This window comes from Atractosteus spatula, chromosome 14 (assembly GCF_055471065.1).
Source record: "Atractosteus spatula isolate fAtrSpa1 chromosome 14, fAtrSpa1.hap1, whole genome shotgun sequence".
Classification (NCBI taxonomy): Eukaryota; Metazoa; Chordata; class Actinopteri; order Semionotiformes; family Lepisosteidae; genus Atractosteus; species Atractosteus spatula.
The window spans coordinates 23804236-23948414 of NC_142719.1; the positions used below are offsets into that span (position 1 = coordinate 23804236).

The window sequence follows — 144179 nt, forward strand, 5'->3', positions numbered from 1 at the left end:
TTTTTATAACCTTCTTCTGATCTGTACAACTTATTCCTGGATGTTCTGAAAGCTCCTTGGTCTTCATGGTTGAACATTTTCTTGAATGAAGTTCATTACCTGACTGAATGACCTTAAAGAGAGACATGTATTTATTCTGGAATCATGTGTACCACTATTACTGCAAACAAAATAATAGGATAGTAGTTAAACTGATTTATCATGATCATTATTTAGCGGGGGTGACGGTGCTGCCTTGGGTTCAATTCTGGATCTGGGGTGCTATCTTTGTGGAGATTATGACATCCTGTCCAGGGAATACCCTGCCTTGCACCAGTTGCTTGTCAGGAAGGGCTTCATCTCCCCTGCAGCCGTGAATTGGAAGTGTTTAGAAAATGGATGGACGGATTATTTAGCTGACCATGATCCTCTAAATAATGATAATGATTTATCAGTCATTCATGAATTCTATTAATTTATTTTCCCATGTAAATTCAAACTCTTTTGTACATAATCATTGTGTACAAAGTGATTAACAAGAAACTAAAACAGACAAGGCAAAAGCAGAGAATTTTTTTAATAGTACATTTTGAATGTGGTTTACAGATTAAGCAGTTTATTATACTGAAAGCTTTTAGTTGCTGTCCTTTGTCACTCTTGTCAATCTCTGAGGAATTAGCAAGAGTGTCTCATGCAGATCTGATATTTCCAGTGACGGTCTCTTAACATAGAGAAAACAAGAAATTGTTAGCACAGGCTAATACAGGCAGCTTGTGCTGCACTGTTCTCCTACAGTATTTCCCTATCTGAATGTTGAATATGATTGTTTAAACTGGAATTCAATTTGGAAACAAAAAAGCCTTATGTGTTTTTAATAGGAAGAAAATATCAAAATTCTAAAAAATATGTTTTAAAATAATGTATTCTTTAATTTCCATAAACTTTCCTATATTAAAAAATGTCAACAACATTACTTTATTGAAGGAGCTCCAGCAGAACTGACACATTTTAGTGTCATAGACACTATTACAGTATTACAGGTAATAGAAGTCCAAGTAGGTAGCTGCATCAGCATGTGTAGTCTGCAAAGGAACAAGTAAAGGTTTATTCCATTCTGAAAAGAGAAGATAAGAAACACAGCTTTTTGGCTGTGGGGCCTTCTTCAGACTTCTTCACACCTTTGCAGCCTATGCATGCTGACGCGGCTATCTACTTGAACATCTTCAACCCACTGCTGCTGTCACCCACTATGCCTTCCGATAAATCTTTTTGCAGATCTCTTTGTCATGCCATCTCCTCCTCCCTGGGCTACTTGCCCCCTTCTCTCACCAAACTGGCATTCTGTCTCTTCACAAAGATCTGTTCCAAGACCAGGCTTTCTAACCACTTCCTGTTCCTATACAGATGTCGTCATTATAACATCAGTCCTAAAGGATTTCATCTGAAATTTAACACCTTCTCCTTTGACTTGGACACCACCCAGAGTAACACTCAGAAACTTCAACAGTTTTTGAGGAAACTAATGTTTTCTACCATTTTCCCCCTCAAATTACAGATTACTCATTCTGACAACAACAAGGAAGTTTTATGGCTAATAGCTCCACATCATCGTTCCTTTATAACTAACTGTAAGGAATCCCCAATGAAGAGGTTTCCGGATCCTATGCAGACGCAGGAGCAGGTAGATATTGAGACAGGTGTACAATCCGGAACGTCAGGCGAGATCGTGGTGAAAAGGCAAAACGTAGTTCAAAATCCAGGAAATACTAAGAGAGGCGAACAATCCAATTCAGAAGGCGAGGTTCAAGGTCGAGAGGCAAAAGGGTAGTTCAGAATCCATGAGTAGTATAGTAAGCGAGGTTGAAATAACTGCGAGGTAGAGCTCTCTACGAGAAGGCTCAATACTGAGCAACGGGAAGCGGGTTTGGATGGTATAAATAGTGCTGCGTGCCGCACGGTAGAGTGTGTGCTGATGGATTAACACGTGTGGCGGCGCTTGTTATTATTTACCCGCTGCTGGTACTGGATAGTTTTCTTATGAGTTAATCACCGCTGGCTGCCGGTCGTGACACTAACCTCATCAGATCCCTCATCTCCAAGTTAAACCAATTCCTCATTGGCGATAAAGATAAAAAACTCAATCATCTTTTACAGAAAAAAAAGTCAACACAACCACTACCTCCACTAATCCTAATCTTGCTGTTACTATACCCTCAGACATTTCCCTTTCACAGGATGAGTGATCTCTTCTCAGCAAAGGCCTCAGTTTTGTACCAGTTCCCAAGAAGCTGGACATCCCCTAAGCCCAAGTTGTCCTCAACTGCTCAGAGCACATTTTGCTGATAACTTCTCTTCACCGGCAGCTGATAACACCCCAGTTATTGATTCCATTAACAAAATAAAGTCCCCCCTCCGGCCATTTTCTGTCAGTATTTAATTAATCAATGTAACAGTCAAGGTCCCAAGACCATTTCCATACCTAGGAAACACAGGTCTAACCCCACCCAAGGAGAAATTCAGGTGCAAAGACCTGTATATCAATGAAGCCTCCAGACAACTTACCAATACTTCTGCCTCTTCCACAGGATCCTACCACTAACTACCAAAAGGAAGTGGTATCCACCATTTCATTTCTGAACAGCAATAAGGAACTCCCCGAGGAGGCAAACTGTCTCATCATTGAACATCCTCTGGTATATCAATTTTACCTCCCCCCCAAAATCCACAAACCTGACACCCCTGGATGCCCTATCATCTCTGCATGCACCTGTCCCACAACTCACATCTCAGCCTTTCTCTACAGCTTTATGAGACCTCTGGTTGAAGGGTTTCTTTAATATTTTAAGGACACCAACCATGCTCTCCAACTTTTCAATGATTTCCAGTTTTAGGACCCAGAATGTTTCATTTTGATGGATTATTGATGGATTATATGGACACTTGGCAAATTCAATTTAGGGGAAGCAACATACACCGCTACGCACAAAAGGGACATGGGCATTAATATAGATTTTTCTTATCAAGATAATAAGGGAACCAATAAAAAGCAAAATTAATTTACAACATAAAATGAATACCCCATTTAGAACATTGTATTCCATGTTGTATAACAAAAATGTTATAGCCTTTGAAAGAATTCAAAGAATGGCAACAGGAATGATTCCTGATCTCATGGGATTGTCATATCTGTATGACAGATACCGGTTAAAGGAAATATATATTTAGTATAAAACAAAGGAGAAGGAGACTAGTATATATTGATCCAAGTATATAAAAATCCTAAGATTTGTAGATAGGTTCCACCCTAGGAGCTACTTCAGATGCATCACCCGTAAGTCACTACACAGCAATTAATTTAGGCCAGAGAATATGAAACAACTGTACAGATAAGAGTTTTGAGTATCTGTAGTAAGCTTTCTAACCCAAAATCTGGGCTCCTTCAAGAAAGTTTGATAACATTTTAGACACAGAGATATGTAACTACAGAATGAGCAAGGCAGACCAAAGTACATCCTCTCATTTGTGGGTTAAGGGAAAGTTTGGCATGTTTTCAAAGTGTGTGTAACTCATTGTTTAATTGTTAATTTTTAAAATTATCTGCAAAAAATAATTCTGAAAATATTGGTTCTTTAATTGTGTGAATCACAAAACTGATTATACTTGTACTAAATACAAAACCTTAGCAAACCACATAACACTGCTTTGTGATTTCATCTGCTCAGAAGATGGAATGTCAGTGGTTGTAGCAGGAAAAATGGCAGTCTTTATGTAGTCATTTCCAGCAAATGTAATTCAGTTCAGGGAGTTACTGGTGCAGCTGCGCTCATTCTTTACCCTCTTGAATTCCTCAACAGGTCTCATTGGCACCCCCCAACACCCCCTCACACACATTTACCTGATAATGGCATAAAGAGACTACTAATTATATTTTGGTAATATTGCTGAAATTTCATTGTGCCTCTTGAACTATCTGGAAATAGAAAACAACGAGAATGCAACAATCTGCTTTTAGTTTTTCAATTTGCTTTTGAAATGAAATGAAAAAATGAACTTACTCGCGGTGGTTGTCATGGTAGCTGGAAGCACCCACAAGGTAGTAAGAACTCGGAACAGTCCAAGACATAGGTTCATCAAAGCCATTGACATAGTCAGTCCACTTGCAGTTAGAATTGCAGATCTTACTATCACTGCAACAGTAGAACTTCCACCTAAAATTAACAAAACATTAACGTTCAGGCCATCAAAATGGAAATATTTTTATTTAAAAATGCAGTAATGGTTACATTGATAAATTAATTAAGCATTGTAAGTGAGAACAGTGATAATTAAGTTCTTGGCAAAGAACAGGGAAACAACTAATGGGAACACAGGATGGGACTTGACAAACAAAAGAGAGTCGTGGATCTGCTTAAGGATAAATGATTGTACAGCCATATACAGTATATTAGATTTATTCATATTAATTTCAAAATCCCAAATACAAACTGCTTGACTATATAGCAAAAATAACAGGTAAAATAAACCAGTTACTGTAAAGAGTAACAGAGTATTTAGGAAAGCAAAATCAAATATTTTACAATAAAAGAACCCTTTACTCTTTCATTGATTAAGCTTTGAGACAGATACCTTTGTATTTTCATCTGAAACACTATGATCAGTGGCCTTATTCGCACTAATTAGGTACGCATGGAAGATAATACTGAGCCAAACTCTGCTGATTACCCTGCTGCTGGGATTTATTTCAGTGAAATGTTTAGATTTTCTTTTAAGAGCAACATTTCTCTTAACATAAGTTGTAAACAAAATAAAAAAAAATAAAATTACCTTCAATCCTCACGTTTGTTGTCATGATAACTGTACATGCCGGAAATGGCTGATTTTGGTGGACAGGTAAATTCAAATTGCTGATCAAAATCATTCACATAGCCTGACCAAGAGCATAATGGAATGTTTTCAAAGGTACGTTTGCAGCTGAAACTCCATAAACGATCCTCATATTTATTATGATGAGTACTAGAAAGGATAAAAAATAAAAGTCAAAGCTTTTAAATCTACAAAAAAAATCACTATTTTTGGGCTTTCTTGTGAAGCTTTAAAGTTGCAAGAGAATACACATTACATATACTGTAATATTAACATAGTATGATCCGAGAAACAAATCTGGTCGTTTCTGTTATTGTAAATGTTTTAAAATGCCCCCAAAGTTTAAGCAGTAATTCTAAAATGCAAACAAAATACACAAATTTCCAAAATACCTAACTTTCCTAATATAATTATACCATTAGGAAAGGTTCGGCTATTCTCAGCAACAACACAATGAGCAATGTGTTGGACACACCCCACCTGACCTGAAGCATCATACTCTATAACCTGTCGGGGACAGTATCTCAGCACAACACATGCCTAGTCATTCATTATTCCTGTATTGTAATTTTGGCCTCTATGTTATGGTTATAACATGCTATATAATCTATGTCATGGTTATAACATGCTAACCAGTACTGCTTACATATTTTTTCAAAGAAAAAAAAAAGTGAAACAATGATTTAAAACAGAACCAAAAATTCTGAAAATAGAACCTGAATTCCTCAATAGAATTATTCTTGGCATTCTGTTTCCTTTTCTAAAATATAATAAATGGATTTATGTACAGATAAGGGACAAGGATATGGAGAAGACATTTTCTTAAGAATAAGAACATAAGACAAGTTAGAAACAAGAGGAGGCCATCCATCCCAGCTAGCCTGGTTTGGTTGAAGCTAAATTGTGTATTGGTTTCCTCTATAGCACAGAGTAGCTTGTTCAATACATCCCCATCCTTTGGGTAAAGAAGTTCATCCTGTCCTCAGATTTAACTGAACCACTGCATAGTATCCAGTGTGTCTTCAGGAAATAATAAATAAAGAAGCATACTTTGCTTGTTATTATCTCCACCTTTGCCATATAGTATACATTGATTTGGCAGAAAACAAATTTAAATATGGATCTATATGTATGTAATGACATTCAGATGTTTTATTTGTTGATATACAATATGACAGGCTACAGATAGCCTTGGTTATAATAAAGATCATAGCAACATCAACATCTCACCTGCTTATGTAATAAATAGACTCGTATGATGGACAAGTAAAATGCAAAGGTTGGTCATACTCATTTTCTGACCGTGGTTCTGAAAAAAAATTTAGTGATCCATGTCCTCCTGAAAGCTGACTTTTTGCCCCAGTTTTAAGTCTTTAGCACTACATTGGAGTAGCTTAACAATATTAAAGTGAATGTCCTTGAACGGCAAATCAAGGTCCTGACTTGAACATGATCAAGCAACTGTGGGAAGAATTGAAAATGATTGTCCATAAGCAATCCCCAAGCAATCTGATAGAGCTGAAGTACAGCTCTCAAGAAGAATGGGCAAAAATTGCTCCACTTCAGCGTGCAAAACTTGTAGAGGCTGTAATTGCTTCCACCAAATTTTGAGTTCACAGGTTATAACACTTAAATAATCAACATATTCAATCTTTCTTTAGATTTTTGGCATTTACTGTTACTTATCTTACCCTTAGAGCTATTCAGTTTAAGCACTCAGGTTTTGACTAAAATATTACGTTTCATAATGCTTATGCATCATATTGTAATTTCACAAAAAGGAGTTCCATAGGAACAATCTGAATATTAAATGACACATACATTTACCAGACTTCAAATTCACTGTACATTTTGCTAGTTTATTAATGCAGTCCTTTCTCAATTTGATAGAAAAGCAAAATAGTTAAGCAGTTGTAGAACAAAAAAAATAATGTTATAAAGATGACTAAACTCACCCTGTGCACTGACAACAAGAGTTAAAACAAAGAGAATTATTTTCTTCATAACTGATTCAGAAATGAGCAAGGTCTGCAAATCCTGGTTCCCTACAGCTGGTTTTCCCAACAGTTTATATACTGTTCAGTGTCTGGAGCTCATGCAAGGGCAATCATTTCAAGGCCACTTTGATGTAAAAATTTGCATACATGGGTAAAACATATATTTAAACAGATGTGCTTAAAAATGATAATTTGATAAAAACATTGTAAACAGTAAAACACAAAGTAAATTGCTTTCATTCAGGTTTTGAATTTTGTACTACAAATATATCTCCATCTCACACAAAAGTCACAAAAAGTTCTGCCAAATGGGAGTAAATATATGTTCATTTATTTCTGCATTTAAAAAAGATTTTGATTTTATGGCACACATTACCAATTAAAATAACTATGATTTAGTTTAAAATTCAAGGGACCAAGACCACAATAAACCCAATCAGAGATCTAATAATTCCAGAGTACATGTGCCTTTGTCAGATCAAAAACAAACACAATTTTGTTATCTAATGGAAGCAATTAACAATCTTCAATTAAAAAAATTAAATAACTAAAAGCACATTAAGAGCTTATCAATAATCACCTGCAGTTAATCATAAATATCAATATTGTTGCAATTAGGAGGTTAGATAAATATTTATGCTTCCCAGCACATAGAGAATTAACATAGGGAATTAACCTACCCTGTGTTTGATACAATGAGCATTATCTATAAATGTTAACTTACCTGTCAGGTCGGGCTAAATGAAACTCTGTTAAATCATTAAGGAGTGGCACAGTGGCGCAGTGGTTAGCATTGCTGCCTCACAATACTGGGACCTTGGGTTGAATTCTAACCATAGGATGCTAAATGTATGTTCTCCCCATGTTCATCAGAACCTGCTAACAACCTGTGTCAACCAATGGCCTCCTGTGCTTACATGTGGGTTTCCTCTAGGTGCTCCAGTTTCCCTCCACAGTCCAAAAACATGGTGGCAAGTTAAATAGCTTCTGGGAAAATTGGCCTTAGGTGTGAGTGTGTGCATGGTTGTGTCTGTGTGTCTGCCCTGTGATGGACTGACGTCCCATCAAGGGTGTACCCTGCCTTATCCTTTTGCTTGCTGGGAAAAGCTTTAGCTCCCCCATGACCCTGAATTGGAAGAAGCAGTTAGAAAATGAACGAAAAGATAAATTGTTAAGTTTGCCCTCTTAGACCATTAATATTTAACAGTGACTGAATATTCCTAGTGAGGACATTGAAGTGGTCTTCATGAGAATCCTTTATATGATTAAGTAGACCTTAAGGCAGAATCCCATTGCTTCAGAAGTTGAGTCTGGGCTTATAGGTGGATCTGGCATAGCTAGGACCAAGTTTGGTTTGTTGTGATTTCAACCCATAGAACCCATAGAGTATGTTATTATTTATGTTAACACTGGCTATTATGTTCTGCATTGTATATAGTAAGTCTGTCCACTTATGTTTAAAAAAAAGGTAAAAGACTCTACAGAACTACAAATGGCATCAAAGTGAGTTCAAACCTTATTAAAAGAAATACCAGCATATCACATCCTCACCTTCCATCACAGCTTCAGGGGCATCAGAACTTGCTATCAACCTGTGTCAACTAATGGCCTCCTGTCCTTACTCAAATGGTAGAAAAACTAGGCCTGCTAAGGACTGATACTTGGAAGAGATATACAGTACCAAGGAGAGCTGTTGAAATGAAAATCTGTAGACACACTGGCTCTCCAGAACTAGGATTGCATGGGCATATTAGAAGGGTAATACAGCCTTAGGAAGACTGCAAAGGAGATCAGGAAGATACTAGTCTTTTGAATTGTTTGTTTTTTTTAATTTATAGGCAGGTTAACTGAACAAAGAACCAAGAACATTGAGAGATGATTTGACTGAAGTATTTAGGATCCTAAGGGATATAGATAGGGCTAATTGAGGTAATCCTTTCACACTTAATAACAAAATCCTCTGTTTTGTTTCACATTTGCAGTCTCACTGGAAGGAGAAGGAAGTGGAAGCGTAGACTGTGTGACTGTTGTCATGTGTAGTCATCATATTGTCACGGATATGGGAAAGGACGAACCGTGGAATGGCAGGAGAATGAACAGACCCTATGCGTAGCGGCAAGACAGGGGTTAGCCCGGACTCAGCTGTTCAGAAAATGCCATATAGAAACCTATGCCCTCAGGCCATGGACAGGAGCGACCTGGTGCTAGGTGGGTCTCAGGACATCCAAACCTCAATGCTGAGTGAGGAGCAGAGCAGACACAGGAAGTAAATAAGCTACACAACACGACACACCAGAAAGACATGAATAATCACAGGGAACTAGGAACAGGACAGAAGTAGAACGCCCTCTAGGTGTACTGGGTGTAACAGTACTCCCCCCTTCAAGGGCGGCTCCTGATGCCCAAAAAAGAGCTGCACAGCACTGGGGGGAGAAAAAACCTCATTTAACTGAAAGGAAACCTCTGGGAGTCCACGGCTGAGAGCTACCCCCTCCTTTGGGGTAAAAAAACATTTATTGAGTAGAAGAAGGGGGGGCCAGGCTGGGCTCCAGAGGAGCAAGACAAAAAACCAGATCGAACAAGCAAAAAAAAGTCACGAATAACGAAAATAAACCCTGATGGAACAGGAGAACAAACAACACATAAGGGCATGGAAGCCCAGACCAGAGGACATGGGAACCCAGGATAGAGAGACTGGCGGGCGTGGGAGCCCGGGACAGACAAAACACATTAAAAAAAAATCGCACACAACAGAAATAAACCCTGGTGGAACAGGGGAACAAACCATACATTAGGGCATGGAAGCCCAGATCAGAGCGCATGGGATCCCAGAGCCAGGGAGACCAGGGGACATGAGAGCCCGGAGCCAGGGAGACCAGGGGGCATGGGAGCCCGGAACACAGAAGCAGCAGCAGGCGTGGGAGCCCGGGACAGAGGGAAAACACGCAACACATATAAACCCTGATGGAACAGGGGAACAAACCACACGTAAAGGAAATAACCCACAACAGATAGGGAAGAGCAGGGGGCATTGAATCCCAGAACCAGGAGCCTAGAGTAGGCTCAGCATTCTGTCACGGATGTCGGAAAGGACAAACCGTGGAATGGCAGGAGAGTGATAAGACCCTATGCGTAGTGGTGAGACGGGGGTTAGCCCAGGCTCAGCTGTTCAGGAAATGCCATATAGAAACCTATGCCCTCAGGCCATGGACAGGAGCGACCTGGTGCTAGGCAGGTCTCAGGACATCCAAACCTCAATGCTGAGCGAGGAGCAGAGCAGACACAGGAAGTAAATAAGCTACACAACATGACACAACAGAAAGACATGAATAATCACAGGTAACAGGAACAGGACAGAAGTAGAGCGCCCTCTAGGTGTACTGCGCGTGACACATATATAGTGTTATATGTACAGTATGTGCAAATGAGCTGTTGATGTAAAACTTGAATTGTTATTTCTTTACACAAAATCCACATAATTAATTTATACATGTGTAGTCATCATTTGTAATTTAATTCAACAAAATTAGAAGACATATTTAGAAGGAAGTGAACAGTTAATGTATGTGCAAATTTGCTGATGTAAAACTTGGACTGTTGTGTTTTCATTGTCATTGTCATTTTCATTGTTTTCATTTGTAGCAATTTCATTGTCCAATAATTAGCCATTAGCTAGCCAAAATTCATTATAGATGGCTTAGGATCACCTTGCTTAATAGTTAAACTTTGGCTAAACACATCCTCTAGAGACCCTTCTTATTGGTAATCCAAAAGAAGCAACTTTGAAACTCTGTAACTGTCATGCCCTCATGCTCCTACTCTGTCATGTCCCTAGTTTCCCTGTGCTTTGCTTGTCCATCCGGTTTGTCTTAGTTGGGGCTATATATTTCCGGGTCCACCTTTCCTCCTCGCTCAGCATTGATGGTTTAGATGTCTTGAGACTCGCCTAACACCAGGTCGTCTCCTCTGCAGCCTGAGGGCATACAGTAGGTTTCTACCCGACATTGTATGACCTCCTGAGCCTGGGCTAACCCCCGTTTTGCCACTTCGCATTGGGGCTTTTTTGCTCTCCTTAATTTAATTTGTGCCTCCTGCTTGCCATGTTAGGCTCTGGTGTTTCCTGTGACCCTGTTCTGGATAAAGCTGTTTAGAAAATTGATGGATTAAATAAAAACATTACTCAACTTACCAGTTTGAAAATAATATTTACTTCCTAGTAATTAATTAAACGGGTTATCCTTGAAACCATTGAGAATATGATATGATGTTCCCGAATTAAAATTCTTCTTCATCTGTATATTTCCCACACTTGCAGGTTGTTTCAGCAGTGCAAAAACAGATAAAAATAGTACATTAGGAGTTCCATTCTACAATATGGAATCCAGGATTACACAAAAGCAAGAAACTGAGGCTTGGTTAATGGTGGCCAGACTGGGGGCAGTGCTTGTTTTCTGTCCATGTTTTATTGTTCTGTTAATAAACTGTATATTGTAAAATTTCAGCCCTTGTGTTGCTTTTTATTTTGTCTGATTGACTTCTCAAAGCCATAAAATCACTGCAAATTTCTAATTGTTCCATTGAATTCCACCATCACATCACTACAAAATCAATATAACCTACAAGAAAACAGTACCTGTTTTGCTGGTGTAATGAAATGAGGGTTTTTATTGTACTGTAACAATTAGAAATTGGAACAGTAAATTGACAGAGTGCTTTAACACCTGTTACAAATCAAACACAATAATTTACAATTGGACTCTAAATAAACAATTGGTACAATGTCAAAACATGCATGACAAATCAACAAGAGCAATAGAATATATTTGTGAATTGATCTGCTGTGAAATGAAAAGTTGAACGTTTAACAGCATAACAAGATAAGAAGTAATATAATCAAAATTAAAATATATAGACTATAATGTGTTATGGTTTACCTAGTAGATTTTATGAGTCTCCGATAGTTAAATCACAGTTATTTACAATATGAATTTGAAACAATGAATTATCAAACATGTGCTTACAACCATAGTTTAACTCTCAAGAATTATGAGAATAAAGAACACTCAAAGATCTGTTGGCTAAATGCTACTTGATGGGTTTGAGCTTCCCGCTGATGGGAATGATGTGCAGGGCCCAGTGATTCAGGTTCTTCAGCTGCCTGCTTTGCTGGAAGTGTCCCGGCGCAAAGAGATAAGAGAGAGAAAGAGCTTTGCCTAATGTTGCTGAGGGCTTCTCTGTACGGAAGTTAGCAACACAGTTGTCTACTTGGGTCTGGTACCAAGTAAGTGAGATAGGAGAAACTCGGTTTGTCACGACTATAGTTTTTTATTGAATATGCCTAGATACTCAGAATCTCAATAAAAAAAGTCAAACTTATTAGTCAGGTGAAAATAATAATTGGTTTGCAAAAACGTTTTATGCAAAGCATTCACAGCTTACTGTACATAGAGGATCAAGCTGCCTTGTGAAGACAACAGAAAGATTATTAGAACTAACAATTTATAAAAATTCATTACACTTTTATAGCGCTTTTCTGGAAACTCCACTCAAAGCACTTTACAGGTAATGGGGACTCCCTTCCACCACTGTCAATGTGCAGCATCCACCTGGATGGATGATGTGGCGGCAGTCATTGTGCGCACAGTATGCTCACATTGCATCAGCTATCAATGGGGAGGAGAACAGAGTGATGAAGCCAATTCATAGTTGGGGATTATTAGGAGGCCATGACTGATAAAAGCCAGTGGGGAATTTGGTCAGGATGCTGGTGTAACACCCCTACTCTTTTCAATAAACACCCTGGGATTTTTAATGACAACAGAGACTCAGGATCTTGGTTTTACATCTCTTCCAAAGGACAACGCCCTTTTACAATAGAGTGTCCCCATCACTATACTGGGGCATTAGGACCTATACAGACCACAAGGTGAGTGCCCCTTACTTGCCCCTCTAATACCACTTCCAGCAGCAACCTTAGTTTTTCCCAGGAGGTTTCCCATCCAGGTACTGACCAGGCTCACACCTGCTTAACTTTAGTGGGTTGCCAGTTGTGAGTTGCAGGGCAATATGGCTGCTGCTGGACTCTTGATTAATATTTAATTCTAAGTGCTATAATATTATGTGCTGCTATGCAGGTTATAAGGACATGTTCAGCTCATCCACTTGTTTTTTCATTGCAATTGAGCTGAAAGTTGGATGAAGCGAGATAGTAGTGTACTGTATTTAGTATGCATCTGCCTACTAAATCCAAAAGCTAGTTGCAATGGACCCTGTGTGTTTGTGTCTTTCTGTTAAATTGCAAGAACTAAAAAATGATTTAGCAAGAACACAGCTGGTCCAAACAAAATACTGTGTCTGGACCACATTCCCCAGAAGCCTTTGAGGAATGAGTTGTTGATGCCCTGCAACAGGGTAGCCTGCTGTTGTGTATAAAAATGTTAATTACTCCAAGATCTTTCTTAATTACTCCTGTACCCTTCCTGTATGTTTATGTTAGTGTATATGAAACAAAGAAATTGTGAAAGGTATGTACCTCCTTTTTTACTCCAAATCACTGCAGTATTCCATAGTTGTTGGATTATGGTGTAGTGTTCGACAAGATGGACACCAGTACCTTTTCTGTTTGTGAATTTTTAGGCATCCACATCAGCAGTGCTAAATGACTGCTGACGTTAAAGGGAAAGATTTCTAGTAGGTCACCAATAATTAACCAATAATGTGAATTTGTAAAAGCTGTAGTTTCCTTGGACTTGTTTGCCATGCCCACGCCCCCAGAGCACCAGTTCACTGTCGCCACGCCCCCCTGTCTGTCAATCTGCCCTGATCCTTGTCGTCTCCTCCCCTTTGTCCTTTTCCACTCCCTTCTGCATTATACCATCCGCATAGGGACCTGAACTACGCTTCACGGGAGCCTGGATTGGCTCCAGTTAAATTATCTTTGTGAATTTTGTTTCAAAGCTGGTAAGCAGCTCAGCTGCCTGGCAGGAAAGGTAGGACTGAAGTTCAGTTAGCAGCGTAAAGAAGAGCTAGGTTTGTTTTATTTTGTTTGTGGTGGCTTTTTCCCCTCCACTGTATAAATAAAGAGCACTGTTTTAAACCTACCTTAAAGCTATGTCTTGTCACTGTGCTAGGAAGAATCATATACCTACTTTGTTTGTTGCCTATTTTTTTACAACTTTGATCAATTCCTGCACATCTAGAGCCTCAAAATACAACTAAATATTCTACAAGATTCACAGAGTGAAGAATTAGAAAAAGAGATGACTCACATGGGTATTCCAGTAAAACACTGGTGTCATAATACAGTACACCAGTATAAAAGCAAATTAGTTTAAGTAGGTAACTGCATCAGCATGCGTAGGCTGCAAAGGACCCAGTAAAGGTTTAATCCATGCTGAAATGAGAAGAAAAGAAGCACTACGTTTCAGCTGTGGAGCTTTTTCGGCTCTGTGTTTCTTTTCTTCTCTTTTTAGCATGGAAGAAATCTTTACTTGATCCGAAAAGTGAAGTAGCTCACAAGAAGGAAAGTAGTTTGTGTTCAGACATACTGTATATTGTATTTAAGGAGCAGTTGATAATTCCTTCATTTTTCTATATTAGAACAAGCACTAGCTAAATAATAGCATGTTTTTTAGTAAGAAAAAAAAACTGCTGACTTAAAAGTAAACAAATGAAATTTTTAATTTTTCAGTTTGAGAAAATGCAGTCCCAAAAGAACAATAGCAACATTATTTTACCTGAAGAGAACACCCAGCTCAGATTTCCAATGTGATACAAAGACAGAATGTTCTCAGCCCCTAAGAGGGATCTAACCTTGTAGCCAATGTCATGGATCCACAAGCCATGAAGTGAAAATTTAGTGATCTTTTAGAAATCAGTTTAGCTCATCTGCAAACCAGGAAGTCACTGTTGCAGATAAGGCTGAGGGTTAGAACTGCAGTGTGGCACTATAGAGAAGTCTTTCATACAGACGAAACAGCTAAACATTTAACCTAGATTCTGTGTAAGATTAAAGTAATAATTTTAAAACAAATATATTGAAAAGTAACAGAAGTAGTTGGGAAGTATAAATATGTTTAATGGACGTGTTTAAACAGCGGATACATTTTTTCTTGGTTCTTTGTGGTCATAGCTATATATTTAAGATTGTAACAGTTTAAATACTTTCAGTTTTCAGTCTGAAACTCTCCACCACATTGTAATGAAAAACTACACTATAAAAGTACATTTTAATAATAATTTCTTATTATTTTCTTACACTTTTACCAGAACTAATTGAATTCTGACATCACACAATAAACTTACAATACTCAGAAATTTAGAGTCCAGTGGAAAAAAAAAACATTGTTGGACATTAATTAATGGTCAGTTTATCTTAGGAAAAAATGTAGTAAATCAGCAGGTTTTCATCCCTTTGCTCAATCAATTTTTTCTCTCTTCATTTTTGTTTTTGTATGTCTTCAGAATTAGATGATTCAAACTTCTTGGAAAAAAGAAAACAAATGGGTACATTCACTTTTTTAGTCTTAGTCTTTTTAGCCTTTAAAAGTCACAATGTGCATTCAGAGTTATTGCAAAATGTGAATGGCTGTTCAAAGTGTTTAAATGTTATTTTTGCTAAATCACACCAAAAGTCACACATGTGCGATAGAAATGATGGTTTTGAATTAATACACTCTTCACTTCTCTTATTTACTAGAGCACTTTTCTTCCTTATGTGTTTTTAACACAGTTTGACAGCCTGCCAAACTCCATTGAAAAATTACGGTCAGGATTCCACGGGTCAGTTTTTTAGTGAGAAAACATCAAGCATGTAACTTTGGAATTAAGAGTTAAACTAAAAGATAAAGAAGAAAACCTATACTTTACTATATGTAGAAAATAATTCTTATTCTTTACTAACAAAAATATATTTGGCTGTGTATAACACAATATCAATTGCACTATTACTATAAATACCAGGCTAGGATGGTAAACAGTTCTAAGTTTGCAACATTCATCAAAAAAGTTTAGTTTTATTAACTATGTTTTACTTTTAAATATAACTTTATAACTATATACCATTACAAGATGAAATAATAAACACATTTTCACTCACAGGTAAAGTTTTGCTAGCAAGTGAATGAAAGAAGATTGAAATGTACAGTAGGCAGCTGATTACTGACAATGTGCTCAACAGTAACAATACTTCCAGTTACTTAGGGTTCCTATGGTTCAAGTGCAAGTAGCAGCATACAGTTAATGGTGCAAATCTACAGTTAACTCACTGAGGGGATTCAAATGACAAAAATCCTAAAACTGAAAACAGAACAACTGACTTGAAACATTTTAATTTAAACTTAGAAGATTCTACTTTGATCTGAGGAAGAATAATCTTTTTTGTATGACTTTTTAGTCCTCTAAATAACAATTAAAAAGCAACTGTAAAACAAAATTAACAACTAAACAATACCTACTGTAGCTGCATAATACAAACCTAATGGGCTACAGAAAATGAGTTTATTTAGCCTTTTATGGGATGGGATGTGATGGGAACTCTCACACAGTTTGAAACCACGCAGGTTTGTAACAGGATGCTGATGAAGATAGTGTAATAGTTTATATTGAGATACTCAATAATCAACCTTACAATGCGAAGGGTGATTCATATGTACAGGAGTTCATATTACCCATATGTTCTCCTTGAAAATTTGCAGAACTGTTAAATTTGTCACTGAAAATCTTAAGACTAAAAATAAATTAAACTATTTTAAAAATTGCAAGCCGACAAGTCTGCAAAATGCTTGTGCTGTAGCAGTTGGTGGTACAATTTGCTGTATAATGATATTAATGTGCTCTTTGTATCTCAGTAATACAGTTTCGTGCCTTTTTCTTCAGATCCTTCATATTCATGTTTCTAATTTTGTGTTAATCAGACGTTATTTACAAAAACTGATCTCTGGTTTTGCAGCAGGATTTGTCTAAACTTAAACCAATTAATTTTAACACCCATCACGTTGTGTAGTGAGCAAAACATTGAAAACTGGTTGTGTGCGATAAAAGTGTGGAGTGCATATTTTGGAATGCAATCTTTACCATAGAAACATTTTGTGTGTACATTGAGGGCTCTGCAGACACCAATGCTTTTTTTTTTGCACAGACACATGGGAACCATTTCTTATATTCCTCTCTCACCTGTAAAAACAAACAGAGCTATTAGAAAACATATATTTTCCATTGTATTTTAGTGAGGGTCACATCGGGCTTAAACAAACACCTTTGAAGATATGTTCCCAAAACAGGAGATGGGGCATTGTTAGGAAAAGTTTAAAGAAAATGTTGAAGATGTTAGGTAGTATTTAAATATTAAAAACTACAATTTACAAAAGTCCAGTCAGTCATATTTCATCTGACCACCCTGAATGAGGGCAATGATGATACCAATTACAATCTTCATATATATTTTTAACAGCTGATACAAAATTTAAGAACACACAAAATCAATTAGTTTTGATTAACACCTTGCCTGGAGTAAACATTAGCAGACTCAGGGGACTCAAAGGACCAGAGCTGAGAACCAATGACTCTGTGCTTTTTTGGCTACTGGCAATTTTTTATTGTAAGTGGGAGTATTCAGTTGGGTTAGTGTTTTGGAGAAAGGACTCAAACTTATATACTATTTTGTGAAACATATATCTTGCTTTCCAGTATGTCTTTTTTTAATTGATGACTCATTACTAGATGTATCTGTGCAGGGGTGGATATGGTTAGCTGGCATTAGTGTTAACAGGAAGTGGTGTCAGCTTCCTTACAAGCTTTCTCAAATATTAGTGAGTCTTTTCTTTCCTTGATGTTGTGCATATGGAGCTCTCCATTACACTGGTCCATGGGGCCATGGAGTTTGATCATTTCCTAGCATGAGGAGCTGACGCCATAGAAGATTTATAGATAATTAAATACCTCTGTCTGAAAGTGTTTTTTGGAAACTCTGTAGTTTGGGTTTGCCATCTGGGAAGGGATGTATAAGGAAGGTCAATAGGAGAAATAGTTGGTGAAGTCTGTAATGCTATAATTCTTGCTCTTGTGTCTTGTTGCTTCTCTTCTTCTTTCATATTCTTAATTACTGTCAAGATCTTATCCTTTCCGTCACTTTTGTAAGATGCTCCTCACCCAGCTGTGCTTCACCTTTGGGGCCAGCAGCCACACATCCATTCCACCCTGACTACTGTGTAATACAGTGAATACAGTGTAAGCCTAGCGTATTCTGAGGGGCGTATATCTTGATTCAACCTGTTTCCTGATGTCCTCCGGTCAGACCGTTCTGATTCAGAGTTTCTTGTTCAGAGTGGAAGGTTGGACCTCTCTGTCCTGTGGTGCCTTCTGGACAGGTGGTTCATTTCCATCCTGCACCTGCTTTCCCTACACTTCCCCCTCCTGCGATCCAGTCTTCCAGTCCACCTGTCTGCATCCTGGGCAACTACATTGGGCTGTCCTCCATTCAATTTGGGCCTCCCTTCCCTGGGAACCTGGCTACAGAAATCTACTCCTAAGTATTGAGAGAAACACCCCAGCAACTCTTGCTCCCAGACACCAGTCAGTGCACTTCAGTGGATAGTTTCACCCCAGGCTGGTGCTGTGTTGTGCCAGCCTCTTCTTTCCACCTGAGGTGTAGTGAGCCGGCCACTCTCCCTGAGCTGTCACACTCAAGCTCCTGGGTATGTAACATTTACAGCACTGTTTTCACCCTCATAAGTATTCCAGCCATCTTGTCTCCATTTATTCACCATTGCTTGTACATGTACCTAATTAACTCAACACTATACTTCAACATAACAATTTCTGCAATACCAGTGTCTGGGGGGAGGCATGACATTAAAGACACTCAGTAAATTCAGTAAGACACATACTCAGTTTATATTTGTCCGATGCCAATTTTAAAACACATTAAAAGAACAAATGTAACACATTTCTGTGTTGAACATACAAAAAAATGACTACACAAGATTTATTAGATCCACTAAAAGTAGCATCTTTGAGTAATTTCCCCATAACTCCCATACTACCACACACCATTCTATCTCTCAGTCCTGTGTGTACTGTTACAGCGAGACAATCAGTGAAGTAGTGCTTGACATTTATGATCATTTATGTGCTTTTGTTTTGGTTAATACCCTTTCAAAACAGTACAGCATCAAAACACAAGGCCCCAGAAAATGGTCATGTTTAGAAGTAAAGTTGTAGGGGAATACTTAATGTATCAGTGCACTCTATATTATTTTTATGACTCCCCCCTCCAAACACATAACAAAATGTCTTCCCCTCAGATGTGTACCTAATACCCAATTATGCTGTAGAAAATATCCTCTGTCTTTTCACTGTCTTACCTATCCTGATAGTCATGTTGTATTTGAAACCTAGAAGGTTAAAGAGAAAGAACTGTTACCTCTCTGTTAAGCAGACAGTGAACAATGAAGATGAAAGTACCCTGCTGTGAATTCAGCACAATAAACAGGTATGTTAGCAGAGTGGAACTTTGGAAGAAGCCCAGGATCCATCCACACCCCAGTACAACACACTGGGCAACAGATTTGAAAAGTATTATCCTGGAAGAGAAGTACAAAACATCAACTTCTGAGAAAATTTGTTACTTCCTCATCTTCACATTAATTTACATCTAAAAAATCAGTTACCTTTCTGAGTAAATGTATTATGTTATAGTACCAAAGTATACTAATAATTACTATTGTTGCAAATATGAATAGTTCAGGAAGCAACCTCATGGATATGCAAAATGTGCAAATAAATATGCAAAAAAAGTTTTTTTTATTCTGCAGCTTGAGTAATAATCAGGCTCAATCTTAGACAACACAAAAGAGTATTAAAAGCAAATACTACAACTACAAAAGGGACAAAAGTTACACTAAAGATAGGTATATACAGTACAATAAGTCATTTCTTATAGTCCTACTTACTATAGAAATAGAGAATTTAGAATTATGCCTTTGTAATCTCAATACACATAAACCAACTTTTGAGTTGAAAGATGCATCACAAAAAGAGAATGTTTGGCCTGAAGATTCCACAATATAGGAAATCAGAATTTTTTAACATAAGTAACAAAGCTCACTTATGATAATGAAAAAAACTCCAGAATTTTTTAAGTTTAGTTTTCCAGAATCTGATTATAACAGTATTTAGAAAAAATATCTGTTTCACAGCTCAAATTTGAAGAAGAGCAAGATGTTGAATGAGGATGTCTGTTCTATTCCTGTGTTTATCTATGGGTCCATTCTTGTGTTTACTACCTTTAATTACCTATAATGGAATGTCTCTCACTGCTGAAAGTCTATTCTTTAATATGCTAGTCTACTACAATACACGATAAGGTGTAATAAGATGTAATTTTGCAAAACTTAATCTAGCCATTTTTAAGAAACTGGTGTTTCTTTCAGTTGATCCATTATAAAACTTTTCGGGGCTTGGGGTTTAGTGGAGTAGTCCTGACTTTATCACATCAAAATTAAGATTACCTAGACCCCTAACATTACTGACCTTCTTGCAATATAATGTGTCCCATATACATTAGATTTCTATATTTTCATCAGTACATTAAAATAGAAAATAAGATAAATATACTGTAGATAGAGTCAGATAGATAAACATAATTAAATGCCACAATCCCTTTCAATTATAAATTTAGTCATGAATCAACTAACGTAGAACAGTGTAGTTTTGTTTTTAATGAAATGACATTGATCATTAAATCTTATGTTTGATAATATTGAATCTATAATATAGATTGCCTATGCTTAGTATGGATGTAACACCAAGTAGCATTGGGATCAACTTTGTCACACTAACATAATGGGCATTCCAGCCAGGGAAGGTGTACAGTATATGTAATTCAGGGAGTCCTAAATAAGGGAGATTATGATGAATATGGACATAAAAAATACTGTTTACAAATTGGAACTTCCCACTATTGAAGCATACCTTATCTGATTTATATGCTTCTGGTATTAAATTAAATTCAGATTCTATTAAATTTAAAGGGGGAATAATTGGATTTTTCAAAATATCGAAAACAATAATAAAGTAATTCTAACCACGGTATAGAGCACTGATTTCCACTCCCATTCCTGGATGATCAGTGCCTTCTGGTTGACTTGATTTGAATCAGTTATTCATCAGTCTGTATTTTCACTGTTTCTAACCATTTACTTATTGAGGATTATAGATTTCTTATTAAACAGGCTGGGCTGTATCCTGATAGTGGTATCCACTTCTGGTAGCCCTCCAGGACCAGAAGTGGATACCACTGGTATAATGAAGCACTTGAGTCACTCCTGACATTGCTGTAAAATGAAATAAGGGTGCCCAATGGTCTTTTTCTTGGGGATTAGGGATCAAAGCCTGAGAGGAAGAATTAAGAGCAACAATACATGTTTTCTGTATGGTTTTGGGAAGTGGGATAAAACTAGTATGCACTATGCAGTATGAAATTCAGATTAATAATACCTAAATATACAGTATAGAAACCTAGTTTCAAATGTCATTGAAGTATGACTTTCTTATCCTGATTATTAAAATGATGCTTATTATAACAGTCATTTTGGTTTCAGTATTATATTTGCATGCAAAAGTACATGAATGTATTATTAATACTGTGTTATTACTGTATTAGATGCTTTATGCATATATAAGACATTTGCAATCTACAGATTATAGATTTTCCCACTACTTTTACCTGGTGTCATTCACTTTGGAAATATCACTCTTCATATGAACCAGAGTCAATCTGAGATTCCAGACAATCACAGAAAACAGAAACAAGTTAAGCTGTAAAAAAAAACCCACATTAAACAGATAATTAAACTCCATAACAGTCATAGCTCAAGGAGATGCTTGGTTCTAATAGTGAAATATTAGATAATAATGTTTTGCTTTAACTTGATGAAACATTAATGTACCTCTATCAGATTCACCATTAATTGATAATGGCATATCAAATGTTTATTATTTTATTAGCGATATTTCAGTTCTGTGAAAGCAATACAGAAAAGTGTGGTAAACTGTGTATTATGTATTTGCTCATCAAGATGAAGACCACTACTGTACATACTGCGAGAATGCAGTACAGTGGGCCTAGAAATGTCCATCTGAAGCCTTTCTCATTTTTCAACCAGCATCTGAAACATAAAAGCAGCAGATTTTCTTATGAATATAGAACAGATTCATACATGAACTGTGAAAATAAATATGTTTACACACTATGAATTAACTAATGAATTTGTTTGAGTAAGGAAGTGCGTCAGTGTGCGTCGGGTCAAAGGAACAAGGAAAAGTTAATTCCATGCTGACAAATAGAAGAAAGAAATAACATTTTGCTGTTTGCCCTTCTTCTGATATGACAGAGAAAATTATGGGGTGAGAATAAAGTAATCAAGAACAAAGGACAGAGTAATTGAGAATGAGCAGAAAGATGAGAAATAGTGTCCACACAAAGGAATATGGGGGGAGGTATGAAAAGCTGAAATCTGTAAATGAATGAAGAGGATTAAAAAAAAAGGCAATTAATCTGGCCAAATGGATTATACTAATTATAATTGTCATCAATAGGGGTCTGTTGTTAAACTAATTAAACTAATACTAATTATGTGAATGATCAGCACTTGGAGCAATAATTTGGATATTTTTGCTACCAATTAAGAAAGGTTTATTAAACTAAATATTTTAAAGACCATTTGAGACCAAATTTTGAATACTGTTCAGTTCTCAAGGACTACAAATCTCACGATAAAACAGATTTGTCACACAAAGTGACTTCAGAAAGTATTCCCCCATGGATTTTTTTCATAATTTAAGTTGGAAACCCAAACAGAATTACATTTATATGGGATTTTTAATAATGATGTACATAGATTACTCTATAGTGTCAAACTGTAATGAAAGCAATGAAAGGTTTGGACATTTATTACAACTACATGAAAATATATTTTTTTTATTCATCCTTATCTATGACACCCCAAATGCAACTCAGGTGCATCTACTTTCTTTGTGAGATCACTCTAAAGTTTGAATCTACTTGTGTCCACTTTGAATACATTCTTGGTCAGTTCAATTGGTTGACATAATATCAGAAGAATATACATATGCAGTCACTCAGAACCACTCAGTATGATAGAACTCATTACTACATTAGAGATGCTACAGCACAGTGCGGTATACTTCGCTGCAAAGACAATCGATAGGTAGTACTTGTGTTGCATTAGAAGACAGTGATATGACTGCTTCATTTAATCTGTTTCTCTACTCTGCTTCTTCAAATACACTTAATATGGAATTATGTACATAAAGGGAAACTATGGTAGCTGAAAATAAAAATAAGAGAAGCATAACATTTCCGAATATATATATATATAATACATATTGTATATAGATGGTGATGGAAGCTAAAAATCAAACAATAAAGCACACAACAGTATTTCTACATCAAAGTCTTTAACTCAGTCATTTACTGTGGTAATTTTGAAAATGTTTTTGCTCATTCTATATCTATATATACAATTTATAAACTTTATAAAATGCTAGAATGTTCTAGCCTTTTCTATGAATACTTGCTGTCGTTATTGTAAACAAATTTTGTAGTACTTGTTTAAATCCACATAACCACTTTGAATCCTTCCAATCTGGTTTCCAAGAACTTCATAGCACAGAAACTGCCTTGCTTAATGTCACTACCGATCTTCTCATGGCTTCTGATTCTGGTTCTCTTTCTATCCTTAGTCTTCTTGACCTCAGTGTTGCTTTTGACACTTTTAACCACACTAATTAATCACACTTTTAACTAATTTCCCAGGAAAATAGTTGGATCCATCATTAGAAAATGGAAAGGCTATGAAACAACCCAGACTTCTCCTAGAGTAGGCCACCCTCCCAAACAGAGCAACTGGGCAAGAAAGATGTTGGTCAGAGAAGAAGGAGAAGAACCCATTGCCGAGAGAGAACTGGAGAACATGGAAAACTTATCTAGAGGACAACAATCACTGTAGCACTACACAGGTTTAATCTCTGTGGTAGTGAGACAAAATGGAAGATACTCCTGAGAAAAGACCACATTACAGCATGCTTAGGGTTTTCAAGAAGTATGAGACCATATGAAAAAAGATTCTCTGATCATATGAACAAACATTGAAGCAAAACATCTTAGATTTGAGAAAAAATTCACATTCCAACAGAGCAATGACCCCATACAGCAAAGTAATGCTAAAGTGGTTTCAGAACAGGAAGGTGAATGTTTTTGAGTGGCCCAGCCAAAGAACAGACTTGAATCCCACTGAGAATCTGTGGAAGGACACAAAGATTGTGGTTCACTGAGGCGCCCCCGCTATATAAGTAAAAGGAATTATTATAAAGTTAAAAGGATTTTCTGAGAGTTCCTCACTATCCTAAATAGCTGTTAAAAGCTTATTAAAATAATTTTAATACTGTGTATGTCCTGTGTTCATTTTCAATATATGTATTGATAGTAGTACCAGTTGACTTCTGACAATCTAGAACAGAGACATTTCTCCTTGTATTTTAAAAATGCTAAGTGAATATCAAATACAATACAATTTAATGATGTCAAGTATATATTATTGCAGATGGAAAAACACTGCACTGCCAAAATTTACATAAAAAATCTAATAAAGCACACTTCAGAAATGACTGCTCTCTAGTACTAGCATATGATTGGTCAGTACTTACTGTTTGTCATCCCCGTAACCCTTAGGAAACAATCCTGCTGACACACCCACTACAACAGTAGGGATGCCATAACCAATCAGCAGGAGGTAAGCAGAACGCAGTCCCTCTTTTTGGATTATCCTCACTTGTGCCAGGCTTCTCACCAGCAGGAAGAGCTGTACGGCCTCCAGTAACATCCACACAAAACTGGCCAGGAAGAGGAAGTGCAGGACCCCAGCTATGATTGAACAGACAATCTAGAAATGGGAAAGGGGCATCTGTTAATAGAAAACATTCACACTTCTTTCTTGTCCCTCATTTGCCCCTCTTTGTTTAACAGACATTTTTCAGGATAAGTACAGTAGCTTATGCACTTTTGATGGAATTGAGTCAGCCAGGATCCATTTAGCTTTGTGTACAACCAATATCTTCCCTGCTAAGCTCCTCTTTGTACATCTTTCTTCCACTTGGCTATTGCTTTAGACAGAGACAGGTGGCTCTGTTGAACTTGGCATTGCTAGAGTTTACCTTTATTGCTCCTCTGCCTTTTCTATGTTCCTTGTTTGGATATCTTCTCATCATCTTCTCATGTCTGTTGCTGTGCTTAGCATAGCCAAACTATACGATCCAAAGTTGGCAAGTACTGGAGTACCATTCTTATCACCTCAAACAAGTAGTCTTCCCCTTCAATCAGTCCAGGAACGACAATTAGGTTGCTGCACACTTATGATGTCTTGTCTTTTTTATAATTCTTCTGATGTCACCTCTTCCTGAAACTCCAGATCAACCACAGTCACTTCCTATTACACAATCTCCACTTGGTCCGCTTGCTCTCTCTCTTTCTATCAATTTCTGGTCAAACATCCAACCCACTGTACCTACAGCCCCAGCCTATCTGTCTGTTCTTTGTGTTTCCCCCTTCTCCAATCCTTTTTTCTTCTGCTTTTCTTGTTGAAATATTCCTGGTTGTGGATGCTCACTCTGCTAGGTCTGGGCCACATTGTTCACAGCTCTCTCCACCCACTGGCATCCAACTGGTACACCTGCGGCTCCGGTCATCCAGGCTTCCAGTACTCTGGTTTACTTGAGTGCTCCAGACTGCTGCTTGCCAACAGAGATTCCTGCCTGAACCCCCTCAAGGTCAATGATGTTCTCTCTACTTCATGGATGTAAGTGTTGTACTACTATTATTAGCATTATTTCTTCTTGCCTTCTTTGGTTTCCTGTGATGCTGCTAGCCATAATGTTTACTCTCGCCTACACAGGCAGGAGCTCAATGAAGAGGTTAGTTTTTTGTTTTGGTTTATGTATGTAGGTTTTCAAATTCATTACACTTTAAAAAAGACACTAGGGTGTTTTTTTTAACATTACAACTGTGTTTTTGGTGTGTTTGTTAACCTGGACCAACCTATTTTAAAGATCTAATTTTCTACGATTGTGCCACAAGACCAAAATATTAAATCTGTGTAAAGTGTGTATTGTTTTTTTTCCTTCCACTTGAAATTTAAACTTAGAAACTGCAAGTGCTTATTGAGGTTCTGAACAAGGTACTAAAAGCAACGAGAAACTGAAACTGTTTTATGAGGTGCTGTTTAGGCCATTATTCAAACTTAACCTCTCATACACACAAATTGCTCTCACATACACACAAAAAGCTCTCCCATTCACTAGATTTGCATCTCACATACACACAAAAAGCTCTCACATTCACTAGTTTTACCTCTCACATACACCCAAGAACACTCATCGCAGGCGTCATAGCCGATGACAATGAAGCTATTGCTTCTGGTGTGGTTGAGATGTTATTAATTAAAGCTACGGCTTGGCTTAGTGCTTGTTGCGATTGAGGTTGATTTCTTTCCTCCATCTTGGAGCAAAGCAGAAAATGAGAAAGCTTGTTGATAAATTTTCTCAGCCAATCACATTGTGCCATTTGGCCTACTTGGGCCATAATTCACCTCTCACATACACATAAAATGCTCTCACACTCTTCATTTTTCCTCTCGCATACATACATAAAAAGCTTTCGCATTCGTTAGTTTTACATCTCACATACACATAAAATGCACTCACATTCACTAGTTTTGTCTCTCATGCTCACATTATGAAGGAGTGCTTTATGTGCATGTGTGATGCGTACGAGGTAAAACTAGTGCATGTTAGAACATTTTGTGTGTATGCGAAAGGTAAAATGGACAGTGTGAGAGCATTTTATGTGTATATGAGAGGTAAAATGGCGAGTGTGAGAGCATTTTATATGAATGTGAGATGTAAAATGGAGAGTGTGAGAGCATTTTGTGTGTATGTGAGAGCAATTTGTGTGTGTATGAGAGTATAAGTTTAATAATGGCCTAAACGGCACCTCATACTGTTTTGTAATGGTTGTAGCCAATCTACACCAGTATATCAAGCAGTTTGAAAATCATTTTCTCTACTCCTTTATAGGCTTCCTTTATAGGGAGTTGTTTTTGCCTTGTGCAGATAATTTTGAGGCATTGTTTCTATGAAGTAAATGACCATAGGAAAAAAAAACTGCTACAAGGTGACAGACCAATGAGAAGTATTACTCATATCTATAATCTAATTTATTTTCAATGTAAATAATGGGTGGCATTTTGGAGCATTAGTCAGCTACTTGCAGTAGTTGCTGCCTTGCAGTGCTGGGGCTCTGGGCTCAATCATGGACCTGAAGTGCTATCTGTTTGGAGTATGTATTTTCTCCTCATGTTCACATGGGTTTCATCTGGTAAATTTGGTTTCCTCCCACAGTCCAAAAACATAATGGTAGGTTAATTGGCTTCTGGAAAAATTTACCATAGGTGTGAGTGAGTGTCTGTTTCTTTGTGTGTGCCCTGCAATGGACTGTTGTCCCATCCAGGGTGTACCCTGACTTGCACATGTTGCTGCCAGGATAGGCTGAATTGGCAGAGCCATCTCAAGGGGTGGGCGGGGCCCGTGTTACCACCAATGATCACCACTCGTGTCCGTTTCTTCATCGCTCCTGGTTTTTACAACGAACCTTTCCAAAGACCCTATAAGTGCCACATTTGCATCCTCCCTCTTCTGCTTCCTTTTTCTTTTCTCGCATTCACTGTAGTATTTTCTAAATTTGTCCCTATCTCTGCTTGTGCTCGCCATTTTTCCACCAGCTAACTTTTTTTCCAAACTAGTTTAATTATGCCTCAATACCTTTTAGCTTGCAACTGATGGCTTATGACATAGTTAGTGTGGGACATGCCTCTAGTTCTTAATATGACCTGCTCTCCCACTAACTTTAGATTTTATCTTGAGTTAAGATAAGAGTTTTGCGAGACGCTTTATTTCAATATTTAAACATGTATGTATTTATATTTTTATGTGTGTGAAATGGGATTGGGTATTGGGGTTGGGGGGGGAGCTGGCTGGTGTGGGGCCCCCCAAAGCGTGGGGCCCTGGCAGCTGCCCCCTTCGCCACCCCTTTGAGACGGCCCTGATTATGGTAATTGTAATTTTACATTTTTAGAACTTACAATAGTGTCGTTACTCCAAGGAAACCACCAAGAGATCAATATACAATTCAATCAGTACCTACGAGTTACATTGATCTCTTGTACGCTTAGAGAGTCCATCACTCTTCTCTTACCTTTATCTCTGTACGTGGTACCCCCACAAGAAAGAGCAGTTGAGCCAGGAAGAGGCAGACACAAAGGTTAAGACGGGTGGTATTGTTGATTTTTGGATTCCAGCGGCAGAAAATGAAGGTCATGATTGCGAGGGCGAGAAAAACCAGGCCCAGTATCACTGCAACATTGTTAACGAAATCCAGAACAGGATTTTTCTGAAAAGCAAACACATTTTTCTGTAAGGTTTTTGAAATGTCTTTCAAGAAACGGAAGCCGTTTGGTTTTGGTCTTGGACATGGTTTTTACAATTGGTATTTGAGCAAATTTAATTGGAACTGGGTTTTAAACATTTAAAAGTAAACATTTGGGCAAATACAGGATTCTCTGTTGTTCATTCTGTTTCATGAGAGGAGGCCACATTCATGCCAATACATCATAAGCTCATACAGTATGCCCTAATTCTGTCACTTATTATCCTTCTGAACCACTTTATTCAATACAGGGTTGCAAGTGAGCTGCAGCCTATCCTGTCAAACAGAGGACACAAAATTGGATACAACCTGGATGGGATGCCATTCCATTACAGGGGACATATTCACACTAAATTTAGGACCAGTTCCCCCAGAAGCCAATTAACCTACCAGTATGTCTTTGGACTGTGGTAGAAAACCAGAGCACCTGGAGAAAACCCACATGAACACAGAGAGATCATACAAACTCTATGCAGAGAGCTTAAAAGTCTGGAATTGAATCCAGGTGAGATGTGCATAAATGGTGTGTATTCCTATCATTTGCATCAATGTACACTGCTCTGGAAAGTAGTCTGCCACCAAACTTTTGTGAGATATTGCAGGATTGGCCACTTTATGTAAAAAAACCCTAAAAATACATTTTATAGTTAAAATGTGTGAAGTATGCACAAAATATTTGTTGAACTAAGCAAATATTTTGAAATATTTTTTCTTAAGCTAAGCAGGTGTGAGCCTGGTCAGTAACTGGATGGGAGACCTCCTGGGAAAAACTAAGGTTGCTGCTGGAAGAGGTGTTAGTGGGGTCAGCAGGGGGCGCTCACCCTGTGGTCTATGTGGGTCCTAATGCCCCAGTATAGTGACGGGGACACTATACTGTAAACAGGTGCCGTCCTTCGGATGAGATGTAAAACCGAGGTCCTGACTCTCTGTTGTCATTAAAAATCCCGTTTCTCGAAAACAGTAGGGGTGTAACCCCAGCGTCCTGGCCAAATTTCCCATTGGCCCTTACCAATCATGGCCTCCTAATAATCCCCATCTATGAATTGGGTTCATTACTCTGCTCTCCTCCCCACTGATAGCTGATGTGTGGTGACCGTTCTGGCCCACTATGGCTGCCATTGCATCATCCAGGTGGATGCTGCACATTGGTGGTGGTGGAGGGGAGTCCCCATTACCTGTAAAGCGCTTTGAGTGGAGTGTCCAGAAAAGTGCTATATAAGTGTAAGCAATTATTATTATTATTATTATTATTATTAACTACTGTATGTGTAAAACATTCAGTAGTAGCTTCCATTATCATGTTTTTTGACAATTTTGTTTCCTAGACATACAGACGAACAGAAACATCTTGAGTCTTAAAAGCATTCTTACAGTTAAGAATTGAAGATGTAGGAAAGAAGGGTGAAGAGCATATTATTGTGTAAAGAATGCTTGGGGTGATTATGTCAATGTCTTTTCGCAAGTTTAATATGAACGCATGTATTATAAAAAATCTACAATCTACTGGAAGATGTAGAGATGTAATAACAGAGTTCCAAATCTTTTGAAATTTTTGGGATTGTTTTTTATATGAGGCTGTAATCTTATTCAGTGAAATATAGTCTATTAAAAGATCTAAAATTGCAGTAACATTGTGTCTGTTTTTCCAGTTTAAACAGATTTTTTAGGAATGGTTATGAAAACACATATTGGTTTGGAATTTTTGATCTTGGGATCTAAAACTGAAAGATCACCTAATAAGCATAAAAATGGGTAAAGCAAAATACTGCAACTCGTGAAGAAAGACTTTTTTTCAATTACATCTTTCCAAAACTGTTGGAATGGAAGACAGATGCATGGAGATAATGGTCATAAGTGTGTAATCTACTGTGTGTGCATGTGTCTGAGGCAATGAAACTAATTTTAAACATTTTTAGTTGTGTGATATGTATTTTATGAATAATTATGAATTGAATGAATTGTTATGGAAAAATATGAATACAAATTTGCATCCAGAAATTTGTACCTGTGGAAATGGAAAGATCTTTTTTTCCCAGTATTTAATGTGGAGAGATATAATATCATCTGATGTATTAATTATTTTATACAGTTTAGATAACCAATATTTTAAAAGTGAGATTTTATTCATTTTTTAATAGTGGATGTGATTGCAGAGGGTTACTAACAATACTCATATTGGTCTTGATTTCATTTATCAGCTGCAGATATTGCACATAACATTTTTCTTCAATGTTATAATTTGGATCAAATCTGTGAAACTAAGAAAAATATTACTTTCCAAAATGTGTTGTAGTTGTGAGATTCCTTTTTCCCCAGATATTTAAAAAATGTTGTTCTTATTTATGTTTAAGTCTGGGGTGTGCCAAATTGGAGAATACTTACAAAGGAGTCACTTTAACATTATTGATTGCACTTATTTTCCACCAAGCTTTTAGGGTTGTAGAAATTACTGTGTTCTTGAAAAGAGTGTGATGTTTTATGGTTTTACCCAGGAAAGGTAAGTCATGAATCCTTCTTTTCTTGCGTTCTGCCTGCTGTATTTCAATCCAGAGAGTTAAAATTACGAGGCTTGATCCAACACTTTAAATATACTGTAGATGTTGATTTGCTAGGAATTAGTTTTGGAAATTTGGTGCATTCAGTCCACCAGATTTATATTCTTTTTGTTATGTTTTCAATACATTGTGTTTTATTTTTCCAATAAAATTTAGAGATCATAGAATCTAATGTTGTGAACCATTTATTTGTAGGGGTGATACGTATCATAGTGAATAGGTAATTTACTTTTGGTAAAATGCTCATGTTGATGGCTGCTATTCATCCGGTAAAAGTAAAGTGGAATCTCCATCCGTCAATGTCCAATATTATTCAGAAGCGTTATCAAAGTTAAAGCGAAATAAGTCAGATAATTTAGCAGACATATTTATTGTTATGATTTGAGATTACTGGATGTGATGGAAGCTGAGTCTAATTAACGGTGGCGTCTCCTCGGGCAGTTGGAACCGTGACAATGAAAATTGCAAAATAGGGAAGGAGAGAGTGGCCATCCTTGTCTGGTGCTTCAATGCAAAGTGAAATTTTGTGAAGTTGGGTCATTAGTGATAACTACTGCCATAGGCGATTTGTACAATATCTTTAAATGATAAATGAATAAATGATTCTTTGAAACATAATTTGTCCGGTACTGTAAATAAGAAATCCCAATTAAGAATGTTTTTTCTGCATCTAATGATACAATTATAAATCTATTTTTGTTTCGCTGTGCAATATTTATTAAATTAAATAGATGGAACTTGTTAGAGGATCTTCCTGCTTTGATAAAGCTTGTTTGGTCTGGCTGTGAATTCAGAGTTAACTGTAAAAAAATTAAAATTTTAAATTCTCTGGTATTTCCAGGTGAGAAGTATCATAAACTATTATTTGATGTTTCGTGCTTGAGTGTGGCATTTATAGCTGATATGCAAAGAAGTCTCTTCAGTGAACAAACTTCTCATGCCCTCTGTAAAGTTTTGTGGAAGACCTGTTATATTTTGGAGTCATTTTGCTTCTGTGGTTTCTGGAACCCATTTAGAAGGTTCATGAAAGAGGAAATCATGAAATCCAACACATACCAGGATATACAGTGGTGTGAAAAAGTGTTTGCCCCCTTCCTGATTTCTTATTTTTTTGCATGTTTGTCACACTGAAATCTTTCAGATCATCAAACAAATTGAAATATTAGACAAAGATAACACAAGTAAACACAAAATGCAGTTTTTAAATGAAGGTTTTTATTGTTAAGGGAAAAAAAAATCCAAACCTACATGGCCCTGTGTGAAAAAGTGATTGCCCCCCCTGTTAAAAAATAAATCAACTGTGGTTTATCACATCTTTGGAAAGCTGAGTTCAATTTCTCTAGCCATGCCCAGGCCTGATTACTGCCACACTTGTTCTCAATCAAGAAATCACTTAAATAGGACCTGCCTGACAAAGTGAAGTAGACCAAAAGATCCTCAAAAGCTAGACATCATGCTGCTATCCAAAGAAATTCAGGAACAAATGAGAAACAGAGTAATTGAGATTTATCAGTCTGGAAAAGGTTATAAAGCCATTTCTAAAGCTTTGGGACTCCAGCGAACCACAGTGAGAGCCATTATCCACAAATGGCGAAAACATGGAACAGTGGTGAACCTTCCCAGGAGTGGCCGGCCGACCAAAATTACCCCAAGAGCGCAGCGACGACTCATCCAAGAGGTCAGAAAAAACCCCACAACAACATCCAAAGAACTGCAGGCTTCACTTGCCTCAGTTAAGGTCAGTGTTCATGACTCCACCATAAGAAAGAGACTGGGCAAAAATGGCCTACATGGCAGAGTTCCAAGACGAAAACCACTGCTGAGCAAAAAGAACATAAAGGCTCGTCTCAGTTTTGCCAGAAAACATCTTGATGATCCCCAAGACTTTTGGGAAAATACTCCGTGGACTGACGAGACAAAAGTTGGACTTCTTGGAAGGTGTGTGTCCCATTACATCTGGCGTAAAAGTAACACAGCATTTCAGAAAAGGAACATCATACCAACAGTAAAATATGGTGGTGGTAGTGTGATGGTCTGGGGCTGTTTTGCTGCTTCAGGACCTGGAAGACTTGCTGTGGTAAATGGAACCGTGAATTCTGCTGTCTACCAAAAAATCCTGAAGGAGAATGTCCGGCCATCTGTTCGTGACCTCAAGCTGAAGCGCACTTGGGTTCTGCAGCAGGACAATGATCCAAAACACACCAGCAAGTTCACCTCTGAATGGCTTAAGAAAAACAAAATGAAGACTTTGGAGTGGCCTAGTCAAAGTCCTCACCTGAATCCGATTGAGATGTTGTGGCATGACCTTAAAAAAGCGGTTAAGGCTCGAAAACCCTCCAATGTGGCTGAATTACAACAATTCTGCAAAGATGAGTGGGCCAAAATTCCTCCACAGCGCTGTAAAAGACTCATTGCCAGTTATCGCAAAAGCTTGATTGCAGTTGTTGCTGTTAAGGGTGTTATTATTAGGTTTAGGGGGCAATCACTTTTTCACACAGGGCCATGTAGGTTTGGATTTTTTTTTCCCTTAATAATAAAAACCTTCATTTAAAAACTGCATTTTGTGTTTACTTGTGTTATCTTTGTCTAATATTTCAATTTGTTTGATGATCTGAAAGATTTCAGTGTGACAAACATGCAAAAAAATAAGAAATCAGGAAGGGGGCAAACACTTTTTCACACCACTGTATAGTATTGAACAGATACCTTTCCACCAACAAGCTCAAGGTGAAAATGGGCATTCCGGCATTACAATTCAAAGCATGCAGTACATCCAATTCAACAAAGGTTATCTGCACACAAAATGCATGGTCTTGACTTTTCATCTCCTCTTGAGTGCCAGCACTTCATAACTTATTACAAGAGGCATCTAGCTAGTTTAATTCATTCCAGTGCAAAATTAAAAAAAATCTTGATAAAGTGATCTTCATGATTTCCACTTATTATTTATGACAAATATGACTTTAAACGTGTGCCATGATATTTGTATTCTAAATGTTTAAGATTTTTAGATTTTTTTAATAAGGAGGAAACATTATACAATTTGTAAATCATTTATCTGACATTTTTGGTTTGTTTCATCATTATATAAATACGTTTGTAGGCACTGTTTAATCCTGAATTATTACTGATACAGTATATGTCTAAATTGGAATTGAGCTCTGAAGTTTCTTGTTATTAAAGGAGCTTCAGGATATTACATTATGATTTCTATAGTATTCTTTACACACTGCAAATATTTTGAAAGGTTTGCTGACTGTACCTGAAAAAAAGTCTTATTAAATACTGTAGCTAAAGTACTAAGAACTTATAATGCATCACAATATTGCTTGAAAGCAAGAAAATGATAAAATACCTCACTATTGTTGCCCAGTTGCATTATCAGAGCAAAAGTAGAGAGATGGGTACAGCTGCAAATTGTATAATTTTCATTTGAATATTTTGCCGTGCAGCCTTCCACAGACCAGAATTGCTCCTCTCCTGCATCTTTCCAATAAACACAGGTCATCACTCCATGTTCTGATTTTGGCTAACAAAGAACAGCAAAAAAGCTTTGTTTTACTGTATGAAAGATGTCAGTTCAAGACAGATACTCCATCATACTGTATATGTGCAGTAAACAGTAATGACATTTTGCAAGATTGTTTTTTAAGAAAATCAAAAGCAAACCTAAAACTTGCATGCTTAATAGATATATAAAACATGTGCTTGTACCTTTGTGTGCTTCAGTGTAAAACTGACAGGCTCAGAGAGGTTTGTGTTAATTGTTTTAGCTAAGGTAGCTGATATAACATCCGAAAGCATCTCTGTCACATTGTCAGTCTTGAGGTAATCAGCACGCAAAAGATTTTCTATTCCGGTGTAGGATATGAAAACAGCTGATGCAGAACCTGGTGTAATGACAAAATTACATCATATTAAAACATCAGAACTGCAACTAACAAACTATAAAAATAACACCAGAAAGCAATTTAATCAACTTTCTGTGCTTACAGGGACAATAGCTAAGTCTTAAACTGAATCTTCAAACCATCTAAGAACTTTCTCTGTTATAGAATTTACTATATCAGCAACATTTAATGTTTTGGGAGACATGTTTTGGGAAGTAATTGCAAATTCCAAAACAATTTAAAAACAATGTAAAGTTATTTCTTAATGCTTTTTCCTGCTTGCCTTAGATTTCTGTTCATTGATGTTGATGCTGACTCTTTAATTCTATCTGAAGGTTATGGAGTAGTGATGAGACTCCTAGCTTATCACTTACCTCTTGTTTTTAATATATATATATATTCATTTTCAGTCTAATTTATAGTTGACCTGTTTAAATCTCACATATGGCCATCTTGGACTCTAAACCAAGGGATAATCCGAAAAATGCAGAACTAGAAAAACTGTCATGAGTTCACTTGGCAGATTCAGTGAAGACAGCACTGCACTCAACAAGTTACAAGCCATTGCTGGGATGAAAACTGAGAATAGCTAGGTAGCAAAGTTACACTCAAGCCTGTGACAAATGCCAGCTGTGTTCTATGGTGAGAAATACTGATCACAGTCTGTAAATTATTCATCCAAGACTCAAACTTGAAACTTATTGAACCACTATCCAGATCGAATCACTTTTGACTGACATCACAACTTACCATTATTGTTATTAGCAATGGCTGGAAGATTGACTTCCATTGTATTTTCTTTAACTGTGAGTGGAGGAATTGTGCTTAGATTTAGCTTGGCTCCAAATGTATATATGCCAATCTCTGAAAGAAATGTGAAAAAAAAAAATTTATCTGTTGTATTTGTAAATGTGTGCATTTACAGAATGTCATAAACAGTATGTGTAATAGAGCTCTTTAAGTTCCTCCCCTAAACTGATAAAGGCACATGGGCAATTTAAAATGACTCAGGCATGCATAATGTAAGACAATTATTACAGACTGAGGCTCTAGGTATCTCAAAGTTTTGGTCTTACTCGAAATGACATAAGACAGACTGTAAACTTAGTTGTTTTTTTTGCAGTTTAGTATCTAAATTAACTTAAAATTACAATGTTAGTTCTTTTTGTTCTTGGAAATAACACATAGGCTGGGTCCCAACTATATGGGAAGTCTGTTCAAGACACTCACAGATCTTTGTATAAAACAGTATTTCCTGTTCACTGCCCTAAATTAATTTGCTATCAGTTTCCATTTGGGATCCTGTGTTCCTTGTTTCTCAGACGAGTCCTGTGGGATGATCCTGTCTTAAACATTTAAATACATAGGTTAATCTATTCCCAGTGTTTGTTATAGAGTGAAACAATGTAGAGTGAAATGTAATGAAATGTAATGCACTTAGTTCAGTTCAGTTTATTTGTCATATGCATGTGCAATGAAATGTTTATTTGCATGTATGCTCCAATACAAAGACATTAAAGGAATCACCAAAAACAAACACAGAACAGCAGCAGCAACAACAACATTTTTAATAACACAAGGCTGAATAAAAACTTTGTCCTTCAACCTTTAAGCTTTGTCTGTACCTGAAAATCACTTGATACAGCAAAACATTCTTGTTGAAGTCTTTGAACTCTTTCTGAGTCTATAAAATCCTTTCTATGGTAAGGTAGAATAGACACAAAGCAGAACATAATATTCTTAACGTGGACTTGCTAAAGCATTTGAAATCTTGATTTAAATTCTACACTTTTTGCTACATACTCAAGAAATCTGTTTGCTTTTTATTGCTGAGATCAATCAGTACACCTGTTCTGTTGTCAGCTTATTAACATGGCAGACATCTCTCACTTGAAACCCAGATTAATTACACTGGTGCACTTTCTAATGTATTAGCAAAAAGACAAACAGCAGTGTCTCAATATCCTAAATTGTGGGAATATGAGAAAAAAAACATGCCTGACCTTCCAATATTCTCTAGAGACACAGGCTTTTCCATGTAATGTTATGGCAATGAACTTCGCATTTGATCTCTGAGACTAAACTGTGGCAGAGGTACAGTATATTCTTTTTTTGTAAAAAAAAAAAAATTACATAGCCTCAAATATGGACATGTCCCTAGATGCCCATATTTGGCATAAATGCAAAAGGTGAAATTGATTTTTCATACCTAAGGATTCCATTTTTACTGTTTTATTTGGTTCTGTAGTTTCCGGGTCAACCAAGGTAGATACAAGTACTTCTGAGGATTTCACATAAGAATTGAAAGCCTGGGACTTAAGTTTCTCATCTTGACTTGCCAGCATTTCAGTAGATCTCAAAGCTATGTCTAAATAATTCTTCACATTCTACAGAAGAGAAATATTAGAGATAAGTGGTTACCATTCTCAGTGTTGTCCAATACAAATATACATACAGGTATTTATCATTTAAAGAAGTATTGTACCATTGCCAAAGCAGACTGAAAAATGATCTCATTCATACATGGCTTTGCTTAGATAGAAGAGAGAGAGATATCATTAATTTTGCTAACATAAGATGAGAACTAAACACTATGTACAAAATATGCCATATAGAAACAGGGGTGCATTATTAAAATTATGTTCTATATTTGTTGCAGTTTCAAATGCATGTTCAAGAATGCAAAACCTTTACTGACCTCTAATGGAAGAACTACATTTGGATCCTTTTTTATACGCTCCCTGAGAACCTCAAGGAAGCAAAAATCCTTTGGTTTAGTCTGTAAATAAAAAATACATATCCATGCTGTTATATTTTGAAAAGGAAACATATATTGTATGAAACAACTGAATATCTTAACTTCATAAAACATTGTTATAAAACTTGAAGAATTCAGTGGTCATCCTAATGTTAGTAGTGTTGTTAAAGCAGGTAGTGCCATTACCTGCTTTTACAAATATCATATTCAACTTTGTCCTCAAAAGGTAACATCAGAAGGTGTGATAATAATGATGATGATAACGGTAGTTCATTTGGCTCATCTTGCTTGGTTGCAAGTACCAACTCATCCTGCCTTTTATTGAAATATACTGTACAATGGAATACAGGTGACTATGATTTTTTTCAGATATCTTTCACCATATGTGTAAAGAAATGCCTGAAATAAGTATTTATTATTGTAAGAAAACCAACTTTTTCAGGTCTGACTGCCTCTTAAACATTTATAAATCATCTCATGTTCACAAATCACTTTTTGTAAATTAGAAAAATGGATATAGGTTTAGAAGTGGTATGCTGGTGCAGTGGAAAGCATTGCTGGCTTTCAGCACTGTAGCCCTGGGTTTAGTTTTAGAGCTGGGGTGCTTTCTGTGTGGAGAATGCATTTTCTCCCCATTTTTGCCAGGTCCAGTTTCCTCGCATAGTCCAAAGACATTCTGGTAAGTTAATTGGCTTCTGGAAAAAACTATCCCTGATGTGAGTGCGTGCGTGCCCTGTAATGGACCTGCATCCCATACATGGTGTATCCTGCCTTGCACCCCTTGCTTGCTGGGGTAAGGCTCCAGTATTCTCCATGACCCTGTACTGGATAAAATGGTTAGAAAAAAAATAAATGGAACTGGACAGAAATTCAAGAAGATCTTGTTAGTGTGTGATTTTTTGGCTGTATTCAGCTCCCATAGTTTCCTCTTTATCTTTTAAATAGTTATTTTTTTCTTGTTCGCTTGCCTTTAGGCAGCCTTCCATGTCTTTCTCTGCACCTGAAAAGAAAACAAAAAGACGAAGAGGGTATTTGTAACTACAGTGTATGTATTTATTATGATAGCATGAGGTTTTGGCAATTTTACAGAAATGTATTTACTTAGGCACTGTGTTTTTCCAAATTCCCATTCAAGTCCAGGTGAAGGAAGGTAGTCTTCTTTACATGAACAATCAAAGCCTCCATAATTGTTGTAACACATTGTGTTTAAACCGCAGATTGAAGAGTTTTGAGCACATTCATCAATATCTAGGGGAAAGAAAGAACAAGAATTATGTACCATAAACTATAATAACTACATGACTAGTTTAGCATGTGAAAATATAACAAAGTATGTTTACTCATTTCAGCCATTTTGTGGAGATGAATATGGATTTGTTCAACATAAAGACCATGTTGTTTGTACTGTTATGAGAGTGTTGTTTGCCGCACATCAAAATACCCAATGTCATTTTCAGACAAAACACGACTGTCACGGATGTCGGAAAGGACGAACCGTGGAATGGCAGGAGAGCGTAAAAGACCCTATGTGTAGCAGCGAGACGGGGGTTAGCCCAGGCTCAGCTGTTCAGGAAACGCCATTTAGAAACCTATGCCCTCAGGTAGCGGACGTGGGGCGACCTGGTGCTAGGCGGGTCTCAGGACATCCGAACGTCAATGCTGAGCCAAGGCAAATGAAAGACCCAGAAATATATACCCCCACAGAGAGAGAAACACCGGAAGGACAGCAAAGCACCGGAAACAACAGACAGGAAAGAGTAGGAGCGCCCTCTGTCTGCAGAGGGCGTGACAACAACAAACACTACAAGGATGAGGCAGACAATGCTGAGTCTATCAGACAGGTCATAGAGAGGTACGAAAAACCAAAGCAGCATCCTTATTATTTATATGTGAGTAAAAATCAAGCCACAGTACCAAATTACAAAATTACACAATGTGTTACATAACATGAAACGTTATTTACAGATGCAGATTATATAAAAGAGGCTTTTCTTCATTGTTGAGGTGTTTTAATGGTTTGCCCAACAAAGGCACATTCCTCTCTAGAAATAAGGACTTACCTGTGCCTACTATATCAGTGGAGAGATGCATAAGTGAAATAGACAAAAATGTTAGTAAACAACTGACATTTGCATTAGAAGATGTAAAAGTATTTAGTGATGTACTTGAGTGTGTGGATACAAATGACATACTACAATGACTCCGTTGCCTAAAACCCATACAGTATATGGCACAACTACAGGGGAAGATATAGCTTAGACATTTATTACTCATTTTGAGGAAAGAGAAATTGACATCAAGAAAATAATTTCTGTGACAACTGAAAATATTTACCTGCTTTACTGATTTCAAGAAAGCATTTGACTCAATTTGGCATGAAGGACTGTTTTATAAACTTCTCCAAAGTGGCATCAGGGGTAAAGTGTATGATGTAATTAAATCAATGTACTCAGAGAACAAATGTGCAGTGAAAATTGGAAAAAGGTCAGAATTCTTCATGGGGTGTGTTAGGGCTACAGCCCAAAACTCTTCAATATCTATATCAATGAGTTTGCAGAAATGTTGGAAGAGTCTGCAGTATGTGGTCTCACACTACATAACACAGAGAATACTGGGCTGATGACCTGTTCCTGCTGTTGCTCACAGAACAGGGGCTGCAGCAGAGCCTGGCACTGGAGCAGTACTGTAAGACCTGGGTGCTGACAGTCAATCTGGACAAGACCAGAGTCATGGTTTTCCTGGAGAAAGCCAGATCTCAGGGAACTAGGTACACTTCACACCGAACAATAACACATCGGAACAAACATCCAGCTATCCATGCCTTGGTCTGACTATCAGCTCATCTGTTTTGACCTGGCAGTGAAGGCACTCAGGGCTTTCTATGCAATAAGAAGGAGACTTTCTAACATCAATCCTCCTACAAGAATCTGGGTCCAAATATTTGAATGTGTAATCCAACTCATTGAATTATAGAGCAGTGAAGTGTGAGGTCCATTCTCAGACCAGGATTAAATAAAATGAGATAAATACCCTATAGAAACTCTGCACGTTGTGTTCTGTAAAAACATCCTCCATGTGTAGAATAAAAAACCCTGATATTGTATGCAGGGCTGAATTAGGCCAATGCCCATTGCTTATCAGCATACAGAAGAGAGTAATAAAGTACTGGCTACATCTAAAAAGCAAAAGCTCCTTCCACCACAAGGCCCTGCTGAGCCAAAAGCTGTGCCCAAAGAAGAGCCCTCTAAGCCAGCTGGTCCTGAAGCTTACTGCACCAAGCCACACCGACACCAGCCAACCTCAGGACAGCACTGCTCTCTCTTTCCTAGCGTTAATCCCGCATCAGAAGGGTCCGCTTGTCAGCACACCAGTCTCCATTTGGTGGTTTGAACCAAATCTTTGAGCTGACATTGCCATTAACTGCGACTGAGAAATACTCCAACCAGCGCGTCGCTCCGCCTGCCGTCGGAGTGGGGGGGGGGGGGGGGGGGAGGAGACTCAGGACAGCACTGCTAGAGCACTCTAAATCAGAATCGACCACATCATCACACAGATCAAACAACAATAGTGGGACACACAAACACAACCTAAACTGGAATGCTACAGAACCCTAATCAGACAATACACATTACTAAAATATTTGACCAAGGTAAGAAACAGCCCTGACGAAGTACAGGCTCAGTCATCACAATCTGGCCATAGAAACTGGGCAACACAGGAAGACCTGGCTTCCCAGAGAGGACAGGTTGTGCTCCCACTGCCCGCAGGGAGAAAGAGAGACTGAGATGCACTTTCTGCTGCACTGTGAGAAATACTCTGGGATTAGAGAAAATAACAAATCTAATCCCAGAATTCCCACACATGCCAGAATCAGAATAGCTTCCAATCCTACTTGGAGAGGAGGGAGGGAACTAAACTGAGCTGGCAGCCTGTATGTACTGTATGTGATCTCCTGTCACAGCCCGAGGAACAGTGAGCCTGTCTCTCAATAAGGTTCTATGTGTTGTATGTTGCATGTAAACATCCATGATGTGTTTGTATTGTACTGTAGATGTTGTGTTAATTGTACATGCTTTGGCATCACTGTAATTCATCTGTCATGCCAACAAAGCTGTTTGAATTGACAAATTGACAACGGATGGTACCCCTGCTATGGTTGGAAAACAGAAGTAATTCGTAAAGATCATAGCAGATTACATTGGCCGCTCCATGGTAAATTTCATTGTATTAATCATCAGGAAAATCTTTGTGTCAAGATTTAGAAATTTCAGTTAAATAATTTGATGACTACAATGGTGAAAATAGTGAATTTGTCGAACTGTGCTTAAGGAGGTGGACAGTGCATTTAAGGACATTCCATTTCACATTAATGTTCATTGACTAAGCTATAGGAAGGTTTTGGCATGCTTTGTTGAATGTCTTGATGCAATTAAGACAAAACTAAAACAAACAGCACAATGAAAAAATGTATTGCAAAACTGTTCCTAGCCACTGTTCGCAATTACCAGATCAAACTGGTTGCATCTTTTCCAAATGTGGAAGACATTTCTTCCAAAACGTTTTGATACTTTAACTTTCCACTCTTTCTAATATCTTAAAAAACTTTTAAAAAATTGCACATCCATGTTGCTGTGTTTAGGGTGTACATTTGAGAACTTACATCAGAATTTCAGGATATCCAAAGTCTTGGATTAACATTGTCTGATTTAACCAGACAGCTCTCATACCAGCAACATTTTTTTTCAGTGTTTCAGTGGGTGGGTATTGGGGATTTGGAAAGCAGATAATTGAATTCCAGTGCTCAGACTTATGGAATTCATGAACACACTTGAGGCTACTGAAAGCAAACACAGCATCTCAGTCATGATCTGTTGGAAGGCCCTGGAAATTAAATTTGACTGTTTGATGAAAGTTGCATTTTTACTGCTCTCACCAATGGAATCATTATACCTCTGTAAACAGATATTTTCACATTTTTTGTCCTTCCCATAGCCAGTTAACAATTGAACACCCTAGGCATGCTTTTTAAAGTGCTAAACTGTAGTTATACCTGAGATTGTAGAATAGATTGTAAGTAGAGCTATTATTGACATTAAAAAAGTATCAATGGCACAATAATCCCTAAAAACAAATGCATAAACTAATTCTTGGGACTTCCCTACTGAAAGGTTGCTGACCCCTGCTCTAAATATTCTTTCTCTTTGCATTACTCTACTGACTGGATTTCTTAAACAAGGTGATGTTATTTTTTGCAAGGGACTGATTGGTTGGTGAGATGTGCTCTTAATACAATCTGGCAAGTTTGAATTAAGCTGCATGGAGCAGGTTAGGAATAGAGTATGTGCTGTTATAGTTACTTAATTTGATCATTTGTAAACCAGATAATAACCAGCAGCATATAAAGGATAAGATATCTTTTAAATTACATTCAAATTATGTCACTTAAATAGTATCTTTTATGCCACTTTTATGTAGCTAAAAGCAGAACACAACAAAATTGCTTTGCAAACAAAGTTAAACATCTCTACTGTATGCTTATACATCTGACTTATTTATAATAAAGCTTGTACCAGCCTATATGTTTCACCAGTATTTGTTAAATTGCACTTTAACTAATGATAAATAAAAACCAAGAACATCTTCCATTTTACAGTACATGAGCTTTATTATTAGCAAATATATAATGTAGTTACAAATGGGGGGCTGGGGGTTAAGAAAATAATGAAAATCAGGAATTGACTGAGAGTTTTAGTCAATAAGTGAAATCACAATAACCCCCAATTCGTAAGTGCTTTTTCCAGAATATACCTGAATGGCTGGTATAATTAGATGCACGTAAATTCTTTGTTCTCTGGCACAGCTTTGGTGAGAGGAGTAATAATCCAGGCACATTTGGTTAAAAAAATATTTATTACAATGACAAGACACAAACTACACTACACACAACAAAACATACAACTCACAAGTTACTCTATGTACAGTATTTACAAACAAGGCATTTCAGAGGCTTAACCTTCTGGTCTTCTAAAAACACAGAGCAGCACGCTCTCTCTAGCAACGTTCAAATACTTAGCTCCAGTCAGGTTTGGACGATCATGAAATAGTGACTCTCACCTGGCGCAAGCTACAAGTCCCAACTCTTCCAGATTCTTATCTCTCCTCTCTCTTCTTCCCTGTTTCTTGTTTCTTTCCTCCTTTCTCTTAATGTGATCTTATATTGTGTGTTTTAATTAATAATCATTAATTCACAACTTACTTAGGTATACTAAGGTAAACTGTTTTTTACTGAAGGGACCTCCCAGACCTCAGTAAACATCTCTGCTTTGATTTTTCATCTAAAATCTAAGAAACATTTCTTAGTCACCTTAAGTTGTAACAGTATACATTGTTTTATGTATGAATACATGTATTATATGTGTTGTGAATCCCTGTGAAGACCCCTTGTTGTTCTTTCAATTGATTCCTAATAGCCAAGCTCATGCAATTTACTGTTACAACTAGACCTTGTGCCATTAAATTCATACAAACCCCTACATACCCAAATTGGCTGCTCTTTCCATGTGCTGTTTCAAACTATTGCATCAGTATTTGTTTTGGGGATATATCAGATGTTAAACTGAGAATATTAGTCTGAGGAAGAAAGGCAGTAGACAGTAATTAACTTCACCCCTCCCTCCTGACAGACTGAGAAAGCAAACTGCAGGCATTATTAACCTATCCAGAGTGTGCAACTGGTTCAGCTGGTTATCATCAGCTATTCTGCAAGCTTTGGCATGACAGATAATTACAGTGTTGCCAAAGTATATACAATCAACAGAACACACAAGACATTAACAAGACAAACTCACCATCATTTAGAGACAGGCTCACTGTTCCTCAGTCTGTGACAGGGGATCATGTACTGTGTTGCCAGCTCAAAATCACCTTCAACTTTCTATTTCCATTTCCTAATTCACTCATTTGGCTACATATATTTTCCCATAATTCCACAGATAATTTTATCCAATAGATTATAACATGCTTTCCTGTTAGGTAATCCAAATTATTCAGCAGTTTTGTGGAAGATGTGTGGCTATTTTGTATACTTAAGACACTGTCTAATCAGTTTGCCCAGCAGGACTGAACTTTGAAGAAAGGAGACAGTTGGGATGAATTATTGTTTTTAAGTATATGCCCATATTAACTAACTAAACAGAAAACACAAAACTCTGAAATTGTTGCATCATTATGAGAATGTTCCGTTGGTAACATTCTAGTCACATATTTGTGATAGTATGCTGCAGGGACCAGTCAACTCTGTTCAAATATGTGTGATTGTACACATGAAAATGTTAATATTTTAAATATGAAATACATATGAAATTGCTAATTACAAATTCTTCCTTAGTGTATGTTATCTTAACAACGATATATATTTTGATTATTATTTTCTGTCACATAGCCAATTGCTGTCTCAAATTAATACGAATAACAGTTTGCTATAAATAATACTGTATTTATGATTATTTCAAGTTTTTTTATTTTATTTTTTATTTTTATTTTTATTATTTAAATTTATTTAAAGAAAGGTTCCATAAAAATACTCACACAAGATGCATAATTGTAACCTACAGCATGTTGAGTTTGTGGCATTCTCTTTTTTATATGGTCATACACTATGTGTATGCTGTGTTTCTCCTGCAAAGTTTTTGATTTTTGAAATATCATGTCTCAAAAATAAATACACATATTCATGATAAAGTGATGGTTATGTCACACTCAACAAAATGCAATAAGTTTGACATTTCAGGGTGGTTTAATTAAAATGTTATTGAGGTTTCAAATCCCATGTTTTTGTGGCACATTCAAGTTACAGTCAATAGAGTGAATTATATATATAGGATTTCATAGTATTTGGTTAACAGTATGTTTTTTTTTCTGAGATGTCTTACTTGCAAATAAGATAACGCATGTTTTATGTTGTGTTTTGTATGACTTGGTTTGAACAAATAACTCGGGTACCTCTAACAATACCAACCACTCATGTATATTCTTGGTATATGTTTTACAGTTTAGGGGTTATGATTATTTAATTATTGATTAATTCTGCTTAGTATTTTGCATTTTTGTAACTCCCTATTTGTAACAAAGTTATTGAACAACATTGGGCACACACGCTCAACCCAAAAAGTACCCTAAATACTTTGTCTCAGTCCTCTCAACTTGTCTGGAATTGCTATTAGACCTGCAGTCCTTAGCTCCTGCAGCACCTTCACAAAACTACATAATCTAAATCAGGGGTTCCCAATCTTGGACCTAGATGACCCCACATCCTCTGGTTATAGAGCAAGAGGTTCAGGGTAAGAACTGATCAGGAAAATTCTTTCCACTATATTTTCAGTGAACAGCTCACCAGGACAAAACCAGTGGTGGCCAGCATCTGGGGCTGTTTTAGATGTTTAGATCCATGAACTTCCAGTATTGTCCATCACAGTCCATCCTGACAGAACCTTTTCTTTGAGAATTATGAAGTTGCCTGCATATTGATCTCTGGCTTCTGATTGTGCCAGTATCCCTGCCTACTGCTTATACCTTTTCTGTTAACAGCTGAGTTGTGTGATGTGCTGAGGTGTTTTCAGAACATCTTGCTGTTATGGAAGTTGAAAATAGAAATGTAAGCTTCAGGATCATTTCCTGAGTCCATATTGTGGACCTTCACTCTCATCCAACCTGGGTTCATGCTCCATTCTTTAGCAGTGAGTGATGTTCTTTGGAATACCAGAGCCCAGAGACTATCCATTGATCTCTGATGATGCTCGATGATGGCATGAAAGACCAGAACTGCTGTTGCCACATAGTTCAATATTGATCTCTCCTTCTAGCATGTTCTCCAGGTTCACTGCTTCCAATACAACAGCCAAAAGCCATGGAGAAGGCCCCAGGTTTACAGGCTGGTCAAGAAATAGAGCTGTGCACTGTCATGGAGTAGTATTCGTCTTCATTCTTTCAAAAAACATTTTAAAGTGTTCACTCAGTGAAAAAATCTTCAGTCACTTTAAATAGAGTGGAAAGCAGCTTTCAAGTATCATGATCATAAAGACTAATAGCTGCCTCCTCTCAGATGGCAATGCTGGCTTTCTGTTATTGTATTCACGAGTGTTTGGGTAAAACTAATACTGATAGTGATTTCAAATCCAGATGTGGCATTTTTCTGCTTAGTCGTTGGAACTGTAGTCTGACCAGAGTAGTGGCAAGTGCAGCTTCCATTTGGTGCAACGAGATCAGGACCGTTTACAAGGACACTGACAGGGTGCGTGTTGTGTAAGAACGGTTTGAATGAGGTATGTACTGTGGGTTTGGGAGCCCTCTGGTGGCGGGATGCTGTTACTGTAACAATTTCAGGAGCTACCCTAGTATTGAGTGGTGCATTAAAAAGTTTAAAGATGTTTTAATAACTTGTTTGTTAAAGGAAACAATAGTCTGGGTATAATAACAATGCCATTACAACTCAATAAAAGACTCAGGTAACCCTGTTTTACCTTTGAAAAATGTGAAACACCTAATGTATTTAATGACTATTTTTAGAAAACATAAGAAGCAGTAATTAAAAATCAAGGAGTAATATTTACATGCAGAATCCAAAATATGCAATTTTTAATATGAACTGTAACCAATTTAAATGATTAAAAATTAGTTCAAGATCCTTGACACAAATTAATAGTCAATAGACAACTCGATGTGTATTTGACTACATATCAATTTTAATGTGTCAGAGTCTGTCATTTGTTAGTTGTGGTATCAGCATCAATAGAAATGTCACTTATTTGGCTTGTAGAGGGTATTGTTCGCCACAGCTTTAGATTTCACTGGCATCTTTAACATATCTGCAGAGGTACAAATACCAATTCAGACACTGAGATAGCTTTAACACTACTCACATTATGACTAGGCATCCTTATATTTTTGCTGCATATAAACAGACATTACCTAGCAAGAGTAGACTGGGGTAAACAGTTTTATTTTGAACAGTGAAACACTGGTCATATCATGATCTCTGACCAATTTGAGATCACAAACCTTTCCATTATAGTCAGTAGATGTATTTTTAAAAGAGGGATTTATCCCATATCCCATTCCCATTTGGATAATATGGATTTATAGGAAAGTAGATTTAGCTCTGCGTTGTATTCTGTTTTATTAAGGTTGTAGGTTTCTCTTTCATGTTGGCCTGTTAAGTCTTATATGTATAGGATTTCTTACTATTTGGTTAGCAGTGGGGTTCTTGTGGTTGGTCAGGAAGTAAGCATTTACAGTCAATAGATCAATTCATCAACTCAATTAAAACAGATCAATTGATCAACTTTTTCATACTGAGGGTGGATGTAGCAGCAACATGAGGACAGAGTAAGATTCATATACAGTATTGCATGGTGATTTGGTCCAGGACAAAAAATTCTCAAACAAGCAAAGGCTTGAGGCTCTTTTTGAGGCTCTTTAACATCAGATTCTCCTCAGAAAACAGTTAACTCTGCCATGCTGTCTGTTCTTTTTTTTTAGTTTTCACAGCTCAACCCTACATCATATGCGTCTCTCATTCATTCCACTGTCAGAATGTTCTCCTCAGTTGCTGTGAAACTTTGCTGCACACCAACCTACTCTTAGCTGAGTCTGTGTATAAATATGCATTGCAGTGGATGTGGCATTTTAATTTATTGTAACAAAAACCAAACAATATATCTGTTAAAAAATCTGCCATGATACGAAAGCCGATATAATAATGTCAAAGTTAAAATACATCTATTAAAATATGTTATGTTCTACTTTGCAGGTTTGATCAGTCTCATGTAATCATACCACATTTATCCTCAGATACAGTATAAGTAAATGTGCATTATCATGAACTAAAAATCAATTGTGTTTGGAAAAATAGGTCAAATAGGTCAAATAGGCTTGAGAATTCTAATGTGAATAAATAAGTTTTATACTCAAAGATCCAGTGGTCAAATGTCCTTGATAACTTACACTTAAACCTCCCGCTGGTACTATAAGACACAGCTCCTTGTTGGTCTGTTCGTCTGTCTTTTGTTTTACTCCTGTAACCTTAACATTTTATTAGCACAATAATTAAAAAAATAATGCTCATGCTTACCTTGGCATGGATTGTTATCATTGATCACTTTGGCTCCATCTTGGGCCTTATACCCATTCCAGCAGGAACAATTATAACTCCCATTGCTGTTGGCGCAGTTTGAGTTTGGACCACAAACCAAAGGTACTTGTGTACATTCATCTGTATCTGTTGAGAATAACATCCAGTATACTTAGATACATTATATTTAGCCATACTGTACCATGGAATAGATGTATTGGGTATTTAACTCTGTTCTATAGTTTCAGTGTTTTTCTTCATTTATGCAGATAAATAATTCAAAGTACCAGTTAATTCTCATAGTTCTAAATTTTGTAAAACAAAAGTAAACCTATTAGTTTTATGGATGTGTAGAGAAAAGTAATTATTGGATAAATAGAATCATTCATCGATGTTTTCATTCTGAGGGTGGTGGTAGCAGCAGCATGAGATTCATATATTGGATGATGACACAACACTTCCCCTCAAACCTGTGTAAACACTGTAATTCAACCAGTAAGTATCAAGATTTGAAAAATTACCAAATTTTCATGATAAAAGTATACAGTTCATCATCTTGTACAAAATTAAGACCTCTTACATCTTGGACCCAATGTATCCATGTGTACAGTAAAATACAAAATTTACCTATTATCATTTAACTGGAACTGCTTGTTTTATAGAATGACAATGATTCTATTATAAACTACTACAAATGCTGTGGTGACTGTTGCTCCTTTAATCACATGAAATCAACACACACCTCCCTATTTAATATTCAATGTATTTATTTATTTTGGGCTCCAAAAATTATCTCTAGATTTTTCATTCTTATCTGTGCCTACTATAAGGAAAATACTTTTACTGAATATTTGCAGGAAAATGTAAATATAATACCATTTGGACACAAGTGAAGCAGCAAGCATACTAATCAGAGAATACAGCATCAGATCCACACTTTTCTAGGACTTGGCATTCTTTATGGTGGCCCAGAAGTGCAAAAGACAAAAATATAAAACATGTGCAGCAAATAAAAAAAATGTGGCTCAAACCGAAAAAGGGTAGGGCAAACTAAAAAAAAAATGGCTGTGCAAAATCAAAAAAACGTACAAAAAAGAGTAGATATCCAAATGAAAAATGTGGACATACAAATCATAAAATGCTTTTTATGCTTTGACGTCCTGTTTTAGCTAGGTCAGACATATGAGGTGAGTTTGTTTGTTCTGTAGTTGGGTAAAAGAAAAAAAATCAAAGTAGTAGCATACACTTTTTGATAATAATTATTCAATTAATATAACAACTTTGAAAACAAAATGATATGATGTAGATGAGTTCCCTCCTTTTGACATTTTGCAAGCTATTTGATTCATAGTTAAGAGCAGTTGGCAGTGTTAGTAGCACATATATAGTGTGATTGTTGATTGTATCTAGGAAAGATTGCTGCAGATTAATTCCCTGGTAGTAGTATTTCACAGCAACTGTATAGATTTTAGCAATTGACTTATTAAACATTGAAGCTGTCAATTTACATAGGTATTGCTTACTTTTTTGTCTATTAAATATTAAGTCAAAGGAGGTTTAACTAATTCAGAAATGTATCAAGTTATCCAGATAGACCCACTAACTGAGTTCAGGTTAACTCCACTTCCCAAAGGCAAAATGTTTAAGTTATCTGTTTAAAGCAACAGCTTTAAGTAATCTAACTCCACATTCATGCCACTCTTCAGTAGACAGCAAGAGTCCTTGGTCGAAGCCACCAAAACCATGCCAAAAAAAATGTATGTCTTAATCCTGTGACCCTCAAATACTGTAATTTGTCATTACAAGATAGCCAGTTATCTCGTAATTACAAGATAGTCGATTATACAAGATAAGAAACAGGTAAAGGTTTATTCCATGTTGAATGGAAAAGAAAAGAGACACAATGTTTTGCTGTGGAGACTTCTAGATAGCCGATTATCTCGTAATTATTGAATAGTACATTCTCATGTACTGTATGTGATCATCATACGTTAGCACAATTATCATATAATACCTACATTATCATTATCTGACTTTTAGTTTTAAGCAGTGGAATCCGTTCCAGGGTATACTTGCTCTTGTATGAGGATATGTGTAAGTATCCTTATGGTTAAAACTGTTTACATGAGGTACAAACCTACATTTCATTATGAATAAACCCCAGGGGAAAGTAAGTGATATGATCGTAATTGCTCATCTTAAGGGCGCACCGACTCTTTCACATTTTAGTTGATTTTGTGCACCTGCCTCCTATCCAGCCGCTCCTTATAAGCCAGACGCTTACACTATTCCTGGCTCTGCATTGGAAGACGGACGCCCGGAGGCCAGCCTACCATCAAGTTGCCCTTGAGGGCATAGGTCTCCTATCGGCGTCCTGACCCAGCTGAGTCCGGGGCTCAGAGCACCTGCACTGGGTCCCATTCTGGTTTTTAATTGTGTCTTGTTTTCGCCTTGTCTGGATTTCCCGGTTTTGGACTCTTGGACTTCGTCCCGGATTTCCCCCCTGGACTACCTTGGACTTGTTTGCCTTGGTCACGCCCCCCGGCTCACTGTCGTCATGCTTGTTTGTCAACCTGCCCTGATCCTTGTCTCCTCCCCGTTGTCCTTTTCCACTCCCTTCCAGATTCTGCCGTCTGCATAGGTTCCTGATCTATGCTTCGTAAGAATAAGTCTGTACACATTTTGCTGTTTTGCACATTGTCAGGAACATTAAACCCACAATTCAAGTAAAGCTATCGGCAGCTTGTAGGTACTGTTATAGCATAATATAACAGGTCCAGTTTCATGCAGATTGTTTTATACAGTGAAATGATCCCCGCAAAGCTCTCATGTCATCTGGATCCCTGAAGTAAAGTGACATTGTTTTTTGAAGAGGAAAGATTGGTCCGTTTTGGTCTGTGAGTTATGTTTTCGTAAACAACTCAACTACAGTACAGCATCCTCTGTAGAAATAAAGACCATGCAGTTTACATAAACTCCACTGTTATATTGAGTTTAAAGTATAAATATCACATTCCGTGATGTGTTTTTATTTTTAGTTTGTTCTGCAAGGATTTTGTAAGAAAATATATGTGCTGGTACACATAGAGTATATACAGTACAGCATAGGTACTTAATTAGATTTCATTTTAATTATACCTACCATCAAGTTTCCAACCTGACAGGATTTTTTGTCCTTAGCATTTGTTACATTTACTGTACCTTGACAGGGATGTGATTTATTGACTTGTGAGACTCCAGGAGGGGAACTGTATCCACTGTGACAGGAACAGATATAACTCCCAGCAGTGTTGGTACAGTTGGCATTTGAACCACAAACTGAGGGGTCATCTTCACACTCATCAATGTCTGCATTAAATTAGTTTCATTGTTACTATGTAGGTCTTACATTACATTGAAGTATTATTGTTCATAATATTTTTAAAATTATTATATTTACCTCCATTTTGTATCACACAGGTTTACTTTGGTGTATTTGTTAAGTTAAAACCTGAAACATATTCATTCCTCTAAATTCTTCCTCTCCTCTTCCTTTTCGATGAAACATTGTGCATCATAAATTCATATTTAACACTAATATATTATGCTAAACAGCTTGCACCAGGTAAAAAAACACCATTACCACGTTCCCTGTGTTTAGTCCACTTAGTGTCTGTCATTAATGTGAAGTACAGTAACTATAAAATTATAATTTATGTGTATTCATTATAAAATTACTTTTAATACTGTGGTTCATTTTTATTTACACAGTACATCAACATGGAAAACGAATTCTGGTAAACTAATGGATTAGAGGAAAATAATCAGTATGATTACATTTTATAGATGACATTATATTCTCAGAAATGACTGCATCCAGTTTTATTTTTACATACTAAACACCTTAAGATCATAGAACAGTTGATGTTGAGAGATATGTCTTTTTTCTTTTCAATATTTACCTTGACATTGGTTTATACTGGTTATCGAAGTTCCAAGTTTGGATCTAAATCCAGTTTTGCAAGAGCATTTGTAACTCCCAGGAGTGTTGTTACACAATGCGTTTGGACCACAGATGGGGGGAGACTGTAGGCATTCATCAATGTCTGTGTTGAGTCAAGAACAAGAACACAATGAAAATAACCATTAGTGACTCAAACTAAAATAAAAAAATACATATTTTGTAGTGCTCTAATTTGAATCAAACAAATTTATAATCACTTATAGTTTTGATGTGCATTGTACCATGTACATTTGTCTTATACTGTAACTGTGTCTTCTATTGTTATACATTCACTGCAAAAGGAGTTGTCTGCCTACAGTGGTGTAATTGATAGGCATTGATAGTTGCCAGAATGGATTTACCAGCATTCAATACACCTGCCTGCTGAAGTGAAAGCCAAATTCCAAATTTTTCATTGTGTCAAAGACAGTCAGTCAGCTACATTCTGTAAAATTAGTTTTTACCTGCGCATGGAGTTGTATTACTTATCAGTGTAACACCAGCACCAGGGCCGTATCCAAGATCACAGGAACAATTGTAACTCCCAGCAGTGTTGGTACATTCTGCACTTGGACCACAGATCGATGGGTCCTCTGTGCATTCATTGATCTCTGCAGAAAATCAGTTTAAGTCATATTTACCTCTGATCCAAAACTGAGTTTGTGTTGTTGCTTCATTATCTTGTCCATCAGCAAGTAGTGTACAGTAAGTACAGTTGATAACTAAATTACCAAGCAATAAATATACTGTAGTTCTACCTGTCAACCATAGCATTTCTTTTTGGATTTATGTTTGTTAGTTCTTATGCTTCTTGGCGATTGATATGTATATAAACAACTACTGGTCATGTTTATTGGAAGATTGAGGTGGTAAAGGTATTCTCTTATTGTCATAGTAAAATAGATCTTTATTTTACTGTACAAAACATTCATAAAGGTTAATTCAGACCATATTTAAAAAAAAAATCATTGATGTTTCATCTTACATTTGACACATTTGAAATGTTTCTTCTGAAGTTGCTTTGATTTTTTTGCATTTCCAAGTATTTCAAAAAGACATTAGAAATTGCTACATTTTTACCTTGACAAGGGTATATATTACTTGTCATTGTGACTCCATCTGGAGGTCGGTATCCTGTATTACAGGAGCAGTTGTACTTCCCAGGCGTGTTAATGCACTCTGCATATGGACCGCAGATTGAAGGATTTTTATCACACTCATGGATGTCTAGAAAATGTTAGGGTTGTATTAATCTGGTTGTTATTTCCCACACAGTAATAGTACTGAACTGAATAATTTCAGTTTGGGTAGCCTAGATAATACCATAAATCCAATACTAGAAGAAAAACATAGTGTAGAAACAAGACTGTGATCAAGCCTAACTGTAGTGTTCAAGGAAAATAATTATAATTGAAAAATACATCAAAGATCTGGTAAGGTCCTCTAAGTCAGCTCCTTAGGAATGTTTCTAAGATAAAATAGGGATATCCTGGTGTTCCAATTGAAATGGTCTTCAAACCAGTTTAGTGAAATATGAGTCCTTCCTGACACCCCAGTACTGAATATAAACAAAAAATTCAAACCATCAAATAACTATAATAAGTTAAAACCTAACAAAATATAAAATGCAAGGCTTATAATGGAAACGTTATTTACTAAATGTAAGCAAACCAAAAGGTTTTTGAACTACTGTAAAACAATCTTACCCTGACATGGATGTGAGTTGTTTGTCACTTTGACTCCAGTGGGGATAATGAACCCAGTATCACAGGCACAACTGTAACTCCCAACGCTGTTGGTACATTGAGCATTTGGACCACAGATTGGGGGCGATTGTGCACATTCATCAATATCTGTTGAGAATGGCACTCTTTATTACAGTCCCTTCATGCTGTTAAATCATGGTCAGTAACAAAATGCCAGAGAAGTCCTGTTATTTGTATTATATTTTAGTGCTATTTAACAAACCACTGAATTGTTTTCAAATATCTTCAGAATAAAATTGGGTTCTATAATTTGATCAAAAGTCAGAAACTGTTGTTATAGAAATTCAAAGGGAACATCTGATCACTTCAAAAGGGTCTAATTTTAATTTAGTAGTCATCATAAAAAATGCTGCATATAAAAAAGTGTGGAAGCTAACAGTTTTTAAGGACTTAATGCTGATACTTGTCAATGTTATAAAATATAAATTTATTTGCAAAAGAAATAATGTTAATGATGTCTACCAGGCAGAAGCATGGTGGTGCAGTGGTTAGCATTGCTGCTCGCAGGGGCCTTGGGTTATATTCCAGTCTTCGGGTTCTATCTGTGTGGAGTTTGTATGTTTTCCCCATGTTCACATGGGTTTCTTCCAGGTGCTTTAGTTTCTTCCCACAGTCCAAAGACATAGTTGCAGGTCAACTGGCTTCTGGGAGAATTAGCCCTGGTGTGAGTGTATATTTTGGTGTCTGTGTGTGCCCTGCAATGGACTGATCTTGCCAGATCACCCATCACCATGAATTGGATGAATTGGATGAGGCGGTTAGATTTTTGATTAATGTGTAATTAGTTAAAATGAACATTTCACACAACATAGACTATGATAAGATGATCTTACCTTTACATGGCCATGATTGATTTGTCAGTGTGACTCCAGGAGGAGGAGTATACCCACTGTAACAAGAGCAGGTGTAACTCCCAGCATTGTTAGTACATTCAGCATTTGAACCACAGATTAAGGAGTTCTCTTTGCATTCATCGATATCTAAAGAAAATTATACAGTTTTCAAATAATGACATCACACAGTAATACAATCATTTCTAATGTTTACTTACTGTACTGTGGACTAAGGTATTACATATATCAATTAATGTTCTACATAGTACATTCAGTACCATATGTAATGTATCGATCTGTTCATTGTACCAATCTAATAATCAATTTGAGTACCATTGCAATAGACAATTGAAATGTTTGAATAAAACATATTAGCCATTATAACATTACTTATGTTTTAGCACTCCAAGGATTTAAATTTTAATGGTTCTGTATCTGTAAATGCATTAAAACAAAAGCCTCTTTGATTTGATTCTTATATTTTATTATATTGTAAGATGACCAGGGGAAGGGTGATCCAGGACAGATATTTCAGGAACAATTTGCTCAATATTTTTTTTATTAACATACAAAAATAACAAGTTACAACAAAATCAATCAAATTACAGAACACAGTCCATCCTTATCCTAAATCAAAAAGGGTTTTCCACCGTTCCTTAGCAGCATGGTAGCCCCATTTGTTATACTCATATCTCTGCTGCCTGCATAATTCGTACCTTACACACCCACTGATCCCTTGCACTCCCCCCTCACATCCATACTTCACCAAGTGGTTCCTACTGTCCCATAAAATCAGTTTGATTAAACACACAATGAACCACAACAGAAAATTGATCCTTTCATCGCCCTTAATCGTTTTCCAGCCCCATAAAACCACAGCCTCTGTTAGCTGGAAACTCGGCCATAACCCAGAAAATAAGACTCTATGTTTCTCCCAGACTAACTGTGCCATCTTACAGCCCCAGAACACATGCGCAATCGACTCTACCGCACCACATTCAGCCCCCGGGCACACAGATGACTTTGTCAGCTTATGTTTATGCCTAACTTCCCGCACCAAGAGCCTCCCCCACCCACACAACCAATTCAGGTCTTTCATCCTATTAGATAATCCTTTATAGTGCAGGAACCTCCAGCAATATTCTGGGACCATTATGCCTGGGTATTCTTTTTGCATGCACACCTCTCTCGCTCTTTCATACAAGGCTCTATGCCACACACACACCTCATCCAGCTTCCCATTCGAATACTTTGTCAACCAGATTGTTGCTTGTTTATAAAACCACTGTGTCCTTACCGCTTTGGGCGTGGTATTTGTCCACTTACACAAAGGCCGCAATGACTCATGTTGTACTCCTTATGCACAGCTTCACACACACCCGCAACAAATATAGCATTTAACTTTAAAGGTAGATCCGGTACATCTCTCCCACCTTGATGACATCCTTTGTACATATCCACCCTTCTCACATACTCGTACTTTCCACACCAGATGAATTGAAACACCAACCTTGTCAACTTTTTATGATAACATGTGGGCACAGGAAAAACATTTGCCAGAAAAACAAGCATAGGAAGTATATCCATTTTGATCTGTACCTTCCCAATATATGATAAATGTCTATTTCTCCACATGCCTCGCTTTCGGCAAACCCGGTTCAGCTGTCTTTTCCAGTTGTGTAGCCCAAGCACCCCAGATCCAAATTCTACTCAAATTCTATACAATACTTTAGCAAGGATCTTGTAATCTACACAGAGGAGTTGGATTGGCCTCCAGTTACCCAAATCTAAAGAGTCGCCTTTTTTATAGAGTAGGGCCAGGACCCCCTGCCTAATGGATTCACTCAACCCTCGGCCTTTTAAAATTTCCTCAAACACCTCTACCAAAACTGGTCCGAGTAGGTCCCAAAAGGTCAAGTAAAATTCCACGGGCAGCCCATTAATGCCCGGGACCTTGCCTTTCCCCAGGCTGCGCATGGCCTTCTCCACTTCCAGCAGCTCAAATCCTGAGTCCAGTCTCTCCATCTCCTGTGCCTCCGATCCATTTACCACCAGTCCAGCTATTTCTTCCATTTGTTCTATGTTTTTACTCTCCTCTTGAAAGCATGCCCCAAAATATCTCGAGGCAGCCTCTACCATTCCTTCTGACGACCGAACCACCCTATCAGAGCCCACACTAATACCTTCAAAGTTTCTCTTTACTTGTTTCGCCCTCACTGACCTAAAGAACTGGCTTGACACATCCTCTGATTGCTCCATTACACGGTCACCCAAACGAAACAAAAAGTCTCGTGCCCTACTAACGTGAATCTCCTTCAGCTGGACCTTCAACTCTTGGGCTCTTTGAACATCAAAGACCAGACCACAATTCCCTTGCTCATAAATCTTTTGTAGTTCCTCCTGTAACCGCCACACCTCCATGTTCTTTCTACGTGCTCTCAGCGTGCAATACTGCTGAGAGATCCTTTTAAGTTTCACACCTTCCCACCATTCAATTAAAGCTGGCCTGGTGCTTTTCTGAACTACCCATAATTGCAGTTTGTCTCTGATCAGCTGGATGTAATCGTGTTCCTGCAGAACGGCTGTATTTAATTTCCAGACTCCTCTTCCAAAACACGTGCAAGAGTCACCAATTTCCACCTGAATGATTACATGGTCTGAAAACCATGTCGGAGTCACTGTGACACTTTGGATTGAAATGGCCAAGGATACAAACATACTGTATAATCCAATCTTTTCCCCACTCCCCTGGTATTTTGTCACGTGACCGGAAAGTTTGAGAAGAAACCTTTAAAACTGTCTTTTAGTTCAAAGTCACGCAACAGCTGATTAATCTCGGTTGCCCCTGTTGTCCATGCCAAAATGTCTTCATTAAAATCCCCCACCAAAAAGACCCGCCTGTTTGTAGTGCACCAAGCCGCTAGGTCAGCAAAGAAACCCCTCCGCGCGCGCTGCGCTCTGCTGCTGCGTACACACATATCAAACGGACTTTGGTGCCCGCCCACAATCCATCCACCACAATCACCCTTCCTGGACTTACCACAAAATACTCCTCCACCATCGTGCTCCCAAAAACAATTCCAACCCTTGCCGAATGCACTCCCCCCACACTCCACCTGTGACTTGTGAACCTGTGAATGTCATATTCCACAGCTAAATGAACTTCTTGTAGGAAGCACACGTCAAACCTGTGCTTCCTCAAAGTTTCAAAAACTGCAGTCCTCTTTATTCTGTCTTTCAGACCTCTTGCATTGACAGTACAGATATGGAGACTCATGGTGGTTCCAGCCCTGTCTCTTTCTCCATGCCATCTGACTGGTCAGAGCTGGAATCCTCCGAAATATCTGTCACAGGTGAGTACCCCCCCATAGAGGGATAGCGCAAACTGTCTTCAACAGGGACCTCAGGTAAGTTTTCTCCCTCCTCCTGGCCGAAGCTGGAGATTCCTCCTCAACAGGGTCGCCTGATTCTTCTGCTTCGACCTCCATTCCTGGCATTGGTTGATCCTCCATCTCCTCGTCCTGGCCCTCTTCCACTGGTTCCTCCCTCACCTTCTTCTCCTCTTCCGCACCGGAATTGCCCTCATCCTCTTCCCTTCATCTTTTAGCTATCACTTTCCCAGGTTCCTTCTCGCTTTCTGCCATTTCCGGCACTGTGGCATTTTTGTCGTCCATATCCTGACCAGCTGGGCCTTGCCCTGCTTCCTGCTGAAGCTCAACCTCTTGTGTTCCCTCATTAACTGGAGACACACCCACTTCCGGCCTAGCCCCCTTTTCCTCTTCCTCAGAGGCCTCCTCCTCATTTCTGTCTTGGTCATATTCCCGTGCCATTTGTATGTTTCTCCACTTACAGCCCTTGAACAAGTGTCCTTCCATGCCGCATAGAGTGCACACCTTCTTTCGGCATTCCCTCGCAACATGCCCGGTCTCATCACATATCGTACACACATTCTCCCTACACTCGGCCGCATGATGTCTGAAGTTATGACATTTCCTACAGAACTGGGGCTGATTTTGATAAAAAAAATAGCCCCTGCTGGAACCCAAAGAAAAAGATGCTGGGGGGTGATGGTAGCCCCCTGCCCCACGTGCATCAGATCAAAGTAGCACTTTATACTTCATTTTCCCAGTCCAGATATTACGGCTATCCATAATTTTCTCTGGCTGACCCATGACTGGGACATGTCGTAGGAGGAAAACCGTTACATCAGCATCCCCAAGAAAGGGATCATATAAGTGCACTATCACCACACGAAAATTGTCATTGTAGCAACCCAACACCTCATAGTCTCTCAAAAAATTCTCCTTTTTCTTGTCCATAACTCTAGCAGATGCCCTCTTATATATCTCTTCATCCCTCAAAGAAACATCAATATACTTCAAGGGTCTATTCCCTTGTACACACCACACATCATTGGACATAAGGCCCAAAACCTCAAACAAAACGTCCAACGTCCAGGTGCTTCACCCTCATGCATCCAGCGGAACCGCAAAGTCCATTTCAGCCTGGGAGCCTCCCCAGGCCGGTCGTAGGAGTCAAACCCTTCCGCCATCCTGGAGGAGGCCTCCAGGCCGGCTCTCTGAAGGGTCCACTCCAATCCAAAGGCACGAAGACTTCAAAGCAATCCCCAAAGTCCAAGCAATCCAAAGCAAAGAGTAGTCCACAGGCAAAAACCCGATCCGTTTGTCGTCGCTCCGGTAGCTTAGACCTGAGCAAGATGGCCGCCAAGAGAAACCAGCTGACCCGCAGATGGAAAGGGCTTAGTCCAAAAACAACGAGACACAGGTGTGTCTCATCAGGAAACAAAATATATATGCCCTGGAAACAGTGAACCGGCGCGGAAGCCAGTAGGTGAATGTGTTTGGAGGAGATAGTGGAATCAGGTTGGTGTTGGTAAGGATCGAAGAATAACGGATAAACGGAAGGAATAAAGGATTACGGTTTATGGTTTGTGATTTGGATACGATGCGGATTTGTGGTACTTTACGGACTTTGGAACTTGGACTGAATAAGGATTGAGTGAACGGATTGAGGATTGGCTTAGAAGACGGACGGACTGGAGAAACAGAAAACTCCCCGGAAATAAAAGAAGAGAAGCGTGGTGTGAGTACTTTTGTCTCGGTTACATAAACCTTTCCCCCGGAGACACCACAATATTATAACATGAAAGAAGCTTTATTTTCTGCCACTTAATTTTAGGTTTGTACCTTCAACATATCTGCTTCTTTTAATACAATTGAGCAGATATCTAAAGTGGCTACGTACTGTATATTTGGTGTCATGATCACTTTTTTGTTCGTTCTTTCAAGCACGTAAGGTGGAATTTATTGTTGCAGATGCATGTATAAATTATAAGCACTAGACTGTAGGTAGTGTGGGAGATTGGTGTGGTATCATAGAAAATAATGAGTGAAAGCACAGACACCACACCAAATGTATTTATTGTACACAATTGGTAAGTTATCAATTAAGGTAACAAAAACAAACAAGAACAGTAATTGAGTAAATTGACATTGGTAGTCCGTTCACCAACAGGTGGAGAACCTTCATCTGCCAGACTTACCTTCGCAGTAGTCTGAATTATTTGCTGGAGGGAATGTGTCAGGGAATTTGTATCCATTATTACAAGAACACCTCCCAGTATCTGTATCACATTGTGAGTTTGTGCCACAGGCTGATGGAGAACAAGTGCTGTGGACTAAAAATTACATACTGATATATTGTATGATGTGGTTGTTGGAAAATGTACTGTATAGTTTAGAATAACCTTCTAATTATTCATTGGAATATAATTCAGACAATTGACCACAAACTTTGTTTTTTATATCCTCTTTTATAGTTTTTAAAACAAACAAATAATGTAACTCTTTAGTTTCAGTCTCAGCTTAATTTACATTACAGGAGCAGTGGCTCTGTGGCTAAGGATCTGTGCCTGTAGCTGGAAGGCTGCTGGTTCATATCCTGTGGCCGGCAGAGGAATCCTACTCTGTTGGGCCCCTGAGCAAGGCCCTTAACTCCAACTGCTCCAGGGCTGCTGTATAAATAGCTGACCCTGTGCTCTGACCCCAAAAGCTTCTCTCTCTCCCTGCCTGTGTGTCTCATGGAGAGCAAAGCTGGAGTAAATGAAAAGGCAAATTCCTAATGCAAGAAATTGTATATGGCTAATAAAGTGACTTTAGGATTTTTGTTAGAAGTACTGTAGTAGTTCTTAATTGCTATTCAGGAAAGAGATTAATTAATTGCTATTCATGCTGGAAAGAGAAGAAAAGAAACACAACGTTTTGGCCATGGAGCCTTCTTCGAGTGTTTTGTTAATACTTGAACTACTGTAGTTGCTATTCTGTAAGGGGAGAACATAAAGAACTAATTTATTAATCCCAAATGCGTAAATTACAACTTAAAGAAATAATTGTAGAATTGTAAAGTTCTCACTTACATTTAATCAATAAATACTTTAAAATACACACTAATCTATGTAACATGTCAAACATTGGGGAAAAACATTGTAAACAATTTCATACTGTATATGCAAAGCTGTTGAAATCATTTTCATTTATCTAGCTATAGCACATGCAAATTCATACTGCTGAAACAATAGGGATCTTCTGTTGTATCTTCATAAGAACTGCGCATTGTAATGTATGCCTGTCCTTCATTACCTAGCTTTTAAAGCTTCCATTTCCATTTTGTTCTGTATCTTTCAGCAGAGATATACTGTAGGTTTCTCTAACTAAATTTAAACACAGAAAGCAGCCTGTGTTCTCCTTCAGTGGTCTTGTGTCCTTGTGTTCAAGGAAATTTAACTGCTTGATTTTTAAACTTGAAAATAGATTACTACTGAAGTTATTTTTAGTACATTTATTCAATCTGAAATTCAGTAAATTAATATAATCCACATGAGTAATTTAGATTAAACAAAAGTAATAACACCAATCTGGTAAAGAGTATACTCACTTGAACAATAAGTTGAATAGATATAGACTGGTTTAGGCAGACTGTACACATAGTATCCTCCTGGACAGGCCTTTACTTCCATATTTTGTCTCCAATAGCAGCAGACGGAACCATAATAAATGCAAGCTTCCGTTACTTGGCTTCCATTACCTTCTTGTGGGAGATTACCATTCATCCAGATGGGATATGGTGCTCCACAGTGATAACTAGTAATACAATTTGTAGGTAAGATGTCTCCAGCCAGTCCTTCAAAGCGATACCACTCACCATTCATAGGTTCTTGGATCCAGTGATTGGTAAAATATGTGAACCCAATGTTGCGCCATGACTCATTCAGTTTGATGTATGAGAAGCATGGATCCTGGGCTACAGGTCAGATTCAGAAGAGAGAATAACAGAAGAGGTCATTAATTTAACTGACTTAAAAAAACGGATTTGATTATACAGTACATATGTTTTTTTCAGAAATAAAGACATTTACAGGGTAAAGCCCACCACATTAAGAGGCTAGTTTGATATTTTTAATGACTTTGTTAAAATTTAGGCACATGCCAATCATTAATTTCTTTTTACTCCAAATTCTTAAAGATCCTCTGTTTGTTTTACATATCAGCGAGATGTCTTTCGACTTTAATCTCATGCAAATCAACCATATCACTTTTTGTTGGTTATTTTCCAGGAATGTTTCCCTGAAAGCTACTATAGAGGGAAAAAATACAAATAAAGTAAAAGAGAATACATAATCTTTATGAGCTAGTCTTTGAAATAAGAACATACTGTAAGCACAATATTTCTAGCTTTGAGCCTACTTGAATAACACCAAGATAAGACTTTATAGGACTGGTGTCCTTGACAACTATCAACACATGACAAATACTAATTTATTTTTTTTAATTAAAGTTAGAGCCAATTATAGATGGTCACACAATGAGAATAACAGATGATAAAGATCTACTTTTTAAAATAATGCTGTTCATATATTGTAGTGTAGTGGTTAGCATTGCTGCCTTGCTGTTCAATGTCAATCCTGGGTTGTAGTGTGCGTGGAATTTATTTAGGCTCCCTGTGTTTGCATGAGTTTTCACAAGATGCTCTGGTTTTCTTCCACAGTCCGAAGACATACTGGTAAGGTAACTGGCATCTCAGAAAATTGGCCCTATGACCATTTCTAATGAGAAATGTGTGTCTTCCCTGCAGTGGACTGGTGTCCTGTCTGGGATGTATCCTGCCTTGTTCTTATTGCTTGCCAAGATAGGCTCTGGTTCCCCTGAGAACCCAAAGTGGATGAAGCAGTTAGAAAATCAATGAATGATCACATACAGTAAGAAACTATTCATCTGTGAGACATTAACAGTGCTGATTCAATCATCAAGTCAGCCAGTCAGGTATTTGTATTTGTAGATACAAATTGGCTTCAAGTTCAGTCATTTAGTAACTCCTAGCAGTTACTATAACTATGATCTCTCTTGGCACCAATAGAACTGATCCTTCCATTCTTGCAAGATTATTGAGTCATGGACAGAACTTTACTATACATTTGGGCATGTTTGGATGTGTGTCACTTATCATTGACAATTAATTCTGTGTTTTAGCTTTCTATTGACAAAAGTTTATTCATGTTTGTTGAGTGCCTGAATAGAAAAATGCATAGAATCTCCTGTTCTGGTTGCTTTAGCCATCCGATCCAAAGCACTAAACTTAGTTGAACACAGTTGTTGTGGGTCACTAAGAAATAAGACATTAATAAAATGAGGTATAAGACCAGGCAACTTTGCCATTAGATATTTTTGAATATCCATATTATCATCAATAACTTGTTGAAACACCAAAAAGCATAACAATACAGCATAGAATGTAAAAGGGGTCTGTTCTTTTTATATGTAGGTCATTTCTCTTTTATTTAGCATTTTAAAGACATAACTAAATTATGTCTATAACATATCTAATGTTAATATGACAAATTGACATAATAAATAAAGTTCATAATATACAGTTTGTATAGCACAAATGGAGTTGGTCATCCAATATATATTGCTATTGTATTTTACAAGCACTTTCTTGGTGCAGCAGGAGAACACTGTTTTTTATGACAATATATTTCTTTTCAAAGAACTATGCTTTAATGTTTAAATACTACTTATAAACTATACTTTTGTACTGATATACTCCTATCCAACGATATACTATATAGTCTTATGTAGTATATAGTATAGTAGGTAGTATATGCTGCTTGTAAAGTCAAGGGCAATAAAGCTGCTTGGTGAGCCTGAAACAGTCTCTTCCCACACTACCTACAGTACACAGGACTTGTTTTGCTGCAGTATGTTTAGGTTAAGAATGGGTTAAATGGGATAGAAAACCAAAGTAAACTAAAGGCTAAATACTCAAATTGGCACGACATAATGACCAAAAAACCCACAGGGATCTTGTATTAGGACCATGAGTGTCCTAATTTATATCAATGGTCTAGACTGTACTGTTAGTAAACAGTTGAAACCTAACAAGTATGTGGGAAAAAATCAAATTACAGTAGGTGGATTGATAAACACTGTAGAAGTATGTAAAATAATGTAAAAATGATTAGTGATACTACCTTGTAGCCTGATCCCATTAGATCTCAGGAGTTAAGCAATGTTGTGAGTAGACAAATACATAAAAATCAAACAATGTTAGGATATGTAATTAAAAATGCAAGATTTCAGTTCTTGTGCTAAAAATGTAATACAATGCCTCATTTACAATATTTATGTAATATTTATTAGTATACTACAGTTTTGGTCAAAACTTTAGTTACAATTTAAATTTCAAAGAAAAGTCCTATTGTAACTTAAAAGAACTGAATCTCTCTTAGTCTTGAAAAAAGATTATGGGTAGGATCTGATTCAAGTATTCAAAATTCTCAAAGGCAAAGTTAACTCAATTGACTCAGAAGAAAAATGGAAACTACAGGGAAGCGCTCTTAAATATGAGAATAGGATGTACTTTTTAAGCAAAGAAACAAGCTATGCAGTCGTATTGAAGCTGATGCTCTTCTTTCAGGCATCTTTCATGAAACGGATCAACAATAAGACTGCCATAAGACTGTACAACGCATCCACCTTGCGTCTTGGCAGAGGCAACATCGACAGTGACCTGTTTCTGGACTAAACGCATCTACACATCTACTGCTACATCTGTTCTCTTTCTTTTTCTTTTTCTTTTTCCCATTTACAACCACTTTTTGTGCAATATATGCCAGGGACCTGTGCAATACATTTATATTTATATCTATAGTTACATCTATATTTATATTCATATGTGTGATATGAGTGTGATACGATTTTCTGTGTACTGTTCTGTTCTAGTTTGTTCTTGTGCGTCCGGACTGTGAGTAACTCTTGTATTGTATTGTATGTATTGTACTATTATTATATAATTCGTTACACTGTGGCTGTGTTGTGTGTGTTAAGCTGCTGTTGCACTGCAATTTCCCTCACGGGATCAATAAAGTATCTATCTATCTATCAAGATTCTCCCTCCAAATGAGTTACATGGATGAATGGCTTCCTTTTCTTCCTGTTATGCATTATAGTCTTCTGGGTTTAAATTTCCACTGTTACTTACCAGATAATAAAACACTACTATTGGCATTTTCACTTGAAAAGGAAAGCAGTGAACCTGCAGAGGAAGAAATAAAACATTAAGTCACTGGGAATTTGCCAGTATGATATACTGTACATGACACTAGCATGACATTAGCAGCCTAGTATACAGTGGTACTTATTATTTATTTGAATTTAGCAGAACAGAGTCCAGTGGCAAATCCATGGTTACAGTGGTGCTAGAAAGTTTGTGAACCTTTTAGAATTTTCTGAATTTCTGCATAGATTTGACCTAAATTGTGATCAGATCGTCATCTAAGTCATAAAAGTAGATAAAGCGAACCCAATTAAACAAACACACAAAAGGATCTACTTTTTCATTCATTTAATGATTAAAATGATCCAACATTAAATGTCTTTGGCAGAAAAAGTGTGTGAACCTATGCTTTCAGTAACTGGTGTGACCCCCTTGAGCAGCAATGACTTCAAATGTTTACAGTAACTGTTGATCAGTCCCGCACATCGGCTTGGAGGAATTTTGGCCCATTCCTCTTAACATAACTGCTTCAACTCAGTGATGTTGGTGGGCTTTCTAGCATCAACTCCCCGCTTCAGGTCCTGCCAACAATTCTATTGTATTAAGGTCTGAACTTTGACTTGGCCATTCCAAAACACAATTTTTTCTGCTTCAACCATTCTTTGGTAGACTGACTTGTGTGTTTAGGGTCTATGTCTTGCTTCAAAACCCACCTTCTGTTGAGCTTCAGTTCACGGACGGATACCCTAACATTCTCCTGTAGAATTTGCTGGTACAATCCAGAATTCATAGTTTTGTCAATGATGGCAAGCCATCCTGGTCCTATGGCAGCAAAACAGCCCCAAACCATGATACTGCCACCACTGTGTTTCACGGTTGGGATGAGGTTCTTATGTTGAAATGCAGTGTTTGGTTTTCGCCAAACATAATGTTTCTCATTTAAGCCAAAAAGTTCTATTTTCGACTCATCTGTCCACAAAACATTCTTCTAGTAGTCTTCATCTCATCCAGGTGGTCTTTAGCAAACTTTAAATGGGCAGCAATGTTCTTCTTGGAGAGAAGTGGCTTTCTCCTTGCTATCCTCCCACGCACACTATTCTTGTTCAGTGTTTGCCTGATGGTGGACTCATGAACACTGACATTAGCTAGTGCAAGAGAGGCCTGCAGATCCTTAGACGTTACCCAGGGGTTCTCTGTGATCTCTTTTGTGTGTTATTTGTTTTAATGGGTTCTCTTTATCTATTTTTATGACTTAGGTGAAGATCTGATCACATTTTAGGTCAAATTTATGCAGAAATTCAGAAAATTCTAAAGGGTTCACAAACTTTCTAGCATTACTGTAAAGAAGTTATATGTGAATGAAAAAAGTAAATAAAATTATGAATATTCAGTTTTGGTGTGCTCTCCACCATAACTGCATTTACTGCTTAACAACATTTAAGGACCTTTGGAACTACAGATTGTCCCCAGCTAAACTTACCTTATGTAATTTCTCTACATACAGTATCTTATCAAAAACATTGCTCTAATTTAAAGTGATTCATATTCAATTTATATGAGAGCCAGAATGTATTAAATCAAATGTTAAGTCTAGATATGTGGTACATGCATTATACACAGACATTGTAACTCAAGCTCAAAGCTTTCTTTCTGGTGAATCAAAATTTACCAACTTACCACTATTCAAGATGTATTTTGATCACAATCCTAAAATACTAGAACTTTTCAGGATGGTTTTAGATAAGATCACTTTATTAGCCATATTCAATTTCTTGCATTACAAATTTCTTTTCACATACCCCAGCTTGCTCTCCATGAGACACACAGGCAGGGAGAGAAGCTTGGGGTCAGAGTGTAGGGTCAGCCATTTATACAGCACCCCTAGAGCAGCTGGGGTTCAGGGCCTTGCACAGGGGCCCAACAGGGTGGAGTTCTTCTACCAGCCACAGGATTTGAACCAGCAACCTTCCAGCCACAGGTGTAGATCCTTAGCCACAGTGCCACCACTCCACCCAGCTTCTGAATGAATGTTTTTCATTTTTTAGACACATCCATCTCACCTTTGAAATAGTTTGGTAGATAATTTGTTGCCATTACTAATTTTATGTCCCTTTCTTAGTGTGTATCCAAAAATCCATTCCAGGACCTGTTCTGTTTTTATTCTATTTATATCTTATTGGCAAAAATGGTGTTTGCTTTCATTGTTACCCTGACAACATTTAGCTTTACATTTCTATCTAATGTGTCTATGTCTCTAGTCTGTAAAACTGTGTGAAGTTTATGATTTATGAGGTGATGTGCATAAATCACAGGGAAGACACACCCAATTTATTACATTTTCTACAACGTGGAAACACTAGCCTCAAATTATGCCCTGCTATGAGAAATCTGGGCTCTTGTTTGATCCTGAGAACTGTCTTAATGCCCATATAAAGCAATTTATAAACTCTCTTACTTTCACTTCAGAAATACATGCTTTTGGTCTTTTCTTGATTACAATGTTGCAGAAATCCGGATTCATGCCTTTATCACATCTCAACTAGATTACTGTAATACTTCATAACGGTCTCCCTTCCCGCTCCTTAAACAAACTTGAAATGGTCCAAAACTTACTTTCTTGACTTCTAATGCATTCAGGGCTCAATTACTTTACTCCAACATTACTCCAACTCTGACATGTCTTCAATGGATCACCATTATTCAGAGCATTCAGTTCAAAATTTTACTTTTAACTTTTAAAGCCCAAAACGCCAGTTCTCCACAATACATCACATCTCTCATTACTCCTTATGTACTAAGTACCTTCTTATAGGTAGATGTGTCTCAGGGCATTTGCTTTCAGCTGCCTTACTCTGGAACTCACTCCCTCCTAATTTGAGAAATGTTATTTGTACTCTGTTTAGTCAGAATTTTAGTGTTTTCTTTTTTCTCCTTTTTCCACAATAAGCTCTATCTTTATTTCAGTTCATTTTTTATATTTTTTTCTTCTTTCTCCTTTTTATTTGTTTTGTTTTATCCTGTGAAGTCCTCCAAACACTGCTGGTGTACATGGGCAGTTAAATAAATCCATATAATGTTTACATAAATCCATATGATATGTTTAGTTAATTCCAAAGGTATTGTTCAAAGCTAGAGATTTAATAGTTTTGTGATAAAAACTACCTAGACCTAAACTGAAATTTTTCTAAAGGTCATATTTTTTTGAGATTACACATCAATGGGAAAAAATGTAGGGAATAAACAGGACATTTAATAAATGTCTTACAACTGGATAGTTCAAATCACTTTGATGAATAGCACGGATGTCTGAAGTTGTCCATTAGTTTTACTGACACATTGTGACACAAAACACAGAAAAGGTAAACTACATGAACTAAATCATATGAAAGAATGAATTTAGTACAATTCTGTTTCCTAATAAAATGAGTGGTAAACAATTGTCTGCTTTTTTACATTCTGTATGACAACATGTATGTTTAAGGTTCCTTTTCCTATAGTATAAACATAGAGGGAGAATATAAAAAAATCTCCTTGTAGGTGTTAGATAAAACATAGCAATATTTCTTGATGACAGTTTGTATCCCAAAGCTCTGTGGAATATACTGTATGGAATGAGGTAAAGACATGAAGGATTACTTATTCATTGTTGCATTTAGATATTTCTAAATTCTGAAGTATTAAAATAAAAAATATATTTCACAAATTTATTTTATATTTTATATACTGATGGAAAAAAGAAATGCATCATTTCTGGAATGAGAATACCATAATTATAGCTTATGTACTTTCACAAAAAGTTGTCAATTTATTTTGTATTGCCAATCACACAAAAGCTTGTTAGGTGCACTTTTACCCAACGGAACAACGCCTGATCAGGTCACCTTTAAAAAAGGCTTTCAAAGCTTAGGTCACTGCAAGAAAAAGATCGCGCTTAGTTTTCTGTGCATTCCATAATGCTTTGAATGTCACCAGAAGCAAGGGAGAGTGCTGTTAGTATGCTGCAGGCAGGCATGTCATGTGCCAGTGTTGCCAGACACTATGGAGTAAGCTGCTCCACTGTATCCCGACAGCAGAGAAGGTTTCAGCAGACTGGCAGGACAGATAACAATCCAAGATCCGGTCGCCCTCGAGTGACCACACCAGAGCAGGACCGACACATCAAACTGGCGCATCTGAGAGATCATTTCAGATCTGCCACCTGTACTGCTGCTGAAACTGCTGGCAGACAATGCCCGCATCAGTTACAGGACAGTGAGGCTCCATGCTGCTGGCCTAAGAGCAAGGTGACCTGTCAGAGGCCCTCTGCTCACACCTCCTAGAAGTCACACCTGACTGGCTTGGGGCCAGACAGAGGCTGCGATGGACTTATCAGCAGTGCCATCAGGTCCTCTTCATGGATGAGTCACTCTTCAGCCTGTTTCACGCAGACAGGAGGGCCAGAGTGTGGAGGAGGAGGTGTTGCATTTCTTTTTTCCATCAGTATATATTTTGGCTTTTTCAAACGTGGACTAACATAAAGGTTGGATATCCTGTTACACAATTTTTCAGAAGTGACAGCATGTGTGATGGAAAAAAACAAGCTGAAGGTAATGGACACATTTGTCTCACTTTGGAGATGCAATATTCTATGCCCTGGTCAAAGTTACTAATGATCTTCTATAGCTTCTGATTCTGGTTCTCTTTCTATACTCATCCTTCTTGATCTCAGTGCTGCTTTTGACACTGTTGACCATGACATCTCATATTGAGACTGTGTTTGGAATTTCTGACACTGCTCTCAAATGGCTCAAGTCTTACCTCACTGATTGTGTCACTTTGTCTCTCTTAATGGGTATAGGTCTGCAATTGGTCTTGTTAAGTCTGGTGTTCCTCAGGGCTCCATACTGGGCCCCTTGCTCTTCAGGATTTACATGTTTCCACTTGGTCAGCTTTTAAGATCACATGGCCTCAGCTGTCATTTCTACGCTGATGATACTCAAATATACATCCATACCAAACCTGACACTGATGTGGCTGTCTCTATTCTATCTAATTGCATCTCTGACATAAAAACTTGGATGACTCAAAATTTCATTCATCTTAACTGTGACAAGACTGAAGTCATGCTTATTTTATACCCCCCATCAACTTCGTAAAGCCAATCCTGTAACCCTATCTGTAGATGGTTCTGTACTTGAGCTTCAGTCTAAATTGAAAAACCTTGGGGTGATATTGGATTCCGGCTTAACATTCGACCCACATGTGCAGCATATTGTCAAAACATCTTTTTTTCACCTCAGAAATATCGCTAGACGACACCCTATGCTATCAGTAACTGTGGCTAAAACGCTGATCAACACATTTGTGTTCTCTCGAATTGACTACTGTAATGCTATACTTACTGGGGTATCTAAATCTACTTTGAACAAACTGCAGTATGTCCAAAATTCAGCAGCCAGGATCCTGACCAGGTCTAGTGCAAGTGATCACATTACGCCTATCCTGGAGTCCTTGCACTGACTTCCTGTTAAATTCCGTGTGGACTTTAAAATCCTCATGCTCACCTATAAGGCTCTTCATGGCCTGGCACCTCAGTACTAATTGTACAGTTCTAATTCTGAGGAAAAGTAAAAACCAACAGATTATATGAAATTCATAATAGATACAGATTTATTGTTTAGAATTAATGAGGATGTTTACTGATACTGCTGGTGGCTCAAGCTGAATGAGAGGTTACACTTGGGACATGCTTTTCTTTTCTCAGGGCATTCAGGGCATGTGCAAAAATGCAGACATTCAGCTATACATTTTTCGGGGGGCTTTGTTATCCAGAGGCATTTCCAATGCTCACATCATGACTAAACAAGATGTATTGTAAATGCACATGTAGGAATATCACAACAAATGATTACTGTTCAGGACACTAACTCTATGTCTGGTTTGCTCAGAAATATACATGGACTACTGGACATTTAGGCTCTGCACTCTATTCCCTATCATGGCTTGGTTGAGCAGTTTATTCTGACCCTTGAATTATGCTGTGTAAGTTCGTATTGGAAAGTTGTAAAGACTGGAGGATTTTTTCTTTTCTATCATTTTTATGATCAAGAAGCACTTCAACATTCAAATGGATTTTCATCCCTTGAACTGTTGTACAATGCGCTTCTAAACACCTAAGATAACATTTTGCATATGAGAGACCAGCTTGCATGTTACTCAGAATTGGCTTGGCAGAATCTTCAGGAATCTCAATGCAACCAGAAGACATTGTGCAACCAGCAGAGGAGGTCTAGAGAACTGTAAGACCACTTGGGCAGAGAGTGTTGTAACTCATTCTGAATTTAGAGAACAAACTTTTGAGTCTGTGGCAGGGGCCTTATGAAGTTTTCAGGAAGACAGAACCAGTGATGAACTCCACAGAAAGGAGACATGAGGAGCAAATTTTCATATACTATTAATGTGCTTAAACCCCAGGAGGCACCTGCTCTGATCAAACCATCAATGTTTGTGCATTGCACCCTGCAGTATGAAGAACCAGAAAAAATCATGTGATGTAGCAGCAAACACTCTGTGCCTGAGATCAATTGTCTGAAGTTTACCCGGAAACATGCATCTGTCATCGCATATCACATCTAGTTGAAACAAATACAAATACAAATCAAACGCGGTGGCGCCCACGTAGGCAGCAGCCCAGCGAGCTCTCTTAAATGGATCTTTTTATTATTGTTTTTTTTCGTTCCCTCTCCCGTACATAATTTATGATCTACAAACACTTTTAGACATCGAAACAAGATCCTCAGGACTATCACTCAGTCTGGAAGATCTGGACTGCATCAGCTCGCACGGACTTCTCCGACAAGGCCTGGAAACCACATTATCACCTGAACAAGGTAACCAAGCCAGGAAGCGTCGCGAATGATGTGAGCGAAAAAGGAAACGTGGTAAGCGAGCTGGGCTACAAACAAGACTAAAGACTGAACAGAACAAACATCCTCTACCGACTATTTTACTCGCCAATGTCCGATCCCTCGACAACAAACTAGATGATCTCAGACTGAGACTCTCCACACAACGAAAAAATTAAAGAATGCTGTGCTTTTATTTTCACTGAAACACGGCTAACAGACCATATTACAGACTGTTATGATGTTATTATGGACCTTAACGGTTTTTCTGCCTTCCGCATGGACGGAACTACAGAGTCCGGTAAAACCAGGGGTGGGGGAATGTGCATTTTGATTAACAACACATAGTGCAACAATGTATCTACCATCACGAAACACTGCTCACCCGCTCTGGAATTTTTAATGATCAAGTGCCGCCCCTTCTATCTGCCGAAGGAATTTACAACTGTTATTTCACCGCCGTCTACATCCCCTCTGACGCTAATGGCAAAGAAGCGCTAGAGGTACTGTACACTGTCATAAACAAACAGGAATCTGCACATCCTGACACAACCTTTATCCTCGCGGGTGACTTTAATCAAACAAATCTCAACTCCGTTCTCCCAAAATACCATCAGCATGTCTCCTTCCCAACGAGAGGAGAAAACACTCTGGACCACGTTAACACCAAGATTCAGAATCCTTACAAGGCCGTACCCCTCCCCCACTGTGGAAACTCAGACCTCATCACTCTGTTTCTCCTCATGGCATACAGACAGCTGCATAGGCGAGTGAAAGCAGTGGTCAGAACGGTGAAAGTGTGGCCTGAAAGAGCTGAATCAGTCCTGCAGGACTGTTTTGAATGCACTGACTGGGATGTGTTTAAAGAGGCAGCCATACAGTGATCATACACCAACATACAGGAATATGCATCATCAGTCACTAGCTACATCAGGAAATGTGCTAATGATGTTACACTCACAAAAGAAACAAGAACTTTTCCTAACCAGAAACCATGGATGAACAGTGAGGTCTGCATCCTAATCAAAGCAAGGGATGCAGCATTCAAATCGGGCAATAAATCAGAACTAAGGTCAGCCAGGAAAAATCTAAACAGTGGTATTAAACATGCAAAAATCAACTGGCGGGTGTATTCACAGACATTTTCAACATGTCTCTGGCCCAAGCCATAGTCCCCACCTACTTCAAGTGAACCACCATCATCCCAATACTAGATGCCAATACCAATTAGATAGCGGTGAGATAAAGTGGATGGAGTGTTGAATTAATAATTTAGTAACTTTCCAATATAAATGCAATACGGAAGATATTTTCTTCACAGTTTGTTTACTGAACACATACTGTATAAATATTTTCAAATATTACTGAAGTCTATATGTGTGAAATGGTAGTGTTTCCCAAAGTTCTTTTATAGATTTGTTATTAAATACTTAAGTAAACTTAGTACACAGTGCCTTTTTAAATGCTTGGCTTAAATGACACAGCTAAGTATTATGACAGTTGCTATTTAAAGCCTTTTTCAAGAAACTGTAATTGCTTACTAATATTCACTTTTTAAGGCTGAAATGCCAACTCCTGTGGTTTTTGTAGAGAGTTTTAAATGCAATAAACTTATTGTAACTTGGTAAAGGAAAGGGGGAAATTTGGCCATGACACCAGGTTAACACCCCTTTTTGAGAGAGAGTCAGGAGCTCAGTTTTAGGTCTCATCCAAAGGATGGAGCCTTTTTTACAGTATAGTGTCCCCATCATTACACTGGGACATTATGACCCTCACAGCCTGCAGGGTGAGCACACCCTAATGATCCAGCTTACACCTCTTCCAGCAGCAACCTTTTGTTTCCCAGGAGGTGTCCCATCCAGGTACTGTCCAGGTTCAAACCTGCTTAGCTTCAGTGAGTTGGTAGGTGTTGCTTAACTACCGTAGTAAGTTTGAACAAACTAAATGTGATTTAGATGTACTCAAAGGATACAGCTTTTGGTAGCAGTTAAACCAACAAGACACTGTGCCTAGAGATTGGACTTGGGAATCTTTAGAGAAAATCACATCAAAAGTAAGTGTTAGGAATCCCTGATGGAGAGATATGAGGATCCTGTGCAGACGCAGGAGTGGGTAGTTGACAAGGCAGGCGAACAATCCAATACGATCGGTGAGTTCGTGGTCCAAAGGAAAAGGGTGTTTCAGAATCCAGGAAGTACGATAGAAGCGAACAATCCTAAGAAAGAGGCAAGGTCGTGGTCAAAAAGGGTAAGGTAGGTCGTCGTCCGGGGAGAACACGGGAGGCAAACAATCGAGGTCTAAAGTCGAAAAGGCAGAAGGGGAGTCCAGAATCCAGAATATACGAGATACGGAAAAACGCCAGGTAGAGCTCTCAAGGAGTAGACTCAATACCGAGCAGCGGGAAGCAGGTTAGGATGGTATAAATAGTGCGGCGTGCCACACGGTAGAGCGTTTGCAGGTGGGTTAACACGTGCTGCGACGCTTGTTATTAATAACCTGCTGCTGGTGCTGATTAGCTTGCTTAAGAGTTGGTCTCTGCTGGCTGGCGGTCGTGACAGTAAGAGAATGAATTAAAATTATTTCAAATTTTTAAAATAATTTCTTTACAGCCAGGAACTACTTATGTATGTACATTCATAAATAAATAGTTTCTGGCTGAGAGCTCCGCAGAGTGCCATCCCTCTTAGTACTACATATTATCCAGTTGGCCTCCTCAGATGTTCATGCATACTGCATTGTGCCATCCCTCTTAGTACTACATATTATCCAGTTGGCCTCCTCAGATATTCATGCATACTAGTTGGAATGCAGATCGAGCGTGCAAGTAACCAAATCAGAAAAGCAAAGCCAGTAAATCAGTGTTTGTCCACCTATTCTTATCCCTTTAACATCTTATGAATTCAATCTAAACTTGCCTTTTAAAATACAATTACATATCAATCTAATGATATTAGGAGCAAAACATATTTTGGAGTAAATTCTCAAATAATGACAAGAACATCTGAACAGAGTAAAAAAATGAAGGACAGAAATATCCAACAGGTTAGTGAAGTTACCAGTGTTAATGCAAAATATATTTAGATAGCTAAAGATAAAACTGAAGCACAGGATATTCTGAGCATCATAAAACCATTAGACATATAGAGTATTTACAGTAATTTAAAAAATAACAAATAAACAATTAACTGCTATTTTACTCTTTCCACTGGACACTTGGAGAAAGAACAGTCCTTGCCGATAGACTAAAGAATGTGTAATGTAAGTGGTTTATTCTGTTTTTGTTAACTAAGCCTTATCCTCAATAACTGAGAATTATCAAATAGGTAGATGCGTCAGCATGCGCAGGCTGCAAAGGAACAAGTAAAAATTTATTTCATGCTGAAAAGGAAAAAAAAGAAGGCTCCACAGCTGAAATGTTGCATCTCTTTTCTTTTCCTTTCAGCATGAAATCAGCTTTATGTTTTCCTGTGCATTACTGACTTCTTCCCAAGAATCTGTTTGAACTGATAGGTGTATGAATGTGTATGACTTAAAAGAGGGCAAAAATAAATTCATAATGGAGTCATAAAGCTGCTTAGTAATATAAGAAGGCTCCACGGCCAAAAAGTTGTGTTTTCTTTCTTCTCTTTTTAGCATGGAATAAACCTATTACTTGTTCCTAAGGTACAGTATATAAGCTTATATTACCTGCTTTGTAATATAAGAGACATAACATAAATAGCGTAAGTCAGCATAGTCTATATATTACTTTTTGTATAAAAATATTGTAGATTTTCTATAATTAAGCAGCATCTACAATTTAGTCCATCATATGCATTTATAATGTCCATCATATGCATTTATGTTTTGTTTAAAAAGAAGATAAAAAGCCTGACCTGCTGAATGTGACTGACTGATCTGATGCCCATTGCCAACTTTGACTATTTTGAAGTATATAAAACAGGTTAATAACCTTGAAGTTCAGAGCAGGGTTGCTGTGTGCACCTTTGGACCTGACAGCACACAAAATGGATTGATCTTGCACCTTTTGGGATTCTAATAATAATAATATATTTCTTCTGAAGAGAGAGGATAATTTGTAAATGTATGTAAATCTGTTAATGCTGATAATAATGTTGCATAGTTGATCTGTAGAAGACTGAATAATTCTTCCACTCACATCGTTGGGTAAGTCACATGTTCTTTCTTACATTTATCTTCCTAAACTTCCCACATACCTCTGCTGTCAGATACAACTGCCTACAGCACGGTTTCTGTTGTTGAATGTAGTGTTTGTGCTGCTCTAGAGGTGGGTTAGACCTACCTAATTTTTACAATTATTACTTGGCATTTGGGTCAGTTCAAGCAAAGGAGTGGTTTTAAAGCAGAAACAGAAAAGGATTGGGTACAAATTGAGCATGATACACCATCAGAGCTAGGTATCTCCTTAGAAAGTTTGTATTATAGCAAGGCATGTCCTAAATCTTTAATTGAAACACCAATTGGTTCTTCTTTTAAAATATTGAAAAGCTTCAATAAAATGTTATTTTATCACACTTCACTATCTGTAGATCAACCATTATTTAGATCACCAATACTAACTATACTGTCAAGACCAATTAATTGGTCAGTATGGATTCAAGTAGGTGCTAGTAAATTGGGTCATATGATTAGAGATAACAAATTGTTGTCCTTTTCCGAATTATCTCATCAAACATCTCTTCCAGCAAAATAATTTTTAAATGACTAAAAACTTAAATGTTTACTGTCTAAAACCTTTCCATTAAGTGAATTAAAACAAGAACTGGATAATTACATCAATGAACTATTGCAGACTAATATACAAGTGAAGGCTCGGACATTTTAAAACCTTCTAAATGCAAGGTCAGACAAGTCTTTTGATAGTTGTGCATCTCAGTGGACAGCTGATCTCTGTGTAGATCAGAGGACATAGACTGCGATACTGTGTGGCATAATGTTAGTCATCCATTTAGAGCTATACATAACAAACTGCTTCAGTACAAACTTTTGAACAAACAAAAAAAAAGAAACACAAAATCAACCGCCGCCCCCCCCACCCGGGCAAACAGAGAAACACAATTGCAGAATTGTTACTCTCGCACCAGTAACAGAGCACTTGACGGGGTTACTGGAGGTCAAAGTCATTGTGCATGGTCACGTGATCACCCGAAAAAGAAGACGTTATATCTAAGGAACGAAAGCAGCTGGGAAGTTACTTTCAACGGCACAAACGTAGCACTAACGAATGAGACCGGTCCGGTTCACCTACGACGTTGTAGGGGGGCTGAGTGACGTCATGACCCCGAAAAAACAAGGTGCTATATCTCGGTAATGAAAGCGGCACAAACGCTACTTTCAACAGCACAAACCGGCACAAGCGTAGCACTAAGGAATGAGGTGGGTTTCGTCATTTGTGCTGTCTGTAGGGGGGCCAACTTCTTGGAGCTAAAATAATCACTGTTAAGTGTGGCAATAATATGTTTTTAATTCAAAATAAGCATAAAATGATTTTAAACAATTTTCCAGCAGTTGGTCATCCATGCCATTTAATGCTAGTAAGTATTAGCACTGCCCTTCTGAGAAATTTTGGCTGTAGATTTAATGCCCTGTCATGCCATCCTGGTATCAACCATAGCCATGGTATACTCTTATGTTTTCCCTTTACTGATCTTTATGTTTGAGACTCTTCGATTCCCAGGGTTTGTTGTTTGGAAATACTTTAAAACTTCTGGTGGAATTATTTATTCTACACAGAAAAAAATATGTATTTACAACATAACTGGTGAATATTTCTGTTAAAAAACTTTCACTATGCAAATGGATGTTGTAATAAAAGAAAATAAGGAAACGAGAGACTATTCCTGATATACAGACAATCTAATCTTTTCAGGACTACCCAAAAAGCACCAGATGATTAACAAAAAAATAGTGAGGACTTCATGAGCAAACAGCTGAAGCTACTAACATAAATTTTACAAAAAATAACATTTCACTGGGTGTACCATGAAAGAAATGCAAACATCAATCACTCCAGACCTATTATTGCTAAGTTTGAACATTATAAACACACAGAACTTGTAAAAAGCAAGGTAAGAAGCTGAGAGGAACAAACTATGGTCTCAATGACAAATTTCCATGTGAAATACAAGAGAGATGCCAAAAACCTGTTCCAAATGGTAAAATAATTACTGGAAAAGGGAAAGTGGTGATGGATAAACTTTATTTTGATGGACAGCTCAGCTTTACCATGACAGAGAAGTCAGTCCTTGGTTATCATAAGTGCTGGTGTACAAATGAAGAGGAAGAAGCAGTCTATAATGATGTAAAAAGGAATCAAATATACTGCACCTTGTAGCTCAAACTATACAGTACCTTACCTTAACTACAGTATACCTTAATCAAAGCCCCGTTCCTGTTTCTTATATATTGTATCTTGTATATATGTTCCAGTGCTTCATGTCTTCATTCATGTATTTGTGTAACATTGACTTGGATTTGTTTGTTGTTGTGTTCTATGTTTCTATATATGATATGTTTATGTACTGTACTTTACGAAATTTTAATAATCATATTGAGGAAGAAATGCTATTAAGAGTGAAAATGGATGCTTGTGATATTAAGTGTGGTTGGATGTCTTTGGAATAGCTATGGTGAGGCTGATTTGCAATGTTAAAACTTAGTTTTGACAACAATGTTACATCGACCATCTTGATGTCACACTCATACATAACAGTTTTTTTTTTATTTAAGCAAAAGGGCATCTCTATTTTAATAAATAAAAGAATAACACTAATCCATAAAACTACCATTGCTGACCCTAATGGTTGGTACAATATACAGTAATTACATTACAATTACAAATATTTAAGACCCAAATAATGATGACCCTTCTTTTTTCATACATTTTTTTTGTGATTAACTGAGTTTTCAAATTCAACAATTTTAATAGAAAGCCACTTTAATACTGTTATCAGCCTAGCAATGGACAGATCAAATACCTCAGTTAACTCAAGAAATTGGCACTCCAATGAAACTCTAAAACAGTAAATAAATGACTGGTTTTGGTGATAGTTGGCAATTGAAGAGCGCATTATCAAGTGAATATTCTTACTTCTCTCCCCCTTTTCAGTCATTTTTCCCGTATTGATTTTTTTCTTACTAGTAACTCAATTATACAGTATATGCCATTCAGATACCAAAATTTACCCCATTACAATTAGTGATCATGCCCCTGTTTCCTTTAATTAAGTAGCAAAGAATCTTAACAACCCACTACCAGATGGTGCTTTTATAAATTGCTACTAAAAGATGAGGACTTCATCATAAAAAAGGACTTTAAAAAAATGGGTATTTTTCATGGAAATAAATGGTTCTCCATTTCATCTGTTGTACGTTGTGAAACCGGCAAAGTAGTACAAAGGGGAAAAATAATATCATATTCATTTCATAAGAAAAAAAGAAACTGAATGATGTTTATGTTAACCATCCATCTGAACAATTTCAAAATTAATTAAGAAAATCTAAACATAATAAAACATACATAAAACATATTGAAGAAAAATCAGTTCTGTGATAAGGGATTCAGCAAGGAATACCATGCAAACATCACAAGACATAAGTAACACACACGTCAGATCATAAACTGAATCAAACAAATATTGACTTTTTTCTGAATATGTAGACTTTCCAAAACTAATGAAAGAACAAAAAGATGCACTGGACATACCATTAACATCAGATTAATTTTATAAAGCAGTCAATCAGATGTCAAACAACAAAGCTCCAGGAACTGGTCTTCCCTGCTGAATTCTGTTTAAACATTTTTGGCAAACAATTTCAGCATTGTTTGTCAGAGTGATTCTTGAAATAAAACACAACTCAAAAATACAATCAGAAATGGATACAGCCACTATCTTAGTACTCATGAAGCCTGATTAGAGACCCAGCCCTACTTTCTAGTTATCACTTTTCTAGATTCGGAAAAGTACATTGGAATTTCCTATTTATAACATAACAGAAATTTGTTTTTGGAGAATCATGTGTTCTCTGGATAATAGTATAATACAACATATGCTTATGGCCAACTTCTACACTGGAGAAGGGAAGACAGGTGTCGGACACAGTACCCTGCTTCACTCATTTTCCATTCTATCTTCCTGTCCCCCAAGTGCCTGTTTATTTACATGCAGTGATGTGTGCATGATTGTGACGCTGCCTGCTACAGCCTGTAGGAGATCAAGGTTCAGGGATCCTCTGAAAGTCAAGCAGAAAGAAGGCAGGCAGACAAACACACTGAATATCCCCTACACTGCCTTCTTTCACTGTGACTACTCGCTTGTGCCTTCCTAATATTGCTTTGCACCTCTTTTTGCCCTCAGCACAGCCTCAAATCATTGGGGCATGGACTCAAGATGTTAAAAGCTTTCCATAGGGATGCTAGCCCATGCTGACTCCAGTGCTTCCTACAGTTATGTTGAGTTGGCTGGTAGTGGATCTCTATTCCACTAGTAGCTCGTTCCATCTCATCTCACAGATGTTCAATTGAATTGAGATGTGGTGACTGGGCAGGCCACATGATGGAAACATGGACTCATGTGGTTTTCTCCATACCCAAGTCCTCCCATCAGCGTGAAACAGCAGGAACCGGGACCTATCTGACCTGGCAATGTTTTTCCAATCCTCCAATGTTTTGGGTGTCCAATGTTTTCATTGCAACTGCAATTTCTTGTGTTTTTGCCAAAAGAAGTGGAACTCTGTAAGGTCATCAGCCGCCTTACCCCATTGTGTCAAGGTGCGATGAGTTGTGCGTTCTTTTATGGGTCTTTGGTACCAATGTTATACTGGACTGTGAGTTGGCCAACTGTAGACTGTCAGATCTTCACAATTTGTGTCAACCTCCTTTCACCTCTTTCATCAATGAGCCATTTTCTACCACTGGCCTGCTGTTGGTGGGATATGTTTTGGATGGTGGGCCATTCCAGATACACACGGGACACTGATGAGCTTGAAAAACCCAGGAGTGTTGCAGTTATTGACACATTCAAACTGGCACGCTTGGCCCCTACTATTAAAACCCTTTTTAAAGGAGCTTAAATCTTTTTTTTGCCCATTCTCCCTCACACAATCCATGTCTCAGTTGTCTCAAGCCTTAAAAATTAATAAATCCTACCTGTCTTCTCCCTTTCATCTACACTGATTTACAGTAAGTGGCTTTCACCTGGATTCACATGGCCAGTCTATTTCAGGGAAAGAGCAGGCATCCCTAATGTTTTGTACACTTAGTGTATGTCACTTCAGATGGACAAAGATGGAAAATCAAGGTGCCCTGTCCTTATTGCCATCTTATACTAAAAGGCAACCGCAGGATTCTCAAAGCCAGCTGCTGCCCTGTAATCTGGCGGTCCAGTGTCTGTCCAAGGGCTATTGTATGAACCCTGTTAAGTCTTCTTGCTGTCCCCTGGAGGAGTGCACTACAGATAATCACTTTGCCCTCTCCACCTACCGGACTTTCTCTGTACAGCCTTTGGAACCTGCCATCCTGGCAGTTGCCAGGAAGAAATCCTACACCCAGGTTCTCCATATCTTAGTTTGTGCCATCTTCAGGTTAACCATGACAAGCTGTGAGTCCCATGCCTTTGTGGTAAGGGAGACCTCATTCTGCTTGGCTGAGGTGAAGACCCTGGTCAGATGCAGCAATCTCAGTTATGGAATCATCACCAGGGATACACTATCAGGATGGCTATTTGGGTGCTGCTCTTTGAATGCTGCCCTAATCATCTGGACTAAGGCCACACTTCCACTTTCCACATCCATTCCCAGCTGCATATACCCAAGTATGTTGCAGTTCCTGGACTGCAACTGTCAGCAGCACCTGGACTAAGAGATCAACTGCATGTGCTTCATTGAGGTGTGTCTGCCCTCAGATAGGCACTGTGTGGAAGGCTGCTTCAATGAGCACGATTCTGTCACAACTGCCGACCTGCCCAGACCAGCCCACAAGAGAGCTAACCCGTGCCAGCAGCGGGACGATAATTACAAGCGCCGCCGCACCAGCCATCCTGCACTTGTATTAAGCAATCAAAAAAATGTAAATAAAAAAAACAAGGGACAAAGATGAGCCACAGGCATGAAAGATATCTCCCATGATATGGTAGGATGTACTGTACATTATTCATTTTAAATTATATACATTCACAGTACATTATACACAGATTTCTTTGCTTTATTCAATATTGTCACAACCATAGCATCCTTGATATCATTTTGGAGTACCTTCTTATTAATAAGGACCTATACTTTATTCCAGGGCATTGTGGTATAGTGTTAGTTCCTGTCAACAATGTTTAAAATTATTCGTGGGAAAAACTACTGTTTTTTTCATCACCTGGTGGTGGTAGAGTTTCACATACTGAGACTTTTGTGGAATGGAACTGAATTATCATTGACATTTCTTGTTTGAAATTATTTTCAAAATGTTCAGTCCAACAGACATTGAATTCCCTTTCCTAGATCAGGTCTTCTCTCTCCTTAAGTATCAAAACATTTGTATCTGCAAGATGTTGGATATTTTGGCCTTCTTAGTAGTTCTTCTTTTAGTAGTTCAGCATTGATTTTCCATGGACATAGACATAATTGAACCAATAAGACAGTGATCAGACCAGCCTTTATGAGTTCCTGTCATTGCTCTGGAGAAAAACATACAGTAACTGTGATGGTTTACACACGGTATGAACACTTCAATTGGCTGATAGTATTCTATCTGTCTCTCCGAAGGATTTTCAAACCTCTTACAATGATTGTGTTGGCCAGCATGTTGTTTGGATGAGTATACATTTAATGTTCAAATTAGCAAATTAAATTAAAAAATGTTCAAATTAAATTTATTCCAAACACATTTGCTAGGTTTTGTTCATGACAGAAACTAAATATTTACTTGTTTTAGGGATGTGATAGTTGCTTAAGTGTTTGACAACTTACAAATTTGACAATACCAATTGTCATTGTATTGTATATCTATATTGTTATTATATATTTTTGCAATCCTCAAATGAATGATAAAGCATTTGTAAACTAGCAGATTGATTTGCATGTGCAACTCTTGTTGGTTTACTGTGCACTTTTTGATGTAATGAGAACATTGTACTGTATATTACAGTATATATTCAGATCTGCTGATATTGTTTTTTTATTGTCTGATTGATTCCTCTTAGTTTTACTGTCATTTACTGTTCTAATTTCTAATTCTTCCAGTTATTCAACAATTACATTAGACAATTGATTCTCACAAGAGCAATGAACGGTTCCTGTGGAAACATACCTGCTGCATATGCACCTACTTCCCTTTTGAATTCCACCTGCTTAGTACACATTTTGTTTCATTTTTAGCTCTGCCTGTGTCTGTCATACACACCTTCTTCTTCCACAAACTACCTTACTTTACGAAAAGATAAACATCAATTTCATTCATGGGAAAACCAATTAAATGCTCTTTCAGACATCCCCCCACTTTTACAAGATTAACACATTCTAAAACTTTCACAGTATTTAAATGTCTTGTGCAAATGATATGCAGTACATTTGCAATTATTTTACTTTTCACAACACATGGAGTATCATTATTCACTTTGGTCACAGATGTAGTAATCTTGTGAATGAGAATTTATCAATGATGAAAGCCTATCAAAATGCCAATAAGTACCTCATTAAAAATAATTATTTTTTTTTGTATTTTGTAATATTAACATATTTTACTTACAACACCCTACCTTTATGCACCAGCAATTCCCCTCACCCCCAATAACATAACATATTAGTAACACTACTGTAGATCAATGTCAGAAATGTATTTGTGTCTGCACTTTTTATACAGTAGGTATGAACAAAGTATTTTCCGAATTACATATTGCATTAAGCTAAAATGCCAGTAAAATACCAGAATATACTAAGAAACGACGCAATATGTGCCAGGGATTTCATGTATAAAGATCATAAGCTCAATAATACAAGGATACAAGAAACAACAAAAGATCATAACAAAGATACAAGAAAGACAGAAAAAATTTTTTAAAAAAAATTAGTCAGTTGTTTTAATGGTCTGCATTAAACCCTGTACCAACATCCAAGGGTGAATCAAAACCAAAATGTTCTGTATTCTGTAAAATATTACCAATACTCATCCAAAATTCCACTGTAGCAGAAATGAAAAAGAAGACACTGAAGACAGTGAAATCGTATACTATGAGAAATGTTTTTGTCTGTAAATTCCACCTTATTTTTTAATTTTATTTTTTAAATTAGAAGTGCAACTATTTTTCTCTTAACTCTCCTGCAATAATAACAACAATAGGGGAATTTATTCTCACAATGTCATTTTTCTCCCATTGTAAATACCTTGACAGGGAGAGTATCAGAAATGAAACAGCTTTATGTGAAGAAAAGGCTTAAAAATAAACAAATTTATTAGTCTTTAATCAGATAGTTTGGACCTTTATGCTAATGGAAAATGTCTGTGAAGTAAAAAGTATACATATATAAAACAAATCATACAGTGAGGTATTGGCATTTTTCAAATGAAAACAATGAGCAGCAAACATTCCTCTGCAATCTGCAATTTCTCTGATATTTTTACAAACCTACATTTCTTATTTAGCACAGACTTATGTGGTTGTTTTAGAAACATTAGTTTGTAACAGGGGAATGAACAGTTTTTTGCAATTGCACACCACTTACCCAGAAACATGAGGAAATGACTGTTCATCTTGACTTTCATCTTGACCAATCCTTTCTTAGTACAGCCATTAAATGTCTGAGCTGTGGTGTTTACTGCAAGTGAAAATCTAAAGTAACAATGAGATTTTGCTTTTGCTTATATATTTACATTTACCATGCAAATATGTCCTGCATTGTATTTCTTTATCAGCCACAGTGGCCACATTCACTAACTCTCATCTAAAAAAACTCTTGAGTATGTTTTCTGCTGTTTTGCATTACTTTGTTTAAAAAAGAATCAGAGATAAATCAATTTCAAAATGATCTTCATTTAAATATGCAGCAGTGAACATTGAATTTATGCTATAAACATTCTTACTGTGTGGATATGTTGAGTCTTTTCCATTTTTTTTTAGTAGGATCATTAAGGTTAAATCACTGTATAATGAGGGTAATGTGTGAGACAAAAGTGCACATTACCCCGATTTTCATTTTCATATTTTGGCCAAATCTGAATTAATACAACATAGAGATGAAATGTATTACGATTTTGAAAAATATTGAAAATGTGACTCACCTGACTGAGGGCGCGTCAGTCTACCTGTGAGGATAAGGCTGGAACAGACTGAAATTGCACAAATGGCCAGAAGGCAGAAATGGTATAGTAACCAGTAGAGAGTCACACCTTGCTGATGATTGTCACTGAAAGGATGAAATCATTGATTTAGAAAAGTGAAGAGAGCAAAGAAAGTGAAAGATCTGTAGTCCTAATATGCCTGGATCACTGAACATAAGCACACAGGCCAGTCTGGACTATTGCTACAAATAGGGGTTTATGAAAATGGTGAATAACAGGAACTGAAGTGACTTAGTCAATAAATAAACCTAAACAGATTTCTCCAAGAATATACCCGAGCAGTTGGTATAGTTAGAAGCACGTGAATTCTTTGTTCTCTGACACAGCTTTGGAAAAAAGTGTAATAACTTAGACACACTTGGTTAAACAAATTTATTAACAATGACAGTAACACACTGCCATTTAAGGCAGAATCCCACCAGAAATAATGTCTTGCTTTTTGTCTACAGGGCAGACAGGTATTTTTTTTACAGAGGTCAGATTGTGTCTGGTTGTTTTCACTCAAAATCCATTCAATAAACAACTACTGTACCTCAGTACCTGATCCACTTGACTCCAGACAAAATGGGTCTTCAATTCAGGCACTCTCCAATCAATTTACTGCATCATTAATGCTCTGCCATAGCTTCTCTCCAGGTATTTTGAATTGTGCTCAGCAATAACATGATTTTGAGGCATCCAGGTTCTAAACCTTTCAGAACCTTTATTGCCAAACCTTCCGCAAGACCAGTTGGCTTTGAGGACAGAGGACCTTGAGCCCATCAAAATGCTTACGTTTATGACAACTTCACTTCCAAGCAAGTATGTTTCAGACAGATGTGGTGACCATTCTTAGTTGTGACTGATGTGCCTTTTTCCTAACTGATCACTGTGTTGTTATGGATTGCCTATCATTTGTTGCACTGGCGATTTCCTTCACAGGGTACTTTCCACTTGACAAACTACAGAGTTTAGCTTCAATCTTTCCTTTGTAAAATATGGCGTTGATGTTTCTGTCATACACATTATTTCTATTCAAAATTACTAGAAAGCCCAGAAGCATTGGTACTGTATTTTTCCAAGAAAAAATTAAGTTTCTTAGCTTTATTTATTTAGCCATGTCCCAGCAACAACAAGGATTATTTGAGGGCTGCTAAGGAGAATTTGTTACCTTTCGATCAATACTGACTGATAACCCGGGTTTATTTAATTCAAGTGTTTTCCCCCTTCCTCCTGCTGTGTACCTTAGTAACCTCAGTTAAATCCTTTTCCCCAAAATTTTCTGTCCTGTTTTTAACAATTTTGTTCAATACATTTGCGTCTTCTGTTTTAGATAAATTACACGGTAATTTATGGTACAAAGCTATTTAATATTTTAGAGTTATCTTTGTATTTAATTAAAAAATGATTTTACTCTAGTTCAGATTCCTGTGGTAAAGCACTGATGTAGTACATCTTGCCTGGTTTGATGGCTCATTTTACCTCCTGCTTTCAATTTTGTAGTACGTTATAAAAGAATACTGTAATTACATTAAAGATAACCCTGTATTATGGCTTAATTCTGAATAGCAAGTATACAGATGCCAGCCTTTCAAAATGCGTGGGGTATTTTGCGGTACACCGCGGTGGGCGTGTCGCATCAAAATGCAGTATCACGCGGTGTAACGCGGCATATGATGTCATACCAGAAAGTATCCGGAATCACATTGTAAAACCGCCAGGTTAAAGCTTAACCTCTCATGTACAGCATTTGAGCTTTTAAATTTAAATTGTGTATTACAGCATGTTAATCATCAGTCATTAAAAAGTTGGTATATTTTATGAAAGGAAGATTGCTCAGTTGGGCAAAAGTACACAACCTACTTTTATCATAAATATTTTAATTATGCAGAAATATTTACGCATCAAAGCCTTACCGAAGATATTAAAAAAAAAGTTTTTTAAAAAAAAAAAGTCAATTGTGTGTCCATAATATTGCTATTTTGATATTGCTAATTGCTATTGCTACTGAGTCTCTGTGTCTACAGTACATTGTTTGTGAACAAATTGGTTTCACAGGTATTTTCAACCCCCAGCCACTGTTGTTTCATCGGTTGTTATCCTGTAAAGCACTTTGAGGAGCCACCTTTTAAGGCGCTATATAAAATAAAGTTTATTATTATTAATAATGATCATATTTTTCCTCCCAGAACTTGTAAATTGTTGTTATTGTTGTTATTATCCTGGAAAGCACTTTGAGAAACATACTCTCCAGCTTGTCAGGTGCATTCTCTTGTAAAATAATCAGTAGAGCTTTGGGGTTATTAGTGCTCCACTTACAGCAACCCAATGTAAATACATTTTGTCTCCAAATCCACCACCACTTGTATGAATCATAGCCCTGCCAAATGATGCAAATTCCACTGCAATGGTTGTGTGCAGGAATTATTCAGTATGGCATCTCCATGTTCAAGTAAACACTGCTCTGTGTGCAGATGCAAATGCATTTAAAAAAAGTTTTTTGTAAAAAAAAGCCACCTTTAAAGGCGCTGTATAAAATAAAGTTTATTATTATTATTGATATTGATGATATTCTTCCTCCCAGGACTTGTAAAATTGTTGTTGTTATGGTTGTTATCCCGTAAAGCACTTTGAGAAGCATACTGTCCAGCATATTGTATTTCATTGCACTTTGACAGACCATCTTATAATCACTTGCTGTCAGAATATCCCCCAAGAGGATCTTCCCCCCAAGAGGATATAGAGGATAATCCCTCAAGAGGTATCCAGGTAACAGTGAAACGGGCGTACAGTCTGTGGAGATTGCCCATTTTCCATGTAAATAGTTCCCTGGTTCCGCACCCCTTGGTGTTTCTCTCTCTCTCTTTCTCGGGCCCGTGCTCTTGGCGGGCTTGTCTTGTGTCTCTCTCTCAACTGGGCGCAGGAGTGCTGCTGGCGGGTGGTGACGGAGAACAAATAAAGCGCAGTTTTTAACACCACAAGTTTTTCAACGAACCCAAATTCATTACATTGGTGTCAGAAGCGGGAGGATGGATAGTGAACGGCCGATGATGTCGGACTCAGAGAACCACCGGTTCCCCCAGCCCCGGAGACTCCGGATGCTGTCGGGAAACAGGAGCAGGGCGGCCTAAAGGGGGGAAGGCCGCCCTTGAGCGACGCTTCCCCCGCTTCGGAAAGGCAGAAGGAGCGCTTCACCCTGCCTGCTGTGGGAAGAGTTGGCCACAGCCAGGGCTTATTCCTTCCCTGCCTCACTGAGGGCAGACCCTGCCAGGCCCTTGTCGACACCGGTTTAACCATCACCCTGCTGCGGCCTGGTGTCCTGCCAGGCACCGAGGCAGCCGGACCCCCAGCACGCTCACAGTGCACTTTGGGGCTGCGAGGGTGAAACACCCCTTCTACCTTGCCCCAGTCCGCGAGGACTGTATCCTGGGGTTGGACTGGTTGTGTCTGTGTACAGTAGAGCCTCCTGTCCTGGCTGGTGGAGCTCATACAGCTGTGTCTGGAGAGAATCCAGGGTATCAGCTTCAACCACACGGCTGGGCAGCTTGTTCCCCCCTCCCGCCCCTCTCTGTGTACAGTAGAGCCTCCTGTCCAGCCAGGACAGGAGGCTCTACTGTACACAGAGAGGGGCGGGAGGGGGAAACAAGCTGCCCAGCCGTGTGGAATGCTACAGAACCCTAAACAGACAATACACACTAGCCGAATATTTGACCAAGATATCCAGACACAGCTGTATGAGCTCCACCAGTAAAAAAAGTATTACGCTGGTCCACACTATTTGTAACCGTCATTTTAAATGAAAAGACTTTATTTTTTCATCGACAAAAAGTAACACCCACCACAGCATTTCGTTGATCTAACTAACAAGGATGGAACATTAGCTAGCCAATATGATAAAGGAATAACTTACTTTTTTGTTTATTTCTTTAGCACATTTATTTGAACATTTCCATCAATTGTACAAGCACTGAAAAACTGTTCAATCCCTAGTTCTGTCGGGCATTTTCTTTTACTATAACAGATATTAAAACATGTTGTGCCTATATTAGAAAATATATTCGACTTCTTCGAATGTATGTCAGGCAATCAGACTTCAGGACCGGAATTATCCGTTTTATAATGGGGAATATAGTGTAAAATCCTGGGTTCGGTAAAATGTTTCAGGCATTCATGTGAAGGACAACAGAGCTTTCACTGGCCGATTATCATTATTATCATTATTATTAATAATTATATTAATTTAAGGGTCTAAATATCTAAACATATGTATCTATATAGCAGGTAGTATCACTGTATTCCACTTTCTTTGAAAACATGGAAAAACAGATTCAGAACGCAACGCTGTGTCACTGTGTAAAAAAAAATGGTTTGAACACCCTATATTGTAATGAGCTGCTGAGCTAAGAATAGGAATGTTCCTGCTGTCAGAGGGGGTGGAAAGTGCCCGCGGACATTTAATTAGTATTACAAGTCGCACTGATTCCCTTGCGAAGATATGGACATAAGAATATTTGTGCGTGGTCAAAAAATGGCATTAAGCACTTAAAATTAATATGGTTAATAATAGTAAACTGTAACATGCTGTAACAAGATCGGCTAAATTGGAAAGAAAATGCTTTCTGAGAAAATGTTTCAGGTGTGAAGAACATAGATCTCCAATGTAATTTCAACCAAACCTGTTCCCACACACCCTGCCCCCACTGCCATTAGAATATACACAAAAATCTTTCGAGCTAATGATCAGGTGACCCGAGAGAGAGCGAGAGAAACACCAAGGGGTGTGGAACCAGGGAACTATTTACATGGAAAACGGGCGATCTCCCCAGACTGTCCGCCCGTTTCACTGTTACATGGATACCTCTTTATTTAGAACTCACTCTCCCCCCTGCCTGCCTGACTTCTTTTAATCCTTCTGTGCACGGATTGCGGCGGGTAAGATGTTTTTCCAAGAAAAAAAGAGAAATTTCATCAGAGCCTCTTCTCTTCTTGTGTCTAATTTTTAGTTTAGAAGGATTCAAGCAGGATTTCAGATGAAAGGCAGCGACTACATTCAGAGCCTACATTACATTTTAGCGTTTCATTCTGAGCAGAAGACCCTCACACCTGAAGAAGGCTTGCGTTTTCTCTCTTCTCTTTTAAGCATGTGTACAATGCTGTAATACAATTTAAAATAATTAAAAGTTTAAACAGTATCAACTAAACTCCATTAATATAAGTATCGAGTGGTATTAAATAAATACAGCTTTTTAGTATAGATTACACTTTTCTAAAATGTATTTAAAAAATAAAAATGATTACAATCTAATCTTTCTATGTTTGATCCCAAAATCTCAAGAAAAATAAATCTAAACGAGGAGAAGGCTATGCTGAAAGTTTATTAAGATACTTAGAAGACAAAGATAACAATTTATGTTGTATTTGTCTGATTGTGAATCAAAAAATATATTTAATTAAACACGCGTTTGCGATTTAAATCAAAATGCAATTTAAATCAATATAAATGTTTATATTTTGTGACAGCTGACAATCCTCCATACACTCAAGTGAAAAATTAATAATGCCAATGTAAACGTCGTATTTACAATTTGTTGATAATAGAAATGTTAAGTTCTCTAAAGCTTTGTGATAGTTTACCCAGGCAGCAAAAGATCAGCTACACTGGGAAGATGTGACACCGAAGATATGATTAATAACCTTTTAAATCTGAAGGGAGATCTAAAGGGATCCCCCCACACACACACACGATAGAAGCAGGAAGCAGAAGCAGGGACCGTTGTCAGAAGGAAAGAAGGTGACTATTCATTGTTATTAAAAATGACTTAAATTCGAACATGTTGTGATATTTAGAAATATAAAAAGTCAATTAATTGTCCATAATATTGCTATTTTATTTTTTTAAAGAAATGTTTGTTAAAAGAAAAGTCATAGCACCAGCTGGATTTGAACACCCAACCTATGGTTCAGAAGTCAGGCATGTAGACCACAGGACCACCCACAAGGTCGCATGAGGAGAGGTGAAACAGCCCTACACATACAGTAACAACAGACATTGTACAGTTTGTTCTATTGTGTTGCAGTATATGAATATCATTATATCGTTATTAATTTCTTTAGATACGCGATTCCATATTATATTAGCAGAAAAGCTTAAAACTACCACTTTTTATACACGTTATTTCACATGTTAGTTAAAGACTTCGATGCTTAAAATGTTTAGGGAGAAATGGAATACTGGTCTGTATTTTTTCTTTAAAGCACAGAGACCAGCCATATACTGTAATACTGCATGTATATGTTCCAAAATTAATATCTTTTATGGCCTTCACACGCGTTATGCTCCTGTTCTTTTTATGCTCAGCTACTAAGATTTCCCTTCAGTGGTAAAATTCCATACAAATATTCAATACTAAAACGGGCACAGTAAAGAGATTTAAATCTTTCTACGACCGACCAACGCACCACGAGTGCCCCAGTCAACCAATCACGTACCGCGGTATTGCGCGTCATCGTGCGCCAATTACCTGTGGTACATGTCTGTGCCGCACACTTTGAATGTCTGCATCTGTATATACAACCACAATATGAACTTAATAATTAGATAGATCTCTTTTTTGTGATAATGTGTAAATGTGATTTTTATTTATTATAAATTATTTTATTAGATAAAATTTATAATTTCATCTCATTTTATGAGATGTTTCTTAATGCTGTTTTAATTGAGGCCAGAGGAAATATAAATAGAGCTGTGATCTCAAGCTTTCTAAGAACTTTTTGTGATTAAGTTGAAATAAAATGCAAATATTACTGGATATAATAATTAATTGTTCATTTTCTTTTATTAATCTAGGCAATGTAAATTGTGAAAGAGCTTTACATCCCTGGAATATTATTTTAAATAAGTCAATTTGTCCTTTTTAATTTGTCAGCAGTTGTAATTAGATGCATTAGGTTGGAATATGGTCAGGCGTTGTTTTTTAGAACTTTTACATTGGGGGTTAACAACTATTGGTACTACTTGGACTACTTCTATTTAAGCTTGGTCTTTCTTCTTCTAGAAACAGAAATATTTGTAGATTACTTCAAAAAGTCAGTGTTGTTAGATTTGGATCAAAGGCTATGACTCCAGTACCTAATGAATTAGGAAATACAGACAAGCTAATTTAACATGCCCACCTGTTATGGCTGTTACTTTATAACAGTTGCAAGTTCCTCAGTGCCTTACAAGAGAATTTGCAATAACTGGGGGAGCAGTGCATCACCTATTGATGTTTCTACATAATTGTAGACATCTACCAAATTACAGGACTTTTTTGCCTAAAAGCAAAGACATTCCTGTGGAATAAATACTTATCCTTCCCCTGTGCATCTCTACCTATTTAGCAGTGTTTTTTCTAGTTTAAACCTACAGATGCAGCCATTCAAAATGCGCGGTACAAACCCGCGGTACGGTAAACTACCCACAAGCCACCGCGGGGCACCGAAGGGCCCCGCGGTAAGTGATTGGCTGGCCAAAATGACCGACAGGTCATTTTATGTCCATTATAACAGACAATCTCCTTTGCTTTTAACCGAGCGTTTAATAATTTCCTAAAATGAAAATGATTTACTTTATTTCCCTCATGGGATCAATAAAAGTATCTATCATCTGTCTAAACTATGGGACAGAATTCTGGGGTCTCCCCATACCAGAGATTATGGTAGGGCTTCAGAATGGTGATTGGCTGACACCATCTGACACCCCTCTGATTGGAGAAAAAAGACGTGCTGGTTTGCTATACATACAGTACTGTACCAGGAAGAGGATTTCTTTCTATTCGAAACGTGTATTTTAAAAGTTTAAGAAGTAAAAACCTTACAGCGTACACAGATTTCTAAACTGATCAGGATCGTTATCTTTGTCTTCTGCATAATAATGTTCACCACTCTGTCCAGCAAATTAATAATAAACTTTATTTTATATAGCATTTTAAACGAATAAGTAATTAGATTGCTCATAAACCTAATCACTTATTCTACATAAACAGCGAAATTGCTCTATGAAAATGCTTTTTCTTTTTATTTAGGCTCAGATTTCAACAATAGATCGTATTATTATAAACTTTCTTGGAAAAATGTCTTTTATGTAAACCATGTTTGCTATTTATTCATTTAGGGCTAGAATATGTTCATTGTCTTCCAATCGAGTCGAGTTGACATTAGAAGCTTGCCACGTCCGGACTGTTACACCAACGCATTAGCATGTTAAAGCGATTTCATTGAGGAGCCTAGCTTTCTTAAGTAGTAAGTACTGTACTTCCTTGGTTTTGGAGGGGGGAGGTGTCTTTCGCTGGAAATCTCGCCCCCTTCTACTTTGAAAATACCTGTGAAACCGGTTTAATTCGTCACAGCCAGCACTCCCGCAGAGAGGGGGGTTGTACTCGTTAATGTCTTAGCTGGAACACATCATTATATCTCATTTTGTATTTCTATTAAAAAATCGTTTGCCCAGCCTAACACTATTGTTGTTATTGTTTTTATCCTGTAAAGTGCTTTGAGGAGCACAGCTTTCTCACCACTTAGATTACTTTTTGATACCATCCTTACACAAAGCAGAAACTTCTTGTATTTTCCGATGACATACAAGTGGAAAGATTACAGATTTTAATCGTCTTTTTTCTGAACCAGGGAAAATCTGATCATGTTTCTCTATAACAATAATAAAAAACTTTATTTTACATATCACCTTTAAAAGTGGCATCTCAAAACAATACAGTAGATGTAAACCACAGATTACAAAGTAAATACCCAGACAAACGCAAACGCGTTTTTAATAAAATGCTTTTATTCATTCAGCAGAGAGAGAGCGTAAAACCTGGGCGTAACAGCTGTTCCTTTTTCTGATCACTCGCTCTCTGGATAAACGTCTCACCTGTCCTGTTCTTTGTTTTCCTAATTTGCTGATTATGCCTTCTGCGATCCACTCCTGCCCTCACACCTAAAGAAGACTATTTTAAATTTCTTTGCGCGGTCCATTGTGCAATTAACCCTTGTATGTGCTGTCCTTAAGGTGATATCACATAAAGGTGATATGTAAAATAATGTTTTTTATTATTGTTATAGAGAAACATGATCAGATTTTCCCCGGTTCAGAAAAAAATATCTAAAGTATACTAGTTAAGAAAAATAAATCTAAACGGGGAGAAAGCTATGCTGAAAGTTTATTAAGATACTTAGAAGACAAAGATATCAATTTATGTTGCATTTGTCTGATTGTGAATCAAAAAACACATATATTTAAACCCGCGTTTGCGATTTAAATCAAAACGCGATTTTAATCAATATAAATGTTTATATTGTAACGCCTAGGTGACTATTCATTGTTATTAAAATGACTTAAATTCGATCATGTTGTGATATTTAGAAATATACATTTGTTTGGTGCGAGTGAAGTTTTATTTAATCTCTGAGCCATACTGATTCTTATGGAAGCCAGTTTCCGCCAGGGAGTAAAAAAAAAACACACTATGGTATTCTTTCCGATGCAGTGCAGTTAAAAACATATCTCTGATGCTGTTCCTAAATGAATATCGTTTATGACCATCAGACACTTAATGCTCCTTTTCTTTTTTCCAGTGGATTGAACAGGGAGAGGCATTTCATGATGTACTTTTCACTGATGAAACAACAGTGGCTCTGCAACAGTTTTCAACCATGTCGTTTTATAAAAAGGGGAGATATGTACGCGTTACTGAAGCTATTAGTTTAGCCTTTGTCACTAATGTAGCCACTAAATAAAGACATATAGAAATTCCTACGTTACAGACTGTATATGGCTGGTATTGGTAGTTCAAAGAAAAAATACACACCAGTATTCCACTTTCTCCCTAAACATTTTAAGCATCAGAGTCTTACATGTAGTTATTTCGGAAACATTTGTACGTGCTCCTTCTGACCATGTTACTGTTTACCGTTACTGACCATATTAAGTTTAAGTGCCTGTGGGCACTTTTCCTGTCCATGGGGGGTGGACCGTCTTTCATTAGAAGGTTAGTCTGTTCTACTCTGAGAATGTAGAGGGGGTGGAAAGTAATTCCGTGTCGCATTAACTAACCTCTTCAGTTTATTCCACCAGACAGTACATGAATATAATTATATCGTTATTAATTTGTTTAGATACGCAGTTCCATATAATATTCCCTGTTAATCAAATTCTAAAAGTATGCATTTGTTAGATAACAAGCGAATTCACAGAAAAGGTTAAAAGACTATCACTTTTCACAAAGTATATAATCCTAATATAAGTCTAAATCCTAATATAAGTCTAAACAGTATCAGCTTTATTTATGGGTTGCAATTTAAAAAAAGTCAAAAACCGCACTCAAAATGCAATTTAGAGCTTTCTGGCAAGAGGAGACACTCAAATTAATAATGTAACATGCCACTGTTTGTGCATGAACAAGGTTATACTTGTTCCCCGGCAGAACACATTCCATAAGAATCAGCGCTTTTATATATCGCCTTTAAAGGTGGCTTCTCAAAACGCTTTACAGGATAAAAACAACAATAACAGCAACAACAACAGTATTGTATTTCATTGCACTTTGACAGATCGTCCTTAAATCAATTGTTGACTTTTCTCTCTTTACTACTGTACTTGTTTGGATTGACTGAGCTCCACTCTGTACCACACAATGATCCCCCCAGTCTCTGCCCCGGGTGATTTGGGTTTTTTTGACAGAGGGTAAAAAACTCTCTCTCTCGCTTGCCCTCCCCCCCTGTGTGTTGTCTGTTTTTTTTGTGCTGTCCTTTGACAACACAAGGCTTGCCAGATAATGTGAATCGAAACCTGTTTTTCTAGCTTTTAAAGTCATGCGATGTGTAAGCGGGAAAACATCATTATATCTTACATATGAAAAATACATAATATAGCTCCCAAACAAACGCAAACGTGTTTTTAATAAGATGCTTTTATTCACTCATAATCCGACAATTTCAGGAAGACTTAGGAAGGACTAAGGGAATTGTCATCTGTTGTTGAAGCTCTGTGAGCTCGGTGACTTTGAGACCACTTGTTATCCCAGGTTGTTTGAATCGCCACAATTCAAATAGAGAAAAAAGAGCTGACTGACAAGATTTAAGATGTGGCTGTCAATGTTGGATTAAAAAGAAACACATTGCCCGACGTTTGTTGCATTGCTTGAAAAATAACTTTATTTCGAGAGACTGGATAAGTAATTCAAGTGTTTTTTTTAACTTCCTGAAAAACAAGTAATAATTTAACTATATGTGCAAACGTTTTATGATATATCGCTGTTGTGAATGTCTGTGGACATGTGCTGGCTGGACAGGAGGCTCTACTGTACACAGAGAGGGGCGGGAGGGGGGGACAAGCCGATACATACTCTTAGAGTTTGATTAAGAGGGAATATAATATAAAAATATAGTACTAAAAATAAGATACACTCTACAGACATTCACAACAGCGACTGTCAGAAGATAGGACACAGCGGCTAGACACCTGCTGAATGGAAAGGGGCACTTTAATGTTCTGTATGGCTAATACTAAAGCCAATACTTTAATATTCTTTTCTGTATGTTTAACAATAGTGGGTACTGGCCTAATTCGGCCCTGCTCCCATTGTTAGGTGTTAATGTGTTGTTGTTAAGTGTGAATTTGTACCTGTTTCCCTGAGGTCTGGCTTTTTTTCTGGAAAACCATAACTCTGGTCTTGTCCAGATTGACTGTCAGCGCCCAGGTCTGACAGTGCTGCTCCAGCAGTGCCAGGTTCTGCCGCCGCCTCTGTTCTGTGGGCGACAGCAGGACCAGGTCGTCTGCAAAGAGCAGGAACTCGATTTCTGTAATTAATGCAGATCAGTAAATCAAGGGACAAAACAATTATTGCGCCCGGCTCCTCAATGGGGTTTGACGTGCTAATGCGTTGGTTTAACAGTCCGGGTGTGGCAAGCGTCTAATGTCTCCTGACTTCGGCAAAAGGAACCTGCCTTTCATTGGACGGGAAAGCAAGAGCCGACCGCTACGCCGCCCCCGTGTTTCGAAATCTTGTGACTTTTGAAATTTACTGGGGGTGGACCACGTCTGTAAATTTCGATGGGTCCAGAGGCAAAAGTGCCTTGCCTTGCAATCTCCGGGAAACCATTAGTAGCATGGTGAATCGGAGATTCTCAACCCTTACTTCGTGTGACTGGAAAAGAATTCGTGATCGGATCAACGAAATGCTTCGTAGAAGGAGGCGCTTTTTTTCCTCTAGTCTAACAGTCTGTCCACAAACAAAACATTCCTGTTAGACAAGAGGAATGTAAAAAAACAATTACTTTTTGTCAATGAAAACCGGTGTGTGTGTCTCTCTCTGCTGGATGTCCCTCTCACTCTCTGCTGAATGAATAAAAGCATTTTATTAAAAACGCGTTTGCGTTTGTCTGGTATTTACTTTGGTCCTTTTAACTGTTTTCCATCTACTGTATTGCTTTGAGATGCCACTTTTAAAGGTGATATGTAAAATAATGTTTTTTATTATTGTTATAGAGAAACATGATCAGATTTTCCCCGGTTCAGAAAAAAAGATCTAAAGTATACTAGTTTGTCACTCTTCTCATCCCCTCTTTGCTAAATGGCTTTTGAATAGAGTCACATGAAGAGAGAGGTGAAACAGCCCTACACAGCCCTGTCGCAGTACACGAATATAATTATATCTTATTAATTTCTTTAGATACGTGATTCTTTTAATACAGTCTTTGTTGTGCTCTAGAGGATCCTTGTGATATTTTGAGCTCTGGTTGAATGATAAGCGTCGCAGTTTAAATAATTTTCGTAGTTAGAAATTATGAAACGCTCTGTTAAAAGCAAGGGAGTTTTTATGTCCGTTGCAGTAAAAGAAAATGCCTGACAAAGTAGGGCTTGGACAGATTCCAAGTGCTTGTACAAATGTGCTAAAGAAATTATACTTTGAGTTTACAGCTTGTCCAAAGTCATTCATTATTAATACTATTAGTAATATCTTCAGTAAAGGCTTTGATGCATAAATATTTCTGATAAAGGTAGGTTGTGTACTTTTGTCCAACTGAGCAATCTTGCTTTCATAAAATATATCAACTTTTTATTGACTGATGATTAACATGCTGTAATACACAGTTTAAATTTAAAAGCTCAAATGCTGTACATGAGAGGTTAAGCTTTATTGGCTCCTCCTGGCGGTTTTACAAGGTGATGCCGGATACTTTCCGGCATGGCGTCAAATGACGCGATTTACCCCGTGATACTGCGTGATACTGCGACACACCCACTGGGGTATACCGCGAAATACCCGACCCATTTTGAATGGCTGCATCTGTATGTGTGATAAAGTGTTATTTTCACTTTCCTGAACCAGAAGACAAAAAAACAATAATATAAAAACATTCCACTCTCATCACAAACTTACCACCAATTTTCCTCAGAGGTACTCACCACCAGTTTTCTACTTAAGTAGCCATAAAATATAGTGAAACAGCTACTGTGTGACCCCCATGTAACAGGGCTTTGACTGCATCACTCCAAGTCCACCACTGTCCCATTGATACCATGGATCCTAACAGCTAAAGGTTCCATGTAAATAAAATCTAGAAGCAAGGAGCTGTTGAGTCTGTCAAATGCAAATACATTTTTATGCTGCATTCAGATCAGTCAGCAAGAACAATTTCTGCCATTTCTCTGAGAGGTCCAGATTAGAGTTATCGGTCAGCAAAAATACTGTTTTTTTCTGGCAGAATTTGTATTATCCCAAATACCATCCCAGGAAATGTCATTATCTTAAACATTCAAGTCCCATGTTAAATAACAATAACTGGTATGAACTTATATGAGGCCTATAATAAACAGCTTTACACCAAGAAAATACCACAAGCATACCATTCATAATGGAAATGTAAGTACAGAGAGACGCAAACATCCACAATCTCATATTGCTTTTGCAGGATCTGAATTGTGTGAAAAGCATCCTCAATAGAATACAGTATATCTGTAAAATAGATGTGAATTATTTTGTCACTTTTATCAATGTGAAAAAAGAAGAACTATAAAAATGGGAACAATTCTGCCAGTTCTATAATTTTTTGTTCTTTTAATTTTTGATTTTCTATAATCTTTCTAGTGAATGCCTAATCTTGTAAACTTATGTAATTATGGAACAAAAAAGGACTAAATACCAATTCAGAGATTTCTAAATGTAAATCAGGAATAAGAAGTCTATGTGATGAGACCAGATATTCTTTAAGCAGATGCCAAGATACAAGAGTATTAGGGATCAACCTAAATGCAAAACAAAAGACTTAAAATAATTTAAAATATTTGGCAAAGCTAGACTTATTGTAGATAGCAGAGTCTATGAGTACAAATTCTGAAAATCTAGAATGCCTAGAGGAGGAGGGGTGTAAAAGGGTAAACACATGAATTTTCTCTGTAATTTGGTAATTAAGAAATGATTGACATTTGTTTAATTTGTAACAGTTATTGTATTTGTTTTTCTTACCTTTAACACATTTGTTTATGTAAGTATAACAATTCATTAAAGTACAATTATTCATTTGGCTTATACAAATTGAATGATGCTTCTTTATTTCTGAACTATTTACTATTGTGCTTCTTGTGATCAGCAAGAAAGGGAGGCAGATGACAGGCAGCCACCAACCACCACTGGACTGAAACATCTAATAACAAAATGTTTCAGTGGTTCAGCATGTTCTAGGAAAGATACTTGGTTTTCAGTTGAGTAATGTTCCTGATTAAAGCTTTTGACTGTGTAGCATAAACACCTGGTCATTTCAGTAATTTGGTTAGAACCTAATTAATTTGAGAGAAAACAAATATGTATTAAGTAATTGATGAGGCTCACATACACACTTTAAACAAATGGAGATGTGCCAAAGCTGGGAACCAGTGGGGGATTGCCTTATAGGGATGTGAAATAAATGAAATCCATTTGGGCTACTATTGTATGACATCCCTCTAGTGAGACCCCAGTTCAAACAGTATTTTTTTATACTCAAGCTCAATTGCTTTACATTTAAGAAAACACAACTCAGCTGCATTTATATTATTTTAGGAACTTTTTCTGGTTGTTGCTCACCTGAGTAGTAGTACAATTTAGACATGGTTAAGGCTTTTTTTGGCGCTGAGAAGCCATTGCAGCCCTGACTGCTCTCAGAACCTACAGTGTCTCACAAGAGTCTTCAGACCCTGTGTCCCATTGCTGAAATTATAAAGTGACACAGACATTTTCAATTCCAAACCTTATTGCTTATACCAAAGACCTCCAAGGGTAAGTTACAATAAATGTTGTCAAAATTTAAATTGAAAAAATATAAGAACCAAATTTGTTGATTGAATATTTGAGGAGAGTAATGTTGGCAGTAATTGTAGCCACAAGAGTTTTTTTGTGTAAGTCTTTACTAACTTTGCACACCAATATGCTGCATTTATAGCCCATTATAAGCAGATTTATTCAAGAGTGTTTGGGATCACTTCTGAACAGCAGTTTTCAAATCTTTCCACAAATTCTCAATATTCTAAAGCCATACAGTACCAGTGTAGCTTTGGCCTTGTGCCTAGGATCATTGGTCTGCTCAAAGGTGACTTTTTGCCCTGTTTTAGGTCTGAAACAGGCTTTCAAATGTTTTCTTTGCTCCATTTCTGTTCCTGTCAGTCTTGACAAGCTTCCCTGGGTTTTCTGATAAGATGAAGAAATATAACATAATGCCGGATTGCTTCAACAAAGGGTTTAAATACCTATAGTACTGAATTGTGATATTTCCAAATTTCTTTCATATTATTTACTTCTTTTTCTTTGAATATATGGAGGAAGTCACATGTATAATAATAATTGCTACTTCAAAGCATAATGATTGCAGTTTTAAAAGCAAAAATATGTAACCTGCAAGGATCTAAATTTTGCAGTACAGTTTATTTTTGCTGATGTAATGATTGCTACAGAAATAAAAAAGCATAAAAAATGCAGGGGGTAAATACAGAATAAAAATGGAGGAAGTGGTAGATGATGTGATCTTTAATTTTTTATCAAACCTTGTAATACTGTGCTTAAAGTATAGGCAAAGAGAAATACAATGTTCTGCTGGTCTGTAAGTTGGTAATAAACCTGCAATTTCACTTAGGTGCTTTGCTTTTGTTTAGAAACGTGCACTTGCTTGTTGACTTTTTGAGCTTCCTTTCCTGGTGAAAGCTGGAGGTTTGTTTACATCTTGTTTATTTAGACATAGGGATGTCTGTTTAGAATCATGGAAAAAAAGTGAGTAACAAATGCAAAGCCTAAAGGTGACTAATTTTACTAACCTAAAAGATGTAGTGGTGGTTTTTAACATTTACTATTATGGCATATGAATCTAAAGCAACCATATACTGTATATTTCCATTCAAGGCAGTCAAAAGCCTAATATGCATCCAATGAAATAATGTTTCATATGCAATAATGCATATTGTGAGCAGAATATCTTTCCCTGAACTGATAATAACGTTGATTGATGTGGTATTGATGGATATCTATAAATATTGAGAACAAGTGACCATGCCAATTTCACCAAGCAAAGCGAAATATACTGTAGTATAAACTGAGTTGCTTTCCGTTTAGGATAGCGACCAGAGTCCCTTATCATAAAATGGGATTTCTAACCATTACCAATTCTGAATACTGTAAGTTTTTACTAGAACCTATTAGTCCTACTGTACCAATATAGAAAAGCACATATTAAATTTGGGAAATTTGGTTTCAAAAGTCCTCATATCAACGATGCCTATACTGTTTTCCTATTATAGCTAATCTATTATAGCACATTCGCACCAGGCAGCGGCCGAAGAGCGCCCGGCTGGGGTACGCAGTGAGGGGAAGGACAGGAGTGGAAGTGGTCAGGGCGGGGTATAGGAAGGCCGCTGACCAGTGCAGCTGTCCCACAGTGAAACGGGGGTACAGTCTGGGGAGATCGCCCGTTTTCCATGTAAATAGTTCCCTGGGTCTGCACCCCTGGGTGTTTCTCTCTCTCTCTCTCTCGCTCGCCCTCTCACAATTTCAATTCAATTCAAGGTGCTTTATTAGCATGACCGATGGGTACAATCAGTGTTGCCAAAGCAAATAAAATAATGAGATTCACATGAAACAAAACAAAAATAAAAGTAATATCAAATCTACAGACATTTACAACAAGGACATATTATAAAATATTGACATATACTGTAGACAGAAGGAGCATTATTGGGAGACAGGCTCACTGTCCCTCAGGCTGTGACAGGAGATCACATACTGGGCTGCTAGTTCCATTGAGTTCCCTCCTCCCTCTCCCAGTAGGATTGGGACCTGTTGTGATTCTGGCAGGTGTGGGAGCTCTGGGATTAGATTTCTGAATTTAGGGAAGAATGTTTCTCTAATCCCAGAGTATCTGTCAAAGTGCAGTAGGAAGTGCACCTCTGTCTCTATTTCTCCCTGCTGGCAGTGGGAGCACAGCCTGTCCTCTCTGGGCAGCCAGGTCTGCCTGTGTCGCCCAGTTTCTATAGCCAGGCTGTGGTCACTGAGCCTGTACTTCGTCAGGGTCTGTTTCTTTTTGTTATTTCTTATCTTGGTCAAATATTCGGCTAGTGTGTATTGTCTGTTTAGGGTTCTGTAGCATTCCACATGGCTGGGCAGCTTGTTCCCCCCTCCTGCCCCTCTCTGTGTACAGTAGAGCCTCCTGTCCTGACTGGTGGAGCTCAAACAGCTGTGTCTGGAGAGAATACAGGGTATCAGCTTCAACCACACAGCTGGGCAGCTTGTTTCCCCCTCCTGCCCCTCTCTGTGTACAGTAGACCCCCCTGTCCTGACTGGTGGAGCTCATACAACTGTGTCTGGAGAGAATCCAGGGTATCAGCTTATGAGCACTCTGTGATTAAATCAATTCTCATTACATTATCATTCCCACTGTGCATAACAAGGAAGATTAATAAACATAAGGTTGTTTAATGAGAATCTATTGTATATCTCATGGCTAAATAGTCAAGTCTAGCCAAAAGAGAAAACATCGACTTTATTTAAACCCAAGCGAAAGTATTAATGGTTTTTAATTACCATACTTTTATAGTACATGACTTTGCTAAAATGTATTTAAAAATAAAAACGATTGCAATTTGTCTGTCTTTCCGTGGGGGGAAGGGAATCTGATCTGATCTGCAAGGCCCTTTGGCTACAAAACTAAAAATAAGACACTGTAGCGGCAATGCTTGTTAATAAGAGAGAATTAAGCGTCGCTGTGCTTTCCTAAATGAGGCTCCATCTCACTCTCCATCTCTGTGGTGCAGCCACAGAGAAAGTATTCATGCAGGCTGATTTAAGATGTTTTCTTTTGATAAGGGACAGCTCCCAAACGGGGATGCACTTAGCTAAGCCTGGCTATCATGATCAATGGTCATCCATTGGCGCCTATCTGTCTAGGGAGTGCCAAATGGACATCTGGACTGCATTCCTAAGTGTCAGGAGTAAGTGAGTCATATCTCACCTTGATCAACCAATCAGGGACTGGCAGGGCGTGGTAACACCACGTGGGTCTCCAATGCCCGCCAAACTCTCAACCAATCAGCACACATCTGTGTCTTGGTCAAAAAGGGAGCGCAAGCTCAGATCGGGGCTCTCCTTGGCCATTTTCGCGCATCCTCAGAGACAATCACGTGACAACTGCTGTTGTCTGCACTGGGACTTGGACTTTGTTCTAAGCGCGAGGCCGAGGATCCCGTACGTACTCAGAATTCTACCAATGTGAATGCTCCGCTTGATCAACGGCAGCCTACAGTTGGAGCCTCGTCGACAACCTGAATAGCTTATTAAGAAGCAGCGCTGGACCGGGAACGAACCAGCTTCTTCCCGGGCAAAAGAGTGACTTGCGAGGACCTGCGGTCACACTCTGTGCATAGAGAATTTCTACTAGCCAGCCGGACTGCTGGTAGATCCCCTCGGAGCAACGACTGCCCTGTGCACCGCAGTTAGATTCCTCTGCCCGTCCTACTCCGAGCTGCACCTCGACTGGTTGGGTGGTAGCCAGAGGACGCCGGGACAACGCCCATTGGACAACCGCTGGAACAGAGGCTGCAACAGAGCCTGTCAGCTGGTTTGGTGTTCGTGCCGGGGAAATCCCAAATCCATACATAGTGGATAAGTAAACCCCATGTTCTACATTGTCTCGAGAATTCAATTGTACCTCAACACAAGTTGTTATCAATTTAATTCATGAGTAATGTATTTACTTCCGAGTTTAGAGTAACAGTGGGTAATAACACTGATTAGCGATTTGGTAACCGAACGATATATATTGACATATATTCTCTGTTGTGTATCTCTTTGTGTTTGCATCTCTTCGAGATTATATACCTTGTATATTGATAACCCTCACAGTAAGGTCTGCCGCTTGTATCCAGGCAGACTAGTATATGTTTGGTGCACAATTTATATTAATAAATGTATCTCGTGTATTGAACCCGTGTGTGTGCGTTGTTAGTTGTTCTGACGATTGATTTTCTAAAAGCCACAACGAACCACCTCGTGATTACTGCTACAATTAATAATTGTCTCAGTAAACCCATCAAACCTCTACAACACACTCTACAGACATTCACAACAGCGACATATCATAAAACATTTACATATATTATTAAATTATTACTTGTTTTTCAGGAAGTTAAAAAACACTTGAATTACTTATCCAGTCTCTCGAAATAAAATTATTTTTCAAGCAATGTAATGTAAGATGGTTTCTAACGTCGGGCAATGTGTTTTTTTTTAATCTAACATTGATAGATTAAAAAATCATTCCTAATAGCAATTATTTACCTGCATAAACTTATAAAGGTTGTATTTTCACACAGTGAAGAGGTCTTTTTTAGTTATTCAGTAGTTGTGGAAGCTCTGGTAAGTGTGTCTTTTTTGATAAGTTTCAAAGGGAAATAGGTTTGTATTTGTCTGACACAAAACAGGGTCAGGGGGCATGTACGGTAAGAATGTGTTCATTGTCTTCCAATGAAAGACGGGTTCCTTTCACCGAAGTCGGGAGACATTAGAAGCTTGCCACACCCGGACTGTTACACCAACGCATTAGCAAGTTAAAGCTATCCCATTGAGGAGCAGGGCGCAATAATTGTTTTGTTCCTTGATTTTCTAATCTGCAAGGCCATTTGGCTGCAGCGAATGTGAATTTTGTCTGGCATTGCCAGATTGTGAAAAAATAAAAGTATTTAAATCAAGATGGGGGGTAAGGGAGTCGTCTGTATGACACTCTCCCTTATAAAATTAACATGAAACAAAACAAAAACTAAAAATAAGATACAATCTACAGACATTCACAATATAGACATATCTTAAAACATTTACATATATTGTTAAATTATTACTTTAAATATATACTTTAAGTTACTGAAACAGCCAGTTAATAAAATCATCGCAATTTTGTTCTCGTTTGGAGGTGGGAATATTCTGACAACAATTGATTTAAAGACAATCTGTCAAAGTGCAATGAAATACAATATTACGCTGGGTAAATGTTCCGAGGTCAAATTCTTCTGCGACAGGGGTACCTTTAAAGGTCTAAGCCGGATCACACCACGGGCACGGTGGGGTGCTGTATCAGCCGTACAGAGCATTAAAGTGTCCCTTTCCATTCAACGGGTGTCTGAGTCGCTGAGTCCTATCTTCTGACAGTCGCTGTTGTGAATGTCTGCAGAGTGTATCTTATTTTTAGTATTGTATTGGGGGGCGGCTGAAGAGCGCCTGGCTGGGGTGCGCGGTGAGGGGCAGGATAGGAGTGGTCAGGGCGGGGTTTAGGAAGGCCGCTGACTATTGCAGCTGTCACACAGTGAAAGGGGCATACAGGCTGGGGAGATCGCCCGTTTTCCATGTAAATAGTTCCCTGGTTCTGCACCCCTCTCCCTCTCCCTCTCCAGACACAGCTGAATGAGCTTCACCAGTCAGGACAGGAGGCTCTACTGTACACAGAGAGGGGCGGGAGGGGGGAACAAGCTGATACCCTGGCTTCTCACACAAACCATAAGAATCAAGTAATAGGTTTATTCCATGCTGAAAAAACGAAGAAAGAAAACACATTCCATAGGAATCAGAGCCTTTATATAGCGCCTTTATGGGATAAAAACAACAACAACAATATTGTATTCCATTGCACTTTGACAGATCGCCTTTAAATCAATTGTTGATTTAAAGTTTGACAGTAAATGTTTATATTGTAACGCATACAGCCGCCATTTTTTAAAAAAAATTTAAAAAATCGTTTGCGCAGCCTAAGAGGGGGGGGGGGGGGGGTCTGCTCTCAGTGACAGCTGACAATCCTCCATACACTCAAGTGAAAAATTAATAACGCCAACGTAAATGTAGTATTTACAATTTGTTGATAATAAAAATATTAAGTTCTCTAAGGCTTTGTGATAGTTTACACAGTGAGCTGTGTAAGCATGCGTGGTGACTATTCATTGTTATTAAAAAATGACTTAGATTCGAACATGTTGTGATATTTAGAAATATAAAAAGTCAATTAATTGTCCATAATATTGCTATTTTATTTTTTCAAAGAAATGTTTGTTAAAAGAATAGTCATGGTACTGGCTGGATTCAAACAGCCAACCTCTCACTTACAAGTCCAGCACTTAGACCACAGCACTACTCGCAAGGTTACATGAGGAGTGGTGAAACAGCCTTACACATACTGTGTCAAGAGATATTGTACAGCATGTACTATTGTGTTGTAGTACATGAATATAATTATATCGTTATTAATTTCTTTAGATACGTGATTCCATATTATATTCCCTATTAATCAAATTATAAAAGTATGCCTGTTTGCTCTGGTATCGAGCGTATTCGCAGAAAAGCTTAAAACTACCACTTTTTATACACACGTTATTTCACATGTTAGTTAAAGACTTCGATGCTTAAAATGTTTAGGGAGAAATGGAATACTGATGTATATTTTTTCTTTAAAGTACAGAGACCAGCCATATACAGTTTACATAATACTGTGTGTTTATGTTCCAAAATTAATATCGTTTATGGCCTTCACACGCGTTACAGTATGCTCCTATTCTTTTTCTGCTCAGCTACTAAGATTTCCCTTCAGTGGTAAAATTCCATATAAATATTCAATACTTAAATGGGCACAGTAAAGACATAAAATATACATATATATACTGTATACAGTACAGTTTGCATACAGTAATATGTTTATGTTCCTAAATCAATATCTTTTATGAGCATGCGAAAGGCATGGTGAATCGGAGATTCTCAAAAATTACTGTACTTTGCATGATTGGAAACAAATGCATGATTGCGAAATGCTGTGGTGTTACTTTTACAAAGATGGTCAATGAAAAAAAGAATGTGGACCAGGGCAATACTTTTGAGTTTACAGCTTGTCCAAGGTCATTCATTATAAATACTATAAGTAATATCTTTGGTAAAGACTTTGATGGCGACAGCTCAAACATGAGAGGTTGAGCTTTAGTAGCTCCACCTTGCGGAAATTCCGGATACTATTATTTTACTTGTGGTAACATGTGGTAGCTGCAGGATAATTTTGGTTTCGGTAGTCTTTCTGATGTATGAGTTCGGAATTCAGGTGGGTAGCTGCGTCAGGATGCGTAGGCTGCAAAGTAACAAATAATAGGTTTATTCCATGCTGAAAAAAAGAAGAAAGAAAGAAAACACAATGTAGACTACTGAAGAGACTACCGAAACCAAAATTATCCTGCAGCTAGGGATCACACCTTCCCCCTTCTCTTAACGACAGACTACTCTTCTTCTAAATTTTCTCCATTCATTGGAAGTTTCATTTCACACCTCTCTACACCTGTTCTGACTTCACACCTCTTGATTGGCCTCTCTTTCTGTCCCCTGCTACTGCCTCTCACTCCTCCTCTCTCCCAGCCTTTGTTCTCCCGCTACATTACCTTTGCCTACTGCCTTGTCTTTCTCACACCTGAAGAAGGCTCCATGGCCGAAACGTTGTGTTTTCTTTCTTTTTTTCTTCTTGTTTTCAGCATGGAATAAACCTCTTACTTGTTCCTTTGCAGCCTACGCATGCTGACGCAGCTACCCACATGAACTTATATTGAATATGTGACTAATAGGTAATGCAGAGACTTAAGCCTGGAGTGATATGCTGCCAGGGTCTGGTGTGAGTTAGTAGTCTATTTGCAGAGTTTTCTTCATATTGCAATTTGTTAAGAAGAGAGTTAGGGAGTAAAGAATTGGAAAAATCAATTCTTGTTGTTATAAATGCATGAATCAGGCACTCAGCACATTGATAGAATGTGCCTAACGCAGGCAGTATTTGTAAGGAGAAAGAAAGATATCTTAATCAAATATTACACATGAGTCTCAAAAGACAGGAGAGGATGCAGTGTGACTCCCATATTCTTAACTATGGCTGACATGGGAAAAACCAAAATGTTTGTTTTGTCACTACTTCAGAGAATTTGATGTCAACCAGAGTTTGATGTCACGCAAACAAGAGATAAGTTACTGAGGGGGGAGACCAGAGGGAAAAAAAGTTTTAACATAAGTCTGAGTTTCATCTGAATAGCAGCGAAACTGAAAATCATATTCCGATGTTTAATGTAAAAACAAAATTTCATTAGGCTATTTTAGATTCAAAGGAACTGTTACTGGTAATTTGTTTAACTTAAAGAATTCTGTGAAGAAATCCTTAATCATGAAACCATCACATGTAATAATTCATCCAGATACACACACTCACACCGGAGTCAATTTTGCCAGACACAACCTCCCAGAGTAAGTCTTTGGACTGCGCAGTACTGTACAGTACAATATATGATTTAAAGTTTTACATTTAAAGTTAAATTGTTGGCTGATTACTAGATGCTGAAATTTGGATTAAGACAAAATATAGATTTTCTCAATTTCGGATGTAAACCTGAAAGAGACACATCGTGTTCACAACAAGCTATAATAGTGGACTATGTTTTTATGGGCTTTGAACCACCTGGGTGCAGCGCGCTACATTACACTCCATTGCCCATTACCACTATAAGGACAATAAAGTAAAAAAAAAAGAATTTCAAAATGTTTCCAAAATGTCCACTTGTGATATTTTAGCTGCTTAGTTACATGATTCCATAGTAATCAAGTGGTATTAAATCAGTACAACTTTTTTTACAATAACAGCAAGTGGTGTTCTTACTTCGTATTCTTAGAAAAGGAAAAGACATTATAACATTTTATGAAGTACAGTATATAAACTTTATAATGTTAGAACCTTAACCCACTTGTAAGTCACCAATTTAAAGACTTTGATGCATAAAATATTTATGAAAAAGGTGGAATACAGTTGTGTACTTTTGTCCAACTGAGCAATCTTGCTTTTATAAAATATACCTACTTTTAAATCAGTTTAATGTTTAACATGCTGTAATACATAGTTTATAATTATTAAAAGTTTAAACCGTATACAACTTAAATTCTGTAATTGGAAAAGGATTGTTCCTCAGCATTGACCGGGATTCAAAACCAGGTGTTTTCTGGCATCAGCCCAAATTTTTCACATGCCATGTTAAGCTTTCACTGCTCCACCTGGCGGTTTTACAAAGTAGTGCAGCCCTATTTCAAAACCCCTTTCAAAAGCCCATGCACTGCAAATTACTGCAGTATCTCCTGCACGTTTTGTATGGCTGGATTTGTATATAGGGTTCTCTTTATTTTTATTTTACAAGATACTCATCTAAACATATTGAATTTAATTTTGTATTTATATTTAAAAACACACAAATGACAATTATGAAACAAGATCTGTTAAGTTCATATCTTGATTGTTAATTGTAATTATCACATACAGTAGTTGATGATCTGCTTGACATTTCATTGTTCCAATGCAGTGCGTTTTGATGCCTCTTTTGTCTTTTCAGAAAATGTCAAATACTGTTCGCAGCTATAAAATCTGTAGACACATAATGTCTGTAATATTTAATTTTCGTCTTTCATGAAAATATAGTATGCTGGAAAATTATTTCTGTGTTCAATTATCATGTTTTTAATGCTGGCTACAACATTTTAAGAACTGCTATTGTCATATGTATGATTTATAAAAAAGTAAATCTTAAATACAGGTGGTGTTGCATACCTTGTTTTTATATAGGAAACAGAGGTCAAATAAAGAACAGAAATTATGGTTTGAAGAAGTCTGTTACATAAAAATGAAAACCTACTTACATAAGGTGCTCATCTCAAATATGAAATCACTTATAAAACATATCGATCTGAATGACCAATGATATGAACCTACACCACAAGTATAATGATAAAAGATTTATCTTAAAATGCTGTTACAGCCATAGAGTTTGTCTGTTAGAATGAAATATATAGAATTTCAGCACTATTGAGAGTTTAAAATAAAAGCACAGTAAGTGGTTAATTTTAAATTCCCTGTGTTACGACTGTAGAGGTTTGATGGGTTTACTGAGACAATTATTAATTGTAGCAGTAATCACGAGGTGGTTCGTTGTGGCTTTTAGAAAATCAATCGTCAGAACAACTAACAACGCACACACACGGGTTCAATACACGAGATACATTTATTAATATAAATTGTGCACCAAACATATACTAGTCTGCCTGGATACAAGCGGCAGACCTTACTGTGAGGGTTATCAATATACAAGGTATATAATCTCAAAGAGATGCAAACACAAAGAGATACACAACAGAGAATATATGTCAATATATATCGTTCGGTTACCAAATCGCTAATCAGTGTTATTACCCACTGTTACTCTAAACTCGGAAGTAAATACATTACTCATGAATTAAATTGATAATAACTTGTGTTGAGGTACAATTGAATTCTCGAGACGCAATGTAGAACATGGGGTTTACTTATCCACTGTGTATGGATTTGGGATTTCCCGGCACGAACACCAAACCAGCTGACAGGCTCTGTTGCTGCCTCTATTCCAGTGGTTGTCCAATGGGCGTTGTCCCGGCGTCCTCTGGCTACCACCCAACCAGTCGAGGTGCAGCTCGGAGTAGGACAGGCAGAGGAGTCTAACTGCGGCGCGCAGGGCAGTCGTTGCTCCGAGGGGATGTACCAGAAGTCCAGCTGGCTAGTAGAAAGTCTCTATGCACAGAGTGTGACCGCGGGTCCTCGCAAGTCACTCTTTTGCCTGGGAAGAAGCTGGTTCGTTCCCGGTCCAGCGCTGCTTCTGAATAAGCTATTCAGGTTGTTGACGAGGGTCCAACTGTAGGCTGCCGTTGATCAAGCGGAGCATTCACATTGGTAGAATTCTGAGTACGTACGGGATCCTTGGCCTCGTGCTTAGAACAAAGTCCAAGTCCCAGTGCAGACAACAGCAGTTGTCACGTGATTGTCTCTGAGGATGCGCGAAAATGGCCAAGGAGAGCCCCGATCTGAGCTTGCGCTCCCTTTTTGACCAAGACACAGATGTGTGTTGATTGGTTGAGAGTTTGGTGGGCATTGGAGACCCACGTGGTGTTACCACGCCCTGCCAGTCCCTGATTTGTTGATCAAGGTGAGATATGACTCACTTACTCCTGACACTTAGGAATGCAGTCCAGATGTCCATTTGGCACTCCCTAGACAGATAGGCGCCAATGGATGACCATTGATCATGATAGCCAGGCTTAGCTAAGTGCATCCCTGTTTGGGAGCTGTCCCTTATCAAAAGAAAACATCTTAAATCAGCCTGCATGAATACTTTCTCTGTGGCTGCACCACAGAGATGGAGAGTGAGATGGGGCCTCATTTAGGAAAGCACAGCAACGCTTAATTCTGTCTTATTAACAAGCATTGCCGCTACATATCCCCCCTTTTTGAAGGTCACGAGGTCCTGAGGCGTTGTTGCCTTCAAAACAAAAACAGAGTTAAGTGATGTCTGTTGTACCACGGTGGATTTTACCACCCAATAGTCACATCACCTCTCGAGAATTCGTACAGGAAATAGTGTTGGAAAGAACATTGCGTATACCTGCTCTCGGTTATAAGGTACATAGAAATGAGGTATCGGGCATCATCATTAGCCCTAGACCTTAAACTTCCGGCAGTTCACTATCAGTATCGGATAGCTCTGCAGCAGGCAGACGTTTGGGAGTGGTTACCTGATTTCGGTGATACACCATTGCTCCCTTTGTCTCATTCAAACTACCCCGCAAGGCTTTGATACAAGAGAACAGCATCCAACACATTACCCCAGCCATGATCCAGCTACCCAGCAGCAGTGTCAAGATGACCACGTTTACTGTTCCCAGCGCCCCAGAGGATCCACAACGACTGTGCTTGGGACCTACCAGCGTAGTTTGTAAGTTTGTGTCGTTGAGAACAAATTCGACTAACTGTACCCCCTCAAGGCTTACTGTCTCTTGGATTCTGTCATCCAAGTCAACGCTGTGTCCTCTGAAAGCGTCCACAATCTCGAGTTCCATTTCATACAGTTCCGACTCCAGGTGATATAGTGCTAAATCGTTGAGATGCACTATAGCTCCTTCAGGAACAGTAGAAAAATTGTTTGGTTGGGTAGCTGCACTTCGGTTGCTGTATCATGTCTGTCATAGGTTATTGTAACAGTTAACTGTGGTGTGCTGACCAGCCATTTCTTTCCCACCTGCTCAACCTGGGGTTCGTTAACCTCACTTCTGCTCGTTACTGTGGCTTTACACTTTTCAGTGGCAGCCCCCTTCCTGATACCACACAACCTCTGAGTTGTGTCCCTAAGGAATGGCTTACTTGGGCATACCCAGTAGATATCCTTGGTTGATATACACAGTTCCAGGTTTGGAACAAGGTACAAATTCGGATCATCCTCCTGGTAAGCTACGAGCGGTGGGGTGGTCAACTTCACATGTATGTCCCCCCTCCAGAAGCCAACGTTCGATATAGACTTGAGTCTATAGATATCCTTGCTACTCACGATGGGAAGGTTCAACAGGAAACCTATTTCCTTGGCTTCGGGGTTGACATGTATGGGAATGGCACTGCCTAGACTGTATGCAAGATGTGCTTGCAATGGCTGCACCATCTCGGAAGTGGTTGTCCTTAGTACTTCTTCTACTAAGGGAAGTGGAACCAAGTAGGTTGGGATTTGTCCCATGGCTAGGCTAGTTACCGTGGCACTAAGCTCCTTGAGCAGATCCTGCATCAGCATTCTGACCTGTTGCACATAAGCATAGTCCCACTGTAACACGTCGACAATCCTGCCCACGGTGTGGAGGGTGTTATTTAACACTGCTGCATGAAGGTTTACTGCTACAACTGTGCCCTGTAAGGTTTTCCCTAGGCTTTCCAGCCGCTGCTGCTGTTGATACAGCCTGTCATGAATTTCTGGCATTTCCTTACGTAACCCAGACACCTGCCTTCTCAGGGTGGTCAGGGTGACAGTGCTAGCAGCAAACAGACCAGCTGAAAATAGCGAACCCACGGCGAAGGCCGCAGCAATCACACCCCCCAAGAACCTTTTGGGAAGGCTGAGGCCTGTCATCTCCTCCTGGGTGACTGTTGCCTTCCTCAGCTGGCGGAGCATGTGTATAGTGTCTAGCTGGGCATGCCATACAACATCCTTAGCCCACTGCCTACCATGATAGGACACCCTACTGTTCATGTTAATGTGCTTCCGAAACACATCACTTGGGTCCAGCCGTACATACACTCGCTGAGTATATGTTCTACAATTTGTTAATAACAATCCGGGAGCGTCCTGCAGGACTATGCTGGTAGGAGGACCGGGTTCCACAACTTCAAGGGCCTGTGTCGAGGCGATCCACAGTACTGTCAGGACCAGCCGTGGCAGTTTTAGGATTCCCATTCTGGAACACAGATGAGGCACATGATACAGTTCCACTATAATTTTGAATATATTTTTCTAGCAGGACCTACACTACAGTACCTAACTACCTGCAGCTACAAAGGGACACCCCACTTTTGATCAGGTTTGGACTTTAACCCTATTCTGTGTCCTCCGGCGCCGTTTGAGGTGGGCGATACAACCGGAGGTGGTTGCGGTGCACCCACTTGTGGACCAGAGATTGCCTTCCCTTTTCAATCCGAATTTGATAATTCACCGGTGATACCTTATCGACAATCTCGTGGGGTCCTGTCCAACAGGGTAAGAACTTCCGGGCCACCCCTGTGGGTTTGGCAAATTGGAAGTACAGGACCTTGTCTCCTACTTGGAGTTTCTGGTTAACTGCCTTTCGGTCATAGTATGCCTTCCTACCCTCTGCACTCCTTCCCAGATTGTTCTGGGGAAAAGCAAAGGTTGCCTGCAGATGTGCACGCAGGTCTGACACATACTGATGGGCCGTAGCAGCCCCCGTCGTGCTCAGGTCCTCCACCCCATAGAGACAGTGTAGGGGAAGAGTCATCTTCCGACCTGTCATCATCTCAAAAGGTGGGACCCCCGTAGAGCAATGGGGCGTAGCTCGGATGGCCATCAAAACCAGGGGCAGCTTAATGTCCCAGTCCCTACTGCTGGTGGAGACAAACTTTTTGAGCATACTAACCACCGTTCGGTTTGCCCTTTCTGCCTGGCCCGAGGATTGAGGGTGGTAGGAGATATGCAACTGGCCCTTGACCCCAAGCATATTCCACAGGGTTGCCATTACCGTAGCTGTGAAATGGGTTCCCCGATCCGAGTCCACGGTCAGGGGGAGTCCCCATCGACTGAACACATGGTTCACCAACAGCACTGCAGTTGTCTCTGCCGTGTCGTTGGGTGCTGGGAGGCACTCAATCCATTTTGTGAATGCACACGTAACAGTGAGGAAATATTTGTTCCCTCTGGATGACCTCACCAGTGGCCCCACCCAATCCATTTGTAGATTGGACCAGGGGAATGTCATGTCCTTTTCTGGAGTGGTGCACGGTGCAAGGGCCGTGATGGTTGGAACTGGCTACACGTCAGACACCCCTTTACATACGCGGCGTTGTCTCGGCCCATGTGAGGCCAGAATGCCACCTGCTGGATAGTGTCGTACGTGGCCTTGATTCCCCGGTGACCCCCACAGGGTTCGTCATGAGCATATTGGATCATGACCCCCCGATGACAGTGGGGAACTACCCACTTTGGGACACCTTGTGCAACTGGTACACAAACCAACAACTCCTTTATAATTTTTAGGTTGTCTTTCACCTCTGCCAGCTCCTTCAGCTCCGGAGACTGGCTCAGCACCTGCTCCGAAAGAGGTTGGCGCACTGGGTCAGCGATATGCCGATACATTTGCCCGATTTCTGGGTCCTGTTTCTGCATTTCCGCAAGATCGGTGTTAAAACCCTGTGACCCAAGCACTACAGATTGAGGGTCAGCTCCGACATCCTGTCTAGCCCTGCGTCGAGTGACCGCCTTGACCTCAGCCATGGTTTCTGGGGGTAACCATTCTTGCTGGAACTGCCAGGGTTCACCCTCCAAGGCGCCAGATTTTGCCAGTCGGTCAGCCTCATCATTCCCGTCTTTGTCGGGTCCCTTCACCTGGGAGTGTCCCTTCACCTTCCTCCAGTAAACCATCATTCCAGCCTCGGTCGTGAGCTTGTCACTGGCCAGGAACAACTCTTTGTTCTTTACTTCCTTGCCCCTGGCATTTTTCATGCCGTTACCCTTCCAATACGGAAGATGGGACACGACGCTATGTCGGGCGTAGTTCGAGTCACTACAGATAACAAACTGTTTAAGGCCATGTGTCAGGGCCTGCTGGAGGGTGATCAGCACCCCAGCTACTTCCGCATACTGACTAGTCTTTGGTCCTAGCTTGTAGCGGGTCAGCCCACAGGGAGAATTGTCTTGCCAGACTACTCCTACCCCTGCTAGCACCTGCTGTTAGTGGCGAAAAGAGCAACCATCAACATAGGCCATGGGTAAGCCCTGGCCCACGTTCTCATCGTAGTACCGATGATTGTTCGGTAGCTCAGCAGCGGGAATAGTTTCTGGAGCTTCCATGTCTATGTCACAGCTGTGACACACTTGGCCCAAAGCCAGGCCCTGTCCCAGGTACATTTTCTTGCTCTGTGCATAATGTACCTCTATCTCGTAGCCTTGTAGGGCCATCATCCATGCCACAATCCTGCTATTTGACACCCTGCCCACTTTCAGTTTCTGGCTGTGCAGGAATGTCACAGGTTGGTGGCAGGTTTCGATGATGATCTTTTGTCCCCCAACATAACTACGGAAGTGTTCTACCGACCAGACCGTAGACAACAGGGCCTTCTCGCAGTCCAAGAACTTTTGCTCCACTGGGCTCAGGGCTCGACTGGCATACACCATAACCCTTCGCTCTTGGTCATATTGCTGACTCAGAGCAGCCCCAAGGCAGTGCTCTGAGAATCCCGCTTCAAGGTAGAAGACCTTATTTTTGTCAGGGTAGGCCAAGCACGGCGCACTACAGAGTCTGTGCTTCAGCTCCACTACAGCCTGTTCTTGGGAGGGCCCCCACTCAAAGGGCACGTCTTTCTGCAACAGCTTGTGGAGGGGCCTTGCTATTTCAGCGTAATCCTCAATGAACTGCCGGGAATAATTACATACTCCCAGAAAGCTGCGCAGTTCAGACAGGTTAGTGGGCGACTTCATATTCTGGATAGCTTGGACTCTGCTGGACTGTGGCTGTATGCCTTGGGCTCCAACCAATAGTCCCACGTACTCCACTTGGGTCCTACACCACTGTCCCTTAGCCAGGGACAGTTTGGCCCCTGCACAGGAGAGCTGGGTCAACACATGCCTGATCTCTGCCATGTGTTCTTCCCAGGTCTGACTCCGCATCAGAATATCGTCCACATAGACCAGGTTGCCCCTGGCGGCTACATCACTCATGGCTTTGTGCAGAAATATGTTGAACTCCGCTGGGGAGTTGGAGTACCCAAAGGGGCATCGATTCCAGGTGAACTGCCTGTTTCCAAAGGAAAAGGCCAGTTTGTACTGGTCTGTCGGTTCTACCTTAAGGGTCCAGAACCCATTGGCCACATCCACTGTGGTGAAATATTTCACTGTTGTCACCTTGGCTAACTCCTGATCTAGGTAGATCATTGGCCATCGTGACAAAGGAACCTGTTTATTCAGCTGCCGGTAGTCAATGGTCAGACGCCACTTACCATTGGGTTTCAGCACCGGCCACAGTGGGGAGTTATAAGTGGAGTTGCACCCCCTTATAATCTGACGCTCTAGTAGAGCATCCAACATCTGCTTTATGGACTCGTATGCCGTGAGGGGAATGCGATACTGCCTGACATAGGTTGGGCGGGCGCCAGGGGCCGTGGGAATGCGCACTGTGTGCAAATCCGTCACCCCGCAGTCATAGGCGTCCCGTGCAAACACTTCCTGGAAATCCTGGAAGATCTGACGCAGCTGCTGACGCTGGCTTTCCGTTTCCAGGACATCTGCCTTACCAACCTGTTCCTGTACCTGCTCTAGGAACCCAGCTTTTGACGGCATGGCGGTATCCCGGGTCGCACTCTCGGCTGAGTGGTCCGTCGGAACACCTGCGTGTACTGTGTACACAACCACAAGGTCCACCCTGCACACCCTGGACAATAAGGTCCACCCTGCACACCTGGTTGCGGAATCCCTCTATTGGCATAATTGCAATCATCCGCCGGGGGTAGGTGTAGTACACCTGCTCGGTTCCCCCCTCCCTGGCCAAGGGACCAGGGAGCTGCCCCAGTACTGGGATGGCCAGTTCGAAATCATAGAAACCATTGTCAATTACCAGTCCCATGTCAGTGCGAGCAGGGATTTTGACATCTTGTTTTGCTATGTTCTGCACCAACAGGCAAGTGGCTTGGCCATTCCGTTCCAGTCTGGGGGTACCACAGACTGCTAGGTTCAGTCTGATAAACTGAGCTGATGGTTGGAAGAAAACCATCTCGGCGTCCATTCTCTGTCCCTTCTTTAGGACTAGGCGTACCGGAAACCCTGCTGTCGACGCAGGAACGTTCAGGTCCGATTCGTTTACTACCTGGCAGGCCTGAGGAATCGTCTGACCTGACCGAATGTTCTTGGGGTCGCCGCTTAGAGAGTGGGCATCTGGGTTCACCTGTGTCCACAGCACACTGTTTACCATGTCCAGCTGGGCGCCCAGTCGAACCATCAGGTCTGCACCAATACAGACCGAGTGGGTCAGCTGAGGTGCTACCTGGAAGTAGTGAGCAAACTTCCTTTTTCCGGTGGAGATGGAAGCTACACAGCTTCCTTTGCTCCAAACGGACCTATGAGGTGGGGGTGCCCACCACAGAACCTGTGACTGCGTCACCAGGGTCACCTGATGGCTTCACGACAGGTCCTCGAACAGACCTTCACTGATTATGGACTTCTCAGAGCTGAGGCTAAGAATTACATCATCAACCTGCACTTCTGCCACCTGGACGCCTCCCACCACCACGGGGTGGTAGTCCTGGTCCCCCTGAGGTGCCAGGATGCACAGAAAGGACTCCCATTCATTACCGGACAGGGAGATCCACTCTTCTTCAGGGATGAAAAAGGGGTGTGCTTTACCTGGCGGGTCAAGCAGCTGCTCGGAGCACTGCTCCTGTAGTTGGGAGATCGTGGGAGTGCTGGCCTGGGCAGGACTTCCCTGTAGTTTCGGAAAGCAAGAAGAGACATTTATTTCTCGTCCAGAGGAACCAGGAGGAACCTCCAACTCAGCTATAGTGTTCAGTGGGCACTGTGTGAGCACAGCATAACCACTTAACCCCCCTTTTCGCTGTGCGACAGGCTTAGGGTCTTTGACCTGAGCCCACAATTTTCCACGCTGGCAGTCCACCAGAGGCTCCAGCCTGTCAAGCAGGTCTTGGCCAATGAGTAGTGGCTCTGTTTTAAACCTAGAGATGTAAACAGGATGCACTACGTTCATTGGCCCGAACCTAAGTGCCACCCACACTCGGTGTGTGATCCTGGCATGATCCTGGGTATAGTTGGAAATATCTATCTTACACGGTTCTACCTTAAGTCTGATGCCTTTTCCTTTCGCTACTCATTTGAGCTCGCTGAGTGGATCGGCTGACATCAAACTAACTTCAGCCCCAGTGTCAATCAGTGCTTCTCTATCTAAGACGTTTTCAAGAGAAACCTTGATATAAATACGCCTTGCTTTGCCTTTCTGGCTGAGATTCCCTAAGAATTGTTTGAAGCCTGCCTTTTCTTTGACTTCAGGGGCGGGGTCAGCACCCAACCCAGAGTCACAGCCTTCCTCCAGGCAGGAACCCTCCCACCCAATCAGATAGACGGAGGGAGGGGCTTGGAGCGGATCCCCGCCTCCTCCAGTGAGGAGGGGCGTGGTCCCCCTCAGCTCATACACGCTTCCTGCAGTCGGTGCGGAAGGTTTACCCTGTCCTGATCTCTCAAGCAGGGCTTGTTCAAGCCTGGTCAGGCGGGCTGCAGTTGACTCCCTTCGTCCAGCCTTATGATAGGCTCTGCCTGAGCCCTTGCCTTCCCCGTAGCGCTCACGGCGGCTCTGACGCTTAGTGTTCTGCCTGCCTATTTTGCGCCGGGGCTTAGCGGGTTCAGGAACCTCAGCTCCCTCGAGCTGAGGCGAGTCGTCAACCCTGCTGGCTTTAGTGGCGAACACGGCCGTTTTAGCAGGTTTTCGCTCTGAGGAAGCAAAGACTTCAGCTCCCCAGGCTTTTTGAGCCAACCTTCTAATGTCAGCCATTTTCATTGCTTTTGCATCAGTGTGCATCACAATCATTTTCCTGACTGAGGGATGCAGATTAGCAATGAATAAACCTTTGAAATTCACGTTCTCTTCACAACCCTCTTCATTCCGCCCTGCAAAATAAGTGCGCCTAAGCCTCTCATAATAGTCGCGAGGGGCTTCAGCTTTTTCCTGCTTAATATGGTGCGCAGCGGCCACGGCAGATATGGGATCGATAAAAGCCGAAAATTCTCCGATCATTGCCTGACACAGCTCCTCAAAGCTATTACAGACCTCCGGTCCTTGTCTAGACATCCACTCGTGGACCGCTCGGCTAGTAGTTTTCCTTACTAACATTGCCTTTTCCTGTTCGGTTGCTTAGGGCATAAACTGCAAAGTATATCTCAGCTCATCGATGTAGGTCTCCGCATTATTCCCTGACACTGACGGGTCAAACATTTCTACATCTTTGGCTAGCTGCCTCAGGGAGTGGAGGTTAATTTTTACGGTTTCTCCCCGGGCAGGGAGACGGCCGTGATCAGGACCAGTGGGTCTATGCCTGAATTGAATCGCCCTTGCGTCTCGCGCAGGACTCGGCGATCTCCCCCATGCCGATTCGACCACGGACCCTGGCCGAGAGAAACCTCCTCCCGGCGCGCTGGGTGAGCGCTCCGGGCTGCTAGGTGGGCTGGCATGCAAGTGGGATCTAGCCTGTTTTGCTTCCAGTATGGCAGCATCTAACTCCTTTTGCCTTTCCTGGCTGAGCTCATTTAAACTCTCAATTTCTTTTTCTTTTTCTTTCAAGCTCGCTTCCAGGTCTCTCCTAGCTACCTCAGTCGCAGTTTCTCTAGCAGACAGGTCATCTAATTTACCTAAAACTTCCCTGAGTCTGTCTTCACTTTCCTCATTTTTCACTCTCTTTTCTCTGATTATATCCAACAACTCAACTCGCTCCGCCTTATATCTTTCTAGCTTTCCCTGAAGCTTTTGAAACTTTGTCAAAGACAGTTCCAGCTGTTTAGCTAGATTTAAGGCGAAACTAGATAGGACCTGAACTGCGTTCACAGACCCTCTTGTGTTAAGCTGGTTCGCTACCTTAGCTACCAAATCTAATTGCAGCTTCTCAATATCATCAAAGTTCAACTTTTCGATATCGCTCCAGTAACCAGGATTGTCGTCGCTAGAAATAGTACTTATAAGCGACTCCACTTCAGACATTTTAGCAGCCATTGTCATTACGTCAGAGAAACTTTAGGAGTATTACTTTTTTTTTCTTTTACCAAAATACAGTATGGAATCTAAACACCCGAGCAGATGGATTTTCAATCAGCACACGTTACACCAAACGCTAGAAAACAGGGGGATTTCTTTACGCAGTTATCAGCACACCCGGTATTCGCGTATAGAAGCCGTGGTGCTGTGCTGAACTTAAACTAACAGCAGCATCAGTTATTCTGTGCGATTGATTCTCATTTCATTCTAAACTCGCCCACCCAGGGACGCCATTAAATATAGAGGTTTGATGGGTTTACTGAGACAATTATTAATTGTAGCAGTAATCACGAGGTGGTTCGTTGTGGCTTTTAGAAAATCAATCGTCAGAACCACTAACAACGCACACACACGGGTTCAATACACGAGATACATTTATTAATATAAATTGTGCACCAAACATATACTAGTCTGCCTGGATACAAGCGGCAGACCTTACTGTGAGGGTTATCAATATACAAGGTATATAATCTCGTAGAGATGCAAACACAAAGAGATACACAACAGAGAATATATGTCAATATATCGTTCGGTTACCAAATCGCTAATCAGTGTTATTACCCACTGTTACTCTAAACTCGGAAGTAAATACATTACTCATGAATTAAATTGATAACAACTTGTGTTGAGGTACAATGAATTCTCGAGACGCAATGTAGAACATGGGGTTTACTTATCCACTGTGTATGGATTTAGGATTTCCCGGCACAAACACCAAACCAGCTGACAGGCTCTGTTGCACCCTCTGTTCCAGCGGTTGTCCAATGGGCGTTGTCCCGGCGTCCTCTGGCTACTGGCCAACCAGTCGAGGTGCAGCTCGGAGTAGGACGGGCGGAGGAATGCAGTCCAGATGTCCATTTGGCACTCCCTAGACAGATAGGCGCCAATGGATGACCATTGATCATGATAGCCAGGCTTAGCTAAGTGCATCCCCGTTTGGGAGCTGTCCCTTATCAAAAGAAAACATCTTAAATCAGCCTGCATGAATACTTTCTCTGTGGCTGCACCACAGAGATGGAGAGTGAGATGGGGCCTCATTTAGGAAAGCACAGCAACGCTTAATTCTGTCTTATTAACAAGCATTGCTGCTACACGACACAATGTGTTGATGGAGAAAGCCACATCTTACTGACTAGAATCCAAGAGCAGATACCCAGAGAAGGCTTGGGGAGAGAGACAAAGGCAGATGGAGATAGCCTAAAGTAGGTTAGTGAAAAGGAGACTGGCAGAGAATACCAAGGCAAGTGGAAACAAATGGTGATTATTGAATCTAGATGGAAAATAATAGTCGATAAGAGGGGGCAAGCACAGATATCAGAGCTCCTCCAGACAGTGTGGCTGCACCACCACACAGAATCACAGAGAGTTTGTAACCATGTCACTGGTCCTGTGTTTGCAAAAGCAACACACAAGGTTGAGGAGAAACAGGGAATCTTTCAGACAGGATTCAGACAGAATATCCTTCTAAGGTGCAGGTTAGTGTTGCTGAGTGAACTATCTAGGTCAGAAGTTATTGATATAGTACTAGATCAGTGGCAGAAGAAGGTTTATATTGTCCGGACCTGATTAAATTATTTTATTATTACTTATTAATTGGAGGGAGGAGCCTGGGACAATCTGCCCAAGTGACTATAAACAGCTCTGGGTGGAATGCAACTCCACTTGGGAATGTGCACGGTGTTTGAGGATATCAAGGGCTGCAAACTCTGACTGGCCCAGGCACAACATCATGGCTTTGGGGGGTTATCCTAATCACTCTTGCGGTTCTCAAAATAAACATTGAGAGTTTTGCTGGAACTACTTAGTGAAGGAAAGATAAAGTGCCAGACTTTATTTTATACTTTTTTCATTCACTCTTTTTTAGTTTGAGGTGAAATAATTTAGTTTAAATTTCACTTCATTTCATTTCTCTTAACACTATCCAGTATATGTACAGTATGTTGACTCTCAAATTACAGAACAAAATTTGGAATTCACCATCCATCCTGATTAAAAGGCAACAAAACTATATAGACGGTGGATGGACTACATTACTTATTTTATTTTTAACTAAAAAATATCCAATACGTCTACCTCACAGTTTAAAAACAACGACTTGTTTAGAGCTGAGCTGTATACCATGTATACCGTAATTCCATTCATTAAGACATACTCAACCATCAGTGTGCTTTCAAACTAATGCTGTGTGCAGGTATTAGATGTTACACAAACACAAGGCAGCATCTTGATTTGAACAATTTCATAAGTTTATGTTAGCATTATTTTGTTGACACTTTAATCATAAAGCAGTTCACATGCATTACAATTAGCAAAGAAAAATTAGTACATTCTTAATATAAAAATATGAAATCACAAGACTAATTATTTCAACATTTTTAAATGTAATTGTCATCATTTATGTAGTGCAATACAATAATTGATACAATGTGCAGAAAATTGAAACTTAAGTTAATGTAAAATTCAATATAATATAGATGCGAAGGGAAGAGGACAGAACAGTGCTGATGCAATAATAATATTTGTACAATAATAAGTCAAATAATTAAAATTGTAGGCGTTTTTAATGTAAGATTTGAAGTAACATTTACTTTTTTGTTTTACAGCAATAATAATAACAACAACAATAATATTGATGATTTTATTAATTTTAATTAATTGTATTTGGAATCTAGAATTGTAAATACTTTCAGTGAACTGCTGAAACATCTAAATACACCTGGAAGAAAAAATTACATTTCTGTGACATGTCTCAGCAGAACACGTTACAGGGACCAATGGGGTTGATTTTGTAAATAAAGGGGATGCACAATCTTGTTGAGTCCAGAAAGGAAACAACTAGAGAGAACTGAGGGATTGAATACAGAGGATATTAAAGCATGTGGAAAAAAGTCAAGACACTAAGCTTTTGTGTTAAGACACTAAACTCATTATCTTATAATTTGAAAGAATAAAAGTAAGTATTTTAACAAAGCAACAAATTACATCTGTGAACAACTTTCATTACTGATGGATAGTGCAGGTCTGAATTTAAATACATATTTGCAATCGTATCATTCATTTTAAGAAGACTGTTCCAGTGGTATATCTTGAGGTGTCAAAATGTCATTTTGGACACTTCTTTGGCTTCATCTTATTCACTGCTGTGGGTCTCAGTGTTCCTTACAGGATCTGACATTTTCCTAAAAGAAAGAAAAAGAGAAGACAAATAACATTACTGGAAGTTTTTTTAAGCCAACATAATTAAAATGTAAAATGTACAATTTGGCTCTTTGTGAAAAACAAAAACACATTGAAAGGTAGCCTTTAATTATGAGGAATTTGTTTGAGAGTGCTTCAGATTACCAATAGTCAGTACATAAATAGAACATTATGAAAGTTAAGATCACTTTATTAGCCATATACAATTTCTTGTATTAGGAATTTGTCTTTTCACATACCCCAGCTTTCTCTCCATGAGACACAGACAGGGAGAGAAGCTTAGGGTCAAAATGCAGGGTCAGCCATTGTACAGCGCCCCTGGAGCAGTTGGGGTTAAGGGCCTTGCCCAGGGGCCCAACAGAGTAGAATTCCTCTGCCAGCCGCAAGATTTGAACCAGCAACCTCACAGCCCCAGGAGCAGACGATTAGCCACGGTGCCACCGCTCCGCAGTTATGTACAGTATGTTGAAAATATGAAATATTACAAAAACAGAAGCAAGCTTTTACATATATATCAAAAGGTTTGCTTTAAAAGGAGTTTAACTTTATCTAGATGTTTCTATAGGTCCAGCACATAATAAAAAATATCTTCCTCCAACAGGCACAAGTAATGTCTTCTGCACAACAGGCATTAAGCACAAAAGAAGTGAATCTGATAAGTGACCAATAGACAGTTGGGTTGCTGATGTATAACAAGAATATGGTATCCTGATTGGTTTCATATATAACCAATTCCAGCACTGTTTGGCCAGCTCAACAAAGAACATTAAAATAAATCTTTGCACATGACCTAGCCTGCTTTCCAGGGGTATAATGTAATGAAGTAGAAATACTTCGCCACACTACTTAAGAACCTTTTTTTGAGAGCTACTGTATACTTAAATACTTTAATTTTGGGGTACTTTTAACCCCAATATGTTTGTTTAGAAAAGACAGTATACCCACTCCCTATGTACATTTTCCATTTTTCAAGTATTACCTCACTCAAAGTGTTTTTATGGGACCTTAGGTTTCGTGAGTCTACCTTGGTTAGAAGCATCTTTCCTGCTTAGGGTGCATTTTTTAGCACAGAGAGATAGGCTCCCATTTATTTTGTGGCATTAAGGGTTCAGCAAGAGAGAGATTTAACTGCGAGTTGTATCACATTTATTTAGAAGGTAGCTTATCTCTTATTTGGCCTCTGAGGCATTAATGAAAAGTTCCTTACTTGATAGAAGTGATTTTTCTGGGTGATTAGAATGTTAGGCTTCTGAAATGCCTTGTTTGTAAATACTGTACATAGAGTAACTTGTGTGTTGTATGTAGTGTAGATTGTGTCTGGTCATTGTAATAAATATTTGTTTAACCAAGTGTGCCTGGATTATTACTAGTTTCACCAAAGCTGTGTCAGAGAACAAATAATTTGCGTGCCTCTAATTATACCAACCACTCTGGAGATATGAACTATATTCTGGAGAAATCACTTACAAGATGGAGGTTATGAATCATTATTTTATGTATTGATTAAGTTGCTCTGTCAAAACCTGATTTTCACCATTTTCATAACCTCCCATTTGCAACAATATAGATAATTACCATTCATGATATTAGAGTAAACCTCCCTTATTTTCCTTAACTTTGTCAGTGAAGAATGAGGGATAGAAGGGTGGAATTGCAGTCTCACCAGGGTTTATTGCCCTTTAAAGGCTAACAGGTGCTTGTGCACCTGTGTTGAACACATCACAGAAGGGGATAGAGAACAAGAGATAATTTAGCTGCAGCTAGAAGTCCATGATTTAGAGAAAGGAACATTTTTCCCTTTATATAGGGAGAGAGAAATGAAATAGTAAATGTATTAAAAACATGAATGAATAAATAATTAAAAACATTACATTAAAGACCACATAATACATAGTAGAAACATAAGAATGCAGTATTGTAAATATATTAAACACCAGAGAGGACATTCACTTTGTGCCACAAAAAGAGAAACTAAATGTAAAAAAGAGCCTTGGTGGATACTTTGGTATATACTACTTGATATAGTTAAAAGAAGAATTTCCATTTCTCATTCTTTCATCATATTGACACCATTGACTAGGGAAAGCAGAGCTGTAAGTGCTAAGTGCTTCATCATATTGACACCATCCATTGACTAGGGAAAGCAGAGCCGTAAGTGCTAAGTGCTTCATCATATTGACACCATCCATTGACTAGGGAAAGCAGAGAAGTGTCTGCTTGCTTTGGTGATGTACAGTACCATATTTACCCTAACATCCAACCCTGAATATAAGCTGCATCCAGAAATTTGGAATGTGAGAAAGAACTTGACAAAGCACAAGTTAACTTTCTGAATAGAAAAGCTTGAAATGAAAAATGTTCTCTGATTTTAAATAACTAAAGTAAAACAGAGAGGATTTGAAAGTAAGGGGAATGGATTCTGATCACAAGGATTTTTGGATAAATGTGATTAAAGCAAACTGACAGTCTCACTTAGCCTAAATCAAACACAAAAGCTGAATGCAAAAGTGTACCGAGATCTCTTGTTCATTTTGGAAAACTAAAAGTGAATATAAAAGTTTATTTTATCACTCGATCGCAACAACATGCCAGGACGAAGCAAAACATTGGTACGTTACAGTATGTGCCATACTGTTCAACACTATTATGCACTCTTGCGATAAATATGTCAACAACCAGATCAGCTTCTGATTTGTTTTACTTGTACTCAAATATAAATCACACGCCAATTGTACTACCTTGAAATTTGGAAAAGAAGTGCAGCTTACAGTATATCCGGGGAAATGCTGTACTATTCTCATGCCCAGACAGAGACTGGTATAGTTTTTAATATAATTTTTAAGTCAATCAATTTTAAAAGTAAAAAACTATCAGCAAACACAAAGATACCACTGAAAAGAAAGACAAAAGTACTAAATCAGTATACAGTAAGTCTAATAAGTAATGAATATAGGGCTAATATTGTATGATAATTAGCAGTTGTTGGAGTGTGCTGTTTTTCTCATTTTCTTTCTGTTCCTCAATTTCAGTTCTTACTCACACTTCACAGTCATTATTCCTGACCGTATGTCAACTGCTGAGCACCAAGGAAAAAAAATGTGAAGACTGCTACTGATGTACTAATCACATTTCCAGGGGTTGTGCATGCTCCACTCCTCAGCCTTGACTGTGTAGAAATTGACAAATGCCAAGACAACTCATGTGTGATTACCTGTAAAGCCTGCCACAGTGCACATTAAAGATATGGAGATTTAAGGAAGATATCTTTTTGTCACCCGTTTACTGGGGTAAGCCATTTGCTAATGTTAAAGATTACATCATGAATCAGTTTCGCACTCTACAAAGTGCTCTCTGTGTAAGTCTGTTTTCATGATTGAGTTAGTTTGATGTAGTTTTGTTTTTGTGTGAATTAGTTCAGTGCATGTTTATTACAGTTGTTTATAATGTAATTCCTGTTAATTGTGACCAAATATTTGTACACCTGCACTTTGACTGTTGAAAATAAACTTTTGTGGGATTAAATTCTGTTATATTTATTGTACCCTGTTCATCCATAATCTTATCTCAAAAATAATCTAATTTGTTTACCTGAATAAAATTAAATCCCCGTGTGCCTTAAATGCCTTCTTTGCTTACCAAAGACATTAGAAGTGTGAGTCTACAGTACAACAGTAGGTGCATCAGTTTTTTTCTGTGGATTACTGTTTGATTTAATTTCTATAGCTAGTTACATGCAAATTATTTGTCCGAGTTAATGTTCTATAGCTAGATAGCTAACTGCGATGATCTGGCTCTTATCCAAACAAATTATTTATTTCTGGAAATATTTCACAATTGTGCTCTTACCTTGTGGTGTGGTTGGATGTGCACTCTGTGGAAGTCATTTCTGTCGGGATTTAAAAAAAATTGCACATGTGCTTGGCATTGGTTTCGTAAAGGTTTATTGCTTGGACCATATTGTAAGGTAGGGGCTCACACAATAGCGTGGAATATGCATTTTTGTGTTTCCGTTATGTCTAATGTATTTTTGGGCATTTTTCAGTTGTTTTCCTTTTCTTTTTGTTGTGCATGTTGTGCTAACTATTCTAGCTGTTGCTGTGGTACCATAGCCCCACCATATGGGATACTTTGGTATCTCCCACATGAGGGAAAATAGATTTAAACCCCTATTTGCAAACATTTGGAGGAATGATATGAGTGGGAATACTTGGAGAACTTCCTCAAATTCCCTAGAAACTGAAAACTTATACCAAGATGTCTGAGAATATTTCTGATTTAACTTAATTTCTTCATCCACATTTTTAGATATTATTTCTTCAATATATTTTTGAACATTAAAAATATTACTTACAAACTTGTGGGAAATCCAGCACTGCTATACAGATGCAGCCATTCAAAGTACGCGGCACAGACACGTACTGCGGATAATTGGCTACGGACTCACGCATCGTGACGCGCGATGACGCAAAATACCGCGGTACGTGATTGGTTGACCGACAGGGGCACTCGTGGTGCGTTGGTCGGTCGTAGAAAGATTTAAATGTCTTTACTGTGCCCATTTTAGTATTGAATATTTATATGGAATTTTACTACTGAAGGGAAATCTTAGTAGCTGAGCATAAAAAGAATAGGAGCATACTGTAAAGCTTGTGAAGGCCATAAACGATATTAATTTTGGAACATAAACATACAGTATATGGCTGGTCTCGGTACTTTAAAGAAAAAATACACACCAGTATTTCATTTCTCCCTAAAAATTTTAAGCATCGAAGTCTTTAACTAACATGTGACATAGCGTGTAAAAAAGTGGTAGTTTTAAGCTTTTCTGCTAATATAATATGGAATCGCGTATCTAAAGAAATTAATAACGATATAATTATATTCGTGTACTGCGACAGGGCTGTGTAGGGCTGTTTCACCTTTCTTCATGTGACTTCCCCAGTAGCCTGCTGGTTTACATGCCTCACTAATAACCCACAGGTTGTGTGTTCAAATCTAGCCGGCGCTGTGACTTTTCTTTTAACAAACATTTCTTTGTTAGATCCGTTCCCTTCAGATTTAAAAGGTTATTAATCATATCTTCAGTGTCGCATCTTCCCAGTGTAGCTGATCTTTTGCTGCCTAGGTAAACTATCACAAAGCTTTAGAGAACTTAACATTTCTATTATCAACAAATTGTAAATACGACGTTTACATTGGCATTATCAATTTTTCACTTGGGTGTATGGAGGATTGTCAGCTGTCACTGAGAGTAGACCCCCCCTCTTAGGCTGTGCAAACGATCTTTTAAATTTTTATAGAGAAATGGAGGCTGTACAGTATGTGTTACAATATAAACATTTATATTGATTTAAATCGCGTTTTGATTTAAATCGCAAACGTGTTTAATTGTATGTGTTTTTTGATTCACAATCAGACAAATGCAACATCAATTGATATCTTTGTTTTCTAAGTATCTTAATAAACTTTCAGCATAGCTTTCTCCCCGTTTAGATTTATTTTTCTTGGGATTTTGGGATCAAACGTGGAAAGATTAGATTGTAATCGTTTTTATTTTTTAAATACATTTTAGAAAAGTGTAATCTATACTAAAAAGCTGTACACCACCTGCTATATAGATACATATTGTAATACTTTCGGGTTCGGATAGGACGGACACAAGAACTCAGACTTGCGGAGTTAAAGCTCCCTTTATTTTTCTTCTCCGTCACCACCTGCCAGCCCGGCTCTCCCGCGCCCCCGACCAGAGACAGACAGCCCCTGCCCGCCAACAGCACGAGCCAACACACCGCCCGCACGCCCGAGAGACAGAGAGAGAAAAGAGAGAGAGAGAGTAACACCCAGGGGTGCAGAAGCAGGGAACTATTTACAAGGAAAAAGGATACCTCCCCAGACTGTATGCCCGCTTCACTGTGGGACAGCTGCACTGGCCTTCCCAAACCCTAAACCACTTTCACTCCTATCCTGCCCCTCACCGCGCACCGCAGCCGGGTGCTCTTTGGCCTCTGCCCGGGCGAATGTGCTGCAATATGTTTAGATATTTAGACCCGGCGCGGCACCGAGAGAGCGTCTGCATTTATAACTTAGTTTTTAAAATTAGTCAAGCAATATGAAGCATCTCTTTTTACTTTTAAGTTCCTTAATTATCATTAAGCACAGCTTTCTCACCACTTAGACTACTTTTTGATACCATCCTTAGACAAAGCAGAAACTTGTTGTATTTTCTAATGACATACAAGTGGAAAGATTACAGATTTTAATCGTCTTTAATTTAATTTTGTTACGTCATACATTTTAGAAACGTTTCATCTATACAAACACCACAAAACTAATCTTGATTGTATTTCTGAATGTTATGTTACACTTAGTTCACTGTTTTAAATACATCTAATTAAGAAAGTTAGGTGTTAGCATAAACTATTAGTAATCAATAATATTGAATTTAGCACTGTAATAAGTTGTTGCACTTTCCCCCGCATCTTGTAAAAATATTTTGCTAACAATGTTGACTGTTTATAAATAATAAAATATATTAACCAAGGAGTAGGATGGCACAGTTGTTATTTTGCTTTTTGTTTTGTTTCTTTTTCATAAATACAACAGTAGTACCTGATGTCTCAGTGGCTTTCAAAATTAAATTATGCATGCAAACCTGTGAACTGGCCTGTGATACTGGCCATGTAATACTCTGCATTGTGGAATAATAGTTTATTTTAAAGGATAGAGAAAGCACAGAAAACAGGCAGTTAGATTGATCAGATTAGTATGAAAAGCCATTTAGCAAAGAGGGAATGAGAAGAGTGACAAACTAGTATACTTTAAATCTTTTTTTCTGAACCAGGGAAAATCTGATCATGTTGCTCTATAACAATAATAAAAAAACTTTATTTTATATATCACCTTTAAAAGTGGCATCTCAAAGCAATACAGTAGATGTAAAAACAGTTAAAAGGACCACAGATTACAAAGTAAATACCCAGACAAACGCAAACACGTTTTTAATAAAATGCTTTTATTTATTCAGCAGAGAGAGAGAGAGACACATCCAGCAGAGAGAGAGAGACACACACACTGGTTTTCATTGACAAAAAGTAATTGTTTTTTTTTTACATTCCTCTTGTCTAACAGGAATGTTTTGTTTGTGGACAGACTGTCCACAAACGTGAGACTGTCTTTATCAGACTCACATTCCGGAATGTCCCCGCCCTGGTCAACAATCCTAGGAAGAACACGAAACAGCCTGTTAATAAAATTGTTGCAATTTTGTTCGGTCAGTTCTTCCTCCCAAAATTTATAGATCGCATCTATCAGTTCCTGCTTTGTGACGGGTTTAGCAATTTTCCGAACATAGTCTTTCAGCGAATGCCAAACCATCTCTATCGGATTTAGATCTGGGGATTCGGCTGGAGTTTTCACCCAGTTCACTCCTTCTGATACAAGCCTCACCCTTGCTGCTGTGTGTTTCGGATCGTTGTCTTGAAAGAGACGGTGCCTTGATCCAAAGTGCTCCCTGATATATGGGGTGGCAATGCTGTTTCACCACGACTTCCTTGAAGAATTCACGATCCATAATTCCTTCGAAAATAAGAAGTGGTCCTCTTCTAGATATACCCCCCCCAGACGTGAACCTTCAGTGGATGTTTGGGCTTTGGCTTGTCCACATATCTCCCCTTTTTACAAAATGACATTGTTGAAAACTGTTCCAGAGCCACTGTTGTTTCGTCGGTAAAAAGTACATCATGAAACGCCTCCCCCTGTTCAATCCATTGGAGCACTTGTTTGAGTCTTTCCTCTTTGTTTTTTACCCTTATCATGGGGCATGGTTGGTTTTTCTGTATCTCCATCCAAGCCTTCTGCACACTCTTCTTATCGATGTCGGACTAACACTCGGACCGAGGTCAGCCCATAGCCGTCTTTGAACTTGCATCGCCGGTAGCTCATCGTTTTCATCCGTCAGTCTGTCGATGGCTCGCACAATAGGACTTGAAAAAAAAGAGATCAACAGTCATTTTTAAAAACAATGTGCGTAGTTGTATTTACATGCAAGAAAAGTATTTTTAGAAAGTTATTTACCTTTGAATTGTCGCCTGGTGGTGAGGAGGAAGCGCCCCTAGGCGCTTGTAGTACCGCTGGGCATGCTGGGAGTGGTAGCCGGGGAGAGTCTGAGGGTCAGCACGATGACCAGCGGCTGACCCTACCTGTGTAAATAATGTCCTAGTAATTCTAGTGCCCTGTGTAGTCCTGTAAAAGTGTAGTGTGTTGTTAGGTAATTACCACCCTAAATATGTGTACGTGTTCCGTCAGTCTCCTCATGTGTGTGTAGATCCTGTGTTTGGTTTTGTGTGGTTGAAAACGAATAAAGCTAATGCTTGTTTGTTAATTGCGTCTCCACTCGTCCTTGTTCTGAAAAGAACCTGCAAACGCTACATTGGTGTCAGAAGCGGGCAGAATGGACAACTCGTGGCACACAGTACCCGATTCTATTAAGCGCCGGCTGACGCTGGAAGAAACAGAACCCATCGACAGCGCACATAGGAAGCCTGAGCAACTCCTGGGTGCGACAGGTGGCCACAGCCCTTACCAGGGCTATTCATTAGTGGTCCCGCCAGTAGAATTGGGGCGACCGGCCGCTACTCCTGGTCAGCAAGCACCCCAGATAGAGGATACTCTCCCTGCTGGAGCCGATCAGCGATTCCTACACCCATCGGCGCGGGTGAGACCAGGTCGCTACAATGGGGAAGCGCCGTGGGAAATGTACGAGGCGCAGTTCCAGCTCGCGGCCCGGACGAATGGCTGGAGCCGGGCGGAGATGGTCGGCCACCTGGCGGCGGCGCTGGAAGGAGCGGCCTGCCAGGCGCTCCTGGACGTCCCGGAGGAGGACAGAGGAGAATACACGGCGCTGGCAGTGGCTCTCCAGCTGCGCTTCGGTGTGGAGGAGGCGCCGGACTTGATGCGGGAGAGGCTGGCCCTGCGGCGGCGCCAACCAGGAGAGCGACTGGGCCCGGTTGCCGCTGATGTCGCGTTCCTCGCCCGCCGAGGATACCCAACTTTCCCCCGGGAGGCGCAGCGGGAGATGGCTCTCCAGGCTTTTCTCAAGGCCCTCTCACCCGAGGAGCTGTGGTGCCACGTGCAGCTGGCCGCGCCAACATCGCTGGAGCAGGCCTTGGCCCTTGCTACACGGGCTGAGGCCGTGTTCGGGGTGGCTGGAAGCGCCAGCAGACGCAGTGCGCCCTGCCGGCTGATCGAGACGACGACGGAGGGATCCAGCGAGGGGGAAGAGGAGCCAGCCCGGGCAGCGACCCCCGCGGAACAGCCCCGCACGCTGATTTGCAACCACTGCGGGAAGAGGGGACACCGAGCCCGGTTCTGCCGGGCACCCGAACCTCGCACTCCTCGATCGGCGTCGGGAAACGGGAACAGGGCGGCTCAGCGTGGGGAAGGCCGCCCCTCGAACACCTCAACCCCCACTCCGGAGAGCGCTGTTAAGACCGGCGCCCCTCACGCCACCGTGGGGCGAGTCGGCTGTAGCCGGGGCCTGTACCTCCACTGCAAAATCGAGGACCAACCCTGCCTGGCCCTACTTGACACCGGTTCATCGGTAACCCTACTCCGGCCGGGCGTCCTCCCCGACACCGAGGGCACCAACCCCCCAGGATGGGAGGCCTCCAGCCTGCGGCTAAGGACCGTGACGGGACAGCTCGCTGCAGTCCGGGGGAAACAGGTGTTTGCCTTCCGTCTAGGTGCAGCGACGGTGCGCCACCCCTGCTACCTCGCACCCATCCAGGAGGAGTGCATTCTGGGGCTGGACATACTGCAGCGAGTGGGGGCCAGTTTGGACTTGAGCCGGCAGGAGTTGGTGTGGCAGGGGGAGCGACTTCACCTGGTGGAGGGCAGGCCCGGCGAAGGCCGAGGGACGCGGGCTTGCCGGAGCCGGGAGAAAAAGAGGCAGTGGTGGCGGCGGCGGCGGCGGCGGCGGCGGCGGCAGTCGCCGGGGCAGACCAGGCCATGTGAGCCGGGGAGCGAGCGTGCCGGATCCTGCTCCCGAGTCAGCCGGGGGGCCAGACAAGGCGGCGGCGGCGGGGGCCGAGCGTTGCGTGGAAGCGAGGCGCGCCGTTGAGGATCTCTACCAGCGGAGCTGCGAGGGCCTCGATCAGGACCAGCGGCAGCGGCTCCAGGAGCTACTCGCCCAGAACGAGGATCTCTTTGCGGCGAGAGATGAGGACTGCACCCGCACTGCCCTGGTCCAACACGAGATCAACACCGGCGACGCTTGGCCCATCCGCATCCCACCGGGACGCATGATTCACGCCAAGCGGACCGCCGCCGAGGAAAAGATCTGGGAGATGGCCGCAGCGGGGGTGATTGAGCCCTCCGCGAGCCCATGGTCGGTGCCAGCTGTACTGGTCAAAAAAAAAGACGGCTCGTGGAGGTTCTGCGTCAACTACCGCAAGCTGAACGAGGTCACCCGGAAAGATTCCTACCCCCTGCCGAGGATAGATGACGCCCTAGACTACATCACCGGGTTGACCTGGTTCAGCTCCCTGGACCTCCGCTGTGGCTACTGGCAGGTACCGCTTGCTCCCGATGCTCGCCCGAAGACGGCCTTTTCTATCGGCCAGGGCCTCTGGCAGTTTACTGTCATGCCTTTTGGCCTGTGCAATGCCCCGGCGACGTTCGAGAGGCTGATGGAGAGGGTGCTGGCATCCGTCCCGCGGAACCAGTGTGTGCTGTACCTGGACGATCTGCTGGTTCATGCCCGGGGCTTCGACCAGGCCTTGACAAACCTCCAGGCGGTGCTGGCCTGCATCCGCCGTGCTGGCCTGAGGCTCAACCCCCGCAAGTGCGAGCTCCTGCGGCGGGAGGTGACCTTCCTGGGACATGTTGTTGGACCGCGAGGGGTGGCTACGGACCCAGGTAAGGTCGCCGCAGTGAGGGGCTGGCCGACTCCACGCACCGTCACGGAGCTGCGCAGCTTTCTGGGGTTGGCCTCGTACTACCGGAGGTTCGTCCGGGACTTTGCCAGCATCGCTGCCCCGCTGCACCGCCTCACCGACAAGGGCCGCCGTTTTGACTGGGACTCGGGCTGTGAGACTGCCTTCGGCCGGTTGCGTGAAGCTCTGGCGGGGGCCCCCGTGCTGGCCTACCCCGACCCGCGGTTGCCGTATGTTCTCGATACCGACGCGAGTGACTCGGGGGTGGGCGCGGTGTTGGCGCAGGAGGGGCCGGATGGGGAGCGCGTAGTGGCATACTATAGTCGGGCTTTGACTAGGCCTGAGCGGAACTACTGCGTGACCCATCGCAGCTGCTGGCGGTGATGGCGGCGGTCCACCACTTCAGGCCGTACCTGTTCGGGACCCGGTTCCGGCTGAGGACCGACCATGCGTCCCTCACCTGGCTGCTCCACTTTAAGGAGCCGGAGGGGCAGATGGCGCGATGGATAGAGATCCTGCAGGAGTACGACCTCACTGTCGTGCACCATGCGGGGTCTCGCCATCTCAATGCTGATGCTCTCTCGTGGCGCCCCTGTGAGGCCGCGGACTGCCACCACTGCGCCCGGCGGGAGCAGCGTGAGGAGGCTGTCCGCACCGTGGCGGGGGTGAGCACCGCGGCCACGGCCCGGGAGGGGCCGCTGGGGGTGAGCCTGCCAGACCTGGCGCAGCGTCAGGCAGCTGATCCTGACGTGGGGCCGGTGCTCCGCTGGAGGGCAGCAGGAGTGCGGCCTACGCGAGAGGAGCTTGCCCCGCACCCAAAGTCCGTCAAGGCCCTCTGCGCCCTGTGGGAGGCCTTGGAGGTAAAGGACGGGGTGCTGCGCCGGGGGTGGCGGGTACCCTCCAGTGGCGAGGTACGGTGGCAGCTGGTGGTGCCTCGGTCGCTCCGCGGGGCGGTGCTCCGAGCGGTGCACGGCCAGCCGGGCGTGGGGCACTTCAGCGGTAAAAAAACCCTGCAGCGTCTCCGAGGCCATTTTTATTGGGGTCTTTGCCACCGGGACGTGGAGCGGTACTGCCGAACGTGTGCGGTGTGCGTGGCGCAGAAGGGTCCCCCCGAGCGCTCCCGGGCCCCCCTCCAACAACACCAGGTGGGGGCTCCTATGGAGCGGGTGGGGGTGGACGTTTTGGGCTCGTTTCTGCGCACCGAGGCCGGGAACCGCTACGTCTTGGTGGCCATGGATTATTTTACGAAGTGGCCGGAGGCCTACGCCCTCCCGGACCAGAGTGCCCCCACGGTGGCCGATGCACTGCTGGAGGGGATGTTTGCCAGGCTGGGGGTGCCGGAGGAGTGACCAGGGGCGTAACTTCGAGTCCCAGGTCTTCGCCAGAGTGTGCCAGCACCTGGGGATCACTAAGACGCGGACCACACCGCTGCATCCCCAGAGTGACGGGTTGGTGGAGCGGTTTAATCGGACGCTCGCCACCCAGCTGGCCACCCTGGTGTCCCGGCCCCAACGGGACTGGGACCGCCACCTCCCCCTTGCGCTCTGGGCGTACAGGACCGCGGCCCAGGAATCCACCGGGTGCACCCCGGCCTCGCTCATGCTGGGCCGGGAAATGCGAACACCGGTGGACCTGGTCTTCGGCCCGCCGCCCGGAGACGGGTCGGCACTGCCGGCTGGACCGGACTACGAGTGGGACCTGCGGCAGCGGATGCAGCGGGTGCACAGCTTTGCACGGACCCACCTGACACAGGCGGGGGTCCGGCAGAAGCGGTACTACGACCTGCGCTGCAGGGGGCCTGCCTTCCAGCCCGGGGACTCGGTTTGGGTGTACAACCCGCGCCGCCGCAAAGGCCTCAGCCCTAAGCTGGCGCCGTCGTGGGAGGGGCCCGCTGAGGTACTCGGGGTGGTGGGCGAGGTCTGCTACCGTGTCCGGTTGCGAGCACGGGGGAGAGTGGTGGTCCTGCACCGAGACTGCCTGGCCCCCTACCGGGCCCGGGAGGAGGAGCCGTGTGGGGAAGCTCTAGAGGAGCAGCCGGGGCTGGAGCCGGCCGATAGTGGGGCGTCCGTGGGTCGCCAGCTGTCACCGCGGCGCAGCGGCCGCTCACGCAGGGTTCCGCAGCAGTTGGCCGAATACGAGTACAGCCTGAGGTGGGTGTTCGACGTCGGCGAGACGCCAGACGCTTCAGGTGGGGGCAGTGTAACGCCCTCGCCTGGTGGTGAGGAGGAAGCGCCCCTAGGCGCTCGTAGTACCGCTGGGCATGCTGGGAGTGGTAGCCGGGGAGAGTCTGAGGGTCAGCACGATGACCAGCGGCTGACCCTACCTGTGTAAATAATGTCCTAGTAATTCTAGTGCCTTGTGTAGTCTTGTAAAAGTGTAGTGTGTTGTTAGGTAATTACCACCCTAAATATGTGTACGTGTTCCGTCAGTCTCCTCATGTGTGTGTAGATCCTGTGTTTGGTTTTGTGTGGTTGAAAACGAATAAAGCTAATGCTTGTTTGTTAATTGCGTCTCCACTCGTCCTTGTTCTGAAAAGAACCTGCAAACGCTACAGTATCTTATTTGCTTTTCCTGGCTGGTGGAGCTCATCCAGCTGCGTCTGGATATCTTGGTCAAATATTCGGCTAGTGTGTATTGTCTGTTTAGGGTTCTGTAGTATTCCACACAGCTGGACAGCTTGTTCCCCCCTCCCGCCCCTCTCTGTGTACAGTACAGCCTCCTGTACTGGCTGGACAGGAGGCTCTACTGTACACAGAGAGGGGCGGGAGGGGGGAACAAGCTGCCCAGCCGTGTGTTTGAAGCTGATACCCTGGATTCTCTCCAGACACAGCTGTATGGGCTCCACCATCCAGGACAGGAGGCTCTACTGTACACAGAGAGGGGCGGGAGGGGGGGACAAGGTGATACATACTCTTAGAGTTTGATTAATAGGGAATATAATATAAAAATATAGTACTAAAAATAAGATACACTCTACAGACATTCACAACAGCGACTGTCAGAAGATAGGACACAGCGGCTCAGACACCCGCTGAATGGAAAGGGGCACTTTAATGTTCTGTATGGTTAATATTAAAGCCAATACTTTAATATTCTTTTCTGTATGTTTAACAATAGTGGGTACTGGCCTAATTCGGCCCTGCACCCATTGTTAGGTGTTAATGTGTTGTTGTTAAGTGTGAATTTGTACCTGTTTCCCTGAGGTCTGGCTTTTTTTCTGGAAAACCATAACTCTGGTCTTGTCCAGACTGACTGTCAGCACCCAGGTCTGACAGTGCTTCTCCAGCAGTGCCAGGTTCTGCCACAGCCTCTGTTCTGTGGGCGACAGCAGGACCAGGTCATCTGCATAGAGCAGGAACTTGATTTTTGTGATTAATGCAGATCAGAAAATCAAGGAACAAAACAATTATTGCGCTCGGCTCCTCAATGGGCTAGCTTTGACGTGTTAATGCATTGGTTTAACAGTCCGGGTGTGGCAAGCCTCTAATGTCTCCCGACTTTGGCAAAAGGGGGTTGTAGCTGTAGGCGGCCATGGTTGTGGGGGGATGGAGGAGGTGTTGGGCAGTCGCAGCTGTGAAGGGTTAGGGAGCGTGTGGCTGTTGGGGGATGGGTGTCGAGTCACAGAGGACCCTGAATCAAACCTTTTAAAAAACTGGTTCAGCCTGTTTGAAGCCAGTGATTTCTTGATTTCTCTAGTTCCCTTTAAAATAAACTATTATTCCACAATGCAGAGTATTACATGGCCAGTATTTACATATGATATTTGTGATTTAAAGAAATTAACACAGGCAGCTTTTGGAGATTTAAGTGTTGGCTGAGTTATTGCAGGATAAAAGACTAGAGATGTTGGTAAGAAAAAGATAATTTTAGGAAAGTTGAGGAATACACTGATAACAAGAACACTTTCTAATGGGGTTAGGCATACTTTTGATGAAGATGATGAAGTTAACAGACTGCATGTTTACATAGATACTGAAATGAGGATTGTATTTTAGATTTTGTGTAGTTGCTAGCATTGAACTGTGTCTTGAATGCACATTAATTGAAGGAATGGGACCATTTCATAGTGGGTTTCTAACACTGTGTATAGTTCCATCCACACAGTGCCTTTACTTCCATCCATTTTCTAATCTCTTTATCCAGTACAGAGGACTTGGAGCCTATCGCAGTAAGCATCGGACACAAGGCAGAATACACCCTGGACATAGCGCCAGTCCATCACAGGACAGACAGACACAAACACACACACACCAGGGCCAGTTTTCCCATAAACCAATTAACCTACCAGTATGTTTTGGAGTGCTAGAGGGAGTCATATCACACATATGGAGAAAACCCATGTAACCCAGAGAGAACATGCAAACCCCACACTCACAGGACGATAGAAATTGAACCTAGGACCCCAGTGCTGCAAGATAGCAATGCTAACCACCTCGCCACCATTTGAAATGGATGGATATTTTAGTTATCTTTCTAGTTCACAGGTTTGCATGCATAATTTAATTTTGAAAGCCACTGAGACATCAGGTACTACTGTTGTATTTATGAAAAAGAAACAAAACAAAAAGCAAAATAACAACTGTGCCATCCTACTCCTTGGTTAATATATTTTATTATTTATAAACAGTCAACATTGTTAGCAAAATATTTTGAATTATATTTTACCCTATTTTTTCTTTAGTTTTGTATTTAACTCATTGTATGATAGTCAGATTTAATGTATATTTGAACAATGAAAATATATTTTTACAAGATGCGGGGGAAAGTGCAACAACTTATTACAGTGCTAAATTCAATATTATTGATTACTAATAGTTTATGCTAACACCTAACTTTCTTAATTAGATGTATTTAAAACAGTGAACTAAGTGTAACATAACATTCAGAAATACAATCAAGATTAGTTTTGTGGTGTTTGTATAGATGAAACGTTTCTAAAATGTATGACGTAACAAAATTAAATTAAAGACGATTAAAATCTGTAATCTTTCCACTTGTATGTCATTAGAAAATACAAGTTTCTGCTTTGTCTAAGGATGGTATCAAAAAGTAGTCTAAGTGGTGAGAAAGCTGTGCTTAATGATAATTAAGGAACTTAAAAGTAAAAAGAGATGCTTCATATTGCTTGACTAATTTTAAAAACTAAGTTATAAATGCAGACGCTCTCTCGGTGCCGCGCCGGGTCTAAATATCTAAACATATTGCAGCACATTCGCCCGGGCAGAGGCCAAAGAGCACCCGGCTGCGGTGCGCGGTGAGGGGCAGGATAGGAGTGAAAGTGGTTTAGGGTTTGGGAAGGCCAGTGCAGCTGTCCCACAGTGAAGCGGGCATACAGTCTGGGGAGGTATCCTTTTTCCTTGTAAATAGTTCCCTGCTTCTGCACCCCTGGGTGTTACTCTCTCTCTCTCTTTTCTCTCTCTGTCTCTCGGGCGTGCGGGCGGTGTGTTGGCTCGTGCTGTTGGCGGGCAGGGGCTGTCTGTCTCTGGTCGGGGGCGCGGGAGAGCCGGGCTGGCAGGTGGTGACGGAGAAGAAAAATAAAGGGAGCTTTAACTCCGCAAGTCTGAGTTCTTGTGTCCGTCCTATCCGAACCCGAAAGTATTACAATATGTATCTATATAGCAGGTGGTGTACAGCTTTTTAGTATAGATTACACTTTTCTAAAATGTATTTAAAAAATAAAAACGATTACAATCTAATCTTTCCACGTTTGATCCCAAAATCCCAAGAAAAATAAATCTAAACGGGGAGAAAGCTATGCTGAAAGTTTATTAAGATACTTAGAAAACAAAGGTATCAATTGATGTTGCATTTGTCTGATTGTGAATCAAAAAACACATATAATTAAACACGTTTGCGATTTAAATCAAAATGCGATTTGAAATGTTTATATTGTAACGCATACTGTACAGCCTCCATTTCTCTATAAAAATTTAAAAGATCGTTTGTACAGCCTAAGAGGGGGGGTCTACTCTCAGTGACAGCTGACAATCCTCCATACACCCAAGTGAAAAATTAATAATGCCAATGTAAACGTCGTATTTACAATTTGTTGATAATAGAAATGTTAAGTTCTCTAAAGCTTTGTGATAGTTTACCCAGACAGCAAAAGATCAGCTACACTGGGAAGATGGGACACCGAAGATATGATTAATAACCTTTTAAATCTGAAGGGAGATCTAAAGGGATCCCCCCAGTTACTAGTCAGGCTACTGGGGAAGTCACATGAAGAGAGGTGAAACAGCCCTACACAGCCCTGTTGCAGTACACGAATATAATTATATCGTTATTAATTTCTTTAGATACGCAATTCCATATTATATTAGCAGAAAAGCTTAAAACTATCACTTTTTATACGCTATTTCACACCAACTCCGGAAACCATGGTAATCAGTCATTCCCGTCTGACGCCCCTAGAATGCGAAAGATGTATACGCAGTGGCTGTTGTCTTTATTGCAGCAAATCCGATCACCTTTGCCTGAACTGTCCATCCCAACCTCTCTGTCCCTCCGTTCAGAATATTTCCCCAAAGGTTAGACAGACACCTTTAATTTCTTCTGCTCAGAATGCTCTATCATGCCCCTGTCTCCCTGTCTTGGGGCATACGTAACTATTCGCTCCTTGCTTTTATTGATTCAGGTGCCGCTGGGAACTTTTTAGACCGTCTCCCTGGCCTGCTCTTGGAATGTTCCTTTGCTCCCCGTGTCCCCCGGGTTTGTGAAATGGCAGACCCTGTGTCTCCAAATTGGAGCCTTGCATTTTGACTTTATACAGTTTTTTATACATTTTTTTCCCTTGAATCCTTCATCCTCTGGTCCTAGGTTTCCTCTGGCTAAAAAAACATGATCCCCATATCTTCTGGTCCCATGGGAAACTGAGTCCCCGGTGTCTCACCTCCTGCTGTCGTAGTCCACTTAGGGTAGCTCTCACTGTCCCTTGCTCAGATCCTCATTCTGAAATATCTCCCCAATATGACTTAGCTGAGGCATTCAATAAGCAAAAAATGCTTTCCTTACCCCCTCACACACCTTACGACTGCTCGATTGATCTTCTCCCTGGCAAACTCCGGACCAGGGGCAAGATTTTCCCCCTTTCTTACATGGAGTCTGAGGCTATGCATGAATACGTACATCCAGGAAACATTGCAAGCTGGCTTCATCCATCCCTCTTCCTCCCCGGCTTCCACTGGTTTTTTCTTCGTGGAAAAAAAGGATGGTACCCTCTGCCCATGTATTGACTACCGTGGATTAAACGCCATCACCATTAAAAACTGTAATCCTCTGCCCCTTATTCCTGCAGCCTTGGATTCCATCAGGGGGGGCTTCTGTTTTTACTAAACTGGATCTCAGGGGAGCATGTAATTGAATTTGCATATGGGAGGGAGACGAATGGAAGATGCTTTTCAAACAATGCACGGTCATTATGAATACCTCGTCATGCCATTCAGATTAACCAATGCACCCACCATCTTTTAGTCCTTTATCAACAATATTTTCCTGGATCTCATCAATAAATGTCTGTTAGTATATCTTAACGACATTTTAATTTTTTCCAACTACTTTCAAGAGCACATTACTCACGTCGGTGAAGTTCTCTCGTGACTGATTCAACATAAACTATACGTCAAGCAAAAGAAATGCATTTTTCACACCGACCAGGTTCAGTTCCTTGGTTATATTCTTTCCCCTCAGGGAATCACCATGGACCCAAGGAAAATCTCATCTATAGCGGACTGGCAGACACCAAGAACTTTAAAACAAATACAAAGATTTCTAGGTTTTGCTAACTTCTATAGAAAATTCATTAGAAACTTCAGCTCTGTTGTTGCGCCTATCACATCCCTCACCAAGACAGGTGTGCACTAAGGAAGATGGACCCCCCCAGGCTAATAAAGCCTTCTGTCAATTGAAAACCCTCTTCACCACTGCCACCATCTTAAAGATTCTGACCCCTCGCTTCCTCTCTTTGTGGAGATTGACACATCTGGGTTTGGCGTTGGTTAGGGTTGCCACCTGCAGAGATGAATTATGATGTTGGGGACTGGGAATTC

The 144179-nt window shown here is 39.7% G+C and overlaps 2 protein-coding genes across 2 annotated transcripts; both read right to left on the minus strand.

Annotated features, from left to right (window-relative positions):
- Positions 1-540: 540 nt before the first annotated feature.
- On the minus strand, positions 541-8883 carry LOC148820934 (hemagglutinin/amebocyte aggregation factor-like). Its single transcript, XM_088933413.1, is given in 5 exon segments — positions 541-700; positions 4035-4187; positions 4804-4992; positions 6073-6213; positions 8828-8883. Coding segments are annotated over 5 exon segments (585 nt in total). The 3' UTR covers positions 541-654.
- A 3041-nt stretch (positions 8884-11924) lies between these two features.
- Positions 11925-62538, minus strand: LOC148820935 (uncharacterized). Its single transcript, XM_088933414.1, has 15 exons — positions 62401-62538; positions 59778-59889; positions 58697-58872; positions 57092-57761; positions 53792-53938; positions 48730-48876; positions 34668-34843; positions 34309-34482; positions 28168-28362; positions 24567-24802; positions 21940-22006; positions 21565-21656; positions 19261-19420; positions 16980-17012; positions 11925-12005 (listed from the first exon to the last, which is right to left on the minus strand). The coding sequence occupies exons 1-15, from the start codon at positions 62536-62538 to the stop codon at positions 11925-11927; spliced, it is 2604 nt and encodes an 867-aa protein (XP_088789540.1).
- Between the last annotated feature and the right edge of the window lie 81641 nt (positions 62539-144179).

What these genes read in the sequence shown, in the direction of transcription:
- LOC148820935 (XM_088933414.1), bottom strand. Translation starts at nt 62,538, where the DNA reads ATGAATGGTGAGTGGTATCGCTTTGAAGGACTGGCTGGAGACATCTTA. An exon ending in TACCACGTACAGAGATAAAG is followed by an intron (nt 24,803 to 28,167) that starts GTAAGAGAAGAG and finishes TCCCATTTCTAG; the next exon opens with ATTGTCTGTTCAATCATAGC. An exon ending in TCCAAAGTGAATGACACCAG is followed by an intron (nt 19,421 to 21,564) that starts GTAAAAGTAGTG and finishes CTTCTCTTCCAG; the next exon opens with GATAATACTTTTCAAATCTG.